Source organism: Tursiops truncatus, chromosome 1 (genome assembly GCF_011762595.2).
Source record: "Tursiops truncatus isolate mTurTru1 chromosome 1, mTurTru1.mat.Y, whole genome shotgun sequence".
In the NCBI taxonomy this organism is placed as follows: Eukaryota; Metazoa; Chordata; class Mammalia; order Artiodactyla; family Delphinidae; genus Tursiops; species Tursiops truncatus.
The window spans coordinates 158,440,428-158,562,786 of NC_047034.1; the positions used below are offsets into that span (position 1 = coordinate 158,440,428).

The following is a 122,359-nucleotide window of genomic DNA, read 5'->3' on the forward strand; positions in this document are numbered from 1 at the left end:
CCAGAGTGACCCTGCGGTGGGTCAAACCTCCCAAGCTGCCCTGGACAGGCAGGCACGTGGGCGGGACCTCGGACCGGTCTCCCGGCCTGAGGGGGCACAAAACCCAGCTGGGGCCCTGCGACTTCCATGACCATATTCTCTGGAGCATAATAACTCTGGACCAGCCGGCTGACGAGTCTGGGCATGTGAGCCCTTCGAAGAGTTCTAGGGGGAGACTGACAGGGGCTGCCAATGCGGGACCAAGGCGATGGGGGCCACTCCAGGAGCTGGGGCGTCCACCTGAGAGGTGGGCGGTGAGAGGAAGGGACGACTGCTCTGTCCTCTTTCCTCTAGGAGCCCCCCTCCACCCAGCTCGCCTCTGGGCTCGCCTCTGGGCTCGCCTCAGGCACCCGCCTCTCCCCTTCCCACCCTGGACCCCACCTGCCCCCGGTAGCCGTGCGGGTTGGGGAGACCAGACCGCCAGCGTCGCCCACCGCTCAAGTGGGGCCCGCGACTTGAGCCCGCCTCCGCCCCTCGATTGGGCGCTCATTTAAATGTCCGGCCCCGCCCCGAGCTCCGGGCGCATATATATAGGCGGCTCGGCGGGCGGCGGGCGGCATTCTGGCGCGGAGCGGAGCGGCGGCGGGTGTTGCTAGCGGGTCCGGCACGGAGCGGGGGTGCAGCTAGGTTTCCCCCCGACACCCCTCCCCCTCAGGCGCGAGCCCCACCCCTCCGCCGGCCAGGCCCACCCGACCGAACTATCCCCTGCGGCGCGAGCCCGGGGCGGCTCCGGGCGCCCCCCAGCAGAACCCCCACCATGGGCAGCCAGAGCTCCAAGGCTCCCCGGGGCGACGTGACCGCCGAGGAGGCAGCAGGCGCTTCCCCCGCTAAGGTCAACGGACAGGTGGGTGCGCTCGGCACGGCCCGACTCGTCCCCCTCCTCTCGTACCTCGCCCCCTGTAGGGCCTCGGGCCGGGGCCGCGCGCTTTGTCCGGCCCGGGACACGCGGCGCCCCCTCCCCCGCCCGGTCCCTTTGTTCTCGGCGCCGCAGCCCCCGCGGGCGAAGCAAGGGGAGGGGCGGGGAGGGGGCGCCGGCCGGGCCCCGCCGCCTTCTTTGTTCGCGGCCTCGGCCCCCGGCGCTGCCCCCTGGCCGCCCGGAGTGCCGCGCGGGGAACAAAGGCGCTGCTGGGCCGCGCCAAGGGGGCGCCCGGGGGCCGCGGGGCGGGGGCCGGAGGGGAGGGCACTCCCCCCGCAGACTCGACCTCGATAGCCCACGGCTTTTTTTAGGGAGGAGCCGCGAGGTGGGGAGAGCCTGAGGTGGGTGGGGGCCGTTTACACAAAGCAGGAGGCTGGGAAAATAGGCCGTCCAGGTGTGGGGAACAGCGCCCCGGGGCGGCTTCCCGCCCAATATCGGCTGCACGGCTCGCCCGCCAGCCCGGGATCCGCGGCCGCGGGCGGCCCTGCGCGGAATAGAGAGCGCGCCCCGGGGGAGGTGGGTGGGGGCCCCGGGACCCCAGCGCCTCCTGTCGGCCGCGGCCCCTGCGCGCCTGTGCGGGGCAGGAGGGAGAGGTTTGACGGGATGCCGGCTGTGGGGTGAGGTTACAACCAGGCTCTGGGGGTGCGGCGGAACGAGTCGGGACCCCGTTGCGTGGAAGAGGTCAGAGGCGGGCTGGGGGAGGGGAGTAAGAGCCCCGGCCCTCATTGCTGTCTCCTCTGCCCTGCAGGAGAACGGCCACGTGAAAAGCAATGGAGACTTATCCCCCAAAGGTGAAGGGGAGTCGACCCCCGTGAACGGAACAGAGGAGGCAGCCGGGGCCACTGGTGATGCCATCGAGCCGGCACCCCCTAGCCAGGGCGCTGAGGCCAAGGGGGAGGTCCCCCCCAAGGAGACCCCCAAGAAGAAGAAGAAATTCTCTTTCAAGAAGCCTTTCAAATTGAGTGGCCTGTCCTTCAAGAGAAATCGGAAGGAGGGAGGGGGTGATTCGTCTGCCTCCTCACCCACAGAGGAAGAGCAGGAGCAGGGGGAGATCGGTGCCTGCAGCGAGGAAGGCACTGCCCTGGAAGGGAAGGATGCTGCCACCCCTGAGAGCCAGGAGCCCCAGGCCAAAGGGGCAGAGGCTAGCGCTGCCTCCAAGGGAGGAGACACAGAAGAGGCAGGGCCCCAGGCCGCAGAGCCATCCACTCCCTCGGGGCCGGAGAGTGGCCCTACACCAGCGAGTGAGCAGAATGAGTAGCTGGGTGGGGGCAGGTGGGTGATCTCTAAGCTGCAAAAACTGTGCTGTCCTTGTGAGGTCACTGCCTGGACCTGGTGACCTGGCTGCCTTCCTGTGCCCAGAAAGGAAGGGGCTGTTGCCCCCTAGCCACGTTCCCTCTCCTCCTCTCCCTCCTGTGGATTCTCCCATCATCCATCTGGTCTTCCTCTTAAGGCCAGTCGAAGATGGTCCCTTGCAGTTTCCCAAGTTAGGTTAGTGATGTGAAATGCTCCTGCCCCTGTCCCTGCCTCCTTCCCTGTCCCCACCTGTGCAGAAGGCAGTTGCTGGTTTTCTTCCCCAGTTCTTTTCCAAGTAGGCTTTGTTTACTCCCCAAATCCCTGAGCCAGAGGTGGGGGTGCCTACTCCCACGCCCTGAGTGTCCACCTTCCCCTGTTGTTTGTAGTCTCCTGTGCTGGGCCTAGTGGCCCCTGGGCTGGGGAGGACACTGCCCCTGTCTAGGTTTTTCTAAATGTCTTACTCAAGTTCGAACCTCCAGCTTGTGAATCAACTGTGTCTCTTTTTTGACTTGGTAAGCAAGTATTAAGCTTTGGGGTGGGGGGGAGGTATGTAATGTGAAACAACTTCTTGTTGTCTTTTTTTTTTTTTTTCCCTCCCATTGTTGTAAATAACTTTTAATGGCCAAACCCCAGATTTGTAATTTTTTTTTTTCTAACTGCTAAAACCATTCTCTTCCACCTGGTTTTACTGTAACATTTGGAAAAGGAATAAATGTCGTCCCTTTAGTGGTGCTTTTTAATGAGTGGTCTTCTGGGGTAGGGTGAGAAGACTGGTCTACCTCAAACCTTGAGGGGGGACTGAGACAGGTAAGTTTGTGGGGTTCTTTTGTTTTTGAGGGGTTGCCCAGATCCTCATGGACACCAGAAGGGCAGGGAAGTGGAGTCGAAATGAACCCAGGGATACTACTAGGAGACAAGCTCAGGAGGGTGTAGAAATGTACCATTTTATTACAAAGATTCTCACAAAAATGAAAATAGTATCTCAAAAAGGAAACTAGACTACCAATCTTCATCTGCAGAATTGGGGGGAGGACAGAGAGGGCAGGCAGTGTGAGTTTCTTGGCTCACTGGGGGCCAGTGGGAAGGTATGAGAACAGAATCAATCTAAGAATGGCTGATGACAAGAGCCTGAGAACAACAGGGAGTCCCTGAAGACCCAGCCACCCCTTCTAAAATGCTCAATAAGGGCACCTTTTCAAAGCAGGCACTTCAAGATTTTGTCCTATGGCTGCTTTAAGTGTATCCCTTCCACCCAGACCTGGCATCCGTTATGGTTCAAAATTAAAGAGTTCGGGAGGGATGGGTGGCAAGGCAGCTACTAGAAAAGCTCACCTAACACGTGTGCCCTGAGCTCAGGGCCCTGGTTCCTGTCTAGTCCCTGGGGATATTTATATTTAATATATTTTTATATAAATACACAGAGAAATAGAAAATATAAAATCTGAGGGGTTGTGGGATAAAGGTGGGGAACTTGGCAAGAAGCCAGAACTGGAGAGGTCTGTTCAGGCCAACTTGACCTCCTCCTTGACCCTGTGGAGAGAGCAGAGATTGGCATGAGATAACCCACCCTAGAGGCTTTAAGGCAAAAGTGTGGGTACAATGACTTCCACAGGACCCCGGCTGCCCAGGTGACTGCTAAAGGCTGGGGCTTCCTAGCTCTGCCTAGAACTGCAGAGACAGACAGACTGGTCCCTGAAAGAGGCCTTTGTAAGCTGGACCAGCTGTCCCTGCGCCTTCCCTCTCAGCGTGGTGGGACAAAGGGGCTGGTGCTCCAATGCCAGGGAGATGATAGACAGCTCCTTCCTCACCCTTTGGCTTCTTGCTTCTCCTCCTTGGTTTTCTCCTCTTCTGTGACTTCTAGAACATAAGAGTGCAGGGATGGCCAAGGGCAGCCCCTCTGGAAAGACCCATGGGATCTCCACTTTGAAACCCCTTCCCCAACACTACAGCTCACTGGACATACAAAAGAGAGAAAAGCCCATCCCAGGCCCTCCCAGCGAGCCCTGCAGAGGACAAACAGGTTGGACCGGTTTCCCAGCCTGCTACAGCCTGAACCCGGTGGGTGGAGGCAGCCCCCTGGGAAACTGGGGTGAAGCACTGAGAAAAGGTCTTGGGTGGTATGTGAGAGCCATGCTCCCGACCACGGGGAGCCCAGGCATGTCCCTGGCTCTGGAGCCTGGCAGGGCTCAATCAGCCAGTGAAGATGACGAATTGAGTTTCATTCTTTTGTGGGCCCTGCCACTTCTGGGAACCAGTGAAAGGCCCAAGTAGCTAAAGAAGAGCCCTAAGGAGCTGGCAGGGCCTGAGTCAGCTCCCTCCTCCCAGTGCCCTACATAAATTCCTCCTCCAGGGCCTGGGGCTCAAGATCCAAGTCCTGGCCCAACCCAAACCCACCTTTCTTCTCTTCTGGGTCTTTCTCTTTCTCATCTTCTGTTTTGACTCTCTTGGCTTTTTTGAAGTTGGAAGAGTTCTTGCGACCGCCTTCTCCCTCCTCGTCAGAGTCGGAGAACTCTTCCTCACAGGCAATTCGTTTGTCCGAGGAACAGACTGGGAAGTAATGGAAAATATGGGTGGGAGAGCAGATTCTTTATCTCAGGGTCTGCCCAGCGCTTTCTTGCATGTTCCCCCAAAAGACACCAAGGGAAGGGGACCTGGACCCTCTAAATTATCCCTACAGGCACAGGTACTTGGGTTTCTCAACAGGTGGGCAGCTTGGGGAGAATGTGGAGCCAGGAACAGTGGAGGGAAGTCAAAACTGCCTGCGGAGTAGGAAGGTGGAGGCCCCTGGGTCTCGGTCTTACTTGAAATGCGCTTGTCAGGGTCTTCTTCATCCTCATCGCCACTCTCCTCTGGAATGGCATCCTCAGGAATGGCCTGCATTTGGACCCCAGGCGCGTGGGGCAGCATTCTCAGGTTCTCAAACAGTCGCTGTCTATGGCCAATGGTAGAGAGGTGGCTGGGCTCTGGTCAAGGACCAACCAGAGCCTGGAATGTTGTTAGGGGTGTGGGGGAGGATATACTCACTTGATCTTTTCCAGGTACTCATTAGTGTTCTGGTTAGTCATATTGGAAGGACTGATGTGAAGTTTGAAATCTGGTCCAAAGTATTCGAAGTAGTCGTTGTATGGAAGCTCTAATTGGGGCAGAGGGTGAGAGAGTTAAGAGACTGGCCACCATGGGACCCTGAGAAAAGCATCTGTAGGTTTATCTGGACCTGTGAGCCCAACTATCAAACAGAGAAGCATGCCTCCAAGATAGGGTGAGGCTTGGGTACCTATAGGATTTCAATTTTTTTTAAAGCCATTCTCCAGTGTCCACACCAGTGGTGTGTTTGTGTGCATACGTGCACGTGTGTGTGTATGAAGCAGGCTGAAGCCCCTGGTTTAGAAAAATTTAGGCAATATTCATTGCGAGCACTCCCTCAGTCACTACCCCAGTTACCCTACAGAGTATGAATTCCAAAGCTATAGATAAGCACTGATAATTTTGTCCAGACCAGCAGCTGAGGGACAGGGGACAGGGTCAACTAAAGGACTCAGAAAAAAACTGACAGCTACGGTCTGAAAACCACAAGAGGATAGCAGGAGAATCAGACTCTGAAGAGGAGAGGTTGTAGAGCCAATGGGAAAGGGGCACGTGAGCTCCTGCGCTGCCCAGCCCAATCTGGCCCTGCAGCTATTACCATTAGGGATCTCTGTGTCCAGGGCCACAGCTGTTTCGTATGTCCAGCACCGGGCGACATTACGAATGGTGTAGCCACCTCCTCCCAGCATCAGCATAGGCAGGTTGAAGCTCTTCACAAATTCCACACACTTGGCGTGCCCTTTGGTGGGAGAAGGTGTGCCAAGTTGCAGGAGCACCCAGCAGGACCCTGCCCTCCCGTCTCTGTGCTACCTGGCCTCACCTTTGATGGTCAAATTGAAGCAACCTAACCGATCACCAGACAAGGAGTCAGAGCCACACTGTAAGACGACTGCACTGGGCTGGAACATCTCCATTACTTTGGACATGACCTGAAAGGACACAACCTGGTCACTACCAGCCTCAAGAAAAGCTATTTGAGGTTCAGGCTGAAAAGTGTGGGTGCAGCACTTTCTTCGGCTCCTTATCACTCACTCCTACCTTTCCACTCTCCCTCAGAGAAAAGGGAGTACAAGCCTGGGCTTCTCATTTCCCCAATTTGTTCAGTTTTCCAATTTGAGAGGATCTCCAAGAGCCTTCTAGCTCTAATAAGGAGCCTAAGACAACCTCCTTGTCAATTCCCTAGATCTCGCCCTCCTTTCGTTGCTCCAAGAAGCCCCTCTGAGGCAGCCCTTAGCTGCGTCTGCTCTATGCATTTGGCCCTGCAGACTTGGAGCCTTACGCTGTGAGGAGGCGCTTCACTTTTGTTTATCTCATTCTCACTAGATTCTAATGTAACTGAGGACAGAGACCATAACTTAGGCTTTTCTGTTGCCCTTACTACAAGGTACACAGTAGGCACCTGGTGTTTGCTAAACGACTACCTAACCTAACCTAACTAGGTTACTACTCTAGTAATGGTTCCTTATTGCTTACAGGTGAAGATTTAACTCCTCAGCATGGCATTCAAGGCTACCTTTGAAATACTGACCCCGACAAACATTTCCCGCCACATCCTTCAACACTCCTCCCTCACATCATACTGGCCTACATACCACGTATTGGCACCTCTATGCTTCTGCTGGTGCTGTTCCCTCTGCTGAATGCCACCCCTCCCCTCCAGCCCCCGCCTCCTTCACATGGGTAACTCCTCATTTCTCAAAGTCCAGCTCAAATGTCACTACCTCTGTGAAATCATCTTGACTACGCTTTCCCCAGCCCATGTTCATCCCTCAAAAACAGCACTGACCACATGCTGTCAGGGATGTGCTTGCCTCCCACACCACAGACTGTGAGGTCTTCAAGGGCATGGATCATGTCTTAGCTATTCTTATATCCAGCAGAGGGCCTGACCCACAGAAGGCATCAGTAAATATCTGGATGAATTTTGTTCCCCTAACTGGCCACACAGCATGCAATCCAGGGTTCAAACACATCTCATTTCCAGCCAGCCTCTCAGTGGGGAGAGATCCCGAAGTACACTGGAGGTGTTTTGCTACCCCTCCCTTAGATCAATCCTGTTTATAGCCCAGTGGTGGATAAGCCTAAGCCACTTACCGGCTTGAAAATGGCCTCATAGGACTCGTCATCAATCCCATCTCGGAGCGGGTAGTTAACAGCGTAATACTTGCCTTTGCCAGCCCCAATATCCTAATCAAGAAGCACATTAAAGTAAAACTGAAAGATGATGAAGCTAGGAGGAAGTTCAAGGATGAGGGCTGGAAGGCTAAGGAAAGAAGCAGTGGTTCTAAGAGAGATAAGCTGGGCCCATGAGGTGGGCCAGGGACAGAGCAGGTTAGCACCATTCCCCTCACTGGTGGAACAAGTCTAGCTCACGTCTCTGGACACACCACTGAGTCTGCACCCAGGCTGAGAATCATTTATGGAACCAGAGACTGAATATCCTACCACACAGCATGAGACCTCTCCCCCTGGACTGGGTTAAAGGTGGCTGGGGGCTGGACCATAGAAATAACACCCACCCCACGACAACCCTTTCCTTTCCAGAGCGCTTTACTGCTCACTCCTCTACCCACCACTCTCCTCTCTAGGGAGGTGTGGAAGGAAAGCAGAAACGGAAGAAGAATTCTTCAAAATTGGAAAGGCTCAGTTATTATGATGCTTGCCACAGCAAACAACTGAATTAGTGCCACTTTTTCACCCAAGGGCCACTGGCATGGCAAAATGGCTGGTTTCATTGTATTCATGCTCTCACAAAGCAGAATAGTTTAATGAATCAGTTTCCAGGGATTCTTATCCTGAGGTCCATGGATGGGCTTCAGTAGGAGAAGGCATCTATTAACTATTTGATAACAAATGTAAAATTTCATGTACTTATGGGGAGAGAGTACATAGCTTTCAGTCAGATGGTCAAAGGGGAGGGTAACCTAAAAACATTAAGAACCCTTGAGATGGTCCATAAAGGTCCCAATTCCTAGCCCGTGGGAGAGAACCTGATGTTTCTAGCCTAAAATTCAAGCTGTCTGGGACATGTGAATAGTATAATGCAACTCAGCTGTGGCCAGGAGGGAAGTGCAATAGTCAGGAGACCCCCATCCCTTCCAACCCTTTATGTACCATCATTCCCTTCCTCCAGAATAAGAGAGGGAAAGAGACCATGGCAGGTGTCCCAGGCTGGGGTGTGGTATTCTGAATGGCAGAAGACGCAGGAAGTGGTTTTTGGTGACATGAGATAGGAGAGTTAAGAGCTGGCAGCTGAGGGTGAGCTGGTTGGCCCCTGAAGGGAGTTCTCACCCGTAGGTCCCCAGTTCCTGGGAAGTACTCTCCATATTTATGAAAGGACACAGTCATGACTCGGTCTGTGGTATAGAAGGCCTCTTCCACGCCATCGCCGTGGTGAATATCAATGTCAATATACAGCACCCTCTGGTGATACCTAGGATCAGAAGGGGGTCAGGGGGTTCTGGGGGCTCTTTGGGAGTGGGACGCGCCAAGGGCGCCAGGTCCCAGCTTACCGGGCTGGCTGCCTCCCTCAGGTATCTCTAAGCACCAGAGACGCGGAAACTGGCTGAAGGAAGGTGGAAGAGCGGCAGGGTGTCTCCAGAGGCCTGACCAAGCCGATCAAGTCCGATCTTCCTACTCTACAGCCAGGGTCAACTCCAGCCACACAGGGACACTCTGGAGGCAGGATCTGAGCAGCGCCTGCCCCTGATCTTGCCGTGGGCTCAGATCAAATCAAGACCCCGTCAAGGAGAGGATGGCCAGAGACACTCACCGAACACATCCTAGCCAGCACACTGCTAGGAAAAGCAAACTAGGGAGGCAAGCCCGGGGGAGGGGGAAATGGGAACCTGGCCTAAGGTGCTCCTCCAAGAGACAAGGCCAGGAAGGCATACTTTAGCAGTTCCAGGATGGCCAAGACGATATCATTGACGTAACAGAAGCCAGATGCCTCGGACTTCTTTGCATGGTGTAGGCCCCCAGCCCAATTCACAGCGATGTCCGTCTGCTGCTTATTAAGTTTCACGGCACTTGCTGGACGTGGGAAGAAAGAACACAAGCCTGTTATCAAGCCACTCTCTCCCTTTCCTCCAAGAAGCCAAGGGAACCCAGTGAGAGGTAGGACCTGCCTATTCAACAGCTGTATTGTACAATTCACAAGCCAGTCCTCTCCCCCTACCCTATTCCAATAGGAATAAACATGATATTGGCTACTCTAAAAAAACTGTTTTCCAAACTGAAGGTGGTAACTCACTAGTAGGCCTTAAAACTGGTTTAATGGGTTATGATTAGTATATATATTTTTAAATGAGACAGACTAGAATAAAAATATCAGAATAATAGTAAAGGTAACCACTGTTTTGTGAAACTGGCTTCAGAGTGAGAGAGGGTGTTGTGCACATGCATGCATAACCTGGATTGCAAGTGTAAATACTTCTAAATGTGGTGCATGGTCAAAACGTTTTGAAGAGGGGCTTCCCTGGTGGCGCAGTGGTTAAGAGTCCGCCTGCCGATGCAGGAGACACAGGTTCGTGCCCCGGTCCGGGAAGATCCCACATGCCACGAAGCGGCTGGGCCCGTGAGCCATGGCCGCTGAGCCTGCGTGTCCGGAGCCTGTGCTCCACAACGGGAGAGGCCACAGCAGTGAGAGGCCCGTGTACCCCAAAAAAACAAACAAACAAAAAAAAACATAGAGGGAATTCCCTGGCGGTCCAGTGGTTAGGACTCCACGCTTCCACTGCTGGGGACCGGGGTTCAAGCCCTGGTCAGGGAACTAAGATCCCCCAAGCCACATGGAGTGGCCAAAAATAAATAAATTAAAAAATTAAATAAATAAAATGATTTACTGAGTAAAAAATGTAGGCACAAAACTGTACATATATATGACACATTTTTTGTAAAATACAGATGTATATATGTTATGTCCAGATATATGCACACAGAAAACAGCATGGATGTACAAACACCAAAATGGTAATGATGGTTATCTGTGGACAGTGTGATTGTAGTCAGTTTTTTTCCCTGTGCACTTCTTTGTTTTCTGAGATTACATTAGGAGGTGGTAGCGAGGGGGGAGGAGAAAAAACAATGATCATAGAAAAATAAACATTTGTTAAAAAAGGGTAGAGTGGGACTTCCCTGGTGGTCCAGTGGGTAAGACTCCACGCTCCCAATGCAGGGGGCCCAGGTTCGATCCCCTGTTGGGGAACTAGATCTCGCATGCATGCCGTAACTAAAGATCCCGCACGCTGCAACTAAGACCCAGTGCAGCCAAAATTAATTAATTAAAAAAAAAAAAAAAACTTCCTAAATTTTAAAAGAAAAAAAAAAGAAAGCGTAGAGTGATCCTGGAGGTAATCTAGACATTACAAATGGAAGTGGGAGATGCGTGGGGAGTATTTCTGACCTCCAAAGGTAATTACCATACTCTTTTGTAAGACAGATGATGACACTTCCCATTTTTATAGCACTGTGCAGTTCACAAGTTACTTTTATGTACAGCATCTCAACAAGCCCATGAGGTCTGCAGAGAGTTCCTGTATATAGGATGTCTTGGTAGGAGAGGACAGCCAAGGACACCTGTCTGTACCATGTCAGATTGAACCTGGGCTGGGACTAAACCAGGACATTTTCAAGACCTCAGGTAAAAACTCACAGGACCATTTTACATGGTCACAGGTCAGCCTCACTGGGATAGTGGCCTAAAAGACAGACCTCACTAGTACAACCCAGCACAGCCTTTAAGGAGGGATGTATATTCCTTACCCACAGAGCCACCAGTAGATAGCTGACAGAACTCAAAGAGGCCATCAAATACCGGACAGTCCTCACCAACGTTAACTTGAAAAAACATAGGAAAAGGTTAGTTTCCACAATTTCCTTTAGTTTTTGTTTACATATTTATGAGCTGATGGAAAAAATGCAGAATTTGGATTCAGAAGGCTTGGGTTCTTGTCCAGGTTCTACTACTTACTGGCTGTGTGACTGGGTCCAGTCACTTAACTTTGTTGAGCTTTCGTTCATTATCTATAACTAGCAATAATGACATCCACCTTACCCAATTGTTGAGAAGATTGATAGAAATCTTATATGGGGAAGCATTTAGCAAGTAAATACTTGGAAAATGTTGGTTCATTCCTGAGGGAGAAAAATACAGCCTCTTATTCCAGCCTGGGTTTGTTCCTGGACCTCACTCCAGCTGGCCAACAAGGAAGTGAAGAACAGAGACCTATACTGTCATCCACTGGATGCTTAACAACGTGCCGGACACTATTCTCAGTGCTTTAAGTACCTGGTGTCGTTTATCCTCACACACCTGAGGTAGGGTTTGGTCCTATTTTATAAATGGAAAAACAGGCTCAAAGAGGTGAACTGTCAGTAAATGGCAGAGGCGGTATTCAAGGATTGGTCTGCCTGTCCTAAAAGCCTACGAAAATATACTCTGGCCTCTTCCCCAGTAATTTCACATACACAGTCTCATTTGATCCTAACAAGCCCATAAAAGCTGGACGAGACAAATATCAACCCCACTGTGCAGAGGAACAAACAGATGTGGAGAAGCTAAGTGACTCGCCCAGGGTTATATAACCAGGCAGTGGTAGAACCAGAGTCCAGGTGTCCTGACTCCCACAGTCCAGTGCTCTTCTACTATACCAAGTGACAACTGGAGGAAAGTTATTTCAGGCCTAAGGGGTAAAAGTACAAACTAACACATAATGTGGAACCACATGCAAACAATAATGCAAATAAAATGAAAAAGACAGGAAGGGAAGCACACCTGAAGGCTGCAGACTCAGAGCTACAGAGGAACCTTATGGCTCCAAGTCTGCTCTCACAGAAAAGGAAACTGCTGAGATGTCAATGACATACAGAAGTTAGAGGCAGGGGTGGGGCTAAATTCTCGTTCTCTTGTCCCAGTCTTCCCATTGCATGCATTATTATCAACAGGGGTTCCCAAAGTAGAGCAAGGAGGAGGAGCCCTAGGATGAGGAGGGTAGGAGAGCCCAGCTTAGACTGTGGTGACCTCTTGAGACACAGCTGAAGCTCAAGGTTTGCAATAACCACAAGAGTTACCACCTCTGGCACTGCCCTAAACTTGGGAGGGTGCTCTGATCTGGTGCCCTGCCAGGCACAGTGCTCCGAGGAAAGGTGGCGTGTGTATGGGGGTAAGCAGTAGGTGGCTCTCTCCCCCACTTCCCAGGTAAACACTGGGAGGCTGTGTCAATAAGAACTTTGGTCCCTGAGGCCAGGCTATTTATTTATCCATCGGCAATTGATTTCCCTCTCTGGCTGCTTCCTCCTTCAGTGGGCTTGGTCTGTCTGGGTTCCCAAACCTTTGCTTATACTCCTGTTTGAGATGTGGAGCTCCCATGACAAGAAATTGGTATTTTAGAAACGAGAAAAAATATATTCCTTCAGGCCCCAAACCAACATGTGGCTCAGATGGCCAGTCCATTATTCCCAGCTCAAGGGAGCTGTGTGATTACAGATGGAAAAGGGGTAAAATGGGAGAGCAGACCCTCACTTGGGACTAATCTGTGAGACTAGGGAGGACTTTTCTATGGGTTTTCCCTCTTCCCACTATAAAACTTCTCTCATTCTTAGGCTGGCTTTAGACTGATGGGGAGCAATACTGGGTGAGAGATGGGGGAGCAGACGTAGGTCAAGAAGGCACTAAAAAGCATATACTGCAGCAAGAGACACATGGGATTAAACACTGACTTCAGGATAGTGCTTACACCTTGGTGGTGGTGGGAATGGGGTGGAGAGGGGAGTAGAAGAGGAAGGGCATGTGATCAAAGAGAGGTGCCCAGGAGGGCTTCAACTGTACTGGCAATGTTTTCTTTCTTAGGCTGGTTGTAGGGACATGTTTGATCATTGTATAATTTTTTATAGTTTTGTGTGTGTGTCTGAAATATTTTATGTGCAACATATTTTAAAATAGTCCAGAATCAGGAAACCAGAGTTCCATTCTCCATTCTACCACTATCTTGCTGTGTGACCCTGGGACAGTCATCTCACCTCCCTGGGTTTCAGTTTATACATCTACAAAATGGACAAGAATGCCTCCAAATTTTACCAGCACAAGTCCCTTTTATCACGTTTCTACCATAAGCCTCATGTTTTGATAGACTATCTGCCAAAAATAAAAATCGCATTTATTTATGTTCCCATTTTTAATTATTAAAAATTATGTCAGAACTTCTGCTTAAGATTCTCAAATTCTCAAAGTGACAATAAAGCATTTAAATTACATCCTAGCAAGAGCAAGGAAACCAGACTTATTTGGTCTTATTACATGTATTAACTTCCTAGGTTAGGTGTTGGTAAATACTGAAAAAAACTCAGCTCTTCATCCCTGTTATTGTCCCTGTAGACACCCCTGGTTATAAAGCACTGCACTAGTGACATCTCTCTGAATCAAGTCAGTAAGGTGCCTTGAAGTACTTAGAGAACCTCATCCTTTTTTTAAAAAAATTTTTTAATTTAATTTTATTTTTTTATACAGCAGGTTCTTATCAGTTATCTATATTATACATATTAGCATATATATGTCAATCCCAATCTCCCAATTCGTCCCACCACCACCACTCCCCCGTGCCACTTTCCCCCCTTGGTGTCCATACATTTGTTCTCTACATCTGTGTCTCTATTTCTGCCCTACAAACCAGTTCATCTGTACCATTTTTCTAGGTTCCACATATATGCATTAATATACGATATTTGTTTTTCTTTCTGACTTACTTCACTCTGTATGACAGTCTCTAGATCCATCCACGTCTCTACAAATGACCCAATTTCATTCCTTTTTATGGCTGAGTAATATTCCATTGTATATATGTACCACATCTTCTTTATCCATTCGTCTGTCGATGGGCATTTAGGTTGCTTCCATGACCTGGCTATTGCAAATAGTTCTGCAATGAACATTGGGGTGCATGTGTTTTATTGAATTATGGTTTTCTCTGGGTATATGCCCAGTAATGGGATCGCTGGGCCATCTGGTAATTCTGGTAATTCTAGAATTCTAGAAATCTGGTATTTCTATTTTTAGTTTTTTAAGGAACCTCCATACTGTCCTCCATAGTGGCTGTATCAATTTACATTCCCACCGACAGTGCAAGAGGGTTCCCTTTTCTCCACACCCTCTCCAGCATTTGTTGTTTGTAGATTTTCTGATGATGCCCATTCTAACCGGTGTGAGGTGATACCTCATTGTAGTTTTTATTTGCATTTCTCTAATAATTAGTGATGTTGAGCAGCTTTTCATGTGCTTCTTCTCTCTTCTTTGGGGAAGTGTCTATTTAGGACTTCTGCCCATTTTTGGATTGAGTTGTTTGTTTTTTTAATATTGAGCTGCATAAGTTGTTTATATATTTTGGAGATTAATCCTTTGTCCTTTGATTTGTTTACGTATGGTGTTAGGGAATGTTCCAGTTTCATTCTTTTACATGTAGCTGTCCAGTTTTCCCAGCACCACTTATTGAAGAGACTCTCTTTTCTCCATTGTATGTTCTTGCCTCCTTTGCTATAGATCAGTTGACCACAGGTGCATGGGTTTATCTCTGGGCTTTCTATCCTGTTCCATTAATCTATATTTCTGTTCTTGTGCCAGTACCATATTGTCTTGATTACTGTAGCTTTGAGGTACAGTCTGAAGTCAGGGAGTCTGATTCCTCCAGCTCCGTTTTTTTCCCTCAAGACTGCTTTGGCTATTCAGGGTCTTTTGTGGCTCCATACACATTTTAAGATTTTATGTTCTAGTTCTGTAAAAAAATGCCACTGGTAATTTGATAGGGATTGCATTGAATCTGCAGGTTGCTTTGGGTAGTATGGTCATCTTCATAATATTGATTCTTCCAATCCAAGAACATGGTATATCTCTCCATCTGTTTGTGTCATCTTTGATTTCTTTCATCAGTATCTTACAGTTTTCTGCGTACAGGTCTTTTGTCTCCTTAGGTAGGTTTATTCCTAGGTATTTTATTCTTTTTGTTGCAGTGGTAAATGGGAGTGGTTCCTTAATTTCTCTTTCAGATTTTTCATCATTAGTGTATAGGAATGCAAGAGATTTCTGTGCATTAATTTTGTATCCTGCAGCTTTGCCAAATTCATTGATCAGCTCTAGTAGTTTTCTGGTGGCATGTTTAGGATTCTCTATGTATAGTATCACGTCATCTGCAAACAGTGGCAGTTTTACTTCTTCTTTTCCAATTTGTATTCCTTTTATTTCTATTTCTTCTCTGATTGCCGTGGCTAGGACTTCCAAAACTATGTTAAATAATAGTGGCGAGAGTGGACATCCTTGTCCTTTTCCTGATCTTAGAGGAAATGCTTTCAGTTTTTCACGATTGAGAATGATGTTTGCTGTGGGTTTGTCGTATATAGCCTTTATTTTTTATTTTTTCGGTACGCGGGCCTCCCACTGCCGTGGCCCCTCCCGTCGCGGAGCACAGGCTCTGGACGCGCAGGCCCAGCGGCCACGGCCCACGGGCCCAGCCGCTCTGCGGCATGCAGGGCCCTCCCAGACCGGGGCACGAACCCGCGTCCCCCGCATCGGCAGGCGGACTCTCAACCACTGCGCCACCAGGGAAGCCCCGTATATGGCCTTTATTATGTTGACGTAGGTTCCCTCTATGCCCACTTTCTGGAGAGTTATCATACATGGGTGTTGAATTTTGTCAAAAGCTTTTTCTGCATCTTGAGATGATCATATGGTGTTTTCTTCTTCAGTTTGTTAATATGGTATATCACATTAATTGATTTGCGTATATTGAAGAATCCTTGCATCCCTGGGATAAATCCCACTTGATCGTGATGTATGATTCTTTTCATGTGCTGTTGGATTCTGTTTGCTAGCATTTTGTTGAGGATTTTGCTCTATATTCATCAGTGATATTGGCCTGTAGTTTTCTTTTTTTGTGACATCTTTATCTGGTTTTGTTATCAGGGTGATAGTGGCTTCACAGAATGAGTTTGAGAGTGCTCCTTTCTCTGCAGTTTTTTGGAAGAGTTTGAGAAGGATGGGTGTTAGCTCTTCTCTAAATGTTTGACAGAATTCACCTGTGAAGCCATCTGGTCGTGGACTTTTGTTTGTTGGAATATACATATATTTTTTAATATGTGATTCTTTTGTGGGTTTTTTTCTCATTTATTTTTGGCTGCGTTGGGTCTTCGTTGCTGCATGCAGGCTTTCTCTAGTTGCGGCGAGCAGGGGCTGTTCTTTGTTATGGTGCGCAGGCTTCTCATTGCAGTGGCTTCTCTTGTTGAGGAGCATGGGCTCTAGGCATGTGGGCTTCAGCAGGTGTGGTGCACGGGCTTCATTGCTCCGCGCCATGTGAGATCTTCCCAGACCAGGGCTCGAACCTGTGTCCCCTGCATTGGCAGGCAGATTCTTAACCACTGTGCCACCAGTGAAGCTCCTGTTGGAAGATTTTAAATCACAGTTTCAATTTTATTACTTGTGATTGGTCTGTTCATATTTTCTATTTTTTCCTGGTGCAGTTTTGGAAGGTTATACCTTTCTAAGAATTTGTCCATTTCTTCCAGGTTGTCCATTTTATTGGCACAGAGCTGCTTGTAGTAGTCTCTTACGATGCTTTGTATTTCTGTGGTGTCTGCTGTAACTTCTCCTTTTTCATTTCTAATTTTATTGATTTGAGTCCTTTCCCTCTTTTTCTTGATGTGTCTGGCTAAAGGTTTATCAAGAGAGCCTCATCTTTTCTTTTTTTTAACATCTTTACAGGAGTGTACTTGCTTTACAATGTTGTGTTAGTTTCTGCTTTATAGCAAAGTGAATGAGCTATACACATACATGTATCCCCATATCTCCTCCCTCTTGCGTCTCCCTCCCATCCTCCGTATCCCACCCCTCTAGGTGGTCACAAAGCACCGAGCTCATCTCCCTGTGCTATGCAGCTGCTTCACACTAGCTATCTATTTTACATTTGGTAGTGTATATATGTCAATGCCACTCTCCCACTTCATCCCAGCTTACCCTTCCCCCTCCCCACGTCCTCAAGTCCATTCTCTATGTCTGCTTCTTTATTCCTGTCCTGCCCCTAGATTCTTCAGAACCATTTTTTTTTTTTAGATTCCATATATATGTGTTAGCATACGGTATTTGTTTTTCTCTTTCTAACTTACTTCACTCTGTATGACAGACTCTAGGTCCACCCACCACACTACAAATAACTCAGTTTCGTTTCTTTTTATGGCTGAGTAATATTCCATTGTTTATATGTGCCACATCTTCTTTGTCGATGGACACTTAGGTTGCTTCCATGTCCTGGCTATTGTAAAAAGAGCTGCAGTGAACTTTGTGGTACATGACTCTTTTTGAATTATGGTTTTCTCAGGGTATATGCCCAGTAGTGGGATTGCTGGGTTGTATGGTAGTTCTATTTTTAGTTTTTGAAGGAACCTCTATACCGTTCTCCACAGTGGTTGTATCAATTTACATTCCCACCAACAGTGCAAGAGGGTTCCCTTTTCTCCACACCCTCTCCAGCATTTATTGTTTGTAGATTTTTTGATGGTGGCCATTCTGACTGGTGTGAGGTGATACCTCATTGTAGTTCTGATTTGCATTTCTCTAATGATTAGTGATGTTGAGCATCCTTTCATGTGTTTGTTGGCAATCTGTATATCTTCTTTGGAGAAATGTCTATTTAGGTCTTCTGCCCATTTTTGGATTGGGTTGTTTGTTTTTTTGATATTGAGCTGCTTGTAAATTTTAGAGATTAATCCTTTGTCAGTTGCTTCATTTGTAAGTATTTTCTCCCATTCTGAGGGTTGTCTTCTCGTCTTGTTTATAGTTTCCTTTGCTGTGCAAAAGCTTTTAAGTTTCATTAGGTCCCATTTGTTTATTTTTGTTTTTACTTCCATTTCTCTAGGAGGTGGGTCAAAAAGGATCTTGCTGTGATTTATGTCATAGAGTGTTCTGCCTATGTTTTCTTCTAAGAGTTTTATAGTGTCTGGCCTTACATTTAGGTCTTTAATCCATTTTGAATTTATTTTTGTGTATGGTTCTAATTTCATTCTTTTACATGTAGCTGTCCAGTTTTCCCAGCACCACTTAATGAAGAGGCTGTCTTTTCTCCATTGTATATTCTTGCCTCCTTTATAAAAAAATAAGGTGACCGGGCTTCCCTGGTGGCGCAGTGGTTGAGAGTCTGCCTGTCGATTCAGGGGACGCAGGTTCGTGCCCCAGTCCGGGAATATCCCACATGCCACGGAGCAGCTTGGCCCATGAGCCATAGCCGCTGAACCTGCGTGTCCGGAGCCTGTGCTCCGCAACAGGAGAGGCCGCAACAGTGAGAGGCCCGTGTACCGCCAAAAAAAAAAAAAAAGGTGACCATATGTGTGTAGGTTTATCTCTGGGCTTTCTATCCTGTTCCATTCATCTATATTTCTGTCTTTGTGCCAGTACCATACTGTCTTGATTACTGTAGCTTTGTAGTATAGTCTGAAGTCCAGGAGCCTGATTCCTCCAGCTCCGTTTTTCTTTCTCAAAATTGCTTTGGCTATTCAGGGTCTTTTGTGTTTCCATACAAAGTGTGCAATTTTTTGTTCTAGTTCTGTGAAAAATGCCATTGGTAGTTTGATAGGGATTGCATTGAATGTGTAGAGAGCCTCATCCTTTTTACCCCCACCTTCAATGACAAAAAAATCTCAGACCTCATTTTTCAATGCACAACTTTAGAATGCTGGTTTCAGGAAAACTGGAGCAAACTGGGAGCCAGAACCAAACCTGCGCACTCCTGAGGGCCTAATATGTCGTCTGTCTTGATAGATTTGAAAATAAAAGCAATAAGTTATAACAGCAAAAGCTACTATTCACTGCTTTAAATACATTATCTTGGGCTTCCCTGGTGGCGCAGTGGTTAAGAATCCACCTGCCAATGCACAGGACACAGGTTCGAGCCCTGGTCCAGGAAGATCCCACATGCCGTGGAGCAACTAAGCCCATGCACCACAACTACTGAGCCTGCGAGCGTGCGCTCTAGAGCCCGCGAGCCACAACTACTAAGCCCGCATGCCACAACTACTGAAGCCCACACTACTAGAGCCTGTGCTCGGCCATAAGAGAAGCCACCACCACAAGAAGCCTGTAAACCACAACGAAGAGTAGCCCCCGCTCACCACAACTAGAGAAAGCCCTCATGCAGCAACGAAGACCAAACACAGCCAAAAATAAATAAATAAATATTTTTAAAATAAATAAATAAATACAGTATCTTACTCATCCCCCCAAACTCCATTATGAAACAGGCACTACTGTCTTCCTTTTAAAGAAGGTAAAACAAGGCTCAGAAAGGCTAGGGGACATACTCAAGAACACAGAGCTAAGTGGCAGAGCTATGGGATTCAAACCAAGACATCAAAGCTCATTCTCTTGCTTTAATACCAAGCTGCTTCTCTAATGAGAGCCCTCTCTACTGAGAGTAGAGCCTTATCGCTAGAATAAATAAGTTATGGAACGGCCCTAAAGCCATCTAAAGCAAAGGAATGAATCTGTCTCACCTGAGAAGGAAATAAGACCCTGTCAATTCAGACAGTAAGTACCTCACTTAGATGGGGCAGCAGCTCCTGGAGTTGTGCGTGGCAAAGAAGCTTAATGCTTCATAAAAGGTCTCTGTGGTTCTCTAATCATTACCAGTGCACAATTATTGTAACAAATAAATTTCTGCCTTGGGAATCAGACTACCTTGTGGCCAGTAGCAACAAAAAAGTGCCATAGATTTCCTGGTATTTCAAAATAAGCTGTCATAAACTATTCAAAACTTCTTCTAGACAATACTGTTACATTGTTTTATTATGAGATCTTAGGTGCTAAGGGATAATTTCTAAAATAACACAAGTGAGAAATCAGGGATGATAGTTTCTTCCCAAATTTGAACATAATTTTTCCACACAGCTACAACAATCCCCATAATTCCTATAAGCTGAGTGTGGCTTCTGAGATGTGACCTGTTCTGAGTTTCAAGTCCCAAGGGGCAGGGGCAGAATCACCTTAACTCAAAGATTACATCACCTAGAGTCTAAATGGCTGCTAAGTTCTTAACTAATACTCACATAGTGAGAGCAGTTACAGTTGCATGGGATGACATCCAGTCCATTTTACAAAAGAAAAATCTGAGGGGAAGTGACTTGCCCCAGTCAGTTAAGAGTCAGTGCCGGGACCTATATCACCTGTCTCCCCAACCCAGGTCAGTGCTTTTTCCATTACAACAATTACAGTTTGGTGGGGCGGGGATAATGTTGTGAACCTAACTGGACAAAGTTCAATCTATTTCTTACAATCAGGAAACAAAGAAAACCAGTCTTGAGACAAAAGAAACACTTTGGTACCCTCAGGAAGCAGGGAAAATCAGGTGTCAGCTGAATGGGGGATACAAGGGAAGGTAGGGTGAGTCTCTCCAACTTGAAGGGAGATCCAACTGGGGGCTTGACAGTAGGGAGGGAACAGAATGGACTTACATCTCTGCATCTGCTTGCTGTACTCAGACATGTTATCTGGGCGGATGGAGCGCAAGAATTTAATGTAGTCATCACTGTGGTACTTGGTCATCTCCTCAGCATTGGCTTTGTGAGGGCGCTAGAGGGCAGAGGGGAGAAAAGAGCATGTTATTCTTGACTACTGCCAGTCTTCACTCAGCACTGAGCTAGGTGCTGTACAGAATAAAAAGAAATGACTGATTAGATTCAGTCCTCAAGAAACTCACAATCTAGTTAAGCAAATAAGATTATCAAAAGAGATTCCGTATCTCAAGACCTAGATGGCATCTCAAGCTCTATTGCCTAGGCAAGTCTATATTTTTTTTTCTTTTTTTCCATTTTTTAATTTAAAAAATTGTTTTAAGTATTTAATTATGGTGGCAAGTCTATCTCTTGAGCCTCAATTTCCTCATTTACCAAATAGGGATAACAACATGTACTTCACAGGGAAGTGGTGAGAATTGGATGAGACTGTTAAATCTCTTTGTAAATTGTTTTACAAATCACTTTCTTTTTAATATTCAATATAACAATATATAATTATGGGCCAAATGGCTCTAAGAGTTCAAGAAGAAGGGGTGACTAGCAACAACTGAAATAGATGGGAAATCCTTTATGAATCATCATCACACCAACAATTCTGATCACATTCTCCCCATAATAACTTCCTTGACATAGTAATTTCCAGGTTATCCCAACATTCTGATTCAGCCTGTCCTCTTTTTAAAAATTCTCTTCCTCTCCTGCCTTAAAGGTGGGTCTCCTTCAAAGACAACCCTCTTCTTTTCTAATAACCAATACTTTTATAGTTTATAAAGCATTTTCAATACAGCTAACATTAATTATTTACTCTGTGCCAGTCACTGTTTTAGGCACAACCTTTTAAAGTCCATACTATTATTACCTTCACTTTGCAGTACGGAAACTACAGCAGAGAGGGGTTAAACATAATTTGCCCAAGGTTACATGGCTAGTAAGCCGGAATAAGAAAGGTCTGGCTCCAGGGACTATTTGACTCTCATTTAATCCTCACTTAATATAACGAGAAATACTGAAATTGAAAGACTGATACTGTTTTATTAAAAAACACCCATAGAGGGCTTCCCTGGTGGTGCAGTGGTTAAGAATCCGTCTGCCAATGCTGGGGACACGGGTTTGAGCCCTGGTCCGGGAGGATCCTACGTGCTGCAGAGCAACTAAGCCCGTGCACCACTACTGAGCCTGCGCTTAGAGCCCATGAGCCACAGCTGCTGAGCCCACGTGCCACAACCACTGAAGCCTGTGAGCCTGGAGCCTGTGCTCTGTAACAAGAGAAGCACCGCAATGAGAAGCCTGGGCACCAAAACGAAGGGTGGCCCCCGCTCGCCACTAGAGAAAGCCCATGTGCAGCAATGAATACCCAACACAACCAAAAATAAATAAATTAAAATGCATAAATAATAATAAAAAAAGACAGCTGGAGGAGCAATACTCATATCAGATAAAATAGACTTTAAAATAAAGAATGTTACAAGAGACAAGGAAGGACACTACATAATGATCAAGGGATCAATCCAAGAAGATATAACAATTATAAATATATATGCACCCAACATAGGAGCACCTCAATACAAAAGGCAACTGCTAACAGCTATAAAAGGAAATCGACAATAACACAATAATAGTGGGGGACTTTAACACCTCACTTACACCAATGGACAGATCATCCAAACAGAAAATTAATAAGGAAACAAGAGCTTTAAATGACACAATAGACCAGATAGATTTAATTGATATTTATAGGATACTGCATCCAAAAACAGCAGATTACACTTTCTTCTCAAGTGCACACGGAACATTCTCCAGGATTGATCACATCTTGGGTCACAAATCGAGTCTCAGTAAATGTAAGAAAACTGAGATCATATCAAGCATCTTTTCTGACCACAACGCTATGAGATTAGAAATCAATTAAGGGAAAAAAAACATAAAAAACAAAAACAGACGGAGGCTAAACAATACATTACTAAATACCAAGAGATCACTGAAGAAATCAAAGAGGAAATCAAAAAATACCTAGAAACAAATGACAATGAAAATACAATGATCCAAAACCTATGGGATGCAGCAAAAGCAGTTCTAAGAGGGAAGTTTATAGCAATACAATCCTACCTCAAGAGATAGCAAACATCTCAAATAAAAAATCTAACCTTACACCTAAAAGGACTAGAGAAAGAAGAACAAACAAAACCCAGTTAGCAGAAGGAAAGAAATCATAAAGATCAGAGTAGAAATAAATGAAATAGAAACAAAGAAAACAATAGCAAAGATCAATAAAACTAAAAGCTGGTTATTTCAGAAGATAAGCAAAATTGATAGACCATTAGCCAGACTCATCAAGAAAAAGAGGGAGAGGACTCATATCAATAAAATTAGAAATAAAAAAGGAAAAGTTACAACAGACACTGCAGAAATACAAAGCAACCTAAGACAGTACTACAAGCAACTCTATGACAATAAAATGGACAACTTGGAAGAAACAGACAAATTCTTAGAAAGGTATAACCTTCCAAGACTGAACCAGGAAGAAACAGAAAATATGAACAGACCAATCACAAGTAATGAAATTGAAACTCTGATTAAAAGTCTTCCAACAAACAAAAGTCCAGGACCAGATGGCTTCACAGGTGAATTCTGTCAAACATTTAGAGAAGAGCTAACACCCATCCTTCTCAAACTCTTCCAAAAAATTGCAGAGGAAGGAACACTCCCAAACTCATTCTATGAGGCCACCATTACCCTGATACCAAAACCAGACAAAGATAGTACAAAAAAAGAAAATTACAGACCAATATCACTGTTGAAAATAGATGCAAAAATCCTAAACACAATACTAGCAAACAGAATCCAACAACAGATTAAAAGGATCATACACCATGATCAAGTGGGATTTATCCCAGGGATGCAAGGATTCTTCAATGTATGCCAATTAACCAATGTGATGCACCACATTAACAAACTGAAGAAGAAAAACCATATTATCACCTCAATAGATGCAGAAAAAGCTTCTGACAAATTTCAACACCCATTTATGATAAAAACTCTCCAGAAAGTGGGCATAGAGGGAACCTACCTCAGCATAAAAAAGGCCATATACGACAAACCCACGGTAAACATCATTCTCAATTGTGAAAAACTGAAAGCATTTCCTCTAAGATCAGGAAAAGGACAAGGATGTCCACTCTCGCCACTATTATTCAACATAGTTTCGGAAGTCCTAGCCACGGCAATCAGAGAAGAAATAGAAATAAAAGGAATACAAATTGGAAAAGAAGAAGTAAAACTGCCACTGTTTGCAGATGACGTGATACTATACATAGAGAATCCTAAACATGCCACCAGAAAACTACTAGAGCTGATCAATGAATTTGGCAAAGCTGCAGGATACAAAATTAATGCACAGAAATCTCTTGCATTCTTATGCACTAATGATGAAAAATCTGAAAGAGAAATTAAGGAACCACTCCCATTTACCACTGCAAAAAAAAGAATAAAATACCTAGGAATAAACCTACCTAGGGAGATAAAAGACCTGTACGCAGAAAACTGTTAAGACACTGATGAAAGAAATCAAAGATGACAAAAACAGGTGGAGAGATATACCATGTTCTTGGATTGGAAGAATCAATATTGTGAAGATGACTATACTACCCAAAGCAACCTGCAGATTCAATGCAATCCCTATCAAATTACCAGTGGCATTTTTTACAGAACTAGAACATAAAATCTTAAAATTTGTATGGAGCCACAAAAGACCCCGAATAGCCAAAGCAGTCTTGAGGGAAAAAAACGGAGCTGGAGGAATCAGACTCCCTGACTTTAGACTATACTGCAAAGCTACAGTAATCGGGGCTTCCCTGGTGGCGCAGTGGTTAAGAAAACACCTGCCAATGCAGGAGACACGGGTTCAAGCCCTGGTCTGGGAAGATTCCACATGCCGCGGAGCAACTAAGCCCGTGTGCCCCAACTACTGAGCTTGCGCTCTACAGCCCATGAGCCACAACTACTGAGCCCACGTGCCTGGAGCCTGTGTTCCGCAACAAGAGAAGCCACTGCAATGAGAAGCCTGCGCGCTGAAACGAAGAATAGCCCCCGCTCGCCACAACTAGAGAAAGCCCACGCACAGCAATGAAGACCCAACGCAGCCAAAAATAAATAAATTTTTAAAAAAGCTACAGTAATCAAGACAATATGGTACTGGCACAAGAACAGAAATATAGATTAATGGAACAGGATAGAAAGCCCAGAGATAAACCCACACACCTATGGTCAACTAATGTATAACAAAGGAGGCAAGGATATACAATGGAGAAAAGAGAGTCTCTTCAATAAGTGGTGCTGGGAAAACTGGACAGCTACATGTAAAAGAATGAAACTAGAACACTCCCTAACACCATACGCAAAAATAAACTCAAAATGGATTAGAGACCTAAATGTAAGACTGGACACTATAAAACTCTTAGAGGAAAACATAGGAAGAACACTCTTTGACATAAATCATGGTGAGATCTTTTTTGACCCACCTCCTAGAGAAATGGAAATAAAAATCAAAAATAAACAAATGGGACCTAATGAAATTTAAAAGCTTTTGCACAGCAAAGGAAACTATAAACAAGACGAAAAGACAACCCTCAGGGGGCTTCCCTGGTGGCACAGAGGTTGAGAGTCCGCCTGCCGATGCAGGGGACATGGGTTCATGCCCCGGTCCGGGAAGATCCCACATGCTGTGGAGCGGCTAAGCCTGTGAGCCATGGCCACTGAGCCTGCGCGTCCGGAGCCTGTGCTCCACAACGCAAGAGGCCACAACAGTGAGAGGCCCGCCTACGGCAAAAAAACAAAAAAAAAACAAAAAAACGACAACCCTCAGACTGGGATAAAATATTTGCAAACAAATCAAAGGACAAAGGATTAATCTCCAAAATATATAAACAGTTCATGCAGCTCAATATTAAAAAAACAAACAACTCAATCCAAAAATGGGCAGAAGACCTAAATAGACACTTCCCCAAAGAAGAGAGAAGAAGCACATGAAAAGCTGCTCAACATCACTAATTATTAGAGAAACGCAAATAAAAACTACAATGAGGTATCACCTTGCACCGGTTAGAATGGGCATCATCAGAAAATCTACAAACAACAAATGCTGGAGAGGGTGTGGAGAAAAGGGAACCCTCTTGCACTGTCGGTGGGAATGTAAATTGATACAGCCACTATGGAGGACAGTATGGAGGTTCTTTAAAAAACTAAAAATAGAATTACCAGATTTCTAGAATTCTAGATTTCTAGAATTACCAGAATTACCAGATGGCCCAGCAATCCCATTACTGGGCATATACCCAGAGAAAACCATAATTCAAAAAAACACATGCACCCCAATGTTCATTGCAGAACTATTTGCAATAGCCAGGTCATGGAAGCAACCTAAATGCCCATCGACAGACGAATGGATAAAGAAGATGTGGTACATATATACAACGGAGTATTACTCAGCCATAAAAAGGAATGAAATTGGGTCATTTGTAGAGACGGGGCTGGATCCAGAGACTGTCATACAGAGTGAAATAAGTCAGAAAGAAAAACAAGTATCGTATATTGACGCATATATGTGGAACCTAGAAAAATGGTACAGATGAACTGGTTTGCAGGGCAGAAATAGAGACACAGATGTAGAGAACAAATGTATGGACACCAAGTGGGGAAAGTGGCATGGGGGAATGGTGGTGGTGGGATGAATTGGGAGATTGGGATTGACATATATACGCTAATATGTATAATGTGAATAACTAATAAGAACCTGCTGTATAAAGAAATAAAATTAAATTAAAAAATACTTTATGGGTTAAACAAAAATGTTTGAGGGGTTGAATTTATCTCATGAATTAATTGTACCAATCTACTGAGCACAATTTTACTAGCAATTCTCTAAGGGAATCCTCTCCCATCTTTAGGCCTTTGCATATACTACGGCCTAGAATACAGTTCTCTTCACACCCTCTATTCAATCTTTAAGTTGCAACTGAAAAGTTAATTTCCCCAGAAAGCTGTCCTTGACCCCCAGAGTCTCAGTTAAGTAACTCTCTGAAGTGCTCCCCTGAGAACCCTGTACTTCTCTTGTCATTCAAACTGCAAAGAAATTGTGCTTGCTTGCTCTACTCCGGGAGGCCAGGAGCAGGTCTATCTTTATTCTAAGAAAATAGCACAGGGGAGTTCACAGGTGGCTTAGTGGTTAGGATTCTGGGTTTTTACTGCCATGGCCCAGGTTCAATCCCTGGATGGGGAACTGAGATCCCACGCGGCTTGTGCACAGATGCCCAGCACTTAGGAAGTACTCAATAAAAATCTGTTGTCATAATAAATTAACTCTCATTTGGATTATTTGTTGGTTACCTAATTGGTTCCATTTATATCCAGCCTTACCCTGTTCCAATCCATCTTCCATAACGGTGTCACAGAAATCTTTGAAAAAGTCAATGCCCTCCTCTAGAACATTCAGGACAAAAGAAAAGATTCTAAAGACTAACATAGTAATCAAGGAACTTTGCAAGGTTCCTTTTCCAATCTAATTCTCCCCCTACCCTCTTTCATAATATTATACTCCAGACAAACAACTCTTCTGCAACAAGACCTACAGAGCTTCCCACCACAGTGACTGTAATCAAGCCTTCCTACTATTTGAAATTCATCCGTATCCTAAATCTCTGAAGGACAAAGCCCACCTCAAAAGCTGCCTCTTTTACAAAGTAAACGCAAATCTCACCCTAAGAACCCATCTTTATCCCAGGCCACAAAGTTCCAAGAAATATGACCTCACAATCAAAAATCACAAAACACACAAGGAAACAAAGCACCAGAGGTAAGAGCCCATAGAAACAACTAATAGCAGAATCAGATCCTCAGGGACCTTGGAAATAAGTTTAAATAAAAAAGAACAGCACTGAATTTCTATACACCAGTAAGCAATTAAAAAATAAAAAATTCAGAAGATACAATTTATGATAGCATTAAAGAAATGAAGTACTTGGAAAAAATCTAATAAAAGATGTACATCAGCTTTATAGAGAAAATTACAAAACTTTGTATCGATAGCCAAAATCTCAACTGCCCATCAACAGTGGAATGGATAAATATAGTATATTCTACAATTAAATAGTACACAGCAATTAATATGAATCAGCTACACACAAAAATGTATATTGTATAATTCCATTTATATCAAGTTCAGCAAAATTAAACTATATTATTTAGGGATGGGTAATTAGGTAATTAAATTATGATGAAGAGCAAGGAAGGATTAACAGAAAAGTCAGGATTCTAGTTACCTCTGGGGGAAGAGAAGAGGCTGTGATCAGGAAGGGACATATGTAGGTTTCTGAGGTACTGGCAATGTTCTATTTCTTGAACTAGTTTGTGTTTACATGTATGTTTACTTTATATCAATTTGTTAAACCGCATATTTGTTTTATGCACTTTTCTGTGCATGTGTTATATTTCATAATAAAGAAGCTAAAGGAAATCTTTATGTGAGACATTTAAAAAGAACTAAATAGGGACTTCCCTCGTGACACAGTGGATAAGGCTCCGCGCTCCCAGTGCAGGGGGCCTGGGTTCGATCCCTGGTCGGGGAACTAGATCCCACATGCATGCCACAACTGAGAGTTCACATGCCACAACTAAGGAGGCCACGTGCTCCAACTAAGACCCGGTGCAAATCAATTAATTAAAGACCTAAATAAATGGTGATATACCATGTTCATGGATTCAAAGACTTAATATTCTCAAGATATCAATTTTCCCATTTTCCCTAAGCTGAGGCACAGAGTCATTGAAATTTCAACAAAAATCCTAGTAGATTTATTTGTAGCACTTGATGAGTTAATTCTAAAATTTATACAAAAGTACAAAGCGCAAGGAACAAGTCACTTTTTTTTCTTTTAAAGAACAACAAAGTGGGAGGACTTAATACTAGATACCAAGACTTCATAAAAAGCTATTATAATTAAGCCACTGTGGCAATGGCATATAGGGCAATAAACAGACCAAGTCAAGAGAACAGAGAGCCCAGAAACAGACTCAAACATAGTACCTGGCACTAAGTAGGTGCTTAATAAGTATTTGTGGAATAAATGAATAAATACGGACATTTCAGACACAAAAGTGGTGGCACTTAGCGGGGAGAAAACAGACTTTTCAACCAATCAGCTGGGACAATATGGGGGAAAAAGTTTCAGTGGATTCCCTACTTCAAATCATTTTAGGGAACTCCCTGGCAGTCCAGTAGTTAGGACTCCACGCTTTCACTGCAGGTGGCACTCCTGGTCGAGGAACTAAGATCCCGCATGCTGTGCAGTGCAGCCAAAAAAAAAGAGATACATAACAAACCATATTACAAAATCAATTCCAAATACAGTACATATCTATATGTGAAAGGGAAACCTATAAAGATTTTAAAAGATTAATATAGGATCATACTTTAAGGGTTGGGAAGGATTTATTAAGACATAAAAAGCACTTATAAAAGAAACAACAAATATGACTATGTTAAAATTAAGAATCTCGGGACTTCCCTGATGGCGCAGTGATTAAGAATCTGCCTGCCAATGCAGGGGACACAGGTTCGAGCCCTGCTCCGGGAAGATCCCACATGCCGCAGAGCAACTAGGCCTGTGCACCACAACTACTAAGCCCGCACTCTAGAGCCCGTGAGCCACAACTACTGAGCCCACGTGCCACAACCACTGAAGCCCACGGGCCTAGAGCCCGAGCTCTGCAACAAGAGTAGCAACCTCAATGAGAAGCTTGCACACCATAACGAAGGGTAACCCCCTCTCCACAACCAGAGAAAGCCCGCGCAGCAACGAAGACCCAACACAGCCAAAAATAAATAAACGAATAAATTTTTTTAAAAAATTAACAATCTCTGTTCACTAAAGATACATTAGATTGAAAAAACAAAACCAAAGTAGAAAATACTTACAGCAATATACTGACGATGAACTATATATACCAGAATATATAAAGAACTACTACAGGGCTTCCCTGGTGGCGCAGTGGTTGAGAGTCCGCCTGCCGACGCAGGGGACACGAGTTCGTGCCCCGGTCCGGGAAGATCCCACATGCCGCGGAGCGGCTGGCCCCGTGAGCCATGGCCGCTGAGCCTGTGCTCCGCAACGGGAGAAGCCACAACGGTGAGAGGCCCGCGTACCGCAAAAAAAAAAAAAAAAAAAGAACTACTACAAATTGTTAAGAAAAAGAAAGTCAAACAACCCAAGAGGAAAATGGGCAAAAGACATGAAAATACATTTCACAGCAGAGGACATACAAATGGCTAATAAACATATAAACAGATGCTCAGTTTCACTGGTCACTAGCAAAATGCAAATCGACACCATAATTACATATTGTTTTTTTTACACCCATTTGATTAGTAAAATTTAAAGTCTGATTCTAAGTGTAGGAGAGGATGTGAATCACGGTATCTCTTATATATTGCCAGTTCATTCAACCACACTGAAAACCAACTTGGCATTTAATATGCACATATTCTACAGTCCAGCAATTCCACTCCCAGAGAAAGAGCCATAAGAAAATTTTGCCTATATGCACTAACAGACATGTACAAGAATATTCATAGTAATACTGGTCCTAACATTGAAAACCTAGATACAAATTAAGACCACAGGAGAATGGATAAATTGCAGTATACTGACATCATGAAATATTATTCAGCAGAGAAAAATTAAAGAATTATAGCTACATGCAACAAGGTGGATGGATTTTAGTAGTTATAATATTGTGAGAGATAAGCAAGTCCCCAAAGACTACATGTAGCATGATACCTTTTTTAAAGAATTCAAACACAAGTAAATAATTACTATAACTTGTTTAGGCACGTACATACATGATAAACATAAAAATATGATAAGCAAGAGAATGATAAACACGAAATTTAGAAGAGTGATTGGGTTGTAGGAATATGGAAGTTCACAGCATTATTAAAATATTTAAGTAAAATGAATGAATAAACAATAAAATAACATTTTTAAAAAGAAGACCAAGCATGAACCTTCTTTAGATGCTTATAAGCCAAGGATAATGATTAACCCAATTCTGTGTATCCAAGGTCCAATTAAAAGAGAAACAAAACAATAATCATACAATCAAAAAGAAAAATGGGCAGAAGGCTTGAATAGGAACTTCAATAGGGAAACCTGTAAAAAGATCCTCAACCTCACCAGTAACAAGCGAAACATAAACTGGCAAAAAAATTTAAATATAACAAAATCAAGTGTTGGCAAGGACTTGGAGCAACTGTAATTCGTCTACACTGGTGGCAACTGGAAACCATTTTGGCATTATTTAATAAGGGTGACTGTGTACCAATGTCCTGACCCAGCAATTTTACTCCTAGTACATCCCCTTCTGAAACTGTAGCATATATGCATCCAAGAAACATGCTCAAGAATGTTCACAGCAGCAGTGTTTGTAGCAGCTCAAAACTAGAAACAAACCAAATGCCCACCAATAATAATAAATAGACAACTTGTAGTATACTCTTTCAATGAAATACAGTGAAAATAAATACAGCTACATGTATCAACATGAATGACTTTTAGGAACATGTTGAGCAAAAAAGGCAAGTCATATAATACTGTATGGCTCCACTTATGTAACATTCAAACATGTAAAACATGTACTATTTAAGAATACATACGGGTAGGGACTTCCCTGGTGGTCCAGCAGTTAGGACCCCACACTTCCAATGCAGGGGGCCCAGGTTTGATCCCTGGTCAGGGAACTAGATCCCGTATTACCAAATCCCACATGCCGCAACTAAAGACCCTGAGTAACGCAACTAAGACGCAGCACAGCCAAATAAGATAAATAAATAAATATTTTAAAAAGAAAAAAGACTACATAATGGTAAATTTATAAAGACAAGCGAGCAAATAATAAATCCCAAGTTCACGGCAGAGGTTAACTCTGGGAAGAAGACAGGATCAGGGAAGGGCATACAGGAGCTTTAGCAGTCATGGAAATACTCCTTTTCTTAAACTAGGTGGTATTAATAATAATGTGGGGCTTCCCTGGTGGCACAGTGGTTGGGAGTCCGCCTGCCAATGCAGGGGACGCGGGTTCGAGCCCTGGTCCGGGAAGATCCCACATGCCGCGGAGTAGCTAGGCCCATGCGCCACAACTACTGAAGCCCGCGTGCCACAACTGCTGAAGCCCGTGCGCCTGGATCCCGTGCTCCGCAACGGGAGAGGCCGCTGCAGTGAGAGGCCCGTGTACCGCAATGAAGAGTGGCCCCCGCTTGTCGCAACTAGAGAGGGCCTGCGTGCAGCAGCAAAGACCCAATGCAGCCAAAAATAAATAAATAAAATAAATAAATTTATTTAAAAATAATAATAATAATAATGTGATTCTTTATACCCTACATATATTTTATAAAAATTCTTTCATATCTATTCAATATTTTATAAAAACATTAAAAAAAGAACAGAAGGCAATGAATAAGAAGACTGGGACTATACAAAATTAGCATCCAAGGCAAGGAAGAGAGCAGGATTTTTATTATGTAAATAGGAAGATGCCTGGATGAAAAGTGAAGATTTAGATTCTGGGACAGATTAATTAGACGTGTAGAGACAGAATTGGAGAAGGAACCAAAGAGGGTGAAATTGTGTGAAAAAAACTTCAACGTGTCTCCTTCAGGTACAGAAACTTCTATGAGCAGTCTAGGGAACTTCTTTCAAGACTGACTCTCAAAAGCCATTAATTGGGCTTCCCTGGTGGCGCAGTGGTTGAGAGTCCGCCTGCTGATGCAGGGGACATGGGTTCGTGCCCCGGTCCAGGAAGATCCCACATGCCGCGGAGCGGCTGGGCCCGTGAGCCATGGCCGCTGAGCCTGCGCGTCCGGAGCCTGTGCTCCGCAACGGGAGAGGCCACAACAGTGAGAGGCCCATGTACCGAAAAAAAAAAAAAAAAAAAAAAAAAGCCATTAATTTCAGGACAGACACTAAAATAAATGGCTCTCTTTGTGCTTTGGGAAAGGGATGCTAGAATCATAGCCCAGAGAAAGGAGAAGAAAGAAGGGATGAATGCAAAGAAATACTGCTGAGGGGAAGAGGACTAACGATTCATATTCAATAAAGACAGCCAGAGAAGGAAAAAGATCACATGAAAGAGAAGGAGGTCTAGAGATTTCAGAAAGAGATTATACTAGGGTTTTGCTTTAGAAGTTTACAATAAGCATACCACACAGATGAAGTAATCTCCAATCATCTCTATTATCTCCTATGATAGCTGTTGGTTGCTTCCCAAAGAGCCATTCTTTCCCTTCTTTCTTGTTAAGAGATCTCAATTTGGTTGCGTGTACCCAGCCCCAAGAATCAAATTGCTGGTGAATGGTCTAAGGACAGCAAATGACCCAAGGAGATTTAAGGGGAAATCTGTTAGAAAGCTTCTAGGACGAGTTTTCCTCTTTAATAAAAAATAGAGTGTGGGGTGAGGACAATGGAGAGTGATCCAAATTAGGGTTGCTGTAAACATTAAGGAAATAACAAGTAGCTCTGGCTTGGTACCTAGCAATCACCAATAAATGTTAGTTAATTTTTCTTCTCACTTAAAGATAGGATCAATTTTTTTTTTTTTTAATATTTTCTTGGGGGACTTCCCTAGTGGTGCAGTGGTTAAGAACCTGCCTGCCAATGCAGGGGACATGGGCTCAAGCCCTGGTCCAGGAAGATACCACATGCCGTGGAGCAACTAAGCCCATGGGCCAAAACTACTGAGTCTGCACTCTAGAGCCTCTGAGCCACAACTACTGAGCCCGTGCACCACAACTACTGAGGGCCACATACCCTAGAGCCCACGCGCCACAACTACTGAAGCCCGCATGCCCTAGGGCCTGCATGCTGCAACTACTGAAGCCCGCGTGCCTAGAGCCCGTGCTCCACAATAAGAGAAGCCACTGCAATGAGAAGCCCGCACACCACAACAAAGAGTTGCCCCCGCTCGCCGCAACTAGAGAAAGCTCATGCACAGTAACGAAGACCCAACACAGCCATAAATAAATTTCAAAAATATATATAAATATATATATATATTTTTTTTTTTTTTTCCTTGGCCGTGCCGTGTGACACGTGGGATCTTAGTTCCCCGACCAGGGATAGAACCCTTGCCTCTTGCATTGGAAGCCTGGAGTCTTAACCAGTGGACCGCCAGAGGCGTCCCAGGATCCATTTCTTTTTTTTTTTCTTAATTTATTAATTTATTATTTATTTTTGGCTGCCTTTGGTCTTTGTTTCTTCGCCCCTTGGAGGGAGGGGGGGCTGGGGAGGCTACTTTACATTGCGGTTGCGTGGGCTTCTCATTGCAGTGGCTTCTCTTGTTGTGGAGCACAGGCTCTAGGCACATGAGCTTCAGTAGTTGTGGCTTGTGGGCTCTAGAGCGCAGGCTCAGTAGTTGTGGCATATGGGATCTTCCCAGACCAGGGCTTGAACCCGTGTCCCCTGCACTAGCAGGCGGATTCTTAACCACTGCGCCACCAGGGAAGCCCAGGATCCATTTCTTAATACCTCAATATCATTCATGGAGGTTGATATAGTCCCTGGGGTATGACAAGTACTCAACAAAAATCTGTTAAATGAAAAAGAGAGTGCTTAAGGTAACACTTGAAAATGAGTAAGATATAACTGGACAGAGTAAATAATCCTCCCAATCAGGATGGGGTGGAAAAAGGCAGAATCTGATCTGGCTGACTTGGAGAGGTTCTGAGGAGGGGAGTGGCAGGAAAGGAGGCAAGCTGAGGCCAGGTCAGCATGGTGTAGGTGTGCAACAGGAAGCGCCATAAGGCCTTGATGCTTACTATTCCACATTCAGGTAATGTCTCTTTATCTAAATGCTAGTCTGCTCCCTAGAGTTCCTGGAAACCTCTGCTACCTTTTATGTTTTTCATTCCCAGATGCCCTTCACACCTGAAAATGCTCTCTAGTTCCAAGATCCGTCTGCTCCTCTATCTACCTTCCTTCCTTGCTTCCCCAGCTGCCTCCTCCAGTGGTTCTAGAGACATGACACAGCCATCTGGGACAGAGACTTATCTCCTTTCAGTCTCTGGAATGGTGAGGAAGGATACTGCTGTTGCTAGGTTACTTAAGCTGTCAGCACAGACTTTTAACAAGACTCTTATGCTCTAACTGTAAGACAACATAGGGGGCTTCCCTGGTGGCGCAGTAGTTAAGAATCCGCCTGCCAATGCAGGGGACACGGGTTCGAGCCCTGGTCCGGGAAGATCCCACATGCTGCAGAGCAATGCCCGTGCGCCACAACTACTGAAGCCCACGTGCCACAACTACTGAAGCCCACGTGCCTAGAGCCTGTGCTCTGCAACAACAGAAGCCACTGCAACAAGATGCCCACGCACTGCAACGAAGAGTAGCCCCTGCTCACTGCAACTAGAGAAAGCCCTCGCGCAGCAATGAAGACCCAATGCAGCCAAAAATAAATAAATTAATTAAAAAAAAAAAAAAGACAACATAGGCCTCCAGCCCCTCTTTATTTTCTCATTTGGACCCTTGTGACAGCCTCCTAACTGGCCTCCCTGCTTCTAAAATGCATGCCTGTTCCTATCTCTCATTTAAAATACTTCACTTGTGGAACCTCCTTGGTGGTGCAGTGGTTAAGAATCCACCTGCCAATGCAGGAGACACGAGTTCAAGCCCTGGTCCGGGAAGGTCCCACATGCCGCAGAGCAACTAAGCTCGTGCACCACAACTACTGAGCCTGCACTCTGGAGTCCGCGAGCCACAACTACTGAGCCCGTGTGCCACAACTACTGAAGCCTGCGCGCCTAGAGCCTGTGCTCCCCAACAACAGAAGCCACTGCAATGAGAAGCCTGCGCCCCACGACGAAGAGTAGCCCCCGCTCACCGCAACTAGAGAAAGCCCGTGCGCAGCAACGACGACCCAACACAGCCAAAAATAAATAAATTAAATAAATAATAATAAATAACTAAAATACTTCACCTGCTCTTCACAGCTTCCAGAAGAGGTTCAGATTGGGAACCTCTGGACCAAATTTGGTCCACAGATATGCTCATGTGCTTTTGTTTGCACACATTTAAAACAAACAAACTTGGGCCAATATTTTAAACCTGGGAGATTTTACATAATAATCTAGAGTTCTGGCTTCTCTTTAAAAACTGATAGATGGGGCAAAAGTCATCAGATGGAGCTGAGTCAAGATGTTAGACAGTCCATACTCTCTAGTAACTAGAGACTTGGCATCTAGTTCAACACAGTTCCAATCACTCTTTTTTTTTTTTTCTTCTCCAGCCATTGGATTTTTTGACCCTGGTGCCACAGAGTTGCTTAGTACATCCAATCCTTGCTGACCTCTCCAGCTCTAGCTCCCCTCTCTCACACCTGTGAACTTTATACTACAATACCTGCACACTGAACTACTTATATTTTCCCCAAACACACCATATTGTTCTTACCTCTCTGCCTTTTTGTGTATGTTCTTTCCTCAGCCTAGAATGCCAGTCCCCTCCTGAACTCCAGGCTAAATTCTATTCAACCTTTAAAACACTGCTCAGATATCACCTCTAGAGAACATTCCAAGGCTCCCTTCCACCTTCACACCTTATTATCTCTGCATCTTATACATTGTTTCATTGTTGCACTTACACACTGTACAATTTATTTGTGTACATGTTAGTCACCAGCACTAGAGTGAGCTCCTTAAAAACAGAGAATCTCTATCATTTACAGTGTCTGCCATGTAACAGTCACTCAACACATTTGATAAATGAGTAGTTGAAAAAATGAGATAATGAGTGACATATGGGGAACCAGAGCTGACGAGGTTAGGGAGGGGTGACGCTCCCAGTAACTCACATAGATTTCCATCTTTCGGTAAAGACCATAGTTAAGGAGCAAATTGTGAGTCATGCGGATTCGGTGAGGCTTCATTGGGTGGCCTTGTCCATAATAGTAATTTCCAACATCCCCTGAAGAAGAAAGAGTGACAGTTTCAGTGACACAGTTAGACATACACTTCCAGGAGAACCCATGAATATTTACAACAAATTTCTAGGCAAACTCTCTTTCTGGTTCATCCTAGACTCCAAGATTCTCTCCCACCTCAAGGAAGGGTAACTCCAAAAGAAAAAACAAACAAAAAGCAGGGGACCTTGGTGAGATGAGCATTTAAGGATGTCTGTCTAGCTCAGTTTTTTCCCCTGGAACCTACAGGCACTAGGATAGTGTGAGGAGGTCATTCCAAATCTACTGGGGAACAGTAGCGAGTGAGGTGACTCACCTCACTGTATCTCCAAGGAATTCATTCCCACAACAGAAAAATAACCATCACTACTTAGAATTACTGTAAGTCACAGTTCACCTCTTGCACATCATGACACTTTATGGTGTCAACGTACATTCGCATTCATTTTCCTACTGGATTCTCACAAAAACCCTGTAAAATAGTTAGGATAGGGAGTATTATTCCCAGTTTATCTATAAGAAGACTAAACTCACCATCTCTTGATTCATCTATAGCAATAACCTTCTAATTGGTCCCTCTGCCTTCAATTCAAACTATCTGCCACACTGTTACCAGTTATTTTCCTAATATACAGCTTTGATAACATCACTCGCCTACTCAAAAATCCTTAAGGGTTCCCCATCCCCTACAGGATAAAGAATAAAGAACAAATTCAGTAGCCTGGCATTAAAGGAGTTTCTTAATCTACTTTTCCAACTTCCTACCACCACCACCTTGCCCCAGCACGCGCGTGTGCGTGCACACGCACGCGCGCACACACACACACACACACACACACTCTCTCTCTCTCTCCCTCCCTCCCTCCCTCCCTCCCTCCCCCCCCTCTTTTTTTTTTGCGGTATGCAGGTCTCTCACTGCTGTGGCCTCTCCCCTTGCGACTCCCCTACGCGCAGGCTCAGCGGCCATGGCTCACAGGCCCGGACCGGGGTACGAACCCGTGTCCCCTGCATCGGCAGGGGGACTCTCAACCGCTGCGCCACCAGGGAAGCCCTAGCTGCCTGTTTTTTGTAAATAAGATGTTATGGCACACAACGATGCCCATTAGTTTATATATTATCTATGACTACTTTCACATTATAATGGCAGAGTTGAGTAGTTAAATAGTTACTACAGAGACCCACCCATATGGTACACAAAGCCTAAAATATTTACTATCTGGCTCTTTACAGAAAGTTTGCCAATCTCTGCTATAAATGCACTAGATTATTACCAGCTTCCTGAACATGGCATTCATCTTCACACCAAAGTATCCTTTGTTCAGACTGTCCCTCTGACCTGGAATGTCATTCCTTCTCTGATGATCCTCATACTACAAAGCCCAGCTCAAGCTCCAACCATAGTCTTGATCAGAATAAATGGTCTTTTCCTCTGCATGCAATTTATATATGGCATGTAATTTTGTTTTGTATCTAAATTATTTACATATCTATTTTATGTCTACAAGACTAGCTCCTTGAAGGCAAGGACAAATATGCCCTGTACATCATAGAGGCTCAATAAAGATTCAAGGAACTGAGGTGAGACTCAGAGAAGTTATGTGCCTGCTCAAGATCACACAGCTAATGAATGATCTGGGAGTCAACCCTGCTAACTCCGAATCCGGAATGCTAAAAACTACATTGGGTTTCCCAGGTACCTGCTTCAGTTCGCACTTAATCTAAAGGGCTCTGTGAGTCTACTTGGTAGAAAGTTCCTGGAACAATATTTCAAAATCACGTGAATTGCACACCCAAAGTTCTCTCCTTGGAAGTCCATCAGGATGAGGCAGATCTTTCAGCACCAGTGAAAAAAAGGCCCCAACCTCTTAATCATTGATTTGGTAGTGCCAGAAACAGGCTTCATTCCAGGGAACAATGCACTGTGGGGAATGCCACCAACAGCATCCAAGCCACTCCAATTCTCTTTGGCACAGACAGGGCCTGGGATAATGGGAAGCTTCTAAACAGTTGGATATTTAGGATCTCATCCTCTTCTCTCTCTTTTTAAATAAACTTTATTTTTTAGAACAATTTTAGATTTACAGAAAAATTGCAAAGAAGTACAGAATTCTTAGATACTACACTACTATTTCCCCACTAACATTTTACATTAGTAAAATAAAAAGTATTTGTTACAATTAATGAAGCAATATTGATACATTATCATTAACTAAAAGTCCATACTTTATTTAGATTCCCTTAGTTTTCACCTAATGTCCTTCCATCCTCTTCTCTTAATCTTAGTGAGGCCTGTGCTCTCAACCAGAGCCACAAGCCAGAGCACAGCATGTAGTGGCATTCAAGAGGGACCATTGTCCCATACAGACACAGACTTTGAGACGCAGTAGCAGGGAAGGCAGGCAGAAGAGTTTGTTCCCAGGGCTCCTCAGACAACCTTATCAGCCATGGGGGGTGGTGGGGGGGGGGGGTAGAACAGGTTCTCAAGGCATTGGCAGAGACATCCAGATGCAGACCCAATTTGTGGGCAGTCAGGAGTCGCAAGGTCATTACTATGTGATATAACTGGCTTCCTGCTTACCCATATCTCTGGCTCCAGCCAAAGTTTAGACCTGGGGAACTAAGATAACTTATGTAGAAAGCTAAGGGAGTACCTGAGGGTGGGGTCCAAAGATACCATTTTCCTTAACAGTTTTTAATCAGGTTGCTGAGAGACTTTAAAAAGAAATAATGCTTTTTGGGCTTCGCTGGTGGCACAGTGGTTAAGAGTCCGTCTGCAAATGCAGCGTACATGGGTTCCTGCCCCCGTCCGGGAAGATCCCACATGCCATGGAGCGGCTAGGCCCATGAGCCATGGCCGCTGAGCCTGTGCGTCCGGAGCCTGTGCTCCGCAACAGGAGAGGCCACAACAGTGAGAGGCCCACTTACCGCAAAAAAAAAAAAAAAAAAGAAAGAAAGAATGCTTTTTATATAGAATTGGCCATCCCCATCCACTAACCCTGGCTAAGGAAGGCCTACTATACTATGCAATTTTATGTAAGGAATTTGAGCATCCTTTTGATATTTGCACTGGGGTCGTGGAACCAATCCAGCTTTTTTAAACTTTTTAAAACTTTTTTAAAAAGAGCTTTTTGCACTGTTCTTATAGTTTCTCAGCTTTATAGGGGAGTGACCTGAGGCCCGGTAAGGTAAAATGACTTGCCCAATACTTCAAAGCTTCTGAGTGGTAGAGACAAATCTGAGCCCCAAACTAGTGACCTCACTGCAAAACTCACAAGTAGTTTCTCAAAAAGTAAGAAATCTCCCTTCTCTAAAGACTGATGTCTTTCCACTTTTTCTCTTTTTAAACTGAGAGTGTAGAGATCACAAAACTGTGCAAACTGATAAGGCTACAGAGTCAGACGCCAGCCTCAAATGGGCCCTCACCACTGTCCAGCAATCCTTCCAATTTTTTTCCTGGCTCCCTCTTTCATAACAGCTATCTCTCTTCAAGATTCCTACTCTACCAACTGCCCTCCCCCACTCTCAGGAAAAGGAATATTCTCTTACCTCATCTTGAAAACTCCCTCCACTTTCTCCCCATCATTTCCCCTTCAAACTTACCTATCTCTGAACTTTTCCTTGCCACTTAACCTCTCTGTCCCGGAGGAACTTCCCCTTGCAAGACTAGTGTCCCTACCTGTGCTCTGGTTTCCATCTCACCTGGTCTCTTCTCAGGGATCTCCATCATTACTAGCCCCTCTCTCCAATATCTGGCTATTTTCCTTAAGAATTTGCATATACTCAACTCTCAGCCACTACATCTCCCCTTTATCAACAACCCTCTCTCTCTGTCCCAACAAGCTTCCTTTAAAAGATCAGCCTAGGGACTTCTCTGGCAGTCCAATGGTTAGGACTCTGTGCTTCCACTGCAGGGGGCACGGGTTCGATCCCTGGTCAGGGAACTAAGATCCCGCATGCTGCGCAGCACTGCCAAAAATAATATATAAAAATAAAAAAAGTTCAACCTAATGTCTCCTCTTAACCCATCCATTCATTCTTCAATCTACTGCAATTCAGCTTCAGTTCCAAACCCTGCACAGGAAACAGCTGTTGCCAACACTTGGCCACTCCCTCCCTCTTTTGGCTACTGTAACCCAACACTTTTTGGTTCACTTACATCTCTGGTCGTTCCCTTTGTATCTTTATTCATTTAATCAACAAGTATTTCTTGAGAAAATATGTGCCTACTATGAGCTAGGCACTGTTTTGGGGACTGAGCATACAAAGGTAGACAAAACATGATCCCTTTCCCTAAGGACCTTACTGTCTTTAAGAAGTATGAACAAGTAAATGGGCAATTCCAATACACAGTGACAAATGCTATGGCAAGAGAGTGCAGAGCATGAAGAACACTAGACTTTTTCTCAGTCCACTTCCTTAGAATTCCGCCCTGGACCCTCTTCTCTTTTCACCCTATACAACTTCTTACATGGGATGCGAGGGTGACTGCATCCTCTCCTATAAATAAAATTATCACCTGTATGTATGTATTCTGACAATCACCAAAAATCTCTATCTTCTTGTTTGTCTTCTAAACTGCAGACCTGAATGGCCAACTGCCTACTGGACACCTCTACTTGGATATCCCCCAGACATCTCAACAAATATTTCTTCAAAAAACAAAACCCGGGGCTTCTCTGGTGGCGCAGTGGTTGGGAGTCCGCGTGCCGATGCAGGGGACACGGGTTCCTGCCCCGGTCCGGGAAGATCCCACACGCCGCGGAGCGGCTGGGCCCGTGAGCCATGGCCGCTGAGCCTGTGCGTCCGGAGCCTGTGCTCCGCAACGGGAGAGGCCACAACAGTGAGAGGCCCGCGTACCGGAAAAAAACAAAAAAAACCGGAACTTCCCTGGTGGCGCAGCGGTTAAGAATCCGCCTACCAATGCAGAGGACAAAGGCTCGAGCCCTGGTCCGGAAAGATCCCACATGCAGCGGAGCAACCAAGCCCCCGAGCCACAACTCCTGAGCCTGCGCTCTAGAGCCCGCGAGCCACAACTACTGAGCCCGCGCCCAGAGCCCGAGCCCCGCAGCAGGAGAAGCCACCGCAGTGAGAAGCCCGTGCACCGAACGAAGAGTAGCCCCCGCTCACCGCAACTCAAGAAAGCTGGCACACAGCAACGAAGACCCAAAGCAGCCAAATAAGTAAATAAATAAATAAAACAAAACCCAAAGTTATTAACTGACCCTGCCTTCTACAAACACTCAGCATCAAACTGCCCAAACCAGAAACTTGGAATCCTTGTCTTCTTCCTTACTTCTCCATTCATGCGTTTAATTTCTGTCCCAGAGTGACAGTTCCAAGGTATAAATCTGATGATGTCACTAACCTGCATACAACTTCAATGATTCACAAGTGCCCTCAGAATAAAGTCCAACTTCCTTAGGGTGGTATGCCCAGCCCTTCATGACCTGGTCCCCATTTACTTCTCCAGCCTCATCACTTGCAACCTTTCTCTCACCCCTGCTCTCTACCTTCTAACACTGTGCCCTCAAATCTATGCCTCCACCGTTCTGCACATAGACCTGCCGTTTTTCAAACGTGCTGTCCTTTCTCTTACCTCTCAACTTGCTGTTATCTTTGCCCTGCCTGGGCCTGGCTAATAACTCCTGTTCTTCAGGTCCTAACTGAGACGGCACCTCCTTGCCTGACTCCTCAGGCTGGGCGGGTGCTTCTTCTCTGTGCTCCCAGAACACTCTGAGCTGTCCTTCCTCCCAGCCTGATAGTGGAGAGCAATTCTTTGTCATTGTCTACCTGCTCCTCCGGACTGAGAGGAAGGTGGCAAGTGCTTTGATCTTCCCATGGCCCCAGCCCCTAAATGCTACCTAGAACAGAGGAAGCTGCTGCTCCACAGATCTCTGTTCAACGAAAAAGTTTGTTCTAACAAGTTGCATCCTTCTCCTTCCAACCTCAGGGGTTCCATTTCCCAGCAGCAACTGCAGGGCCCGCTGGGAGATGGGGAGGGATGCTGGTGACCTCTAGGTGGTGAGCTCTGATGGCCTCTCACCAGAAGAGATGAGGAAGGAAAGGGGCAGTGAGAGACCTTCGGATTCTCAGCAGTAACATGTAACCCTGCAACCTTCTCCACCAGATACTGCCTCCCCCCTCGAACTCTGCCTCCCCTCTAGGAGGCCGCCGCAAACTCCACATCAGACTTCAGAAGTCCCCTCCAAAGTGACCTCAGGCTTCCCCAGGCGACCCTCTCAGCCTCGGACTCCTCCCTCAGCATCCCCTCTCAGCCTCGACCTCCTTCCCCTTAGCCTCCTCCCTCAGGCTCCACCTCCTTTCCTCTTAGCCTCCTCCCTCAGCCCCGACCACCTTTTTTCAAACTCCGCCCTCAGCCTCGACCTCCTTCTCTCAGCCTCCTTCTCTCAGCCTCCTCCCTCAGTCTTTCCCCAATGCCTCAGCCTTCCCCCTCAGATCTCCTCGGCTCCCTCTCCCAGATGCCGCCTAGCCCGGCCCCGCCCCCTACCCCGGCGCGAGGACTGTGCTCACCGTCGTAGTAGTAACAGACTTTCCTCCTGGTGCCCTGAGTCTGCGCCATCTTGCTCGCCTCCCGTCCCTCCCGTCAGTCTGTCCGTCCACCCTCCCGCCCGCCGGCAGCTCCGCTCAGCGTCAGACCCAGCAAAGAGGGGGCGGGCCTCCAGCGCGTTCCGCCCGTCCCCGCCCGGGCTCACCTATAGCCGCGCAGCCCGGGCACCGCTCCAGCCAATCAGAGGCGCCGGGACGCCCGGAACTCGGCGGGGGGCAAGGGCAGCCAGGCGAGGCCTCGGAGGGCCCCCTGGGCCTGTACCAAGGTCCGCGACAGGGGGTGGGGCTGCCCCAGGACCGTACCATTCGTCCCGGGGGAAGAAAGCCGGACTGCAAACTTCGCTGTCCCATTCGGCTTTGGGAGAGTGCTTGGAGATCAGAGACCAACTTTGTCATTTGACAGAGGCCTACGGTGGAAAGTGACTTGCGCAAGGTCACTTCAGCTGAGTTTGGAGCAGGAGAAATAAATTGACAAAGGACAGGAAACTGCTGTAGGCCAAACACTGTGCAATAGCTTTACCGACATTATCTCAGTCATCTCCATTATTCTTCACGACGGCTCTGGAGGGGGCCTTTTTATCACCATTTAACAGACAAAGATAACGAAGTTCGAAGTTCGGAACTTTGTGGCTTCCTCAGAGTCACACAGTAATTACGTTCAATTTTCAATCGTAATTTTTTGAATGCCTACTATGCATCAGAGGCACATTAAAAATGTGTCAGAACCCAGCCTTTCTTACTCCAAAGGCTACGTCCCTGATGCAGTCACCTAGGAGAACTGAGTGCATTTAGATGGGAGGAAACTGATTGTCCCCTTATACTGGGAGCAGAGTTTCTCAGGATACTGAAGCTACTGATATTTTGGATAATTCTTTGTTGTAGGGGACCGTCCTGTGCACTGTAGGATTTTTAACAGCATCCTTGGCCTCTCCTTATTAGATGCCAGTAGTACCCTGACCCACCCCCAGCTGTGACAACAGAAATTGTCCTGGCAAAATGTCTCCAGGGCAAGGGGGAGGGGATTGGAGGGAGTGTAAAAGTGCCCCCCACCCTACCCTTGAGAACCACTGCACTAGATCAGTCATCAACTAATCATTATTGAAAGCTACAGACTGAAAAGCACTGTGATGCGCTATTAAAATAGCAACACAGGGCTTCCTTGGTGGCACAGTGGTTGAGAGTCGGCCTGCCGATGCAGGGGACGCGGGTTCGTGTCCCGGTAAGGGAAGATCCCACATGCCGCGGAGCGGCTGGGCCCATGAGCCATGGCTGCTGAGCCTGCGCGTCCTGAGCCTGTGCTCTACAACAGGAGAGGCCACAACAGTGAGAGGCCGGCGTACTGCAAAAAAAAAAATAAATAAAATAACAACACAGGGCTTCCCTGGTGGCACAGTGGTTGAGAGTCCCCCTGCCGATGCAGGGGACACGGGTTCGTGCCCCGGTCCAGGAAGATCCCACGTGCTGCGGAGCGCCTGGGCCCGTGAGCCATGGCCGCTGAGCCTGTGCGTCCAGAGCCTGTGCTCCGCAACAGGAGAGGCCACAACAGTGAGAGGCCCCGCGTACCAAAAAAAAAAAAAAACTACAACAATATTAATATTTAGTGAGTGCTTACTATGTGTGAAGTAAGTTACTCGTAAGCCTATAGATCTATAGGATCTATAGATATATGTTTTATGCCTCTTTACAGCTTAAAGACTGCTTGGTCACTTGTGTTCCTCACCTGGGAACTGCATTTGGGCCACTAATTACAAACGTAACAGATCTAAGACTGGGCACTTCTATTATAGAAGCAGCAAAAGACCGTGGAATAAACCCTATTCTCAGTTCTGTGTTGCTGCTTCCTAGCCAGGAACCTTTCTGGGCCCCCATTTCCCTCTTAGTAAAATGGAGAGTGTAAGAAAACAAAGTTCACCAGCTCTGTGTCTGCAGCAGTGTCCAAAGGAGGAGGAGGGTGGGGATCAGATGAGGTCATGGGTGTGGCAGCATTTTATAAAATGCAGAAAAGGAATCACAAATTCAGACGCTTGCACAGGTCACGCAGGTGATGTAAATGAGTGGATTTATATTTATATTGGTTTGATTCAGATACTTTGCTTGTTTTTAATATTGGATTCTTTTTCACTTTCTAAAGAAATATGTCCTTCTCCCCATCTTTCTTCAAACACACTGCCATCTTCAGGGATCTTTAACTTTCCCACTTTTTAATGGAAATATGGTGCAAAAAATTTTTCATTTTCCTCTTTTTATAAAAACAACAGCACGAACATGATGATATATAACCACTAACACTCAGGTTCATTGGGAGCAATAGGGTGTGAAGGGGACTCTGGCAATGGGAGAGCTCATACCCCACCTGAAGGCATTAGCCACTTATTCAGCTCCATAAGGACAGGTAAGCCCAAAAGAGCCAAATCTTCCTATTTTTTTCAAGAGGAGGCAGAAATCTGGAGTTTTATGCAAAACTACCTCAGTTTTATAAACTGACTGCTAACTCAGTCTACTTTCAAGACAGCAGTAAGAGCCATCCTTTTAAAATGTAAGTCAGCTCAAGTCATGGCTCTGCACCCTGCAAAGGCTCCTCAAAATGGCTCCTGCAAAGGCCACGAGGCCCCAGGCCCCATAGGATCTATCCCCCTCCCTCAGGCTACCTTTACCTCTGAGATCTTGCCAGGCAAGCTTCTGCCTCAGGCTGTACCCTCTGCCTGACTGCTCATCCTGCATACCACGTGGCTCACTCCCTGACCTTCAAATCTTTGCTCAAAATTCACCTTCTCGGGCTTCCCTGGTGGCGCAGTGGTTGAGAGTCTGCCTGTCAGTACAGGGGACGCGGGTTCGTGCCCCGGTCCGGGAAGATCCCACATGCCGCACAGCGGCTGGGCCCGTGAGCCATGGCCGCTGAGCCTGAGTGTCTGGAGCCTGTGCTCCGCAACGGGAGAGGCCACAACAGTGAGAGGCCCACGTACCCGCAAAAAAAAAAAAAAATTCACCTTCTCAATAAGACCTTCCCAGACCACCCTCTTTAAAACTACAAACCTCCCTCAAACATGACATTCCTAATTCCCCTTACCTTGTTTTTCTCCCCTTAGCACTATCACCTTGTAGCATACCATACCATTTACTTCTTTGTGATGCTTATTGTCTATCTTCCTTTACAGAGTATAAGCTCCAGAGATTTTATCTACTGCATATCCTATGAACCCAGAATCATGGCTAGCACACAGTAGATGTTCAATAAATATTTGTTAGGTGAGTGAATAAACTCAATGTTTAAAAACACCTTGAAGGTGAATCAGAACATATCTAAGGTCAAATATAGTCCTTGAATCAGTAGCTCTCAAAAATGCTGTTGCATTTATATAACGGGAGGGGGGAGTGTCTTGGGACACAGCTACTCTCTAGGAGGTTCTGGGTAGGGGTTGCCCATAATCCTTTGGGGTGGGGGTTTGAAGGGGTTCAAAGAACCCATACAGCAAAGTATAGGGACCTCCTCTTGGCCCCCAACATCAGCAGGGCTGGAAAAAGTTCAGACATCCCTTCACCCCATCTTTCACCCCAATTCAGGGTGCCCCAGTTTCCATCTTCTGAACGCTCACTCCCCACTCCCAAGGAAAAGGAGATTGGAGTGGGGAGCAGAAAGATGTGTAGTCTTCACCGAGAGACATTTATTGAGCTCCTTATGGGTGCCAGGCACCAAAGAGGAGCGCACAGAGGTATTAGATAAGGTCCCGGCCCTCAAGGAGCTTCTTGATGACCAGGGGAAAAGAAAAGGGGGTGGGGAGAAGCTGGTGTCAATCACAGGCCTCTCTCCTTTCTTTGGTGGTCTCAGAAGTGGCCGGGCCCAGAAAGGGACAACTTGGATGAGTGTCCAAGACATATATGCACAAGCCACACATGTACAAGACACATGTGCAGAGCCCACCCAACTACAGAACCCGGGTACAGGACACGAGAAGTGTATGTGTCGCATGTGGGCGGGATTCACATGCAGAGTCCATATGTGCATAGGCCACATGGGTGTAACACAGGAACTGCATCTCCCCAAGCCGGGTTGGCTAGGTAGGGGGAGGGCTCCAAGCCCCAGCCAGCTAGGCTCCTCAGGGCTGCGGCTGGTACTGGCCCTCTGTGGCTGTGAAGAAGTCCTCCAGCACGCTGCGCAGGTAGTCAAAGGTGGGCCGGTCCTCCGGGAGCTCCTTCCAGCACAGCATCATCAGTTGGTACAACTCATCTGGACAGTTGTCAGGTCGTACCATGCGGTAGCCTTGCTCCAGGTTCTGAATCACCTCAGGATTGGTCATCCCTAGAGGTTGATGGGAGAACTGACATCAAGTCTCCAGGCTTTGGAAGCCCACAGGCAGGGGTGATGGTCAAGATATTTGACAACTTGTATAGTGTGAACACCAATCCAAAGGGATCTTGGTCTTCATCAATGGTAAAGCTATACTTGCGGTAATTGCTAAATGTCAGTCGTGCCACTTGTAGTGTCTGCTATGGCTTAAACACTCAATAATGCACACATGTGGCTGTGAGACTTTGGGTGAGCCACGGCACCTCTCTAAGCCTCAGTTTCCTCATCTGGAAAATGGGATAACAGTAGCTCCTACCTCATAGAGGTGTTATCAGGATTGAAAGAGAAAGTGTATATATAGCATTGAGAATGCTGCCTGGAAGAGGAGATGCAGCATAAAGAGTACCTGTAATGATGATTATTTGGTAGGGAAGGATGGAGTGGTCAGGGCCCAGGGCAGGATGGGGGCCCACAGCCAGGACAATGGGGGGGCTTCTCCAGCTTTTAGAACAGGCACATGAGATGCTGCATCAGGAATCCAGATGGACCCTGGACCCCAGCAAGGCAGACCCTGCATGGGGCAGAGAAGATTCACTAGGCCCCTCCATGATCCAGATGAAATCATCTTTGGGCCACTTCCTTCCCTTGGTGCTGATCCTGGCCCCCAGAGTAGGCTCTTTGCATGTAGACCCCCAAGAGGAGCTGCTCTGGAGAACTGCATGGTCACAGCAGAAATATAGCTCCCTGTTTCTAAATTACCTGTATGGCCTCTGGTTTCTCCTTCATTCTCTGAGAAGAGACTGTGACAGGCAGTCCCCAGAGCCTAACCCCTAGAGGGTCCTAGCAAAACAGAAGTTTTACTCCTACAAAGCTTCAGACTGGACCCTAGTCAATAGAGACCTCTCTTCCCCAGGCCTTTCCCCTGGGGGGCCTCTAGCTATGTGTCACTCAGATTTCAAAATCAGGACACTGAAGGACATAGGCCAGGGAACAAGGGTACAAACCTATTGGCTACACCCAGCCTAAATACAGCCCACAGCCCTACTTTGGCTTGGCCCCTTATAGTGTTTTTTTTTGTTTTGTTATTGTGTGTGTGTGTATATATATATATTTTTTCTTTTTTTGACATGTGGGATCTTAGTTCCCCAACCAGGGATCGAACCCGTGCCCCCTGCATTGGGAGCATGGAATCTTAACTGCTGGACCACCGGGGATGTCTCCCCTTTTGGCATTTTTAAACAATGTGAATCATCACCAATATTTGGAAATGGGAAAATTTTCCTAAAACTCCAAGTTTTGGCTTCTCTTGAAAAAACAAAGATCTGTTTTTTGGGCCCCCATGTCTTAATAGGAGCCATCTGCTAGAGCAGATGTAAGTTCACCCAGGTCCCCATTACTCCCCATAGTTTCCCTGACCCTAAAGCCACGTGTCAGTTGCCATTTATCATCATGCTTTCACTGCCTTTATTCTTCTAATAGAAAAATTCTCTAAGGGAGCACTGTGAACTCTTGGCAGGACAACGAGTGTGTTTCTAGCCCTGGCGCTGCCGCTGGACTCTGTGATGGGGCAAGTCCAGGGCAGGAGAGGCCTGCATACCCTCACCTGATTCTAAGGTGTCTTTACCTTCCCAGGAGCAAAGTACTGTGCACACTGATGGGGATGTAGGAAGCTTCTGCAAGTCTGGCCACTGTGCTCCATGACCTCCTTACCCTGTCTTTGTATCCTATTTCCTTTCCCCAGAGTTTCCTAGCAAGTTCCTTCCAAAAAAAAATTTCATTCCTGTCTTGGCTGAATTCAGGGGTAAAGGACTGTCCAGGAGATGGAGGGAGGAATGGGAGAGGGTGGGAGTTAGCTGTTTACACGTCTCTCTCACTCTACATGGAAGGCTTCAGAGGGACGGGAAGTCAGTGTTTAGTGAACACCTACTATGAGTCAAGCTCTTTCACAAATAATCTTGTTTCTCATATCATGAAACTGAGGCTCAGAGAGGTAAAGTCACCTGCCCAAGTCACTTGCCCATAGTGATTAATAATAAAGCCTAACACTCCTGAGTGCTTCGTATGGGTCAGGTACTGTTCTAACCTCACGTTTTACAACTGGAGAAAAAAGGAATGATCTGATCAAAGCCAAACAGAAAGCATCAGTGGCAGACCTGGTAATAAGAAGCAGGCCTCTTACCTCGCAGGCCAGATCCTCTTCTACATATTAGGCTGCCAGTGTTAGAACTAAAGAAAAGAGCTGGGATTGTTGAGGGAAGAGACATCCAGAGACAGAGATGGAAGCCAGGCCTGGGAGATGTGCACCTAATTGGGGATGTAGGAGTGCCACCCCTGAGACAATGGAGGAGAAGCAGCTAGAGAGTTTCAGATTCTTAGCCTGGGAAGAAGTAAGTGGAAAGACATGACTTTGCTGCCCTTCCCCATCACCCTTTCAGCTCCTGCCCTTGACCCTGACCTGGGTAAGGGATGCGGCCATGAGTGACAATCTCCGTCAGCAGGATCCCGAAAGACCACACGTCCGACTTGATGGTGAATGTCCCATAGTTAATGGCTTCTGGTGCTGTCCACTTAATGGGAAACTTGGCCCCTGGAGGGAGGAAGTGCGGTCACCTGGGTCTGCTTGGCCAGACCCTGCAGGCCACAGACTTCCCTCATGTCCCGTACCTACCCTCCCTGGCTGTGTACTCATTGTCCTCGATGAGGCGTGCTAGGCCAAAGTCTGCGATCTTGCAGCTCAGCGTATCAGACACCAGGATGTTGGCGGCCCTCAAGTCACGGTGGATATAATTCCGCTCTTCAATGAATGCCATGCCCTCTGCAATCTGCAGGCCAGGTACAGGTCAGCGGTCCTGGGCCCGACATCCTTCTCCCACTGCCCTGTGCCCATGCCCATCCCCTCCCCAGTCTCCTTACTTGCGCCGCCATGTCCAAGAGTTTGTTAATGGTCAGCTTGATGCCTGTGGAGGTCTTGAGAAAATCCACCAGGCTCCCTGTGGGCAGAAGCAAGAGCTGCTGACCCAAGTTGCCCCAGGGGAAAGCCCTCAGACCCTTCTCCCCTAACTGGGAGTCTAGAAGCAGTGTCTGATGTGTGGAAAGGAAGAGTAAAAGCTGAAAAAGGAGGAGTGTGTGTTCAGAGTGAGGATGCCCGGGATGTGTGATGCCCTTTTCCCGGGGACTAGGGGGCTACTTGGAGGGGTCTGCAAGCTCTTGTCACCAATGGGATGGAGCCCAAACTCTTCAGCGAGTCATCCAAAGCCCTGCATGGTCCACATCTGTAGTTTCTTCTCTTCCTTCCACTCCTGCCTCTTTTACTCCACCCACCCTAGACAATTGTGTGATTTTCCACATAGACCCCTGGGTTCTCACCCCAAAGTCTCTTTGTCCCATGTCTCATGCTAAAAATTCTTTTTATTCATGGCCCAGCTAGACTATTCCTCTAGAAAGCCTCTCTAGATCTACCAAGTATAATAAATTACATCATCATCTTCCTTCTCCATGGTATACTGGAACTTTCCTATGGCACAAACTCTGGTTTTCCTAGTGTGCATAACTGATAGCAGCAATCAATCAATGTTCCCAGCCCACAGTAAGCAGCAATAAATGTATGCTGAATGTAGTAAATGGAATCTGGAAAGAGGTGTCCTGGAGGACTGAGAGACCTCAGAGGGTAGCAGAGGGTAACTAGGAGAAGACCAGGGATGGGAGTGGCTGGAACAGAGCTAGTGACCGCTGGCCCTTCTCAAGAGACTAAAACCCTATGTGAAGATGACAACAACTTGAGTGTCTCCACTATGAGTGCTGAATTAGTCACTGAAGGCAAAGACCTCACCCAGAGGCAGCAAATATGTGGACATAAACTGCCATTCCTTCATTGTATCCATGGCAGATGTTGCTAACCAATCCCGGTACTCACTTCCAATGAACCTCAGAATCCTTCTCAACACAGAACTCCAAGCAACTACCAATTGAAGGTCGTCTGCTATTTGCCATTTCCAGAATCCATTAGCCAATTAACAGCTTTTTTCCCTTCCTGAAAGAGGGACAGATCTTATACTCCCAAAGAATCAGAGCCAGATAACAACAAACTTACTAAGCTGTTACTATATGGTAGGCCCTGTTCTAACTGCTCTATATGCATTAACTTTCATCCTCACAAAAACCCTATAAGGGGACTTCCCTGTGGTTAAGAATCCGCCTGCCAATGCAGGGGACACGGATTCGAGCCCTGGTCTGGGAAGATCCCACATGCCACGAAGCAGCTAAGCCCGTGTGCCACAGCTACTGAAGCCCGCGTGCCTAGAGCCCGTGCTCCGCAACAAGAGAAGCCCCTGCAATGAGAAGCCCACGCGCCACAATGAAGAGTAGCCCCCGCTCGCCTCAACTAGCGAAAGCCTGCGAGCAGCAACAACGACCCAACACAGCCAAAAATAAATTAAAAAAAAAAAAGACCCTGTAAGAAAGTTGCTATTGCATTATTATCACCATTTTACAGATGAGGAAACCATGGCAGAGGGAAGTGAAGTGACCAAGCCCAAGGCCACACAGTCCTGAAGCCAGGATTCTAACCCAGGCAGTCAGACTCTAGAGCCCTTAATGACTACACTTATTTCTGGATAAGCCTGTTTAGATTTCTGCTGTTATTCTTGGGGGAACTGAGCATCAGAGGTGGCACAGGGACTTGGTCCAAAGCTGGGCCTAGAAATTCCTATTTACCTTCCTGGGGCTCTCAATCTGTCCGACAGTGGACTGAGGGAGGGGGAGGGGCTCACCCAGAACTGAAAAAGAGGGCTTTGGAGCACTCGCAAGGCTCAGGGGCAGAAGGGAGAGAGGTGGGGCTAGGGACCTACTCATCTCCTGAGATCAAGCATCCTTAGATCAAGGTGGGGTTTGAAGAAGGCAAACAGGACTGACTGCAGGTCAGAGAAGAAGGGGGGCGTGGGGGGGGTGAATGCTCTTTCAGAGCCTGCCACCTCAAGCTGGGCTCCCAGATGGGGCTCGAACAACACATCCTCTTCTCCACACGCCCTATAGTCGCTCCTGGAAGTGAGTCTTTGGGGGCTCAGGAAAATTCCTCTAAAACACCTCAGCGCTGAGCCAGGCCTATCTCCTCCGCCCTCCAGCAGGGGCAGAGGAGACGGCAGTGCCCCCCAGCGGCCGCGCACGGAGGCGGCGCTCACCATTCTCCATGTATTCCGTGATGATATAGATGGGCTCCTGGGTGACCACCGCGTAGAGCCTGACCAGCCGCTGGTGTTGCAGCTGCTTCATGAGGTTGGCCTCGGCCAGGAAGGCATCGGGGGACATGCTGCCCTGCTTCAGGCTCTTCACTGCCACCTTCGTGTGCCCGTTGTAGTACCCTGGGGCAGGGAGGGGTTGGGGGAATCACTCGGAGCCCATGCCCCCAGAGCCAGGCAGCTGCCCCGAAACAGGGCACTGTCGTGGGACTCTCACGACCTTAGATGCCTCCCCTTCTCGCAGTCCTGGAGGGCCTCACTCACCCATCCACACCTCTCCGAACTGGCCAGCCCCCAGCCGCTCCACCAGCTTCAGCGTCTCCCTGGGAACCTCCCACTCATCCTCCCACCAGGGCTTCTGGGGCTTCTGGGTCTGGCAGGGGCGGCTCAACCTCGTGCACAGCCCGTCCGAAGAATCTGTGAGGATAAGGGAGGAGGGTAAGGCTGTGAATAAGGCGGGACTGGGGGTTGGGGCCCACCCAGTCCCCACCTGGGGAAATGGACTGGCAGGGGAGGTGTGTGGAGCTGTCACCTGATCTCTGGGGCTCCAAGGTACCGCACCTCACCCACTGAGGGGGGAATGAAGGAGCATACTGAGAGATGGATGGAGGGTACCCCGAGAGGCCCTGGGGGAGGCAGGCTGACAGGGCACAGGTGCTAACCCTAACCCTGCCGTGCTCACTCATGTAATGGCGGACCAGCTCATGCAAGCCAGGAAAAGTGATGCGGGGGGAGATGTAGAAGCCGCCTTTGTCCAGGTTACGGATCTTGTAATGTTTCACCACTTCTCCCTGGGTCTGGTCGAAGTCCCGGACGGACAGTGAAAACGATCCTGAAAAAAAGAAAGAATGTAGGAGCGCAAAAGAGGGGGGCGGTGGCCTCCAGCGAATCGCACCTCCGCCGACGCGCCACACACACACACCCATCCCACACCAACCCCGCGGGCTCCTCGCGCCAGGACCTCCGCTCGCTGCCCCAGCCCGCGGCCCCGCCCCCCGCCCCCCGGCCAGCCCAGCCGCTCACCCGTGGTGCTTTCACTCTCTCGGATCAGGAAGGAGCCGTGCGTGTTCCCGGGCGCCAGGAGCTGCCTCTCCGCGTCCTTGCGGGTCAGGGTCTTGAAGAACCAGCTGAGCAAGGCAGAAGCGAGGGCTTCTTTCGTCTGTTGGTCCGTTCTTCCTCCATCACCCTCCAGCATTCACACCACCCCAAGCATCTCTCCTTTGCTCCGAGGTCCCTGGATCTACACCCAGCCATCCCGCACGACGAGTCCCCACTCACGGTTCGGGCTCCAGGCTGTTCGCTCTGGCCACAAAGTTGAAGGGGATGTAACCTTCCTGGCCCGTGGTCACGGACTGCGCCTTCCACCACTCGCCGTTCCTGAGCGACAGCAGCGGTTAGCACGGTCTGCTCAGCCTTGCACTTGGCTGGAACCCCCCCTCGGAGCCCCCAGTTAGGCCATGCCACCCCACCCTTCAGCTCAACACTCCGAAGCCTCCCATTTTGTCTTAAGGGCACCCACTGCAAGCCAGATCAGGGGCCGCAGGGGAGCTGCAGTACCGGAGGTCCCCACTCCCTCACACTCTACCGCAGGGCAAGGATGGATGGCGTGAAGGGGACACTCACTGCTCCAGGATACGTAGCTGTTCACCCTTCTCGAAGCCCAGATCTCCATCGTGGGAAGGCTCATAGCTGTGCAGGGCGATAACCAGGTTGTCTGTAAAGACAGGGGGAGTCAGGGAGAACCTGTCTGGAATAGGCTGGGAGAGCGACTTCAGGAGTTACATGGTAGCTGACAAGACAGAGAGGGGAGGAGGAAGGACAGGGGGTGAGTAGGTGAGGAGATGGAGGCTGACAGCCAAGGATCCACAGGACTTCTCTTCCAGGCCCTGCTGGTTGAAGTCACCTTGCAGTGGAGAAGCTGGGGGGTTGGAGCCCTCGTAGGTGACCAGTGGATCCCGCACTTCAGAGCCATTCCAGATGGACAGCTGTGGGGTGGGGTATAAGTGGAGTCAGAAAGCTGGGGCTGGGTCAGACCCTGGCTTGCCTCCCCACTGCCCTGCTCTCCTTCACTTCAGCTTGGCTGGGTCTTATCACTGAATTTGCCGACCACTTGCTGCATGACCTTATGAGAATGCCCTTTCCCTCTCCGGGGTTCTTTTCCTTTCTGTTGCAGGGGAGAGGGCGCGCTGTTATCTCAAGGACCTATAGTGGTGGTCCGTTTCTCTCCTCCGGGTCGTACACCCACCCGACTCCCACACCAAGCCCCCTGTCTTGCCTCTTACCATGGCCTTGCCCTCCAGTGGAACTATGGGGTAATGGCAGTTCTCACACACATCGATGTTTTCCATCCAGTCATCTTCAGGGTTTGAGCTGCAGCTACAGCCCATGGTCCCTGGGGGAATGGAGAGGGCGCTGAAAGGGCTCCCCCAAGATCTACCCCTGCAACATCCGACATGCTAAGACCTAGCCCTGGGAACTTCCAGAAGGACCCGAGATCGGCAGCTCCCCAGCCCCCATTCATAAGCCACAGAAAAGCTGAAATGGGGTCCTAGCTCCCACCTGGGCTGGGCAAACCGCCATAGGCACCTTTGTTAGTCTAGTTGCCCACTTCCTGCCTCTCCCCACTCCCGCTCTCTCTGCCCATCCCCCAAGTTGGGGGACTTCCTACTAGAGATCACATACACTTCCCCAAGCCCTAGGGAAGACCTAAGTTTTGATCCTCCCCTACCAGAGGGGTGTGTGCACCCCGCCTCCTAATTACAATTCCCCTTTCCAGACGAGGAAGCTGAATATGAGACCCTTTCTCCCGAATGTCAGCCATCAGGCTTCTGCTCCCCCAAACGCCCCCGCACACGAAGTCTCCTTCAGAGGCTTCTTTCTGCTTCTCCCCAGCAGAAAACACTCCAGTGACCCTCTTGGCCATACCTTTTACTCGTTTGCTTGCTTTAGCAGTGGAAACTTTTTGTCAGATGAAATCAAGCCGAACCTCACAGATCAAGCAGGTCAAAGTGGAGCTGTTCTGCCTGAAGCAGAATGTGGCGGGACCTCACTCTGAAGCTCCTGGAAATCCCTGCAGCACCTCCTCCCCCAGGGCTGCTCCTCAGGACTGCTTGGAAACAGCAGTCCTCAGGTAAAGTTTAATTGAATTTACTGTGCATTCAAGAACCTTTAATATCAGAATCAAATCCACCTCCTCAGTCTATTCTGCTACACACACACACACACACACACACACACACACACACACAGATTCACACAGCCTGTGCTCTGAGCTAATCTTCCCCAAAACTTCTCGCTCTTTTCTTACAACGTGTCTTTGTTTATGTGGTTCGCCTGCCTTGGAATGCTTTTGCCCATCTGTTGAACTCTAACTCAACCTTCAAGCCTCAACTCAGATATCACCTTCTCTGTGAAGCCTTCCCAATGCCCAAAGCTCTTTGCTCCTACAGCATTCCACTTAGACCACAATCATCAACTTAGGCACTGAGTGCCATGATTACGCTAATTTGTGTGTCAGTCCCCCTGCCTCTCCTACCCCCTTGATGAGATGGGGGGGTTTATCAAGAACAGAAGCTGTGTTTTATTTGCCTGAATGTCCCAGCACCCGGAACTATTCTTGTTAATAAATGTTGACTGGTATGTGGAGGGTTGATGCACAGATTCTCCCATCTACAGAGGCCTTAGAAACCACCAGGTCTAACCTCTGATTTTAGATGAGCAAACAGAGGACCAGACAGGCCTGCTTCAACTCACACAACTGTTTGGGGCAGAGTAAAGCTAGAGTTGCTAATACATGCTGGGACCAAGTAGAAGTGAGGACCAGTGGTGGTTTTTTTGGTTAGCAAGACTTAAGATCCGGGGTTTCCCTGGTTGCTCAGTGGTTAAGAATCCACCTGCCAATGCAGGGGACAAGAGTTTGAGCCCTGGTCCGTGAAGATCCCACATGCCGTGGAGCAACTAAGCCCCGTGTGCCACAACTACTGAGCCTGTGCTTTAGAGCCCGTGAGCCACAACTACTGAAGCCCGCGTGCCTAGAGCCTGTGCTCCGCAACAAGAGAAGCCACCGCCATGAGAAGCCTGCGCACCACAACGAAGAGTAGCCCCTGCTCGCCACAACTGAAGAAAGCCCGCACGCAGCAATGAGGACCCAACGCAGCCAAAAATAAATAAATTAATTAAAAAAAAAAGACTTAAGGACCTATGTCAATTATATCTTAATTAAAGAAAGAAAAAAAAGATTCAAGGATAGGCCCTGGAGTTATGTTCAAATTCTGGTTCTGATAACTTACTGTGTCTCTTTGCTGAAATCATTCTTCCCCAGCCTCACTTTGCCTTTTCTGTCAACTGGGGATCGTCATCCCTTTCTCATAAGCTTAGATGAATGTTGGCTTGATTTAGAGCTGAGAAAGACTTATACCAGTGCCCATTCTGCCCTACCAACCCCTGCTTTGGAGGGTGGGAGAATGGGACTGGTAAATAATCCTCTTGGCTTTAAGCTCATGTTTCTTTTTTTTTTTTTTTTTTTTGCGGTACATGGGCCTCTCACTGTTGTGGCCTCTCCCGTTGTGGAGCACAGGCTCCAGACGCACAGGCTCAGCGGCCATGGCTCACGGGCCCAGCCGCTCCGCTGCATGTGGGATCTTCCCAGACCGGGGCACGAACCTGTGTCCCCTGCATCGGCAGGTGGACTCTCAACCACTGTGCCACCAGGGAAGCCCTCTTTTTTTTTTTAATTTAATTTTTATTTTATATTGGAGTATAGTTGATAAGCTTATGTTTTTTAAACTGAGATACTTATAACCTTTCATGGGTACCGGAAGTCACGGGTGTGTACCTCCCAAAGCATGAGTGTCAAACACATAGTTAAACCTTGTTCACGTAGTTAAACAGACATAGATCTATTACAAATAGAGGAAAATACAAAATGTACATGGAATTTTAAGCCAAATCAAGAGACTTTCAAGGAAAGGTGTACACGCATATACTCTTTCCGCTACTGTAGGAGTCCTGGGGAGACATTTGAGAAATCTTGCTCGGCTCTGTGGCTGCAAATGGCTTTTTAATTTTTTTGATTGCTAATTTTATTATGGCTAAGAACTGATCAGCAGCAAAAGCCTCCAGAAAAGTACTGGTAACAACCTGGAACCAGCCTAAGATGAGCCGAGCTGTCTAGTAAGGTCCTGAGCAGCACATTGTTTGTGATATTCAAATAGGCCTTGGAAAACCACAGGTTGGTTATATTACACAGAGAACACCAACATCAGATGAGGTGTCAACTTAGATCAGTAAGGTCCCTTCCAGGCTTGACATTCTCAGAGGCTTTGAAAAAGGGTAAGAGAAAGATGAGAAAAGTTTGGGGTTGAGAAAATGTGATGAACTGGGGTGCAGCAGTGACGGAAGGCTGGTAGACGGGGCAGAAGGAACTTTCTGAAGACTGAAGCTCGTAGGGCTGGAAACTGTACCTGTCCAGGCTGGGGTCACGTGGGGAGGGAAAAGGAGCCACAAGGCCTTGGGTCAGGGTCCAGGAGAGCATGCAGGCAGGACCTATATCCTGGGTAAATCTCGGCCTGCCATAAAGGACTGGGGACAGATATAAAAGAATGAAATATTGCCATTTGCAGCAACATAGATGGACCTAAGATTATCATACTGAGTGAAGTAAGCCAGACACAGAAGGACAAATATTATATGATATCACTTATATGTGGAATCTAAGAAATAATACAAATGAACTTATTTACAAAACAGAAACAGACTCACAGACATAGAAAACAAACTTATGGCTACCCAAGGGGAAGGGGGTGGGGGAAAAATTAAGAGTATGGGATTAACAGATACACACCACTATATATAAAATAGATAAACAATAAGAATTTACTGTATAGCACAGGGAACTATGTTCAGTATCTTATAATAACCTATAATGGAAAAGAATCAGAAAAAAAATGTATATATGCATAACTGAGTCACTTTGCTATACACCTGAAACTAACAAAATATTGTAAATCAACTCTACGCCAAATAAATAAATAAATAAATGAAAGGACTGAGGCCAGGAGCGAGAAAAAGTTAAGCTGTGTTAAATTAAGCCAAAAGGTACTCAGTAACTCTGCTGGGTATCTGACCCCTAGTGTTGCCTCTGTGGCTTATTCAGTGCACCTGGAGCCCTCCAGCTGCAGGTAGCAGGCCCTGCCGTATACAAAAGTGTGAATTTTGGAGTATAGGGCCTGGCAGCAATCAGAAGACCCCAAGACCTGGCAATGCCAGAGGTTACTTTGGTGAGTGGCTCTCAGCCACTGGGAGCTACATGCTCCTGTGAAGCCCAAGGATAATGTTGAAGGTTATTTCAATATTTCAAAAATCTGAAAGGAAATGGTACTATGATTTGTTTCTCAATATGACAAATTGCATTATCGTTTCTTCAATGCATACTTAAGTCTCTGATGAAAATTTGAACTAGAAAACAAGAAAATTAGTACCTAAATGAGGTCATTCAGTCAGCAAAACCCTCAAAATCATGAGATCCATGGGGGAAGAGGGGAAAAGTACAACAGGGGAAGGGCAAAGGAGTCCTTGGAGGGAAGAGTTGAGAAGTACTCATGTAAGTCACCAGCCTCATTTTAAAGATGGAGAAGGTGGCGGATCAGAGAAGGTAAGTGGTTTTCCCAATAGCACGTGAGGGCTCTTGGCAGAGGCGGGACTCCAATCAGGCCCCACCTCCTTTTTCAAGGTACTCTGCTCTATTCTTCCCTCCCTGGAGACTAAAGCGGGCAGGGAATCCTGAGAGGTCATGCAGACAATGGAGAAGGGAGGGAGGTCTGACAGAGTGGGGTCCACTCTCCATCAAGATGTGATCATTGTGCTGTTAACAAAGGCCTTTCTCTCTAAGGCAATTCTCCCTCTATTTGGAATGCATGTTTCTGAGTGTACATGTACCTGCTTGGTGAATACAAGTCAGCACATATTGAGGCATGTGAATCATTGAGCATCATGCTTATGTGTACATACCCGTGGGTATGTAGGAGCCCCTGTGTGCAGATGGATGTGCAACAAAATGGGGGCATGTATAGTTTGTGCGTGTCCCTATGTAATTGTGAGGTCATATATGCATGTATTTATTTGTACAAAATGTGGGTCCCATCCTAGTCTGATTCAACCAGGTTAATAAAGGAGGTCGGCAAAAAGAAAATCAAAATTAAAGCTTATGGGCTTCCCTAGTGGTCCAGTGGTAAAGAATCCGCCTTCCAATGCAGGGGATGCGGGTTGCATCCCTGGTCTGGGAACTAAGATCCCACATTCCGCAGGGCAACTAAGCCTGTGGGCGCAACTACTATGTTCGTGCACCTCAACTAGAGAGCCCGCGTGCTGCAAACTACAGAACCCACGCGCCCTGGAGCCTGCGTGCCACAACTGGAGAGAGAAAACCCGCACACCACAACTAGAGAGAAGCTCACGCACCACAACTGGAGAAGCCCGCGTGCCGCAACAAAAGATCCCACATGCTGCAACTAAGACCCGATGCAGCCAAAAAGATAAAGAAAATAAATAAATTAAAAAAAATTAAAGCTTAATATAAATTTCTCATAGAAAGAACGGAAGGAAGGAAGGAAGGAAGGAAGGAAGGAAGGAAGGAAGGAAGGAAGAAAGAAAGAAAGAAAGAAAGAAAGAAAGAAAGAAAGAAAGAAAGAAAGAAAGAAAGAAAGAAAGAAAGAAAGAAAGAAAGAAAGAAAGAGAGAGAGAAAGAGAAAGGTGGGAGGGAAGGAAGGAAGGAAGAAAGAAAAAGGAAACAGATCCAGAGAATCCCCAGGACTCTCAGAACCAGTAACAAAGGCAGATTCTGTGGTGAATGAAACAGGACATTCTCTTCCCCCAACTCAGGAATTCAAGGTCAATAGGAGGAATTTTGTAGATTCTAGACCTCGTCTGACTAGCGTCTGAAATGTTCTCAGTCAAACTCAAGATCTGTCCATGGTTCACAGAGCACCTTGTGCCAGTGATAAAGGGCCCCCCCTCCCTGGGGTTTCAAACTTGGAGAGTGGAGTGAGGGCTAGATTTCAGGTACCATCCCTCTTGTCTCTTTGCACAGAGCCCAACACACAGAGTGGCCCTTCTTACTCTGTGTAGAATTGATCAAAAATCCCAGGCTGTGTGAAGCTCCTGGACTAGAGTTTCTGATCCCAGGGTTGTTTAGGAATCATATCACAATGAGCTCTGATTCTTGCCAACGTGTTCACTTTTATCAACTCCATAGACATTGTCTCGCCTGTTCACTTTTATCAACTCCATAGACATTGTCTCGCCTCATAGAATGTGTTTTGTCCCCTTAAAAAAAAATGTAACACTTTTCCTCCCCTAAACTGTAAACCGATTCATTTATTGAACATTCTGTCCAAAATGTGTGCCAGCTTCTTGCCTGGGTTTCTTGGGCTAACGCTTTATGTCAAGGGCAGGCAGGCTCTTCAACTGCAGACCACTGTTGCGCTCTGGGCCACCCTGTGGCAAAATCTGTCAGGAATAATTTAAAACATTTTCTTGGCCTTTTTCTTTGGCCAAGATTTGGTTACTGGCAAAGTTGCATGTGTTCAACGAATAGCCTTAGCTGTGGATGCCTGCACAGAACCCTCACCATGGTACTCGAGAATCAGGGTTGACAGCCATGGTAAATAATTTCTAGTGGGTTAAACAAGGATGTCTCCTGAATTCCCTCCTTTTTTGTGTGTTCCTCTTTGATACAATACCACTTTGGAATAAACTCTGTGAAGTCACAGAGTTCACAAAAAAGAGAACAAAAAGATAAGCCTTCTCTTATGCAAACAAGATGGATTTATTCTCATAAACTGGGAGTGGTTTAAACATAGAACTGATTCTGCTGGTTAGTTATTGCCATAAACAAGGGCTATAGAGCAATTATTCTAAAGCTGGTATTTTTGGTAGAGGCCCTCCAACTAGTAACTTATATGTACCTAGTAATTTCTTTTATTGAGCCCCCTTCCTCATGTACCTCTGTCTGTATTTTGCATCCTGGGGGTTTTATCAGGACGAAGCCTTACTTACAGTTTGGCGATCCACACCACTTTATTAAAGTTTCTGGAATTCTGCAGGTCAGGGAGGCTCAGCTCATCATATCCATATCATAGTGAACCAAGTTCATTCCCAAGGCCTCCCAGTCACTCACTGACAGAGGGCCTTTGGGCAGGTTACTACACCTCTCCGAACCTCCCTCAGTTCCTTTATCTTCAAAATGGGAATAAAAAAGGGACCTGCGTCTAGGGCTGTTGTGAACGTAATATGCGATATGTAGATGATCTCATATAATAAAGTACTTAACATGGTGCTTGGTACATAGTAAGGATTAAGTAAATGAAAATAGTTATTTGAGGCCTGCGTGGGTATTTCATTACCCCAGCCTTAAATACATTCATTTTCCTTTCTGATTTTTGGCACTTCCACGAACCACTTTTTTACCTTTAATATATTTACCTCAAATGGAAACTTCACTACCATAAATGGAAAACCAGAACATAACATTGTAAATCAACTATACTTCAATTAAAAAAAAAACAATGGAAAACCAGTATCACCAGCCATAAATAGAAATCTGTATATATTAAAATAAACACATACTTTAATACCTAAATTCACATTTGTAAATATTCATTCCTTACCCCCCTAAAGTCACTCACCTGCATCAATGATGCACAGGCCATATCTGGGGAAATGCCACACTGTGAGACAGAACTCTGGACTTAGGCCTCTGTTGGTAAGTTAGAGGAGACATAACTTTCTTCCTACTTGGCCAGCCTATCGACAAAAATTTAATGGGTATGTCTTATGTGCCAGGCTCTGATCTAGAGCTGGGGACACAGAGGTGAGCAGTCAGAGAGGCTCCCATCCACTTGGCCCTGCCTGCTGTGTTAGAGGTGGGTGCCCCTCTGGCGGGTCACTCCATTTTCACAGGAGGCAGTAAGGCCTGTCTTCAGCTCACTGATCGGTAACGTCTGTGACCCTGACAAACTGACAACAAAAAACAGCAGTATTTGCCAGGAAGTAGCATCTCAAAATCACCACCATTACCCATTAACCAAGTTAACGACATTTAGTTAAAACCGCTGAAAAGATGAGGTAGATCTCCATGTGTTGACATGGAAAGACGTCCCAAATACAACACGGCAAGCAAGTTACAGAACAGAATGTAGAGTTTAAGTCTGTTTGCATTTAAATATGGAGATATAGGGGATTCTTTTAAGCCAGGCTCTGTGCTAAGCCTTCATTTGCATGACTTCATGTAATTCTCATAATAATCCTATGAAGTAAGTGCTATTATTACCCCCATTTTACAGATGCAAAAATTGAGGCCCAAATGGGGTAAAGGTATTTGTCTGAGGCCTCATAACAAATAAGTGGTAGAGACGCGAGCTGAACCTCGGTCTACCTGTGCCTCCAGAGATTAGGCTCTTAACCAGTATGCTTTCCAACGGCCACACATAGGAAAATCTGGAAGGACGTGCACCAAATTGCCCACAGTGAGCATAGCCCAGGAGTGAGATTGGAGGGAGCTGTATTTCTTATATGTCTTTGTATGTCTCTGTACTGTTTAAATTTTTTAAAACTGCCATGTGCTAATTTTGTAGTTGAAAAACAAAAAAACAACAAAGCCCCCACGAACACAAAAACTCTGCTAAGAGACACAAGCATTTGAGGAGAATCAACTGTACACTTGCCCTTCCACTCCTCTCCTTGTCTCAAGAGGTATAGGCATGGAATAGGGGATACAGGAAAAAAGGTTCTGCGACCACAGATGTCTGAAAAACACTGGGTTAGACAAAATCGAACAGCCACCTTCTCTGGGGAGACTTTCAGAGCTTCAACAAGCTAATGCTGATGGTGAAGTTAATGTGGGACATTTTGTAGCTTAGACCATGTTGATTTGGCCCCAGACCGTTTTCTTTCCAGGTGGCTCATGGGACTAGCGTTCTTTAGAACAAGCATTGGAAATGCAGCTCCAGGTGCTTTCAAACCAACACCTGGATGGTATCTTTGTCCCACCTGCCCCCATTCCACCCACATACTCAGCTCCCCTCAGCATCGCTTTCACTACGTTGAGCTTGGCCTTGAAGCCATCAGCTTGTGGGTGTGTGGATGGATTTGTAAGATCCAGTGTATGATGTATCTGCGGTCCCTGCCTCTGCCTCTGAACACACGTGCACACATACATTTTCCAATGATGATATGAATGGTGTTTTGGCTAGGGAGGGAGGGTTCATGTGTGTGTCTGTGTGAAGCTGTGTGTGGGACCCTCCTCTAAAACAGACCCTGTGGCCCAATCTAGAGTTCTCACACCCACTAGTACACACAGGAAACAAGCTCATTTGCAAAGCCACACCACAAGTGTGAGGGAATGGGTGGCTCACTGGCCTGCCCAAGGTGCTGAGTAGGAGTAATTCTGGTGCAGACATCCCCCCCACCCTTTGGTGCACAATTTGCAGGAGAAGGGGGTGCCTAACCTCTGTTAAGCACCTACTGCATGCCAGGAACCACCCAGGGCACATCACAGCCATTATTTTCTCTTTGATTCCCCACAGGCACTCTGTAAGGAGGGATTTATTATTGCCTCTTTACCAATAAGTAAACTGGAGTTCGGAGAAATGAAGCCATTTGTTCCAGGAAATGGCAGAACTGGAACTGTACCTGGGTCCACCTGGCTCTGAAATGCGTGTCCCTCACGCTACACCAAACCCGCTGGCTCTCTTGTGTTTGGTCTTGCCCTGAGGCCTCTGCCCTCCTGGGACCCAAGAAACAACCCAGGGACAGTGACCTTGGCTTCATGTCCTAGGTACTCTGCAGAATGGGCCTTTATCCTTCTCAGAACTGCCTTGACTCTTCCAGGAAGCCTCCCGGATCACCTAAGGGAAGACTTCTCCCGTCCTCTGAACCCTCCGCCTATTCTCTTGCTCCATCACTTGACCTTTTTTCCCTTAGAGAAGAATCTCTGTCCCTGAGCCCCGAGGGTGAGGGACCCTGAGTCATCTATCAGCACAGGCTGAGTGGGAGAGGGGACGGCTTATGCCGGTCCAGAGTCTGGATGAGGGCAGGGAGACCCAGCATGTTTTTCAGGCCCCACAAGAGGCTGCAGGCCTTGGAGCTGGGGACAAAAGAAAGGCTGGGACATGCTGACTCAGTGGAAACTGTGTTTCAAGAAAAACTCCAAAGGCGGAGAGGGAGGCAGGGGAAACCTGCAAAGTGTGGCTCAGGTGGGGATTTGCCCCATAAACAGCAGGCTGAGAGCTAGAAAGTGAGGGGGTGGGCAGGGAGCTGACTCTGCTTCCCTGGGCTGCCACCACCTTCCTGGGGTTTGAAGCAGGAATCAGCAGGACCCACTGGCCCTACACAGACAGCAGCAGTGGGAGGGGGGCTAGAGCAGGAGGGAGCAAAGGGAAGAGGGGAGGACTTCCTGCGGACACAATGGCAACTTTCCAGATGGAAGTCCACGCGGTCCTTGCCCGGGGCCAACTGCACCCCTGTCCGGGATAAAAATAGCCCTTTCTCTTCCCATCTCCCATCATTCTCTTACCCCCCAACTTCCCAGAGTCCGGTCAGATACTTCCACCCGGGAGGCCCCATGCCAGATGATAAGTATCCCTTCTCATGCCCATCCGTTCCCAAAGGAAGACTCCTCCTTCTCTCACAAACTGTTGGTCACTGAGGTTGAAATCACTTCTCACGTGTCCATCTGGATGCTCTGGGTGACTCCTCTCTCTCTCTCTCAGGAGAGTCTTGTCATTGGGGTCAGCCCCAGCAACCGGAAGTGTTCTTGGGACCCCTGACTCAAGCCTGCCCATCACCTTGCTCCATAGGGGTGTGTGTCACACCCTAGGCCATCACCCTCTCTCAGGGCCGTCACCCTCTCTGCCTCTGCCTTGCTGACGGACGGCAGGGAAGGAGTGCGTTGCCCCAGTCTGGGCCTCAGGAGGCTCGTCCATCATGGGACGAGGGACTGGATTTAGGGATTTCTGAAGGCCTTTGTAGCACCTGACGGTCTATGTGCCACATCCCCAAGGAAAACGCTCCCAGTGAGGTGGGGCCTGATGGCCGGCAGTGTGACAGAGGCGGGAGGTAACAGCTACGCAGGAAAGAGGTCATCCGGCTGTTCTGCCTGTCTTCCACCTGACCTCCAGCCAGGTTTTTCTGTCCCCCAGCCTGAGGGCTGCTGCATACCTGGGGAGCCTGGCCCCAGGCCCAGCTGCAGCCCTCTGCTCTCAGGCCCCCCGCCGCAGCCCCTAGACCCCTGTTCCCAGTACTCCTTACCTGCCCAGCCCAGGAGCCCTCTGGCCCCATTCACATGGCCTTCCTGGCCTAGCCTGGCTGCCCAGACACAGCTTCAGCTCCCCTCTCCGTCGTAGCCACTGCGTGTCTCCCCGCGCCCACGTCCCACCCTGACTTCCTGCCACCTCCTGAGGGCCCCAGCAGCCCAACCACAGGCCTCCAGCACCCCAAGCTTCCTGCTGCCATAGCCCCCCGCCTCTCAGCCCTCAGGGGTCCTATACGTCTCCAGTCCAGGCCCTACTCACCCTGAGGGTGGCACTTGGAGGTGAGGGAGGATATTTGATAGAACTTCCCCCTGCCCTCCCAGGGTGCACCTGGACAAGAGATTCAAGGGGAGCCTTGAAACCCCACTGAGCGGGAGGCAAACAGACACCCACTCAGCTTGCAGTGAAGGGCCAGTAGCACTGCTGTCACAGTCTGAGAACTGGGTGACCCTTTCATTACAGTCGGAGGGCAAAACTAACATCACTTCAGAGTCAGAGGAGAGGACAGCATCCCTGTAACATCACTGGAGAGCAGACACCCGTGCTCCAGTCAGATAGATACCAGGCTCACACAGCTGCTAGACACAGCCATGCCGTCTCAGGGCACAGGACAATAGTTTATTATATGCAGAGGGTAGGCTAACACCCCTCTTACGGACAGAACACTGGACAACAGGCTGTTTAAGAAAGTGGGCAGAACAACCTCGTCTTTAAAGGGGGCAGAGAAACAGCCTCTGTCGTGGGCAGAGGGCAGGACAACCCCCCCTAATTATAGTTGGAGAGTAGGGCAACCCTTCTAACCAGGTAGAGGCGAGACCACAGCTCCTGTCAGAGGCACAGGGCCTGACACCACCTCCTGCAACAGGTGGGAGACAGAACAGACACTCCTGCCCAGGCACCCAGGTGCAGGCAGCAGACTGGCCGCGCCTTCTGTTATAGGCAGGAGGCGGGGACCTTGTCACAGCAGCAAACAGGTCAACAATCTCCCTTTCTTCAGGGGCCAGGCTGAGGGTGACACCCGTCAGAGGCTGAGGGCCAGGTCACCAGCGTTATGAGGAACTCTAGGTGGCCTCTCTCAGGCCCAAGAGCTGGGCCTTGATCCCACCCGGCGGAAAGCATAAATATGTTGCCACCGCCTAAGCCTGCCCTGGGGGAGCGGGCTGGGGGAGGGGAGCCCACAGAGCATTGTTGGGGTTTGCAAGGCTGTGTGCACCTCAGCTGCGGAGGGAAGGGGGAGACAGGAAATGGGTGGGGGGAAGAGGAAGCCTGAGCTGGAAAGTCAGACAAAGAGGGTAACACAGAAACAAAAGCCGAGAAATACAAAAAACAAAAAACAAAAAACCTACCGAATGACACAGAGCCCAGAGTCCCAGCTGCGGGGCCCAGCTCCCCTTGCTGTGAACCTGAGCACTTCACAGTCCATCTCTGGGCCTCAGCGCAACAGCAAGAACACCACTGGGGCTAGTAATAATACATAATAATGCACATTTATTGAGGGCTTACAGTGCATTCTCTCACTTCAGGTGTATCCAACCACTTGTGGAGTGAGAATTAGCATTTCCATTTTAAAGACAAAGAAACAGATGCAGGGGTTAAGGGACCTCCTCAGAGTCTCACATCAATAGAAATCAGCGGTGGAGCTGCCACGGAACCCAGGTCTACCAGATCCTGCGTGCTTCAGCTGCCCATTTACCTAAGTCACCTTCCATGGGGGTGATTTAGAATTTTAAGTTCTTTTCCAGTTCTGATCTTGATAAGATAGAGCAACAGAAGTGGAGCTGTGGGGAAGATGGGGATCCATCTGTCCATCTCCACCCCCAAGGTCAGCCTTCTCTCTGGCAGTAGAATCCCTGGTCCCAGCAACAAGTGACATACAGCCACCTTGGGCCTAAATAAATGACTGCAGAGACCTTGATGGGAAGCAGAGGTTTATTGAGAAGCCTGGGAGTCTGTGAACTCCTCCCCTTCCTCCGCACCGTCCCCCCTCCCCCATCTGGGGCAGCAGGGGCAACAGGGTGCAGGGGCTTTAAGCTCCCAGAGCTCTGAGCATCTCCCGGACTCTCCCCCCACCGGTCTCCAGGTGCTGGCTCCTCTGGGGCACCCCTCCTTTCCTTCTTCCCAGGTGGGCTGGGGAATGGGTAGCGGGTGGCGAGGCAGGCACGCGGGTGCCCCTCAGCAGAGGGTGAAGCGCCGGGCGCTGATGTTCATGCGCGTGAGGCCCAGGTGCCGCAGTGGCGGGGCCAGGGCCAGGCCGGCTCCCGGCTCCAGCTCCAGCTCCATCTCGGCCTCGTTCAGCAGCTCTTGGTGCAGGTGACAGACTTGGTCCACCTTCAGTCGGTGCAGCTGGGCCCGCAGCCGAAGCAGCTGCCCTGCCAGCTGCCGGTCCTGTGCCTGCATCTCCCGCTGCGGCCGAGAGGGGGCGTGAGCCTGCTGAACCTCCCATTTTTCCCTCCTGGTCAACACCCTGGGTCTCTGCACTGGCTATGTCCTCCCCACACCCTCACACCCCAGCTCTATCCATCCCATCTCATAGATCTTGCTCTAAAACCAAGCTAAACAAATACAGGTACCTGGGGCCCAATCCTAGATCAACTAAATGGAATCTCCAATTTGGAGGCTGGACATTTTTGTATTTGCACATATTGGATTGAACCACCTATTCAACACTGGCCTCTTGTACAGCGTGGTCAGTACCTCCTTTGTATCTTTGGGGTATAGCAATTCCCAGAGTATGGGAGGCCATGCCTTCCCCAGCTATAACTGGTTGCCCCACAAGGGCAGACTCTGTCCCCTGAGCCACAGGACCACAAGGTCAGTAGATTGGATGGACTCCTTCTTCAGCAAGGCTCCCTGAATAAAACACTGGACAAGTCCATGCCTGGCTCCTCAGCCCTGGGACAAAGCCACAGGAGTGGGCATTTGCTAGAGGCAGGGTCATTCTCATCCCCTCCCCATACCCAGTGTCTTGTGCCCTAAGGACTGCCCTCAAGGCCCTCTGCAAGGCTGCCCTCCCCACCAGACTCACCAGCTCCCGTCGGAGCCACTCAAGGGCAGAGTCCATTGAGTCGAAGCCGCAAATGGTCCCAGGTCCCCCGGGCTCGGGTCTGGCTTGGGCCCTGCGCCAGGCCTGGCTCTGGACCTGGGCCGTCCACTCCAGATATGAGGGCCGCCGTGTCTGCAGCTGCAGCTTGGCCGTCAGCGCCTTTACAGAGTCCAGGCTCTCTTCTTCTTCATCCTCCTCATCTTCTTCACCCACTGCCTGGAATTTCAGTGGCTCCATGGACATGGTTGGGGATGAGGGACAGGGCAAGTCTGAAGCTCTGGGATTAAGGAAAGGCTGGCAATATTACCCAGGAAGAGATGGCAGAAGCTGAGGGTGAAAGAAATGTGCAGGGAGTGTGCGCTGGTGAATGTTCAAGGTGGGTCAGGGAGGCTTGAGTGTGTCGGGGTGGGTAGGTAGATGGGTGTGGGAGGCTGAGTGTGCAAGGGCTGGGATTTTCCTACACTGCTAACCCGGGAGCCACGTGATGCCTATCCGGGTGGGGGCAGGAGAAGCCCTGCTCCTCTGGCCCCTTGGATAAAATTTATTGTCTTTGCCCAGAAGGAGACACCCAGTTCCCAGAAAGGAAGTTGCTCCAGGATAAGAAAAGCATCATCCACGCCAGAGTCTTGGCCCTCTTCCCAAGACCCAAGTTAAGGGATTGGGGAGGGGATAGGAGTCTGACAAGCTGCCCCCTGTCCTCACTTATGACACTGGCCCTTCAGCAAAGGAATAGTGTCCAGATCCCTGGCTCAGGAGTCAGGAGAACTGGGTTCTGGTGCTAGATCTGTGGGACCTTGGACAAGTCACTGACTCTCTGTTGGGACAGATCAATGATTTCAAGCTATATTCTAAGGAACTTTTGGTTCCCTTGGAAATCCCTCAAGGACTGTTTGCAGGGTAAGGGCACAGCTGTGGATGACCTCCTAGACCTTCCTCTCCCTGCCCCTCCCAGGGCTTCAACCAGAACGGTTCCCTTTTTAAAACTTTGTATTGAAATATAGCACACACAGAAAAATTTACATGTCATAAATACATGGCTTGCTGAATTCTCCCAAACTGAACACACTTATGTAAGTGGTACCTAGATCAAGCAAAGGAGTATTACTATCATCCAGGAAGCCTCTTTTGTGCTCCTGGCCTATCACAACTCTCCTAAGGGTAATGTAACCAAGCATAGGGCTTGCTCATATGCCTGCAGCGCAAAAAGCCAAGCTCTGACAGGGTGTTTGCAGCAAAGTAAGGGTTTATTGCAGGGAGCCAAGCAGGGGAATAAAAGCCAAGCCTCAGCTCCACTCCAACTTGGTCTTTGAATGTTGGGGTTTTTTTAAAAAAGGGGAAGAAAAACAATTTTTTAATAAATAAAAAATAAAGTAAAAAAATAAAAAAGGGGAAGAACCAGACTTCCCTGGTTGTCCAGTGGTTAAGACTCCACGCTTCCACGGCAGCAGGCACAGGTTCAATCTCTGGTGGGGGAAGTTCTGCATGCCGCGTGGTGTGACCAAAAAAAACCCCCAAAATAACAAAAAAAAAAACAGGGGAAGAACAAAGAGGCTGAGATTAGCCATCATGTTGTGACGTTTCTGTGACATTTCGTAATCGTTTCTGTGACATTTCTTTTTTCTCTTTTTCTTTTTTTTTTTTTTTTTTTTTGTGGTACGCGGGCCTCTCACTGTTGTGGCCTCTCCCGTTGCAGAGCACAGGCTCCGGACACGCAGGCCCAGCGGCCATGGCTCACGGGCCCAGCCGCTCTGCGGCACGTGGGATCCTCCCGGACCGGGGCGCGAACCCGTGTCCCCTGCATCGGCAGGCGGACTCTCAACCACTGCGCCACCAGGGAAGCCCCTGTGACATTTCTTAATCGTTGTTTCAGGAGTCAGAATGTCTCTGGTTTATGATTATCTGGCCAGGGGTCCACAGCTAGGGGCTGATGAGCTGTTACCTCATCTTGTCTTAGAGAAACAACTTGAATTTGTATGTTAATGATGATATCTAGAATAGCAGTTTCAGTACATTAATGATGTTATTGACAGCAGCAATTTTAGACTTCTGACTCTGTGTTTGTTTGTTTTTGTTTTTTTGGCCATGCCACAAGGCACGTGGGATTTTAGTTCCCTACCAGTGATGGAACCTGTGCTTCCTACAGTGGAAGTGTGGAGTCTTTTTTTTTTATTCTATTTATTTTATTTTTGGCTGTGTTGGGTCTTCATTGCTGCGGGCATGGGATTTCTCTAGTTGTTGTGGTGTGCAGGCTTCTCATTGCAGTGGCTTCTCTTTGTTGTGGAGCACGGGCACTGGGCACGCGGGCTTCAGTAGTTGTGGTACGTGGGCTCTAGAGTGCAGGCTCAGCAGTTGTGGTGCACAGGCTTAGTTGCTCTGCAGCATGTGGGATATTCCCAGACCAGGGCTCGAACCTGTGTCCCCTGAATTGGCGGGCAGATTCTTAACCACTGCGCCACCAGGGAAGCCTGGAAGCACAGAGTCTTAACCACTGGACCACCAGGGAAGTCCCTGACTCTGGTTGATTAGTGTTCATTTAGCACAGGATTGAAGTCAGAGAGGACATAAAAGAGAGTAAAGTTTTAGATAGAGAGATTAATCATAAACTCAGTAAGGAATCTTGGTTTTAGGGGGACTTGGTTTCAGTAATACTACCCTAATTTGACAGCATAGATTAGTTTTGCCTTTTTGTATACTTTCTAGTGGTTCTCAATCTTTTTTTTTTTTTTTAATTTATTTTTGGCTGCGTTGGGTCTTTGTTGCTGCACGCGGGCTTTCTCTAGTGCGGTGAGCCAGGGCTACTCTTCGTTGCGGTGCGCAGGCTTCCCATTGCGGTGGCTTCTCTGTTACGGAGCATGGGCTCTAGGCGCATGGGCTTCAGTAGTTGTGGCACATGGGCTCAGTAGGTGTGGTTTGAGGGCCCTAGAGCGCAGGCTCAGTAGTTGTGGTGCATGGGCTTAGTTGCTCCACGGCATGTGGGATCTTCCCGGACCAGGGCTCGAACCCGTGTCCCCTGTGTTGTCAGGCAGATTCTTAACCACTGCTCCACCAGGGAAGTCCCGGTTCTCAATCTTTAGCATGGATCAGAATCATCTGGAAAACTTGTTAAAATAGATCGCCCCATTCCCAAAGCTTCAGATTCAGTGTGTTTGGGGTAGGGCCCAATAATTTGCATTTCTAACGAATTTCCATCCCAGCTGATGCTGCTGGACTGGAATTTTATAATTTATACTCTTTTATGTCTGGTTCCTTTCATAGAGCAGTTCCAACTTTATGTTATATTATGGGGGGGCACCTATGATTCCATTATTTGATGGAAGGCTTTTGCACACACACAGAAGCCTGGAACCTAGTAGACCAGAAGGCTCTTTAAAGGCAGGAGTACATCTTATTTTTCTTAGTAATCAGCACTTAACACAGTATAGTCATCAGTGTTTAAGAAATAAAAGAATACTTGGATGGATGGGTCCTCCAGCAAATAGACTTAAACTCTAGTAATTTACCAGCTTAAGTGTGTCTCTTGCCAGACTGAAAATCCTATGAACAGAACTTTCCTCAGCCATTCTTGGGTCCCAACACCCAGTGTAGGGCCCAGCTCAGTGTACAGGCAATTCATGTTTGGGCAAAGGATGGAGTGATGAGGGATGGAGCTCCTCAGGGCAGAACTATACCAAAAGTGGCCCCCATAGAGGGCGCCCTCAGGCAGGGACTTCCAGCTGTGGTGGGGGAGGGGTGCCTGCTACACAGCTGCTTGCATTTAAGGTGGACCAAGGGATTTCCCCCACCCAGCCTCCGATGTAGGGGGGATGCAGACAGTTCCCAGTTTCACATCCACCCTTTCCACCTCTTCCACCAGGGTACAGGAGAAGAGACGGTATTTTTCTTTATTTTTTTTTAATCGGTGAGAGTGCCAGCACCCCACAGTTAAAAAAACCAAAAATGTGAGTGCCTCCTGCGACCCAGGCAGGAGGTAAATGGCTTTAACAAGAATATTCTCCCCATTTCACAGATGGTGAAATTGAGGTTTCCTTAACAGGTTCTAACCCCGGGGTCTTCACTAAGAAGTGCTGGAAACAGGAGGGGGAAATTCCTGTGAAACTGTGCGATCCCTTCCTCCAAGGGGCCTCCTTAACAGCTGTCCTGCCGGCGTCGCCAGCTGCCCAGCCAGTTCCTGTCCCTTTCGGAGCCCGCGCTCACCCCGCCTGACGCTCCTAGAGTCTGTCCTTCTGCCGGGTGCCAGGCCCACCGCTGGAGGAATGGAGTTCTCGGAGCTGATCCGTACGGGCCAGGCCCAAGCCGAGCTCCTGCGGGGCCCGGAGATGCCCCCGCTGCGCGGCACGCTTTGCGTCACTGGCCACCACCTGCTGCTGTCGCCAGGACCCCAGGCGACTCCAGACCTGTGGCTGCTGCTGTTGCGTAGTGTCGACTCCATCGAGAAGCGGTGAGACGTGGCGGGGACATCCCCGTAGTCTGGGAACGCATGGCTCCGCAGGGAGAGGGGGAAGGGCAAGCGCAGTTGGAGCTGGTGCCCCCCCTGCATAACGTACAATCCTAAGAAACTCCTTTCTCCTCCCCTCTGGTAGAGGTCAGGGGACATTAAGCCTAAGTTTATCCATCCCCAGGGTCGCGGGTGACGCCGGCACCATCACGCTGCGCTGTAAGGACCTGCGAGTGCTGCAGCTGGACATAGAGGGCGTGGAAGCGACGCTGGACATCGCCCGCTCCATTGAGGTACGCCAGGGTTGCACCAGGGGCACTTAAGCTACCCTATCCCGTAACAAGGGGACTCAGCATCCAGCGTTATCGCGGATGCAGGGTGTTCTGGAGTGCGTGGAGAGGCGGGAGCTGCGGAGCGGAGGGCTGGATTCCGACCTTTCCCAGATCCCTTGCCTTCGTTCCCCAGGCGCTGTCCTCCCTGGAATCGGTCATCACCTCCTTTCCGTTCTTCTACCGTCCCAAGGGCTTGAGATTGGGCGAAGCCTGGCACTTCCACCCACCAGAACGCTACTACAAGCGAATAGCTCGCGAGGTCGGCGCAGTCGTGGGGGCCTGGGGATGTGGGAGAGCCGGGTCTGGAAGGGGAGCGGGGACAGGGCACTCACTGTGTGCCCTAGACCTGGTCTTCGCCCCTCCCTGTGCCGCAGACCAGAGCGTGGCGGCTGAGCGAGGCGAACGAGGACTTCAGCTTGTGCCCCAGTTACCCCCGCGCGGTAATCGTGCCTCGCGCCGTGGACGACGATGCCCTGGCGCGTAGCGCCCGCTTCCGCCAGGGAGGCCGCTTCCCTGTGCTCAGCTACTACCACGCTCCCCGCGGAACCGTGAGCCCCACCCCTCCCCAGAGCCCGCCGCTAGGACCCTCTGCGTCCCTCTTGGCTCTTCTCTACACTGGCCGGCCTGTTGGTTGCCCGGCTTCGGCCCGGGCTCCGGCCCTATTCTGGCCCCGCCCACTCAGCTCAACCCTGCCTTCATTGATCCTGACCCCGCCCCTCTCCCTGGTTTCCGAGTCTCGCCAATCTCTGGCCCCACCTCCGGCTGGTCTGGGCCCACTGAAGCCTTGTCCCTCTTTTGTCAACCCATGACCCGCCCACGTTCTACCCAGCGGGTCCCTCCCCCCTCTGGCCACAACCCACCCAGACCCGGTCCGACGCTCCCAGGGCTCCTGGGCTACCCCCCCAACCCACGCCCCATACAGCTCTAGACCCGCTCCAGTGTGTAAACCCGGCCTAGGGATCCCCTGAGCGAAGTCCCTGAACCGGGGCCTGGTGGGTACAGTTTCCGAGCTGAGTCCCTGTCCGCAGGTGCTCCTACGTTCCAGCCAGCCCCTGACCGGGCGCCAGAAGCTGCGTTGCGCTGAGGACGAGGAGCTGCTGCGAGCTGTGCTGGCGGAGGCTCGCCCGGGGGCCCGGGGCTTCATCGTGGACACGCGCTCGGCCCAGGCCGCCAAACAGGCCCGCATGACTGGCGGCGGCACCGAGGCCAAGGCCGCCTACCCGGGCTGGAAACGGCTGCACCGGCCCCTGGAGAGGTAAGGGGTCTTCCCATCCTCTCCTAGGTTCTTTCGTGCAGGACTCTTCACGGATGGGGGCAGGGGGAGGGCGGTCTTGTAGGAACTTCCAGGACTGTTAGGTCTTTCCTGGTAGCCATCCTGCCAGGTAGAGCTCATTCCTCTCTAGGCACCCCAACTCTGCCTGGGTAGAAAAAGCACTTCTTTACATTGAACTGAAATTTCTCTTCCAGGAACAACCTCACCCCACACACACACACACACACACACACACACACACACACACACACACTCTCTCTCTCTCTCTCTCTCTCTCTCCCTCTCTCTCTCTCTCTCTCTCTCTCCCCCCCCTCTCTCTCTCTCCCCCCCCCACTGGTCCCAGCCCTGCCCTTGAGGGCTGTACCCGCACAGTTGTTATCTGCTCCCTCTGTCTCCAGGTGCTGGTAGAACCAAGAGAAGGTCCTGAGGGACTTTTGTGCTTTGAGATTGGACTGCTCCCCTATCCAGAATATAAAACTCTGTTTATTCATTGATCCGGCCAACATTGACCCAGCACAGAGGCTGAGATGGTGGCCAGCCCAGACATGGTTGGAAGATCAGCAGTAAACGGGCAATTAGAATTCAGTGTGATAAGTAGCAGCACAGAAGAGGCGCCCCTCTGTTAGAATAGGTCATCCTAAGAAAGCTTCCCTGAGAACAGGTGAAGGCACTGCAGGTGTGCAGGAGCAGGGAGCCTAGTCATTTGTTCTGTTTTGGAACTGCAAGCACTTCGGTGAGGTGGGAGTGAGGAGTGTGATGTGGAGGCAGGGAAAGAGAGATGGAGGTAGAGAGGCTAAAGGGGTGACAGGGGCCAGAGCAAAGGTCTTGAATGCCATGATTATGAGCTCAGAGCTTATCCTAAAGGCAGTGGGGAGCCACTGAAAGCTTTTAAACAAGCCTGAAAAAGTCTCAATTAGATTTTCTGGCAGGAGGTTACTGGTGATCTAGAGCAGAACAGTTCCTGGGAAGTAGGAGCAGATACCAGAATCTCAGGAGTATTGTGTTTCTCTTGTCAGACTGGTTCTCCCCAGGGGGTACTGTGTTGCTCCCATCAGACTAGGGTACATCAAGGGTACTGTGACACCTTCATCAAATTGGGGTTTCCCAGGGCATTCTGTTTCTCCAGGGGGCTATGTGACCCCTCCCCAGGCATTGCTATGCTTCCCCAACAGACTAGGTCTCCCCAAAGGGTCTTGGGTCTCAAGTTTGGGGAAACACTTCCATCAGATTAGGTGGGCTCCTCTGAGGGCTCTATGTCTCCCTCACTGGTCTGGAGCATTTGTTCCTAGGCTATGCTCACCAGAGCTTGGGCTGGAGAAGGGATGACCAGACTCCCACTTGTGCAGGGGGCGGCCCTTACAGGAGAGCTTCGTGCGCCTGATGGAAGCCTGTGGGGACCCGGAGCAGAGCATGGACCGCTGGCTTAGTCGACTAGATGGCTGCCGCTGGCTGTCACATGTGAAGGAGGCACTAAGCACAGCCTGCCTAGCAGCCCAGGGCATGGAGTGGTAAGGGCCCCCCCTCGCCGCCCTACAAGAAAGAGAAGAGGGCAGGGTGGGCAGGGCTCTCAATGTCTGGGCACAAAACCACATCTCAGTAAGCAAATACAGGTTTCAAATGGGCCCTTTCTATTCCTGGCCTGGCTACCCCAGGCAGGGAAGGACAGGCCACTGCTGATAAGCCCTGGGCCCACAGGGAAGGGGCCTGCATCCTGGTGCATGGGGCCGAAGGCACGGACAGCACCCTGCTAGTGACTTCACTGGCCCAACTCATCCTAGACCCCTTGAGCCGAACCATGGCTGGATTCCAGGAACTGATAGAGCGAGAGTGGATCCAGGTAAGTGGCCGCCCAGCCCAGCCCTAGCCCGCCATCCAGAATCTCCACTTCCTTGTGCCCATCGCTCTGCCCCCTCCCCAGGCCGGCCACCCCTTCCAGCTGCGCTGTGCTCACTCGGCCTTCTCCCACACCCGCCCCAAGCACGAGGCACCCATCTTTCTCCTCTTCCTGGATTGCGTGTGGCAGCTGGGCCGCCAGTTCCCGCTGTCGCTGGAGTTTGGGGAGGGGATGCTGTTGGCGCTGTTTGATCACTCCTATGCCTCCCCTTTCGGCACCTTCCTCTGCAACAGTGAAAAGGAGAGGTGAGCTAAGGGGGTGTCAAGGTGGGTCAGAGGGCAGGCACAGGACAGGGGTGGGTACCTGCTGCATTGGCAGCCTACTTTCTTAGAAGACATCTTCGGGAATTTGCTGGTGGACCATGGTTAGGACTTGGCGCTTTCACTGCTGGGGCCCGGTTCGATCCCTGGTTGGGGAACTAAGATCCCGCAAGCTGCAAGGCGCAGCCAAAAAAAAAGACATCTTTCCCTTTCAAACGAGTTTCTCTCTTAGAAAAACTCGGAGTGTCCTCTCCTATCCTACCTCCAGAGCTCACACTTCCCCCTAACTTATGCAAAGCCCGAAATAAATGGGTCTATGGCCAATCCTTCAGACCTACCCCCCAATCTGTCCATAGCCAAGAACAAGTGCACTCCTAGCTTAAAAACAAAGACTGAAGGGGAAAGTTGCTGCCAAAGTCATTTCTGGGGCTCTCTACCACTTTGCAGGGTTGATTCTAGTGAAGCAATAGAGTAGAGGTTGAATGCTGAGTCAAATTGTTTGGGCTCAAATTCTGGCTTCACCACTCACCTGCTGGGCGATCAAAAGCAACCCTGAATCTGTTTCATCAGTAGCAAGCAAAGAATCGTAATAGTCACAATAGCCTAGAGGTGGGGTGGGGGCATGTGTGAGGATTAGCTGAGTTAAAATATGGAAAGTGCTTAGCACAGTGCCTGGCACACAGTGGGCACACGAGTGGTAGTCATTTTTATTATTTGGTTGGCTTGTTGCATATGCCACCAATGAGCTCCCATTAGCCATCTTTCTCTCATCAGACTGAGATGAGGGGAGGGAAGGTTCACTGCTAAGAAGGTAGAGCTCATATTTAGTTATCTTTTGTTGCCCAGTGGCCTCCTCTCCACCATGTTGTTTTTACTAACTCTGCTTATCATTCAGGTTAGAAACTTATTTTTACCTCCCTCTCCCCCATCCTTCATATTTAGCTTTTCTTCTAAGAATTTATTTTTTTAAAATATTTATTTGGTTGCGCCAGGTCTTAGTTGCGGCTCGCCGGCTCTAGTTGTGGCATGTGAACTCTTAGTTGTGGCATGTATGTGGGATCTAGTTCCCTGACCAGGGATCGAACCTGGGCCCCTTGCATTGAGAGCACGGAGTCCTAACCATTGCGCCACCAGGGAAGTCCCTCTACTAAGAATTTCTTAGCTTAGTCCTTTCCTGTCCAAGGCCCCTCCTACTACCCTAATCCAGACTTTCCTTTCCATGTGGACCACTGGAACAGCTTCCTCACTGCTCTTATTATCTCCACTTTCATCCTTTTTTTTTAACCCATCAGTCTAGACCTATCAATATTCACCTTGGGCCCTTTCCCACTTTCTTGCTTTTGCTCCTGCAGTTCCCCCTAAGTATTTCCATGTTTTTGCACACCTGGTGAACTGTTGCTGCTAGACCCAGCTCAAATGGCACACTCTTAATTAGCCTTCCCTGATCCTTTCAAAGCAAAGCTAAGCAGAACTCCTTAAGAACTAGGACTTTGTCTTGTTCCTGCTTTATTGTAGTGCCCAGTTCAGGATCTGACTGGCTACTGTCATCTGCGGGAGAGGGTATCACTGCCCTGGGGGAGCTGTCACCCTACTAACCAGCGCCCTCACCTGGAGTCCCAGAGGGCATAGCTGAGTCTGGAAGCTCACTCTCTCACCCCCTCCAGATGCCTGTGTGAAGTGAGAACTCGAACACACTCCTTGTGGTCTGGGCTCAATCAGCCAAAAGAGCAACGAAAACTCCGGAACCCGCTCTACGTCCCCAATCCCTTGGCCATCTGGCCCTCTGTGGAGCCCCAGAGCCTGCGACTGTGGCAAGGTGACCCCCTCTCCCTCCTCCTCCCTGGGGGAGTTCTCCCCTCTGCTCAGCTTCCTTACCTGTCCTCCTCCTCTTCCTCAGGCCTGTTTCTGCGCTGGACCCATCCACCTGAGCCTTCAGAGGTAGCATGGGAGAAGGTGTGGCAAATAGCAACAGATCAGAAGACAGAAGGCTCTCAGCCAACAGATTCAGCCTCTGAGCCCCAACCCTAAGTACTGGTCCTTGGATGGTGGTTGAGATGTTCCTGAAACTTCTCCAGGCCCCTCAGCGCCTTTGGACCTTGAATGACGGTGCCTGCAACCCAGCCTAGCCCACAATACTGAAGTTCCAGGTTTGAAGTGTCCAAAGTGTAGGGAGAAGGTCCAAATAATAAAGGTATCCATGATTGGTATGAGCTTGCTGGGGCATCACTGAGAAGGGAAAGTGTTGAAACTGACGAAATTTCTGACCAGAAACCATTTATTTCCAAACTAATTTATTTCTCAGAGTCCAAAGCCTTCTGTGAACCTGGCCCATATGGAGATCCGGCGTGTGTGTGTGTGTGTGTGTGTGTGTGTGTGTGTGTGTGTGTGTGTGTTGGTGTGTTGGTGTGCTGTGCTGTGCTGTGCTGTGGTGTGCTGTGGTGTGTGTGTGCAGTGGAAGCTCGGAGTCCTAATCACTGGATGGCCAGGGAATTCCCAGAGATCCGGCTTCTTAAGCCTCAAACTCAAATTCAAAGTACTGTGGGTCGAAGTAGTGGATGCGGACATAACCATCTTCTCCACCGCTGCTGTAGCTGGAAAGAGACAGGCAGGGCCCGGTCAGAGGCCTGCCCTGGGGGAGGCAGGCCTAGCGGGCAGGGCATGGGAAAGGGGCAGAGGCAGGCAGACCAGGGCTGAGCTCAGCTCCCTTCACTGGACCCTACCTCTTGCCATCAGGATGGAAGGCAACACTGTTGATAGGTCCAAAGTGACCCTTGATTCTTCCAAACTCTTCTTCAAAGGCCAAGTGGAAGAACCTGGAGGAGACAGCGGGGTGGGAAGTGACAGTTCATTCATTTTCCATCTCCTTCCAAAACATGTCGAGAGGTACCACTCCCCAAACACAAACTGTAAAGTGGGGAAACTGGGAAAAGGGGAAATGAATGTGAACAGAACAAGACAAAGTTGGGGGAAGATTGGACCCAAACGTCTTCCTTACTATGTGCTGGGCAGTGCTCTAAGAGCTTAACAACTATTAAGTCATTTATTTTATTTTATTTTATTTTTTTTGCAGTACGCGGGCCTCTCACTGTCGTTGGCCTCTCCCGCTGCGGAGCACAGGCTCCGGATGCGCAGTCTCAGCAGCGCTCCGCGCGGCATGTAGAATCTTCCCGGACCGGGGCACGAACCCGTGTCCCCTGCATCGGCAGGCGGACTCTCAACCACTGCGCCACCAGGGAAGCCCAAGTCATTTATTTAATCTGCACAGTTTTATGAGGTAAGTATATTATCATTGTCTTCATTATACAGTCAAGGGTAATTGGGCACAGAGAACTACAGTGATGTGTAGAGCTTCAGAGCGAGCCCAAGAGTTCATGCTCTTAACTGCTATATTATACACTTGTCACAGAAGGGCCACAAATCTGGCTGCACTTCCTAGCAGCCAATGAATTAAGGAAAGTCTCTTTAGTTTTATGATTTGTGTCCATCATGAAAGACATTTCATGAAGTTTCAGTTTGGAAGAGCTCCTTCCCCCTTTACCTGGCCTCGAACTTGCCAATCCGGGTGGAAGTGGTGGTTACATCCATTGCTTCCTGACCACCGCCCAGCACCACCTGAAGGGAAGAAGAAACTCTAGACAGGCCCAAAGGGCAGGCAAATCCATTTTCTGTTTTTTTCCCCCCACCCCATAAGCCTTTAATTATCTCCCACATCAGATTAGGAATATATTAAGGGTAAGGAACAAACATCCTTCAGCCACCTCCTACCCTGTTCCCTGGGGCTTCCCAATCATTCAGCCTTGTTGCTGCTCTGAGAATCTCCTCTCTGCCTGACACCATTTTCCCCCAGAGATCTTTTCTTAATTGCTAGACAAACAACTAGATCCTGGAAACATTCTGAGGCTTTAGCAAGAAGCTTGGGTGGGGTCCCTTACATGGTCATAGTTGGGAGAGAGGGCAGCTGAGTTGACGGGACGTTCTGTCCGGAAAGTCTTCTGGTGTTCAAGGGTTGTGGAGTCAAAGAGCTAGAGAAAGCAGGGGAGAAATCTGTAAAAGGAGCCTTCTTGGGGGGAAGTCGAGAGCCAGGCTGGAGGGTGGGATCAGCCCCACCAGACCCCTTGCCCGGGCTCACCTTGGCTGTGTTGTCCTTGGATGCAGTGACAAACATGGTCATGTCCCTGGATAACTGGATGTCATTGATCTGCCGGGAGTGCTCCTTAATAGTCACCAATACCTCCCCAGACTGCAAAAGAAAGAAGAGTGAGGCTCTGACCAACCTGATCCTCACTACCCCACTGCTCAGCCAGGGTTCTGGACTGTTTCTTGTTCCATGAAGGGGAGGGGTCTGGGTTGGGGCTGCCTCAGTGTCCCCTGAATCAACATTTACTCCCACTCCCAAGCCCAACCTGGCCCAAGTGTGCAGGTTTTGTAAATACTGCTAGTTTACCTAGGAAAACACACACTTATGGTGACAAATCTACAGACCTATTAATTAATCATCATGTAACAGTAGAGAAGTTTCCGTTTAATCCTTCCAACAAATATTTATTGAATGGCTACTATTTGCCAAGCATTGTGCTAAGCACTGAGCAACACCTATTTCCTTTAATCCTCACAACAATCCTATGAAGTATTTTAACAGAAAATTTAAAAGGAATAAACTAAGGTTCAGAGAGGTGATGTGACTGGAGATCCTAAAACCAGTCAGAGGCAGAATCCACTCGCATCTCCTTCCCTCGTAGGGTCTTGGTCACAGTTCACGAGGACCACTGCTCGTCCATCCTTTTCTTAGGTCTTTTCAAAAGGCCGTCTCATCTCCTGATTTCCCTTCCCACTAAAAGAACCTGCTAGACTATGTAGTACAGAGTTTTAGAGTCTGCCCTTAAAAGTACTTCTCTGGGCTTCCCTGGTGGTGCAGTGGTTGAGAGTCCGCCTGCCGATGCAGGGGACACGGATTCGTGCCCCAGTCTGGGAAGATCCCACATGCCGCGGAGCGGCTGGGCCTGTGAGCCATGGCCGCTGAGCCTGCGCATCCGGAGCCTGTGCTCCGCAACAGGAGAGGCCACAACAGTGAGAGGCCCGCATACCGCAAAAAAAAAAAAAAAAAAAAGAAAAGAAAAAGTACTTCTCTGTAGGAGTTCCCTGGCAGTCCAGTGGTTAGGATTCTGCACTTTCACTGCCAAGGGCCCGGGTTCAATCCCTGGGCAGGGAACTAAGATCCTGCAAGCCAAGCAGCGTGGCCAAAAACAAACAAATGAAACTTCTCTGTGCCTCAATTTCTCTATCTAGAAAACAAGATTATTAAAAGCCCTGAGGGCAGACTTCCCTGGTGGCCCAGTGGTTAAGAAACTGCCTGCCAATGCAGGGGACACGGTTCACGCCCTAGTCCAGGAAGATCCCACATGCCTTGGAGCAACGAAGCTTGTGCGCCACAACTACTGAGCCTGCGCTCTAGAGCCCGCGAGCCACAACTAATGAGCCCATGTGCCACAACTACTGAAGCCCAAGCGCCTAGAGCCCATGCTCCACAACAAAGAGGAGCCACCGCAATGAGAAGCCCGCGCACCACAACAAAGAGTAGCCCCCGCTCTCCACAGGTAGAGAAAGCCCATGCGCAGCAACGAAGACCCGACGCAGCCAAAAATAAATAAATAAAATTAATTAATTAAAAAAAAAAAGCCCCCAGGGGTAATTCCCTGGCGGTCCAGTGGTTAGGACTCGGCCTCTCACTGGCATTGTCACTGCCGATCCCTGGTCCGGGAACTAACATCCCACAAGCTGCATGGCGTGGCCAAAAAAAAAAAAAAAAGCCCTCCGGGTCAAGGGCCACTGTAAGGATACTGGCACTGGGTCTTAACTGACTTTGAATGACAGGCACCTGGCCTGTGCTCTGTAAACATCTGTTACATGATTAAAAGGCCTCAAGCATTAGGCCTCAAACAGAGACCCTCAGAAGACTGTCATTTCCTTTCCTGAGTTACTTTCACCTATTCTGAGGGAAGAATGTATTTCTGTCTCCTCCATTAATTTGGACACATGGTAGGGACGTATCTGGCTCTTTCATTTCAGGGAACAAGTACCAGCTTTGCAGTCAGGCCTATCTGGGGGCACAGATCAGCTCACTGTTTGCTATCATCAAGCGTTATTTATGTCTTTGCCCTTGGTTCCCATTCCCTTCCTGCAGGTAGGCCTGGTACTTTAGTGGGCCACAGTCAGTGCTTGTTGAGTGACTGACTAACCTTTATGGTATTATAGTCCAGTATTCTTCAGAAACCCAGGCACCCACAACTGAAATCTGAGACAGCCTGGACTTTACCCTTTGCTCTTGTGGGTCCATCTCATCAGTCACCTCTGAACGTCTCCTGACTGTCAGGTAGTGCACATCCCCATGACTACTGCCTAGAGTTTATGTCCATTCTCCAAACTAGCCTGCGAGAGTTTTCTAAAGAGAAAACCTGATCATCCATAACCATTTGAAGATTACCTCCTGCCTAAGGGAAAATTACAACTCCTTTGTCTCCTGACCCGCAAACTATCTAGTCCTGGTTCCTCTCTTCCGGCTTGAAGCTCCATTTATTCTTCACAGATTAATGTACATGCCACCTCCTCTGTGATAGAGGGCACTTTCTGTACTTGGCTGAGACCTCTGTGGTGGCAAAACTCACAATCTGACCCACGTGCTAGCTGTTTGCCAGTCTGTCTCCCCCGGGGCAGGGCCCATGTCTGATTCACTTCTTTGTCCTCAGAGGCTAGCATGGGGCCTGGCACTCAGTAGTGGCAGGAGAATGCTTAACTGTGATCATTAGTAACATATCCTGAGTACTCTTATGACAAGTTTTTCAAACACCTGATGTCATCTGATCCTTGAAACATCTTACAGATAAATAGGCTCCGTGAAGTTATGTAATACGCCCAAGATCACATAATGAGAAGCGGGTGAAATCTGTATGTGAATCCAGCCCTCTTAACCACTGGGCTTATCCTGCCTCTCATAGAGAATCATTCTGATGGGCTTAGGCCTCACGCACCCCCTTACCTTGGCACTATACTGGTTGAGCTCTCCGCCCTCATGGCCTGCAATGATGCACTCGCCAAGGGGTCCCCAAACAGCACTGGTGATCTTGGAGTCGTTGCACGGGATCTTCATGTAGGGCTCGTTGTTGTCTGTGTGGGGCAGCAGATGTCAGGCCCTGGGCTCTGGAGTCGAGCCCTTCACCTCAACTCTAGTCCTGAACCCCAGCACCGGCTCACCAATCTGGCTCGGATCCCGCAGGTCGAAGAAGCTCACGAAGCACTGGTAGCCCATCTGCTTGTCCGTGGAGAACATGATGATGTTGCCCCCGAAGTCAAAGCCACAGGTCCGGACTGCTGAATTGGTCTTGACTAGGGCCAGCTGCTTCCCTGGAGACAGGCAGAGTGTGGGCTAGCCCTTGCCCACTGCAGGGAGGACTCTCTCTACACTTGCCTATTGGGATTTCCCTCGTGGCACAGTGGATAAGACTCCGCACTCCCAATGCAGGGAGCCAGGGTTCTATCCCTGGTCAGGGAACTAGATCCCACATGCATGCTGCAACTAAGAGTTCGTATGCCACAACTAAGGAGCCCACGTCCTGCAACTAAGGAGCTGGTGCAACCAAATAAATAAATATTTTTTAAAAGCAAAACAAACAAAAAAATACACTTGCCTATCGTCACGTTGCACTGTTTCTCCTGCACTACTGACTCTAGTGCCCTCCCCCACTTTTCTCCTCACTGCTGTGCTTTGGCTCAAGTCTTTTAACTTCTCCCCACAGTCCCTCCTCAGACACCTGCCACTGTGGCACTCACAGTGGACTGCATTCTATCTGTCTCTGCCTCAGAATGCACTCTTCCACAGCAAAGTCCTGCTCTAATTTCTCTGTGTGTCCCCAGTGCCCAGCAAAGACCTGGGAGATCTGGATTACCAGTAAACATTTACTAATTACCAGTAAACATTTACTAAACATTACCAGCAGCTTAATAGGCTCCCCTGTCTTCTGTCTGTTCCTCCAATGCTCCCCACTGCTATCTGGGCTTGCTAAAGCTAAACATGCTCTTCCCTGCTCAGGGACCTCCATGGCATGCCAAATCCTACAGAACAAAGCCACGCTCCTGAGTTTGCATTCAAGGCCTGTTCTGGCCCTAGCCTGCCTCAGCTTCCCCACTGCTGTCTATTTCATTCCCCAAGAAGCAGGAACTCCCGCCAGATCAGACGGCTTGGATATGATACTTGCCCTGCTTTCATTCCTGCATGTTCCAGAGCGATGACCTCTTTCTCATCCTTCAAGCCCCAGCTCATATGATATTTACTTTGGGAAACCTTCCCAGGCTGTTCCCACCCCCATTCCAGGCATTCAGTTGCCCACCTCCGGCCTTCCACAGTGCTCTTTGCTTCCTCTAACATGGCTTATATCTCACTGTATGCCTCTTTTCTCCTCTGTCTTCTTTATTTTCTTGTCTGTCTCTTTTTCCCTAGACTAAGAACCATCTCTGGATTTATCTCTATTTACCCAGAACCTGTAGGTCCTCACTGTTTTCTGTAAAAGTGAAGGATTCAGGCTTACCTGTTTCACAGTCCCAGAGACGACAGCTGTTGTCAGCTGAGCCGGTGAGGACATGCTTGGTGTCCCCTGAAGAGGGTGTTAAGAAGCATGACAGAGTTCACCTGAGCCCTTGTCCTCCTGGAAGGCCAACTGAATCACCTCCCTGTTCAGCACCAGAGAGCCTTCCTTCTTCTCTCATCCTAACCTCCTCATCCAGAACTGGAACTTGTCCTAAATGCTCCCCCAACCAATGAACAGACCAAGGAGGCAGGTAGCATCATTCTCTAGACCCACAAGAGCAACCCAAACTCCCAACTCCAAGTCAGCAGCCTCTCCATTGCTGGCAGACCCTGGGAGCACAGACTCAGAGCAAAGACAAGGATACAGTCAGCGTCCACACACCACACAGCTCCGGTATGGCCCATATAGGTGCCCAGCCTCTCACCATTCACAGAGTACCATACATTGACAATCTGGAGGTGTCAATGACAATATGACAGGGTGATAGGCATCTCAGGCAGAGCAACGGCCTCCTATTTTGCCCCAGGAGCCCCCAGCAGCCTCTACCTAGGCCAGATTCTGCCCTCTCCTGCTCATCTCTTGGGAAACAGCAGGTTGCTGGTAAAAAGACCAACTCCTGGATTCTCCTCCTTCCCACAGGTAAGCAGCAAGGGAGTCAGGAGGCTTGCAAAAAGTCTCCATTTGCCACTATACCGGCCCTTTCCCAGACTCCTAAACCCTCAGAAAAATAAAAGGTCAAGTCAGGTGCGAGCCTAGCAAAACAGTAGCTTTGGTGTTCTGTCCAAATGGGAGCAGTTGATAGTAGGGAAGCTTGGGTTCCCATCCCTGCTCTGCTACTATCTCACTGTATTATCTCAAAATTAGTGCTTCTCCCCTCTGAACTTCAGTTTTCCCATCTGTAAAATGGTCAGGACAGTAACGCCTTCTTCAAAGGGTAGCTCCAATAAAATACTGTCTAAGGAATTTAAAATATAGATGACTAACATTAATTAGGCATTCACACACACTAAGCTCCTTACTTGAATAATCTCATTAATCTTAAAGACAATCCCAGAAAGAAGCACTATTACTACCCATATTTTGTAAGAAGGGACACTTTTAAGTTTATAAAGGTTAAACGACATGCTCAAAGTCACACTGCTAGTGAACGCAGCACTCAGGATTCAAATCAGGTCTGTTTGGTTTCAGAGCCCTCACTTTTAGGCACTCGAGTTAACTTCCTCCATATGGAGGTGCCTCAAAAGGCAGTACTGTGAGGGGCTGTCTGCAGTCAGTGAGCGGCAGGAAAGGGCTGACTGAAATGATACCAGGGACATCTTCATTAAGGTCTCTGTGTCCCTCGCCACCCAAGGATCAACTTTCCCTTTCTTCAGGTGGTCTGTTCTCCTATCCTTGTAGAATAGTTTTGTTCTTCCCCAGAATGGTCTCCTCTCCGCTCCCTGAGCAAGCTGACCCTCGTCCCCCTTCCCCTTCCACAAGGTCCCTTGCTTTTCTTCTCCCCGGCTAGTCCTTCCTTCTACCAACAACTGAGTCCTTTCCCACCTCTCCAGGTTTAATGTTCTCGCCCTCCTAATCCCGGGATAGTCTCTTGCTACTTCTCAAAATGGGGCGCTCTTTGGGTTCTCTCTCGCGGCAAAACTGGCCTGTCCACCCTTCGCCCCGGCAGAATGAACTCGCCCCCTCCCGGGCCCCCTCCGCACTGTCCCGGCGGCTCGCCCTCCGGCCGACGCTCACCGGGTCCTTGGCCACCGTGAAGAGGAGGTCTCCCTCGCGGTTGTACTTAATCTGCGTAATGGACCGCTCATGGCCCTGCAGCAGGATCGGCTTCTGTGGGGACAGGACGGGAGTGTCAGCGCCCAGAATCGGCCCCGGCCCGGACCCCCAGGGCAACAACTCTAATTCACGGGAACTCACCATGCCGGCGGCGACGCGAGAAAAAACGCAACCCGAGCAGAACCGGAAGAGGCTTTGGCACCACTTCCGGATTACGGGTCTCCGCCCCTTCGTTCCCGGAAGTGGAGAGGAGCGGCGTTGCCATGGCGGCGACCCTGGGTAGGCGGGCCCCGCCCCTCGCCAGGCTTCCAGACTCCCACCCGGAATTCATTTCTACTCCACCTCCGTCACCTAACCCCGACCACTGCTGCAATCCCGAACCTGGGCTCCTGGATCCACCTCCCCGGCCTCCCGGGGTCTGTCCTACCCGCCAATCACACCCGGGGCGTTGGAGAGCAAAGAAGGGCTGTAGGGGCGGCGGGCTGGGGATGGGAGGCCGGAGGAGGGCTGGGGCCGTGCGGTGGGGCGGTGCGGCGGGGGAGGGAGTGTCACTCGCATCTCCATCCAGGGCAGGTGCTGGCTCTGGTGCTGGTGGCCGCTCTGTGGGGTGGCACACAGCCGCTGCTGAAGCGGGCCTCCTCGCACCTGCAGCAGGTTCATGAGCGGACGTGGGCCCGGCAGTTGCTGCAGGAGACGAAGACCCTCTTCTTGAATACTGAGGTGCGTCGGTGAATGACCCCTTTCTCGGGCATAGCCGCTAAGAATTTCGTCTCTGGAGTCAAACAGGTCAGGGTCAGAATCTGCATTCCACCACTTACTCGCTAGAAGCTCTTGGATGAATTCCTTGTCTGCCTTGAGCCTCAGTTTCCTCATCTGTAAAATGGGAATAATGTAACCATCTCATGGGGCAGTTGTGAGTATTAAGTGAGGTGAGGCACATAAAGCACTTAGCATTGGGCCTAGTACATAATTAGGGCCCAAATCTATGATGTTTTGAGCTGCTATTATTAATATTTTATTATGGTGATCCCTCCAACAGACCTTTCTAGAGGGAGGGCTTAGGGCTCAAATTGGCCCTGGGGAGGCAGGATATGGAGAACTACCTCTGACCCCAACGCTGCCCGTCTAGGCTAGTGGGAAAGACAAGACATAGACACAACCGTCTCTTAGGGCTAAGAGCTTTGAGAGAGGTACAGATAAGTGCTGCGTGAGTTCACAGGAGGGAGGCTGGAGCTAGGGGACCAGGGGAGGGCTTCTTGGAGAGAGTAACACTGGCATTCAGAGACTTGCAGAATGGGGAGGATAGGAACCAGCAGGGCTGAGGGGGAGGGCATTCAGGGCAAAGGCATGGAATTCACTCAGTGACATTCCCTCTGCCCTGGAAGGGTTCTTTTCAGAGGGCTTAGGCCCTAGGCCCTTATAGCTACCCCTCCCTCCGAGGAAAGGCATATCTCAAAGCTCAAAGAAGGCAGCACTGCTCAGTTAAGCAATCACACTGACTGCAGTTTTCTTCTGTTTCCAGTACCTGCTGCCCTTTTCCCTCAACCAGTGTGGCTCCCTTCTCTACTACCTCACCTTGGCATCAACAGGTAGGTCTCTGGGTTAGAACTACTATGCTTAGTGGTGGAGGCCACCCGGAGAGTCACTGTGGGGAGGGTGTCTAAAACACCTTGTTGCCATGAGTGAGGGAGAGCCCCCTGTCTCTGGTTCCCGAGCTGCACCCTCTTCTCTGGGCAGTAGGGCACGGTGGGCTGGTTATGAGTATGCTGCCAGGCACGAGAGTTGGTTTGAAGCCTGGCAGTCTCATGCAGTGGCAGAGGAAGAAAGAAGGTTCATTTTGCTGTGCCAAGGGCTGGCTTTGACACTCTTGCTTCCACTGCTTGCTACCTGCCTAACCTTGAGCAAGTCCCTTATTTGAACCTTGATTTTTTACAACTGGCTTCATAACACTGAGAGCATTAAATTCAGTGTATGAAAAGCATTTGGCAGAGTACCTGGTGCGCACTGTACCAGGAGGAGCTCAATAAACATAAATTGCCTTTCCCCCACTGTTGTTGACTGCCCTCTACTGCGTCAGATACTGTTCTAGTTTTCACATTTTAAAAAATTCTCATCTCAACCCTATGAAGTAGGCATGATTGTCTCCACCTAGGAGATGAAGTTACAGAACTTTGGGCAACTTATTGCATCTCTCTTTAAGTCCCACTGCATGTCCGTGCAGAAGGACTTGAAGCCACATATTACTAAAGTTTATGCTCTTGAACTTTGCTATGAGAATTTCACCTCTCCTGGAGTCTCACCTAGGCCCCCCAGAGACTTGACAGAAATTTGGGTCCCAGGTAGCCCTGGGAAACCCCTCAGAGGCCATAGGAGGGTGAGCGGATAGGCCGACCTCCAGACCTGCCATATCAGCTTCAACTAGAGTCACTCCGCTTTCATCTGTCTTATATTTTGGGCTTCTCATAAGACTTCATTTAAAGGAAAGTTTGAAAGCCTCTGGCACTCCCTGCTGCCCAGAATGCTAAGCCCTCTGGTCAGCTGACTGCAGTTAGCCATTTACCAAGTTTTGAGCAAACTGGAATTTTAGGATCCTATTATCTCGCCACCTACTCTGTATCCTTTAACGCCCACCCATTCTAATAATCAGAACAGTGGTCTCTGTTTATTAAGGATACGTTCAGCCAAGGATATACACATGTTATCATATTTCATCTTACAACCCTGTTGTAAGGTGATGTTGTTATCCTGCTATCACTGTTTGTCATGTAGGGCACAGGCTCAGAGTGTTTGAATGACCTAACCAAGGTGACATAGGGAAACCTGGGTCAGCCTCACTCCAGTGCCCTTGCTCTTCCCTTGTACCGTGCTGCTTCCCTCCCCAATCTCCTGTTGCAAACCAGACTTCAGCAGCCACTGCACTCGATGTAAAGTGTGAAAGCTTAAGGAAGGAGCTCTGAGTAGGTAGCTGTTGTGTCAGTTTCTTGGATGGCTAATGCCAGCCTCGGTGGGGCCTCGCAGGGGCTGAGGAGCTGCACGGTTCTCTCCTCCGCTACCTGAAGCAGGTGAGGCCCGGGAGGGCTGGGAAAGAGTGTGCTGAGAAGCCAACATGCACAGTCTGCCTGGCAGTTATGAGTCTTGTAAACTAGTAACTCAGCTTCTGATTTCGTTTTGTTTTTTTGTATGTGTTTAAGAGCACTTAACGTAAAATCTATCTTCTTAAAAAGCTTTAGGTGTACAAAATTTAAGTGTAATAAATTTTCAGTTAACAGTGTTCTTAACTCCATTAGTCTTTTTGAAGTTTGTTTCTTGCAAGTCAGTCCCTCGGGGCTTCAAAACTAAGGAACAGACCCTGGACTGCGGTGACCTCTACTTAAGGCCCAGCCTTGTGGGGCCTGTCCTGTACCTGGCTTCCTACCGCTGACTTTTTTTCTCTTCTGTAATTCCGTAAGGCCCAAGTCTGAGCTGAAACAGAAACAAAATGTGCTTCACCTGCAGTTTTGGTTTGTCCTTATCCATCTAAATAGATTCAATAAGGGCACAGGCTTTGGAGTCAGGCAGACCTTGGTTTAAATCCTCAATTTGCCTCAATTTATGTGATGTCTTTGAGCCTTTGGTTCTTTTATCTATGCAGAATGATGCTAATGCTCTTCCTGCAGTGTTTTTGTGAAGATTAATGAGATGTGTGCACAAAGCACCCGGCACATAATGTATACTTGATAAACGTGTTTGGTGTTAATAGCTACTGCATCCTATGGGTTTTGGGTACTTGTCTGTCCAGATGTCCTTGAGATCTCAGAAGTTCTCTTTGAGTGCAAAGATCTCATCCTTACCAGCAAACCAAGGTGGTCCCAGACCTTATAGTTCAGGTCTTCATGCTGGAATCCTGAGGGAGCACTGAATTTAGAGTCAGGAGACCTGAGTTTGAATCCTGAGCTTTGCTGTGACTTCATCTGGAAAATGGGGTTATGAGATACCCTTTTTAAAAGACTGTCTTGATGATGTAATGAAAGTGTTTTGTGCCTAGAAAGACTTTTTTTTTTTTGCATCTCAGAGATTCTTTTCATTCTGATCACTCAGATCTGACCCTAGCTGTGCCCATCAGTAACTCTCTGGCCATCATCTTTACACTGATTGTTGGGAAGGTCCTTGGAGAAGATATCGGTGGAAAACGTAAGTCTGGCCACTGCAAGTTTGGGGAGCCACTACTTGGGCTTTGACACCCCTGGGTTAGTTTTTTCCAGAGCCATCTCCCTTGGCCCGGTGAGGAGAGGATCTTCCCCGATCCTGCCCCTTTCTTCTGCAGCTCCACTGCTTCCTTGTGGCCATCAGAGTTTCCTTCCCCTGGGTAGTCTGGGGACAGACCCTGTCTGAGCCCTTCCCTCAGCCCTGCACCAGCTCCTACTGACATGGCTGGTCTCAGAGCCTCTCAATTTCTCCCCATGATCCCAGGAGCATTCGCAGGCATGGTGCTCACCGTGGCAGGAATTACACTCTGCATCACAAGCTCAGTGACCAAGACCCAGGGGCAACCATCTACGCCTTGAGTGGACCAAGGCCACCCTCCGGCTCTGCTGTCTCCAGGAAGCCCCTGGGCCATGAGGTAGAGGCAGTGAGCATGCGGACTTAGCCCTCCCACCCCCTTCCACTCCCCAGCCTCAGCTTCCTCATCTCTTGGGATAATAGCTACCTCATGGATCATGATAAGAGAACAAAAGTGAAAGCGTTTTGTAACTTCCACGTGCTGTTCACCTGCTGCTCGGATTTAGCACAAGAGACTTCACACGCACCCTCACCCTCAGCAACCTTTCTGTCCCAGCAGCACACTTTCTGCTGCCATGTCAGGCCCCAGGCCCCAGGCCTGCCACTGTTCCTGTGCCTGACCCAGACTATCCCAGCAGCTGGTTGGTGGACCGCAGAACTCCAGCCGCAAGAAGAGAGCCAGCTACAGTCTTTGAGCCAGAAATGCAAACAGGAGGGCTCCAGGGCTCAGCCTTGGCTGGCTGAGGAGGGAACTGAGGGGAAGGTGCATAAGAACAGCAGACGTTGGGGAGAGGAGTTTGCTGTTAGCCCTGCCTGTCCCTCCTGTGAGGTGGGTGCCGGCCCCTCTCAAACCGATCGACATCTATGGGCCCCCGCACTGCCAGACCCCAACGTTTGGAGCAATGCCAGGTGAGCGGAAGTCTGTAATAAACGTGTAGTAGACAGATGGAGGTTGGTAAGTATTCTTTTATTGGGACGACCCGCTCCCCAGTTTGTGTTCTTTCCCTGAAGCTCCGTTGGCTACTCATCTCTCTGGCCAGAGAACCTCATAAGGAAGTGGCCTCTGTGGCTGGGCTGGGCTGCTCTGCTCGGAGCGGAAAGGAGGCTGGGCTGTGGGTTTAGGGGCAGAAGAGGGGCTGCAGCGCACCCTGTGAGCCTAGGGGAGGCCCTGCTTCCTTGAGAACCGGCCGCTGGAGGCTGAGGATAAATGGTGGCCGCAGAGTGGCGGTCCCCAGTTCCTGGCTGCAGCTGCTGGCCCTCAAGATGGCAGAGCAGGGGCCAAGGCCGAGAGAGCTGCCCCAGCTCTGGCCGGCTTTCCAGGATCAGGGCCTCTTCCACTACCTGTGCTGCCCTCTGGAGGAGGCAGAAGGCCACACAGAACGGAGCCATTAGCACCCCACATCCAGCCTCCAGTCCTCAGCCTAGGGTTTGCCCACCCCAAGAAAGGAAGAGACCAGAAATTAGCATCTGCCCTCTCATTCAACAAGGTAGGAAGTCGGGCTCTGAGAGGTTAGGAGATTTGCTCACAATCACAAGGGAGAAGAATCGTTTCCGGGACCTAGAGCTGCCTGTTTCCAGCTCAGAACTCCTGTCCCAACATACGGCTTCCGGCCCTGGCCCCAGCCCACCTGATCCAGGGGTGCCTCTGTCCAGGTGGCTTCATCATGTGCTACTCCCTGGGCCCGTGCTGTCTCCATCCTTGCATGGGGAGCCCCATACACTCCCTTGACTTCTGATGTGGGAAGTTACAGGCCGATGCCTAGGCTGAGGAGCCCTCACATTCTTTCCCTTGACCCTCTCTACCAGCCCCTCCCCTCCCCTCCCCTCCCCCTCGCCCAGGACCTCAGAGGATGGCAGGTTAGCTCAGAGGCAGGCCTTTGGCCCTACCCCCACCCCTTCCAAATCCCACCCCCGAAATGTCATGGCTTTGAGTTTCCATGTGCTTCTTTTCATAAACCAGGTCCCTGTGAAGAGGCAAGGGACTGGCCGTGCACACAGGGGAGTAGGAGACAGTCGTCGTGAAGTCCGGACCAGCTCTGAACCTGGGCATTCTGCCCCCATGGAACTCCCTCAGCATAGCAGGGACAATCCTACGTCACTGTTAGAGGCTGGCAGAGAAGGCCTTGGATTCTTGGGTCCCCTCAAGAGAGTGGAGAGCATGCTGAAAAGCTTGCTGGGGGCTGGCATAAAAAGCAGATGGCTCAATTTGCCTGGCTTCCTTTGGAGAGGACTGGGTTGCCTGTGCTCTGTGGCCATCGGCCTGCGGAGGGAACACTGGGCTTGAGCCGTGGGTGCAGGCTGGCCTTACCTTCTCCACTCCCAGTCAAGGTTTGAATGCTCCTGGTGGGAGCTTGGAAGAGGAGATGCCATCCATCTTCATAGCCTGCCTCCTCCCTCCCTGCTCCCTCTTCCATCAGGCTGCCTTATCCAGGGACACGGCAGATGGTGCCTGGTATTCTAGATGCCCAGTGAAACCAGGCTGCATCCCCCTACCCCCCACTCAATGCTCACTGGCTCATCTCTTGGGAGGGCTCAGGCTTGGGATAAGATGGGGAGTTGATAAGCATCTTTGGACCCTGTTGTGCCAGATATGCTGATTCCGTCTCCAAGCATCCAACCTGGCATTAGGTCCAGCAACTCAGAGTCCTGAAGGTCTTCACAGAGCCCAGATAAGCTGGCTTCAGACCAGTTTCTGGTCTGGCCCCTGTCAATAACTGTGTTAACCTGAACGAATCACTTCACTCCTCTGAACTTCAGCTTCTCCTCTGGAAAACGGGAATAATAATCTCTGTTTCACAAGATTATTGAGAGGATGCAGTGAGATAAGGTCGGAGGCTGAGCTGGAAGAGGATTCGGCTAGTCACTCCTTTTCCTTCCCACCCCCCATGACCCCCTGCCTCACCTACCCCCTGCTGTGGAGCCTGGACTTTGGGTCTGGGGGTTGCCTGCAGTGAAAAAAGAGAAGGCTTGTAGGAGGCAGAGCAGGACATGGAGTCAGGGTGGCTTCCTCTGCTCTAACCTGCTACCCTTCCACCTCACACATACATACCAGCAGCCCCTGGGCAGTGAGGGACGAGGCACCAGATAGGGGAGGGCCTTGAACTATCCTCTCCGACAGCCACATAGTAATGGCCACTCACCAGAGCCTCCCTTGCTGACAGTGGGAGCCCATCCAGGGTGCAGAGTCTGGGAGAGAGAGGTGAGTACATAAGGGCCGGTGAACAAGATGTATCTTCATATGCAGCAGACTACAAGGGGGTGGGTACAGCTATTTCAAGGTGCCCTTTGGCTGCTGGCCCTCTGGGCACCAGGGCCAGTCACCCAGGCTCTGCCCTGGCTCCGAGGGCTGGGCTGGAGGGGCCTCTCCCTGAGGCACAGAAAGAAGTCTCATTTGGGGAAACATGCTTTCCTTTCGCCTTTTCATCCTCAAGGGCAGCGAAAAGCAGTAGGGAGGCTCCCTTTGGGGACATTCAGGTCTCCACAGTCCCCAAACTCACTTGCGCACAGCCCCACTCTGTAATTTCACCTTCTCAGTCAGGAGTTTCAACACTGCTTCCCAGTCCGTGCTGGCAGCCTGGGACAGCTTCAGGCTAAATGGGGGGCTTAACAGGTCCCCATTCCTGAACACACTGGGACAAAGAGCAGCCTGGTAAGGGGAAGGGTCCCCAGAACTACCTACGTGCGAGAGGAGGAAGGATGGCACAGCGGCTAGAAGATGGTCCAAGAACCAGTGCATTGTTTTTCACCCATTAAGCATGTTGGACTTTTTATATCCCAGTCGCCAGGGGCTCCTGGAACAAATCCACCCACTTTCCCTTGGTCTCCCTGAAACAAAAATCTCTGCCCCTGTTCCCCAACACGAGCACTCACTGGATACAGCAGGGGGAACCTGCAGGTAGCCGCTGTCCAAGGGCCCCATCACATGGCTGCTGAATCACAGGAGGGCCCTGAAACCCGTCAGGCCCCCAGATCAGGAGCGAGTTGAGGCCTTTTGTCAGGGATAGGTCAGTCCAAGGTGGGTAGGGTGAGGGAAAGAAACCAGACTGGGGCAGAAGAGGGGGCAAGGAGGGATGGGACTGGTCACGCCTTTCACCAAAGGGTACTTCTACCTCCCCTAGGTCACATTCTTAACCCCCTCCCATCCCTCTGTTTTATGGCTTCCTCTTTCCTCTGAGGACCATAGCCTGGAGCTAAAGTAAAGTAAAAGTTTGGGAATGGCACAAGGAACAGTGTCTTGAAATCCTGCACCCGAGAGGGCTCCAGAGCTCCAGGGCTCCTGACTTCCCAGACCAAAGTGGGGGCAGCCCCCAGGGGGATGGGAGAACAGAGGGCTGGGGGCTGGTCGGCCCCAGGACTTACAGGTAGTCTGCTGCTCTTCCCACCTGGATCCTCCCCTCTAGGGTGTAAAGAGCTGAAAGGACAGATAGGTCACTGGTCATCTTGGGGAGCCTGGGTCCTCAACAGCCCGGCAGCTGCCAGAGCGTCGGGCTGGGGCCCAGTTCACCAAGTCTTCCTTCCCACTGGAATAGTCTCAGTTATCTCGGTCTGGAAACGGATGCTGATACTTGAACCTGCCTCAGGTTATGTATCAGGCTGGACATCCAGTCTGGGGTCTCAGACCCAAACCACAAGATTAAAGGTCGACATCCTCCTGTATCTCAGAAATTTTCTCATTCATGATGTGTGCGGTTTCATCTCATTTTGTATGAGAACGAGGGCAAGTTAAGTGACTCACCTAAGCAACATGGAAGTGACAGAGCCCAGACTCTAAGTCTGTCTGGCTCCCAACTCCTGGCTCCTTAACTCTCAGCAACCTCAGCTGAGAGCAGAGGAGGACCTGGAAGCCAGATCTGAGCTGGAAGCTCAGACACTCAAATTATTTATTCTCCCATCTTGGAAAGCATAGCCCCACCCTGTAAAGGACAATCCCAGCCTAATGGAGAGCACAGGATGCCTAAGCACAGCAGGGAGGAAGTGATGGATGGACTTAGAGTATTTAGTGGTGGTGGTGATGGGCATGGTGGTGGTAAGGACCCAATCAGGAACAGCCTTTGGAAAAAGGGGCTCAACCAGCAGAATGTTCTTCTTCCCACTGGTTGGTCCTGGCTGGATGGGCATGAACATCAGTGTAAGACTTTGACTGGAACTGTGGCTCCACGTGTTATTTATGTACTCTTAGGTAGGTTATTTCACTATCTTGATTTCCCCTTCCAAAGAATGGGGATAAGACCACCCCCTTCATAGGATTGCTGTATTCCGTGAGATACACAGGAAGTACTGAACACATGCTGTTGCTATCGCTATTACCTCTCTCCCCAGGCTCTTTGACCAGCCCCAGCCCACTCACGGGAACTTGCGGAATCGTTCAAAGCCAGCAGCCACATACTGCCCTCTGTTCTGCACGTCTGCCAGGTCAGTGACAGGGTGGCCATGACAAGGCGTGTAGAGAGCACGCACGGCCAGTGGGGCCTGCACAGCCGATGTCACATCACAGAGGAAGGTCTCCAGGGTGGGGAAGCAGTGTTGAGTCACCACCAGCTGGTGGCCTGGGGAGAAGGGGTCCCCATTCCGGGACACCACTACCCTCTTGGCTGCTGGACTGCCACCTGCCATAGCGTATCCCCGGCTAGAGACGCAGAGCTGTTGCCAGGCAACTAAGGCAGGGCTGGGAGCAGTGCCAATCAGAGGTGGAGTCTTGCCCTCTCACCCAGAAAGGCAGGGAGAGCCTCCATAGGAGCATCTGTCTGCATTCAAGGTCTCATCCAACCTGCTCTTGGTGGGGCCTCACAAGAGTACGGTGGGTCTGATCACTACATATGAAGAAAGAGCCTGGGACTCAGTGAGAGAGGCAGTGGCAGAGATGACACTGAAGCACAGATGTTCCAGTACTGGGTGGAGCGAGGGACTCTCAGCCTCCCTGCCACTCTGCAGCCCAAGGGCTGAGCTTAAAGGAAGATCAGCTTTGGGGGCTGTTCCCCAAGGATGGCTAGTCTGCTCCTGGGCTGTGGCTCCCAGCCAGCTCTGGGGAAGATGCCCCATGTCAGCAGGAAGTGAACAGGAGGGCCCAGAGTCTGTCCTGACCAGAGGCAGAAGATAAATACAACCAGGCTCAGAATCTAAAGAACACCTTTATTCTCCATCAGCCCCCAACTTTGCTCACCCCAGGTGGCTCCCTATCCCAAAATTTGGGTTGAGCCACAGGCAGAGGATGAACGTATCCTCCTATCTCTACTGATGCCAGCTCTGTGCTCCAGCTTCTCTTGGCCTCATTCGCCACTAGTACCCACGGGCAGGGGCAGGAGGTAGAGCTGGTACCAGGGAGCTACAATGAGGTCTTGTCTCCCTCATTGCCCTTTCATAGAATCCCCCTTTGGAACCTGGTCTTCCCTGGTTCCCCAGGGTCTAGCCTGGTGGTCCTGTTTTCCACAGTCGCCCCCTCCAGTGATCCTCTCCTGTGTGGTCTGACCCTGTGGAAGACAGTTTCTCAGGTGGCCTTGATCCTCTGGTTTTTCCATCCTTCATGGCTAGATTCATTGGAGGTTCTATCTGTGGAGCTTTTATCACTAGGAGTCCGGCCCTCGGGGTGGTTTAGCCTTCCAGAGATGCAGGCCACCATGCTCTGCCAAAGTCCCATCACAGATGACACGGTCCTCTGAGAGGCCCAACTCTCGTGGCCCAGCTCTTTGGCAATCACGCTCTTTTTGGCCTGGCCCTCTGGGAGAGTTGTCTTCAACGTCTGGGTCCTCACAGAGTGTGGGCAGCTGTGTCCTGGCCTTTCCAGAACAGCAGCCCCTAGATTTGAGGCCTTTGTGGGTCTCATCCTCTAGAAGTTTTGTCAGCTGCAGGCAGGTCCCTCCATAGGTCTGTTCTCCACACTGTGGCTCTTTGGTGAGCCTTTTCCCTATGGCCTGATTATCCCATGGTGTGGGCAGCTGTGGTCCTGTCTGTCTGTAGCATAGGTCCCTGTACTTAGCCCCAGCAGTGGTTTTGTCTGTAGTGGCCAGTATTTCTGGGGTTTTATGGGGTTGTGATCTGAGTCTCCAGCAGGAGTCATCCATGTGGTCTGGCTCTCTAGTAGTTCTGTAGGACTGGTCTTCCAGTGGTGGGCCTGGTCGTGACCCAGCTTTCTCACAGCCCTGTCCCCCATGGTCTGCGCACAAGCTGGGCTCGTCTCTTGCCTGGTTCGCCTCTGGGGATCTCAGTGTTTGTTTGAGAATTAGGTACTGTTGGAGAAGAGAACACTGTACCAGGCAGGCCTGCTTGGGCATGGCAGGAGGCTTTTCCCTAACCCCCACCCTTGGCCCTAAATGTGCAGAGAGGGCTCCAAATTAGTGCCTACCTCCTTACGGCTATTGATGGCCTGTTGCAGCCACAGCAGCTCCATAGCCAAGTGGCTGCGGTGGTACTGGAGCTCCTGGAGCTCAGTCTGGCTGTGGGGCAGTCCTGGACCTGCAGCTTCTGTGAAGGAGGGAAGAATGAAGGGAGAAAGCCTTGAGGGGGCAGACAGTGGGCACTGGCCTAGCATTAGACCCTGGCACCCTCCCCCTGCCCACCCATGAGTTGCCCCCAACCAAGAAGAGGGAAGAAGGAAAGGGATGCAGCTTATCTAGCACAAGCCTTTCACTTTTCAGATGGGAAAGCTGACGCCCAGAGAGGGTCAGGGGCTTGCCCTGATCTAAGCAGAGAGGTACCTGGGTTCTCCATCTTTGACATGTCTCTGGTCTCCTCTTGGCTCGGTTTCCTGGTCCTCCTGCTCTGCTCATCCTGAAGCCATGGGCTATCATCTCTGCAGGGAAGACTGCCTGAGTTTGCTGCGCTCTCTCCTGACTTCTTCAGTATCATCTCCTCCCAGATGGCCTCTTTCTCAGGCTCTTTACATGGGAAGCAGCTCCACAGTTCCTGCTCTGGATTTGGTACCCTCTCTCCAGCTTTCCAGGTCTGATGGGATTTTGCCTTCTGAGAAATCAGTCAGAAAGGTATGAGAGCCCCAAGGCTAAACCCTCCAAGTGTCTGGGTGCCATGATTTAGCATACAAGTTGATGAGGATTAAGGACTGGGGTGTGAGGAGGTTGAGTCTGCTGCCTTTTCCAATGAGAATAGCTTGTCAGCATGAAGGGTGGAATCCCCTGCCCAGGTCCTTCTTCCCCATCTCTTCTACCTCTAGGGTGTGTAGTACCTTTGGGAGAAATCGGGGCCTGGGAATCCAGCCCTCAGTCCACTGAAGCGTGCCCAGATCACCCTCGATCTCTCGTACAATAGCCTCATATTCAGCTCGAAGACTCTGGAACTGGCGTCGGACCAAGAAGCCCCGGACGCAGGCCTGGTGTGGAGAACGAGGGGAAAGAAAACCCTTATCACTGCAAAATGGGGGCATCTTGGGGGATTCTCCTGGAGAGGTCCGCAAGAGAGGACCCGGCCCCCGGGAGAGGACAGGTGACGCTGTGTGTTGGCGCTCTGGGGGTTCGAGGGAGCGTGCTGGGCTGGATCCACCTCGTCGATTAAAGGCCCTTCCCTTCATTTCCCTGATCCCGTAGGAGTGTGTAATGGGAGTGGGGGGCGCGTGAGGGTCCGTGGGGTCCCCGCATTCTTCAGGCCGGTGGGGCTGGGTCGGTAGGTTCAGAGGTGGGCACGCGGGCAGGTTACTAGACGTGACAGCCTCATCTTGTCCAAAGGTCCCAGTCCGAGATCCCGTGCGGGGGAGGAATCATGCGCACCCCAGCCTGCCCCGCACCTGCAGCGCGGTCACCTTCCGATCCAACCGTTCCCGCTCCATCCGGGCGCAAACTGACCCGCCCGGCGCCTGCGCAGTGCGTCACCAGTCTGCGCCGCGCTGGCCTGCTCAGGCCCCGCCCCACCGTCTCCATGGCAACCTTTTTGGCTCCTGCCCTGGGGCTGGACGCCAACTGGCACCTGTCCCCAACTCCCACTCCCAGAGCAGCACAGGGGAGTCCAGCCCCGCGAGCGGGACCTCCCAAACCAGAAGTTTGTTGCAAAGGGGCGTTCCCGCGAGAGCTGGGGCCCGGGCGCCCCTGCCGAGTAAAGGCGCGAGGAGGGGAGGGAGGACACAGAGCCGCTTTCTTTCTTTATGGTTTAATTCCATCCAATGCCCCCCTCCCCCATAGCACCTGGGGGGGCCGCGGAACACCCAATCGAGTCCGTAAAAAGTCACAGTTTGAAGGGAATGAGAAGGGGCGGTCTGAGCCTGGGTCCGACACCTACACAGCTGACGGCTCCTCAGGCTCGGCGTTCTCAGCCAGGTGCAGCTTCTGTCTGTGCCTGTCAAGGATTGTGATGCTCTGGACCCGGGTCCTTGCAGCCCTATTTTCCCAACCTGCACAGGCTCAGTTTCCCCGACTGCGCAAAAGGGCGGGGGCCAGGGACTCTGGGGTGCTCCGTGGTCTGGGGTTGCAGTCCTCACCTGTCCTTCTTGCTAGGTGCCTTACCCCCTTCGCTTTTGCTTTAGATCATGCAGGAGCGTGCACCCGCACTACTTCTGATAGAACTAGATGCGGAGATAATTTAAGTCAGTAAAAAGAATTGTTCAGTGCTGAAAGAATAGGAAGACATCAGACAAGCTTTGCCATGGATTGGTGTCGGCTAAAGTACTTGCTAAGATTTTTTTTTTTTTTTTTTTTTTGTGGCCTCTCCCGTGGCGGAGCACAGGCTCCGGACGCGCAGGCTCAGCAGCCATGGCTCACGGGCCCAGCCGCTCCGCGGCATGTGGGATCTTCCCGAACCAGGGCACGAACCCGTGTCCCCTGCATCGGCAGGCGGACTCTCAACCACTGCGCCACCAGGGAAGCCCCTTGCAAAGATTTTGATAAGCAAGTAAAACATATTCCCTGCAACCACCTTTCTTTCTCCTAATATTTGGGGAATTCTTTCTGCACCCTCTACCTGGGTAGGGGGAATTTGTGGCTAATTCTGTAGGACTGAAAGGGGTGAGGATGTTGGTTATCTGTAAAGATTCCTGCAGGGTGGTGGGGAGGCCGAAGCTGATTTTATCTCTGGGAGGCGTGCACACACTTACACACTGTCAAGTCCCCTTGAAAGGATACATAGAATTACTGAGATCTTCCAGCTGTCAACAGAGAGAGAAAGGGAAGTTTTTGTAAGGAGGGGCACCTGGTCAAACTCCAGATGCTCTGGGGTTCATCTTCTGGTGGGGGGTTGAGAGGCCCAGAGCTTTGGGCTCCATGCACCCCCAGCTTCTCACCCAGGGGCCAGGAATGGTCTTAGAAGCATGTACCCCTCCACACACCCTCTGGTGCCCCCAGGAACTGAAGCACCCAGCCCTGACCCACATTGCTAAGCAGCTGGTCCAGGTTGCGGTCAGCCATCGTCTTCTTCTGCTCCTCAGGTAGCCCCTCAGTGACCCCGTCCTCCTCCTCCTCCTCCTCCTCCTCCTCCTCTCCACACACGTCCAGGCTGAAGTGCAGCCGGGCCAGCTTCTCCTGCATCTCCCGCACGTGTTCCAACTGCTCAAAGGAGCATTCCTTTCCTGGACAACACCTGTCAGCTCTGGGAGCAAGCTTGGGACCCTGGTCCCAGCCACGCCCCAGATACCCAGTCCTCCAGCCCCACCTACATGCCCTCTAAGCCCCGCCCCCAGGACTCACCGAAGGCCTGCAGCCGGCCTGAGTGGAAATCATTGAGCAGGTTCAGCAGCCCACCTTCCATCTCATAGACATCGGTCACCTCGGTCAGGAACGAGTGCTGCAGGGGGGTGCCTGCAGAGCCACCCCCACCTCCTGCCAGCACTGGGCGGCATTTCTCCTTGCTGACCCTGGGTGGGTGGGCATGGCCATGGTCACAGGGTGAGTGGCAGCCAGGTAACCCCAGGTCTTCTGTGCCATCTGTCTATGCACTAATTCACCCTTCTATCCACCCACCAATGTAAATGGATGTTTCGCCCGGTTCTGGGCACCGGGATGGGTAAAGGGAAGGGAGTGGGTGAAGAAGGGTGAGGGTGAGAAGTCAAAAGAAGTCTTTTTCTGCCAGTGATACATCCAGAACCATGCCTGGAATGGGGCTCCTGGGTTCCAGTCTGAGCACCTCACTCATTCTTCCTGTGACCCTGGGTGAATCACTTGTCCTCACCGGTCCTCAGTGAACTTGGGGATAGTTACTCCCTTATTACCATGAAAGCCATCTTACCTCTTCCAAAAATATCTTTCTGCCCCTCTTGTTTGTAAAAACCTTTTCTTTGAATTTTCCATTGCCCTCGGGATAACACTGAATGATCTTTCCAGCTTGGCCCCACTGCCTCTCCAGTTGTGTCTCCTATTATCCCTGCCCCAGCCCTGAGCTTCAGCTACCCCGACTTGGCCATCTCCCAACATGCCTCTCAGGCAGGTGGTGCCAAAGGCACAGGGAAACACAGTAATCAGAGAAAGAACGCATGGGTAGTGGAAACAAACACAGACACTATAGGGTAGGAGGCAAATTTTCAATCATTAAAAAAATTAAGCGGAGAATTCAAATTGTTTACCCAAGTATCCCCTCACCATTTCCTACCCCATGACAATCCAGGACCACCAAATCACCTGTGGTTCCTGGAACCTTCCAGGCAATATTTTCCTACCATACTTCTGCCAGGCAAGCCCCTCAGCTTAGAACATTGTCCCTCTCCAGTGTGCCCAACAGCCTTCTCTGACTCACTTCCTGGAAGTTTGCTCACTCCCTGCGCTGAGGTGCATCATCATACTGTGTGATCCCCGTGACCCACCTGGCCTTTTCCCAACACACTTGAGAGTAGGAACTGGGTCTGAGTTCTCAGGGGCCGGTGGGGGGTGGGAGGAGCCCCAGGGAAGGCATGGATTACTGCTTAGTAACGGTAGGCTAAGGCCCCCTTTACCTTCCTGCCCACAGGGCTCAGCCCAGAGTTAGGGTCCCTCCCTCCTTGCCCTCTTCCCTTCTGTACCCACCTCTTGAACTTGGCCCGCTGCTTGGGGGATGGCAGATGAGGGAGTCCCAGGGCCAAGGAGCCGCTGTGGCTGGTGGGCACTGGGACCCTGCGTAGTGTGCCTGGGGGCTGGGCTGGCTGGGTCAGGCAGGGCTTGGGACTCCTTTTCTTCTTCTTGTCCTCCATTGGATGCTGGCTAGGCCTCAGGCCCTGGGAGGGAGGCAGTCCCACTGAGATAGTGAGGGGCAAAGCCATCCCTCCACCTAGCAATCCCTGAGAGCTGCAAAGGATGGCCCCCAGACCTTCCTAACTCTCCCCTCAGCTGCCCAGTATGGGCAAGGCCAGGTGCCAGCACCTACTGCTGGGGTCACAGATGTGTATTTGAAGGAACTTCTGTGGCCCACCCCAGGTCCTCCTTGCCTTCCAGTTTTAGCCTGAAAACCTAGGCCCTGCCTCAAAGGGCTGGACCAGACACTATTTTCCTGCTGCTGCTGCTCCTGGGGTTTCCTGTCCCTGTAGCTGCGGGGGCGGAGCTGGCAGAGGAAATGGAGGGGGAGACAGGGTGGATGTGAGCTGGCAGGAGCCCGGCTGAGGATTACGAGTGTCTTAACTCGGCTCCGTTCTATTTATCAACTGCCTGGACAGACGCTGACAAACCTCAGCATGGAAGGTGACAGAGATGTGGATGGGATCACCTGGGAAGACCCCGGTGTGAGGCAGTAACCCACTGAGGATGGGCAGCAATGGCAGAAGCCGTGGCACGCTGGCAGGGCTCAGTGTGGTTTCCCCGCACTGGCATCCCTCCTCTTCCACCCCGCCCCCAATGGCAAACACCAGGAGACTCCCAGAAGTTCCCTGGGACAGACTTCCAGCCGCTTCACCCTCCCCAGTCAGGAAGTCCCCGCTTGGCTTCAGCTGCAGCCAGAGAGGGCCGCGTGGTCGGGCACGTAGCAGGCAGCCTGGGCCTCCAACAAAGGCTGCGCCCGAGGCTGGCACCGCTGGATCTCCCGCCCGGCCCCGCCCCTTCAGCCCCGGGTCCGCGGAGGCCGCCCCCCAGATGGAGGTCTGAAGACCCTTTACGGGGTTTCCTCAAGCTGCTTACTCCCAGTTTCCACCACCAAGCCCGACTCCGCACTCTGGGATGGCGGTGGCGCTGGGGGCATAAGCATTTAAATTGTACGAGGCTGGCTGGCACTGGTGTGGGACAGCGGTGGTGGAGGGGAGGCAGAAGCGCGTCAAATACCTGGCTCAGCAGCAGCTTGGTTCAATTAAGGACTCGATAGAGAAACTGCAGCGGGAGCCTCGGCTCCCCAGGAATGGCTGGGGGCGACCTGGGATCTATTTCCCACAATCTCCAAAGCCGTGTGCCAAATGGATCGCTCATCTCGGGAGCCAGGATCCGAAATGGAGCATCAGACCCGCGTCATTGAGCCTCTGCACCCACTCCCGAAGTGGGTAACTGACCTGGAGGTTTGGGGTCTGGAGTGATGCTTCCGTGGGGGTTCCCTCCGCCCTCCGCAGCACTCTCCAACTCGGGAACGGAAAGGGTGGAAGCTGAGCTCGCAAGAGGCAATTTGCATTTAAAGAGAAAGTGACCTTTTTTAGAGTGGGATGGAGTAAGATGGGAGGAACATCCCCACATTTATTAAGCTGTCCCTTTCACTCGACTTTACCTCTCCAGCTGAGCTAAGGTGATGACATTGGTTGTGTGATGGCAATCTAAAAAAAAAAACGCTTTCACTTTCCTATCAGTTTTGGAGAGAAGTTACAGTCCCTTACCAAATGGTGGCAGCTTTGTCAGAAATGGAGGGGAGGAGGAGGTGGGGGGTAGAGAATGAATGAATATATATATATATATATATATCATATAAGAAGCACAAGAAGCAGCAGCAGCAGCAGGAAAAAACTGCAAGAGACGACAACCATCTTTCAAATGAGTCCCGGTCCCCTATTAAGCATTTTACGTGCATTTAATCCTCATAACAACCCTGAAGGAAGGTAGTCATTTTACTGAAAATCAACAATAGTCTTTTTTTAAAAATATATTTATTTATTTGGCTGCACCCGGTCTTCATTGCGACATGCGGGATTTTCAGTTGCGGTATGCAAACTCTAGTTGTGTCACACGGGATCTAGTTCCCTGATTACAGACCAAACCCGGGCCCCCCACGCTGGGAGCCGCTGAACCACCATGTAAGTCCCAACAGTAGTCTTCTGAGGTAACACCATTCCCCCACAGCACCCAGACACTCTTTGCTGGTAGGTGGTGAGGGCTGTATTCAGTCACTCATGAAATGACAAGACCAAGCCGACCCTCTCCCCACACCCAGGCCTAGGGGCCACGTGTGGGGAGCATCAGGTTAGAGCAAAACCAGTGTGATTACCCAGCGCTTGACACCAGCCCCCAGGCGGGAAACTTATGTGCCTGATGGGAGGCTGACCCAGCGCTGCTGGTGCCACCCCAGGAGGCCAGACCAATGGGGCAGCTAACAAAAGACCTGGCAGAGGCTCCCAGCTCAGGTCCCCAGAGAAGCATCTGATGCAACAGGAGGCTGCCCTGTAGTCTCAGATAACTGCCCGGGGCCAGCGCACAGTGACCCTACCTACCTTCCCCTCCCACTGGCCAGGAGCAGAGCCTCCCTGGGCCCAGGCCTCCCCGAGTTCCAGAGGGCTGGGCACTCTTTCCAAAGGCACCTGAACAGGGCTCTTTCCCAGATGCTTCCAACACCTAGACTGCTCCAGAAGGGGAGACATTACTTTGGGACTTCCACAACCAGGGGTCTGAGGGAGGGGTCTGTGTAGGTAGGCAGAGGGGACAGCTGGAAGTCCCTCTCCTCCCCTACCAGGGCTGCTAGAGAGTGGCACAAAGGCTCCTCCAGGAAAGTGGCAGAGAGTCCAGGAGCACCTCTAGGGTGAAGTTATTCTCAGAGCTGCTTTAATCTGGAGCTCCAAGAATTGTGGCAGTCTCCCTGGACCCCCTCCAAAGGATATTTAACTGGAACCAACCCATGTGGCTGGCACAGAAACGTATCAACCCATCAGGATCCTGGCCTGAAGGGGCAGAGGTTTTGTGGGGGTTGTCACAGCCAGCGTGGAAATGTCTGCCTGTGGAGGCCTGGAGGGAAATGCAGTTTGCCTCTGCCATTTGGGGGGCATTCATATATAATCCTTTGAGCCAGATCAGCCAAGGGAGGGCAGAGAACAGGGTGCTGGGTGAGGCCACCAGTAGGATGTCTCCCTTATAGGAGTCTCAACTTTTACACCTAGCCTTGGGGTGGGTGAACAGGAGTTAGAAACAGCCCATTCTTAAGGACTACGTGCAGTTTGGGTCTTGTCATGGAATGACAAGGAAAGGAATCAAAGGGACCTGGAGGTTCCTGTGTATTCCCTTGGGTGGGCCAGTGCCAAAAGGATGCTATGCATGGCAGACAGCCCCCAGTGGCAGTGATGACAGTGTCCCCTCATCTTAATTTGGGCCCCCATTGGCCTATGCCCAACTCTCTGGTCTCCTTGCTTTTTGTCTTCCTCATGGACTCGACCGATTTCCTATCTAAACAACTTAGGCGGTTGCCCGTGTCTCCTGGATCTAGCACGAATTCCTTAACCTGGCACACAGGCTCGTGATTTGGCCCCTGCCTCATCTCCCACCAACCTCCTGTGCACCTGCATTGTCAACCACTTCCTCACTAAATGTCAAACTTCCACTTGCCCTTTGGGTCCTAAGGACCTTCCAGGATCCAGTTCTATCCCCTTGCTGAAGGGAACAGGACCTCTCCCATGCTCCCATATCACAACCAACCTTTCTGTATCTAAAACCACCTTTCCCCGTCACTAGCCTGTAAACCCTCAGGGAACAAGGACAATTCTTTTTTTGACAGGGACAACTTTTGATTGAGAAAAATCATATATATATGATGAGCATCACACCAACTTTGCCAAGGGCTCCACTCAGGCAGCTGAAGTGTATTTGCTAGTGTCCTGAGCCTGCGGTGACTGTTGGAAGGCAGAGCCAGAGACTTCGTAGCAGATGTGGACACATCAGTGTGGCTGGATGGACCCAAAAGCAGCAAATGACCACGAAGGTCAGGAGAGAAAAAAGTTAAGGCAACAGACTCTTTATTTAATGTGGTTTTAAAATACATCAAAATCAAGTCCCTGGCTGTTGTGAATACCAAACAGAGACAAAAAAAGGCCGTCAGCACAGCTTCAAACAAATCTGGACAGCCAGGTTGGGCCATAAGGGAAGCAGTTACAGGGACAGAAGGCAGCACCCTTCCCCCAGGCGGGTGCCTGGATGTCCCTAGGATGACCTCCTCTGTGCTGTGCAAGGTGGGAGGGCTGGAGCAGCAGCTGGAGAACCAACTCAGCAGGCCTCGGCCCTCCCCCATAGACACCAGGGCAGCTCCACTGGCCTTTTGGTCAGCCCTCCGAAGGGCCACCAGGGTGGGGGTGGAGGAGGGGAAATAACCATTTTTACAGACATAACATTCTCTTATAGAAAGTGCCTGAGCGCAGCCCATGGTCCAAAAACCTCACGGAAAACAAAATTTTTTAAAAGTGCTGCTGACACCTCTCAGAATCTGGTGTACATGAAGCTCTCAGCTGGACAAGACCCTGAGCACAAATTACTGTCAGCAGAGCCTCACCTGCTGTGGTCCCCTGGAGGAAAAACTAGCAATCTAAGAAACCAACACAGCTCTTGGTCCTAAAACTGAGGTCATGGGCATGAGACCTGCCCCAGGGAGGAAGGAACTGGTCTTCACTCATGGATAGGTCACCTCTTCATCTGGCCCAGGACCCTGGCCGGTATGGGCAGCACCCAGAAACCTGGGCTGACTTTGGGAAGCAGAGCAAGCAGAGCAGCTGTAGTGATCGGTTAAGATTTGGTCAACGAACAGGAAGAAGAATGGGGTCCCCAATTATAGCCTAGCCTGGATGCCTAGAGACAGGCGGCTGGAGGTGAGAGCAGAGGTTCTACCCTGCACAGCTGGGGCCACCTTGCTCACTGTAGATCCTCAGCAGCTAGACTTGGTTTCCGAGGGCTATAATTCCCCACACCACACTGGGCTCCAACAGTCCCCTCCCCACCAACACTATGGGCTTTAAGAGGTAGCTGAAGTGGGGCAGGCAATCATGTGGGTCACTGCAGGCCTTCCTGCTTGTTTTGAAGGGGGCAGGCAGAAACTTCTGTCTCTTCTCTGTACTTTCTTAGCTCAGCAAACCCCGTATGGGGTTGGCAGCTCTTATGTTCCTCAGCAGAGCAGTATCTCAGCCAGGGAAGGCAAATAGGTCTCAACACTCATACTGGTTGCTGGGGGAATCTTGAGAAATGATATACCAGGGATTTAGCAGGGAATACTCCGAAGCAGATTAGTGGTACCTACCATGGGGGGAAGAGGGGAAATGCTGTGCCATTCATTTGCCATCTCTGGTCTAAGTCCTAACATAATTCAGGAGTACTTAGCACTCTTCATGAACCTAATTATCTGAGGGATTTAAGTTAAGGGCTGAAAAGAGCGGGCTATTTGTGGAAGATGAAGGGACTTATAAGATAATGAATTAACTTCAAGGAAATACAGCAAGAAGCAAAAACTCAACCCTCCGATCCATCTTGGTCTGTGGCTCCCTCAGCTATACTGAAGCTGAGGCCCAGCTGGAGATGGGGTTATAGGACCCCAAACGCAGCGTAGCCCTGCTTCCTGACCCAAGACTCATTCTGCTGTTCCAGAACATTGTTCTGTACAAAGATTGACTAATACACTGGCAAGTTTGCCACCAGCAGGACTTTCAGAGTATAGAGTAGCATGTATGAGGGGTGGGAGTGGTGGAGCTAGAGAGGAAAACACACACAACTATCTGCAGCCATTCTGTGGACTTCTGGGGCTCAGTCAATGGCTGAGTCGCATTCTTACCCATTAGCTGTCAGATAAGAGCTGGGGGCTCCCACACAGGAAGAAATGGGATGTCAAGGGGGACATATCACAGCTCTTACTACTTGGGCAACAAAATCACGGCAAACCTCAAAAGAATGCACATTGGTGGTGTGGGTGCAGGAAGCAGAAACAGACTCATGAGGCCAAAGGGACAGCTGGACCCGGGGCCCGGCAACTGCTGCATGGAGACAGTGGTGGTGGCATCAGCAGTGGCCTCCCGGGATTGTAAGCTTGTGACAAAGCCATCAGAAGCCCTTTCCTTTCTCTCACTATAAACAAACAATCTGACTTCATCAAGCAGGAATCCTGAGCACCAACATGGCAAAGGTGCCAGGTGTGGTGGTGAGGGGGTGGGGCACTGGAGGCCAGGAACCCAGGCACCACCACCATAGCACCCCTTCTTCCTCAGAAGATCCTCAAAACAAACACTGTCATGTGCAAAACCGAAACAAAACCAAGGCAAACAGAACAAAACCCAAAAACCTTCAGAAAGAATCCTTTTGGTGATCTCGTCAATCATTTGTGCAGGCTACAGAGGCACCTGTGAATGATAAGGCTACTGCGAAGCATCATTGGCCTGGTCCTGGCACTACCGGAGCGCAGGGGAAGCTGAGGGGCTCCCTACCAGCACATCATCCCGCACAGAACATGCTCCAGGTCCCTTGTCCTAGGTAGGGAAGCAGTCTAATCACTGGCTCTGAGTGCCTTGTCAATGCTCTGCCTGGCGACCCCTTTTCCAGATTAAGAGAAGCAAAGGAGCTTCCAGGAGAGCTAGGAGAGCCAGAGCTGCCCAAGTCCCACTAACAGGAGAACACAGTCATGGCCTGGGTGTGTCACCTGTCATGAGCCCTGAAGGTAGCAGGGAGGGAGGGGCTGAGCCTCAAATTGGGCAGGGAAACGCTCAAATCACTTCTCCTGCCAACTTACTGTGACGGCAGCCACAGACGACAACTCCGCTTTAAGACTCTTCAGCTCACAGAAGAGCCACTGACTTCATCTGTACACACCCCCACCTCTGATGCAAGCCCGTTTTACACTTACAGATATAAATGTATGAGGCCTTGCACATATGCCATATGTACGTAAAACTGACCCACAAAATCCAAAACTGCAAAGAGTCAGATGGCAGCCAGGTCACAGCACCCTGGGCCTCAGCGGCGGGAGCCTCACATGGGCCAGGCCTGGCTGGGCTGCTCGCTCCCTTCCCAGCTCCCTAGGCAGTGATGGAGGCGGGTTCCTGGGGCCCAGTTTGGCCTGATGCTTCCATGCTCGGTGCTCCGGGGCAGCAAGGAGCTTCTGTGACCCTTGGGGAGCTAGGTGCTTGGACCCTGGGCCCCTCGCCACCCTGTTCCTTGGAGGTATTGGCAGCCTCTGGCCTTCGCTCAGGGCCGCTGTCAGTGAGGGGAGCCTGGCCCCCAGCACTTAGGTCCTGCACCCTCTTGTTCAGGTCATTGCGCTCTGACTGCAGTGCCCGACACAGCTTCTCCAGCCGCTGTATTTTGACCTGCAGGCCCTCCAGCTCTTTGTCCCGGAGTGTTTTCTAGGGAGAGACATAGGGCCTTCAGTTCCATGTCATCAACGCCCCACCCAACACTGCCACTTGGTAGAAAACATTCACACTTTAACAACGCTGGGCACCGATCAGAGTAAAAAAGCTGGCCGCTTTCAAGTAAAACAGCATAAAACAGCCCTGGTTTATGCTGAGACTTGGCTGTCGGTTGGGGGCAGTGTGGTGTAGAGAAGGGGCATGGCTTGGAGACAATGGATTCCTCTGTTTATCCACCAGATGGCCTTAGCAAAGTACTTGGCTTTTGAGCCTACTGCCTTATCTGTTATACTGGACTACTAATGTCACCCTCACAGATCTCAAGAGAGCTCAATGAACCGGCACATCTAAACACTCAGCAGGGTCTGGCACACAGCAGCCTCTCCGTCAATTAGTTATTTTCTCCTCCTACATCTCAAGCCACAAAATCAAATTATCTGGGCAGTTCTGCAGCTGCATGCAAGCTATGCGCATCACTGGCACCCCTTGTTTTTTCTGCTCCTTTCCTCCTTTCTTCCATCTGCTCTCTTTGCTTCCCCTACAGACCTATCACTAAGCTCACCACCTCCCTCGGGGAGACAGCCGACAGTGCCTCTGGACTTGGATGGACATGTATGTGAATCCCAGCTCCACCTCATGGCAGCTGCATCACTTCTCGGTACAATGTACAGGAAAGGGCCCAGTACTCAAGAGCCGCACACCCCCAGCCCAGATGCAGGTCACACTCAGCCCACCTCCTCGGCCATCTCAAGCAAGGCCTTGTTGCTGCTCTCCCACCGGGACCGGTACATGGTGGTTTCTTTTTCCAGCTTCTTGATCTTCTTAGTCATCTGGGTTATGTGACACATAAAAGGAAATGGTCAGGGGTCCAGGCTGTCTGTGCATCTGTGTCTCCAAAGTGGGGAACGATCCCAAGGGGGCAAGGTATTACTGGGCGCAGTCAGTGCCCTCTGTGCCACCCCAGGGTGTCTCCAGTTAAATACAGCCCACCCAGACCCTACTTATGGTCTCAATCACACTATTACTGTAAACAGCTCCCCGTGAAGCACTCCAGGGAGGGGGCTTCCTGAAGGCAGGCCCAGTGTTCAACTCTGAATGAAGCTGCTTATGCCCCTGCAGCCACACCCAGTCTGGACCACTGTTACCTTTTCCATCTCTTGTTTGAACGTGGTGAACACCTCACTGCTTTTGGAAAGAGTGTTCTGGAACTCTTCAAACTTCTCCGTGTATAGGGCAAGCTGGGTGAGAAAGAAGCCCACAGGTAAGACTGGGTTTCTCTGGAGGGCACTTCTGGTCAACACACTCAGACTCACCCTTGGCCCTCTGACCCAACAACTCTCTTGAGATACCAGTTTTCTTTAAAACAAAACAAAAACCATATATTTGGAAGGATATAATCTAAAATGTTAAGCCTAAAAAGTAGGATTTGGGGGTGACTTGTATTTTCTTTTATGTTTGTTTTCAAACTTTTCTTCCAGAATGAAGTCTAACTAATGTAACTGAAATCACCCATTCCGTCCCCACCTCCTCAACAGCAGCACAACAATTCTGACTAGGAGCCGAGTACTTCGAGCTCACCTAGCCACCTGGTCACCACCACACAGGTGCTGGGAGGGTCCGGGGAGAACAAAGTCTTAGGAAGGTCACACGGGAGTCAAGGTGGTCCTAGAATGAGGGTTCCATTTCCCTCCCCACAGGATGGGGCTCAGCGTGGGGACCACGAAGGCACAGGGGGAGGCTATACAGTCTCACCTGCTGTTTCAGGTGGGTCTCCTGCTGCTTCATCAGCTCGCACATCCTCTGCGACTCCACAGCCTCTTTGAGGAGCTATTTCCGAGACAGGACCCCAGATCCCATCAGAAGCCCCCAGAGGCTACGTCTGGATTTTCTTCGCCACACGCACCATAACCCATCAAGGCTTCCTGCTCTCAGACTGGTGTCTGAGGAAGCAGTGCCCTGGTCTGACCAGACAGCAACCTCTCCCGTACAAACTTGACTATAAGCTGAGCCAGAACCCAACCTGCCTCCTCCCAGACCCCCACCCCTGGGGCCTGAGCCTCACAAAATCCTTCTCCCGCTGGTGCCTCTCCTCTGCCTCCTTCAGCATCTCCTGGGCCTGCTGGAGCTTGGCGTCCACCAGCTGCTGCTGTAGGTCCTTGTGTTTGAAGACTTTGTCAATGTGCTGCAGGAAAGCATCATGAGAGGGGTCCATCTGTCAGGAGCTCCCTTTCTCAGGGAGACCCAGGGGCTGCAGGGATGCCCCATGTGCAGAGACCAGGGCACTGCCAGCCTACCACCTCAGTCTGACATGTTGGACTCCCACGTGTCCCATAGGATGTGGGACCCAAGTCCCTGGAAGGTCTACTGCCCAACCTCACCTTGTGTCTTTCCCACTGAGTCACTCTAGAGTGAGCACAGGGGTTTAAGGATGAGATCAGCTCCCAGGAAGCCAAGTAATAAAAATACTCCAATCTCTAGCCTTAAGAAAGATTACGTACTCCATTGGACTGAGAACCCTTACTTCTGGAGCCCAACTCCCTTGTAAATGAGAAGAAAGGGCAAACACGACTTCTCTACCAACATAACAGCTTAGCTCAGTTGGCAGAGATCTGCTGTATCTGTAGGTGAAGATCAGATGTGTGGATCCCAAGGAATGGCTGTCCTGACTGCTGGAGGAGCCCCGGGAACTGGGACCAGGTGAGAAAACAGTGATGGAGAGGTGGTGATGAACGTGAGTGCTACTTCAAAGGTCAAAGCAACTGAAAACAGGGAGGTGGAGAATGCGATATATTTTTTGGATGGGGGAAGAAAACGTGGCTTCGAGACACGTCTAGTTTGAGACATGATGAATTTCAGTCACCTGTGATCTACGGTTGGGAGGCTTGTGGGGCAGGATGGGAGTGCCTGAATCTGACTGGGGATGGGGTGCACCTCCACTCCCACAGGGAGAACCAGGGGGAAAGGAGAGGGAAGACGAAGAGGGGCCTCAGCTGCTTGAAGTAGGTGCCTCACTCTGGTGGCTCAGGAAGCCTCCATGTCTCTCAGTGCTGAGGGACAAGAACCAAACCAACTCCTCTCAAACCAGCCTTCATCCCAGAGGATGAAGCACAGGAAAAGAGGTGGGTCAGGGAAGGCCCCTCCAGGCCCTGCACACGTGATCACTACACTGGACTGTGAGCCCAAGAGGGCAGGGTCTTGCCCATCCCACCCACCACCACACCCACCACCACACCCCACGGTCTAGGAAGGGGCCTGGTCCAGCCCTGTAAGGTAGCTGCCAATCTCCCTGTTCACAACATTTAAGAAACAGAAGCCCAGAACGCCAAGTGACTGGCGTGTGGGGACCCAAAGAGAGGGATCTGAGCGCCTGGGGCAGCAACCAACACCAGCCAAGGGAGTGATATCCTGCCCTTTCAAGTGGCAGGGGCAGCAGAGCAGCAAGTAATCAGAGGACACAGCCCCTAGAGTCGATCACTGAACACAGTTCCAGCTCCTCAAATTCTAAAATACTCTGAAAACTGAAATTGCCCTAACCAAGCAGATAAACTTGTAAGGCTAATAAGCATTGTAAGGTTAATTATAAACCTAGGCGAGAATACTCAGAAGTTTTATTGCATAAGCATTAACATGTCTGATTTGGGGGTGCTGCCACACGGCCCTGCTGGGGGTGCTACGTAATACCCAGTCCATGAACATAACTCTAGTCTAAAATGTGGACAGTTCTAATTCCAAAAGACACCTGGCCCTACTGTTTAGGACGAGGTGCTGTGGACCCGCGATTGTGTGGCCACAGGCGAGTCTCTTCTCAACACCTCAGCTCTCATCTACATGAGGATGTACAACATCACTCCCCTCCCGAGGAAAGGAGGGAGAATGGGGGAAGGGATGAAGCCTAGAAAGCGCTGCCTGGCACCGGCATCCACCCAGAACCCACAGTCCCCTGGCGACCCCTCACCTCCTCCCGTAGCTCGTACTGCTCAATCAGCTTCTTGAGCCTCTCAGCCAGCTCCACGTTCTCCTGGCGCAGCTTGGAATTGCGCTCATTGTGCTGTTCCATCTGCAGCTGGATGTCATTCAGTGTCACCTGGAAGTGCGAGGTCACCTCCTTGCGTTTCTCCTCCTCCTCCCGGGCCCGCTGCACGCCTTCTTCCTGGGCAGAGAAGTCAGCCCCAGCTCCATCATCCACTGTCCCCTGGCCAGACTCACAGGGCTCCCCCACCAGTTCAGGTATGTTCTCTCCCAGTAGCCCTCCCTGCTTTCCAAGTGAGGAGTAGCCAGGATCCAAGAGGTCATGCAATGGGGGCTCCTAATGGACCCCTCTGTATATCGGGTGACATCGAGCCAGAGACTCCCTAGAAAAATGCAGGCATACACGTAAGTGCCTTTCTAAAGAAATCTGGATTTCCTGAGGCCTACTCTTCCAGGCCTCAGAACAGGATTTGGAAGACCTATTTGTCTCAGTTTAATGTGCTTCTATCTCTGACCCACCCCCTCTCCCCTGACCAAGTAGTTAAAATTCAGTAATTCCCAGGGTTGGCAGGGCTGTGCAGAATTAGGCACTCAGACACTGTTGGTGGGAAGGCGATCTGGCAAAATCTATTAAAATTTGCATATTCTTCGACCCAGACATTCCACTTCTGAGATTTATCCTATGGATAAATTCCATGTAATTAGCCAGGGATATATATAACAAGAATTTTCACTGTAGCTCTATACATGAAACAGTGAAAAATTGGAAACGACACAAAACACATTAACTAGGGTACTGATCAGATGCAGCATATCCATACAATGATGCTGTTAAAAAGAATGAGAGAGGCTTATAAAACTGCTAGGGAAAGATAAGGCATTGTGTAAAGTGAGAAAATGGAATAGGCTATGAAACAATACATGTATAATAATTTCATTAAAAATACTTTACGTAAGCTTTTATATGTAGACAGGAAAGTCAGAAGGCTGCACTTAGACTTACATATAAGTAGGTTTACTTCCCATTAGTTTCTGCTGGGACCGGGACCAGGGTCAAGGAGGGTGGGCAACAATTACCTTTGATTTGTTAGACTTTTGTCACCTTTGTATCTTTTACATCACATTTATATTAAATTTGTAATGTTTTAAAATAAAATACAATTGAGAAAAACAAGTTGCAAAATATATTTACTGATGCAAATTTTTAAAGAAATATAAAGGATATATATACAAGAGCTATCTGGAGATCACAGTAATGACCAGGCCTTAACCAGACTGACCCCACCCTAGGAGAAGCAGAGGTTGGAGAAAGGCCCCAGCACTCCAGACTGATGACCCTCTCCACCCTCCAGCTGCTCACCTGGGACTGCTATGGGATGGAGAAACCTAAAGCCCTGCATCCAGGTTCCTTCAACACCTTAGCCTTTATCTCATCTAATACAAGTGCATGTCAAGTGGTTACAAGTAGCTCTCTAAAGTACGGCATCATTGGGGAAATCTCTTTCTATGCCGAAAGCCTGTGCTGCTTTTAGGGGGAAAGCCACCAAAGACAAGTGAGGTCAGGGAAAGCGGCTGGCCCACCTTGAGGGAACGGTTGTGGCGCTGCAGCTCTCGGCACAGGCTCTCGAGCTTGCTGCGGGCCAGGACAGCCTTGCTGTGCTCGCCACGCAGGTGGTCCTTCTCCTGTACCAGCTGGCTCTGCTTCTTCTGCAGGAGCTTCATCTGCTTCTGGGAGTTCCGGTGCTCCTCCAGCTGGGAATGGGGATGGGGACGGCAGGTAAGAGCCCCGTGGGGACCCAGGGTCTCCTGAGCTGACCCGACTCCAGCCACCACAGCTCAGGCCGGACACTATGAGGGTGCTTCACACACTGCCCCCAATAACCCCAAGGGCCCCAGCTCAAGGATACAGAAATGGACGCTAAGGACAAGCAGAGGGGCACAGCCAGCAGATGCCAGTTTCTCTCTGAGCTTTGACTGCAGATTCAAAGCTCGCAAGACTCTCAGACCATGACATTCCCCCAACTCTCGGGACACCCATGCCCTCAGATGAGCCCACCTGCTACCCACCTCCTTATACTCAGCAACAGACCCTGGTTCACCATTTCTCTCCTCAACATGATTCCTAGAGTCAAGGTGGCCTTTTCATTATCGACAGATAATCCTTCTGGCTCCCTGGCTTCACAGACCCTCACCTCTTCCTCCGACCCTGTCCTTTCTCAGTTCAGGTCCCCTCCCATGAGCCTATTCGGCACTGTACAGGAGAAATACAATGCGACTCAGAGTAATTAAAAATGTGCTGACCTCCCAGGGCAGGGAGGGTACGAGGAGAATGGGGAGAACTGACCAGCTCAGCATACTTCTTGCACAGAGCCGCGAGCTTCTCCTCTGGGGTACTCAGCGTGTTCAACGTCTGCATCAGTAACGTGATCTCCTTTCCTGCAAAGCACAGGGAGCAAAGGCATGTACCCCCTTCTCTGGGGGCCCCCCCTTCAGGTCTGGGCCCACTCTTCTGCCTTAAGGTAGCCCTCCCCTATTCTCCAGCACCCATCACAGACGACATGCTCAATAAATACTAATTAAATGAATGACTGAGTCTCTGTCAAATCCCCGTGGTGAGCACCACGAATGGGAGAAAGAAAACTGCCTACTCTACCTACAGGTGAAAGAAAGGTGTCCCACCTGCGAAGTCAGTGCTGTTTCAATGCAAGGAAGGCCCTTCTGAAAGAGGAAGGATGCAAAAGGAACAGGTCTCCTTAAGAACACTGCACTCCAGTCAACAGAGGCAGACAAGAGTGCACTTTAAAATGACTATCCTCCCCAATTAATAAATATAGCTTTCAATATTTGATCCTAAGATTAAAATAACTAAAAAAAAAAACCCTTTAAATTAGGGCAACAGGTAGGGGGGTGGGGGAGTAGCGACTAAGACATGGGTGTAATACCACCTTTGATTCTCTGACACACACTAACCCTCCATCCCCACCCAAGTGACTCCCCCATGCCTGTGACTGAGTCAAAGAGAGGGCCACCGTACATAGCACTGTGCCAGGCTCCTGAAGTGTCAACCCCGGGAGGCTCTGAGAGATCAATGCAGAGAATGCAAATCATGGGCACACAGGCGAAAACAAATCCAACCCACAGATGGGTTCTGTTTGGCTCCTATCGTATTAGTTGCCAACTATTAAAATCTAGAGATTTCACATAGTAACTCTAGATTTCTGGCTTAAAAAAAAAAAAAAAAGCCAGCTACAATTTTTACATGCTATCAACTCACTGGGACCAGGTGGCAGTCAAGCTTTGGATAAAGGGGGCATTCTCTTGGTCTCATGGGGCCCTCTGGCTAGCTTGGTTTATTTGAATTTTCAACCCTGGTCTAGTCTAATTCTCTTATTGTGCAGAGGAGTGAAAACTAAGGACCAGAGAGGAGAAACGTCTTGCCCAAGGTCACACAGCAAATTAGAAATGGTGCTGGCGGGCACAGACTGTCGACTCAGGACTCCTGCTTTCCATCTCTCAAAGAGAGCAGGCTGGACTTCGGTTCCTGCTTGCTCCCAAGGCCAGAAGCCCTTGTGCAGTGAACAACCTGTACACCTCTATCTATGGCACCACTGTCCCGGCTTTGATTAAACGACGTAGTTTGACAGTTCTGGAAGTAGGGTTTCCTCTGAATCCTGGCAGAGCAGGCTAGCCCAGGATGTCAGGTCCAAACTCCCTCCCCTCACCAGCCTCACAAGCAGCTGCCCTCTGCTCACCCAGACCCTTGGCTTTCTTCTTCTCCTGTGGCCTTCGGTGGTCTCGGTCTACGACCTCGTCACTTGCCCGGCTCTCGTCTGTGCCCGGCTCCCCCTTGGAAGTCTCTTTCTCACCATTGACTACTGGGGTCTCTGGCTCGGGCTCCCCATTCCTCGAGGCATAGGTCCTGGACTTCTCTGCATCTTCGGGTTCAGCTGGCTCACCCTGTGCCCCATCCTCGCCTGGGCCCCCCTGACTGTTGTCAACACAGTATGTACTGAGGATGTCTTCCAGCTGGCGGCTCAGCTCCTCAGAGACATCCTGGAGGGCCCCAGACTGAGCAGTTTTGGCTTGTGCTCCTTCAGCAGGAGAGGATGAGGGGCAGAGAGAGAAATAAGATGGTTATGCCACTGGTTGGGAGTTTTCAGGCCCAAACGTACTGGTTTGGGTTGCCTAACTTCTCTAAGGCTCAGTTTATTTCCCTGTAAAACGATGTAACTATTTCTCACTACTGCCCAACCACGCTTGTTGTGGGTATAAAAGAAATCAAGTAAGTAGACCATCCAACACACAGGGGTGGCATCATGTAGCAGGAACTCTACGTCCAGTCCATCCCCTTCTCCTCCCCGCCAATGTCACCTCTTGCCATTAAAAAAGTTTCAGGGGGCTTCCTTGGTGGTGCAGTGGTTGAGAGTCTGCCTGCCGATGCAGGGGACAAGTGTTCGTGCCCCGGTCTGGGAAGATCCCACATGCCGCAGAGCGGCTGGGCCCGTGAGCCATGGCCGCTGAGCCTGCGCGTCCGGAGCCTGTGCTCCGCAACGGGAGAGGCCACAACAGTGAGAGGTCCGCGTACCGCAAAAAAAAAAAAGTTTCAGGGAATTCCCTGGCGGTCCAGTGGTTAGGACTCCATGCTTCCACTGCAGGAGGCATGAGTTCCTGGTTGGGGAACTAGGATACTGCAAGCCGCTGGCGCCGACAAAAAAAAAAAAAAAAGTTCCAGAGGAAACACTGCTTTGGGAAAGCAAGTGTTCTCCTTACTTGCTGCAAGTAATAAATCCTTCCTTCTCTGGTGGGGAAAAAAAAGTCCCAGAAATGCCTCAAATATAAACAGCAGTTACCCACTGGTGAACGACGTGTTTGTAACCTGGATTTGCTGGTTGGGTGTCTCATTTGACTGCCAACCTGACTTGATCCTGTCAGAGCCTTCTCTCAAGAGAGTTCTGTCCCTGTGCTTAGAGTGGGAGCCTCTATCAACTCCCCAGCAGCCAGTGGGGACTGCACAGACTCAGCGCTGTCCTCCTCTCATTCTACATTTCCTCCTTGCTGGGTAAACAGTGGCCTTGGCCTCTAACTCCAGAAGCTGGACCGGCGCACCACAAACTCCTCCCCCTGCCCGCTGGAAAAGCAGAGCTGGCACACACCCTCAGCCTTCCCTGGAGCCTGGATGGTGGAACCTTCAGCTTCTGTCGCAGGAGCCGACTGGCTGGGCCGCCCCTGGGCTCCCTCGGGTCCAGCTTCCGGTTGCCCCGGGGTGTTTTTTGGGTTGGAAGTGTTGCCTGATTGCTTGGCAGCCCCATTCTTTTTGTCTTGGTTCTTCATTGTGGTTTGCAATGTTAGGTTAGGAGCAGATCCTATAGAAACAAACACACTTGCTATTTTCCAGACTTCAAAATTCTTCGCAGCCTGGATCAGAAATCCCAACACCGGGCGCGCAAAGCTTCTTGAAACAAACCGGCAGGCCTTCCCTGGAGGGAGCCAGCGGTTCTCCGTTTCCGGTCCGTCACCGGCGCCTGGTGTGCCCAGGAGCGAGGGAAGAGCGGCCTCCTTTTTCCTGAAGCCACTTCCCGGCACAACACGGTCCCCTCACCACAGGCCGCGCGCGGGATACGTTCAGGGCCCGGGACTGACGTGGCGGGACGCTGGATTCCCGGTCCTTCCCCGCCCCCCACGCCCCACGTGCCGCTCCCCCCTCAAACCCGCGCGCAGCCACCCACGCCTCGCGCGCCCTCCAGCCGCGCGCGCCGGGCGCGCGCATGCGCACAGGCCTCAGCCCTGCCCCCCGGCCCGAGCCCTAGCACGGAATCCACGCGATTCCTCGCACCGGCCAGAAGCGTCTGGGACCAGACCCTCTGGCTCGCTTCGTACCCCTAGCCGACGCTGTACGCACCTCACCGCCGACGCCCTGACGGCTTCGCCCGCTCTGCCCTCGTACCGGAAACCCTGGATAACTGCTGCCGGCAGAGCCTCCTGCTAGCGCCGCAGCCAATCAATAGCCGGCGCTCGCGCGAGGCTTGCTGGGAAAGATGAAGCGAAGGCGGCCTCCGAGGCGGGTGAGTTGGGAAGGGAGGGGAGGGAAAGGACTACGCTTCCCTCCATGCACCGGGGCTGACCCCCACTCCCAAGATGCAATAGGGTTTTAGTCCTCGGAGCCGCAGACCCAGGAGGTCCGAAAGGAGGCAGTCATTCTGCACAAATACTCACGTCAGCCTCGTTTCTGTCTCGAAGGAGCTATGATTCAGCTCCCAGAGCCTTGCGCCTGGCTGCTTTTTCCGGTACGCCTCCACCACCCCGTCCCTCCTGCTGTGAACATCTACGACTATCTAGGAACCCTGAGGACGAGGGAGAGAATACACTGGGCTGGGCATCAGCCCTGTATTCCAGTCCCAACTTCACTAATTTGCTATGTGACGGTATTCTTTTCCCTCCCAGGGCTTCAATTTCCGTATGCAAATAGAAGGTTTTAATAGTTTTTTGAACAATAGCTTTCCCCGTTCCTCGTAAATACTGTACTGTTTGTTATTGCCAATTTACAGCTGTGGACTGTAAGACAAAGGTTAGGTAACTTGTCCAAGGTCACATCGCTATTGAATGATTAGAGCAGATTCAAAGCTAGGAAGTCTGGCATCCATCTTTACTGGACTACCCTGTCTCTTACTCAGAAGAAACAACCACCACCGTAGGCTTTCCTTGAGGATGAATCAAAATAACTTGGGAAAGTAATTTATTTTTCCATCTTCATTACCAGCTTGAGCCCCTCTCTGAAAGGTGCTGAGGGGGCCCTGCAAGGGGGACTTTGGCCTCAGCAGATTCCTGAGGCTTTTCTGACTGGCCCACCCTCTACAAAGTCCCAATTGCACTGGAGCTAAAAGGGAAAAAAA

General features: G+C 49.8%; 10 protein-coding genes across 33 annotated transcripts; 3 read left to right on the top strand and 7 right to left on the bottom strand.

Moving 5' to 3' along the window:
• The first annotated feature begins 603 nt into the window (after positions 1 to 603).
• Positions 604 to 2,974, top strand: MARCKSL1 (MARCKS like 1). The gene is made up of 2 exons (XM_033838763.2): positions 604 to 883; positions 1,704 to 2,974. The coding sequence occupies exons 1-2, from the start codon at positions 797 to 799 to the stop codon at positions 2,211 to 2,213; spliced, it is 597 nt and encodes a 198-aa protein (XP_033694654.1). The 5' UTR covers positions 604 to 796; the 3' UTR covers positions 2,214 to 2,974.
• Positions 2,975 to 3,167: 193 nt separating this feature from the next.
• Positions 3,168 to 43,550, bottom strand: HDAC1 (histone deacetylase 1). 4 transcript variants are annotated; one of them, XM_019938215.3, is made up of 14 exons: positions 43,406 to 43,550; positions 36,767 to 36,879; positions 20,813 to 20,930; positions 11,096 to 11,170; positions 9,226 to 9,364; positions 8,624 to 8,765; positions 7,427 to 7,519; positions 6,153 to 6,261; positions 5,931 to 6,071; positions 5,273 to 5,381; positions 5,050 to 5,180; positions 4,643 to 4,795; positions 4,057 to 4,105; positions 3,168 to 3,778 (listed from the first exon to the last, which is right to left on the bottom strand). In XM_019938215.3, exons 1-14 carry the CDS (start codon positions 43,452 to 43,454, stop codon positions 3,751 to 3,753), a joined length of 1,449 nt encoding a protein of 482 aa, XP_019793774.1. In that variant the 5' UTR covers positions 43,455 to 43,550; the 3' UTR covers positions 3,168 to 3,750. The 4 variants fall into 4 exon arrangements, with proteins under 4 accessions (XP_019793774.1, XP_073648886.1, XP_073648889.1 ...); XM_073792785.1 differs by lacking the exon at positions 4,057 to 4,105; XM_073792788.1 differs by lacking the exons at positions 4,057 to 4,105; positions 11,096 to 11,170.
• A 3,538-nt stretch (positions 43,551 to 47,088) lies between these two features.
• On the bottom strand, positions 47,089 to 56,019 carry LCK (LCK proto-oncogene, Src family tyrosine kinase). The gene is made up of 13 exons (XM_033838787.2): positions 55,886 to 56,019; positions 55,243 to 55,352; positions 54,864 to 54,945; positions 54,584 to 54,674; positions 54,239 to 54,337; positions 53,984 to 54,087; positions 53,643 to 53,792; positions 53,225 to 53,377; positions 52,904 to 53,083; positions 50,640 to 50,716; positions 50,395 to 50,548; positions 50,182 to 50,313; positions 47,089 to 47,738 (listed from the first exon to the last, which is right to left on the bottom strand). The coding sequence occupies exons 2-13, from the start codon at positions 55,345 to 55,347 to the stop codon at positions 47,536 to 47,538; spliced, it is 1,530 nt and encodes a 509-aa protein (XP_033694678.1). The 5' UTR covers positions 55,348 to 55,352; positions 55,886 to 56,019; the 3' UTR covers positions 47,089 to 47,535.
• Positions 56,020 to 67,755: 11,736 nt separating this feature from the next.
• Positions 67,756 to 69,763, bottom strand: FAM167B (family with sequence similarity 167 member B). The gene is made up of 2 exons (XM_004318212.3): positions 69,293 to 69,763; positions 67,756 to 68,670 (listed from the first exon to the last, which is right to left on the bottom strand). The coding sequence occupies exons 1-2, from the start codon at positions 69,551 to 69,553 to the stop codon at positions 68,440 to 68,442; spliced, it is 492 nt and encodes a 163-aa protein (XP_004318260.1). The 5' UTR covers positions 69,554 to 69,763; the 3' UTR covers positions 67,756 to 68,439.
• Positions 69,764 to 73,322: 3,559 nt separating this feature from the next.
• Positions 73,323 to 83,444, top strand: LOC101333765 (myotubularin-related protein 9-like). Of its 10 annotated transcripts, none has more exons than XM_073792832.1 (12): positions 73,331 to 73,748; positions 73,930 to 74,038; positions 74,211 to 74,336; positions 74,422 to 74,625; positions 75,106 to 75,332; positions 76,697 to 76,858; positions 77,046 to 77,187; positions 77,269 to 77,489; positions 79,169 to 79,320; positions 79,402 to 80,387; positions 80,575 to 80,778; positions 82,791 to 83,444. In XM_073792832.1, the coding sequence occupies exons 1-10, from the start codon at positions 73,564 to 73,566 to the stop codon at positions 79,530 to 79,532; spliced, it is 1,659 nt and encodes a 552-aa protein (XP_073648933.1). In that variant the 5' UTR covers positions 73,331 to 73,563; the 3' UTR covers positions 79,533 to 80,387; positions 80,575 to 80,778; positions 82,791 to 83,444. The 10 variants fall into 10 exon arrangements, with proteins under 10 accessions (XP_073648948.1, XP_073648957.1, XP_073648946.1 ...); XM_073792836.1 differs by having other exon boundaries at positions 79,402 to 79,695; XM_073792839.1 differs by having other exon boundaries at positions 79,402 to 79,651.
• EIF3I (eukaryotic translation initiation factor 3 subunit I) lies at positions 79,779 to 88,059 on the bottom strand. Its single transcript, XM_019938218.3, has 11 exons — positions 87,998 to 88,059; positions 87,818 to 87,910; positions 86,448 to 86,535; positions 86,084 to 86,149; positions 84,753 to 84,902; positions 84,538 to 84,665; positions 81,634 to 81,744; positions 81,437 to 81,526; positions 81,043 to 81,116; positions 80,225 to 80,317; positions 79,779 to 80,095 (listed from the first exon to the last, which is right to left on the bottom strand). The coding sequence occupies exons 1-11, from the start codon at positions 87,998 to 88,000 to the stop codon at positions 80,014 to 80,016; spliced, it is 978 nt and encodes a 325-aa protein (XP_019793777.1). The 5' UTR covers positions 88,001 to 88,059; the 3' UTR covers positions 79,779 to 80,013.
• On the top strand, positions 87,996 to 99,877 carry TMEM234 (transmembrane protein 234). 3 transcript variants are annotated; one of them, XM_033838941.2, is made up of 8 exons: positions 87,996 to 88,135; positions 88,425 to 88,576; positions 89,379 to 89,445; positions 91,934 to 92,026; positions 92,306 to 92,364; positions 92,742 to 93,025; positions 97,436 to 97,528; positions 99,748 to 99,877. In XM_033838941.2, the coding sequence occupies exons 1-8, from the start codon at positions 88,120 to 88,122 to the stop codon at positions 99,758 to 99,760; spliced, it is 777 nt and encodes a 258-aa protein (XP_033694832.1). In that variant the 5' UTR covers positions 87,996 to 88,119; the 3' UTR covers positions 99,761 to 99,877. The 3 variants fall into 3 exon arrangements, 1 of the variants encoding a protein (XP_033694832.1); XR_002176941.3 differs by lacking the exons at positions 97,436 to 97,528; positions 99,748 to 99,877 and having other exon boundaries at positions 88,001 to 88,135; positions 92,306 to 92,456; positions 92,676 to 92,812; XR_012326274.1 differs by lacking the exons at positions 97,436 to 97,528; positions 99,748 to 99,877 and having other exon boundaries at positions 88,001 to 88,135; positions 92,306 to 92,456; positions 92,673 to 92,810.
• On the bottom strand, positions 98,226 to 100,904 carry IQCC (IQ motif containing C). Its single transcript, XM_033838903.2, is given in 7 exon segments — positions 98,226 to 98,615; positions 98,617 to 98,693; positions 98,695 to 99,339; positions 99,456 to 99,574; positions 99,808 to 100,072; positions 100,293 to 100,436; positions 100,848 to 100,904. Coding segments are annotated over 7 exon segments (1,389 nt in total). The 5' UTR covers positions 100,890 to 100,904; the 3' UTR covers positions 98,226 to 98,518.
• A 51-nt stretch (positions 100,905 to 100,955) lies between these two features.
• On the bottom strand, positions 100,956 to 107,983 carry CCDC28B (coiled-coil domain containing 28B). Of its 9 annotated transcripts, none has more exons than XM_073792896.1 (6): positions 105,486 to 105,766; positions 104,044 to 104,231; positions 102,736 to 102,902; positions 102,421 to 102,637; positions 102,175 to 102,197; positions 100,956 to 101,386 (listed from the first exon to the last, which is right to left on the bottom strand). In XM_073792896.1, the coding sequence occupies exons 2-6, from the start codon at positions 104,205 to 104,207 to the stop codon at positions 100,956 to 100,958; spliced, it is 1,002 nt and encodes a 333-aa protein (XP_073648997.1). In that variant the 5' UTR covers positions 104,208 to 104,231; positions 105,486 to 105,766. The 9 variants fall into 9 exon arrangements, with proteins under 9 accessions (XP_073648997.1, XP_073648996.1, XP_073648999.1 ...); XM_073792895.1 differs by lacking the exon at positions 105,486 to 105,766 and adding an exon at positions 105,265 to 105,479; XM_073792898.1 differs by lacking the exon at positions 104,044 to 104,231 and having other exon boundaries at positions 105,486 to 107,983.
• Positions 107,984 to 108,120: 137 nt separating this feature from the next.
• TXLNA (taxilin alpha) lies at positions 108,121 to 121,810 on the bottom strand. 2 transcript variants are annotated; one of them, XM_019938233.3, is made up of 11 exons: positions 121,369 to 121,810; positions 120,623 to 120,832; positions 119,222 to 119,560; positions 117,814 to 117,905; positions 117,051 to 117,221; positions 115,456 to 115,650; positions 113,563 to 113,682; positions 113,253 to 113,327; positions 112,646 to 112,738; positions 112,235 to 112,330; positions 108,121 to 111,494 (listed from the first exon to the last, which is right to left on the bottom strand). In XM_019938233.3, the coding sequence occupies exons 2-11, from the start codon at positions 120,798 to 120,800 to the stop codon at positions 111,168 to 111,170; spliced, it is 1,686 nt and encodes a 561-aa protein (XP_019793792.1). In that variant the 5' UTR covers positions 120,801 to 120,832; positions 121,369 to 121,810; the 3' UTR covers positions 108,121 to 111,167. The 2 variants fall into 2 exon arrangements, with proteins under 2 accessions (XP_019793792.1, XP_073648905.1); XM_073792804.1 differs by lacking the exon at positions 121,369 to 121,810 and having other exon boundaries at positions 120,623 to 121,104.
• Between the last annotated feature and the right edge of the window lie 549 nt (positions 121,811 to 122,359).

Bases quoted from the DNA above. Each gene is read 5' to 3' on its own strand.
- TXLNA (XM_019938233.3), bottom strand. From the start codon at position 120,800: ATGAAGAACCAAGACAAAAAGAATGGGGCTGCCAAGCAATCAGGCAAC. The intron at 119,561-120,622 runs GTGTGTGCCAGC...CTCCTGCTGAAG, and splicing joins GGCTCCAGGGAAGGCTGAGG to GAGCACAAGCCAAAACTGCT. The intron at 112,331-112,645 runs GTAACAGTGGTC...CACATAACCCAG, and splicing joins TCAAACAAGAGATGGAAAAG to ATGACTAAGAAGATCAAGAA.
- HDAC1 (XM_073792785.1), bottom strand. From the start codon at position 43,454: ATGGCGCAGACTCAGGGCACCAGGAGGAAAGTCTGTTACTACTACGAC. The intron at 36,880-43,405 runs GTGAGCACAGTC...TTTCTTCTTCAG, and splicing joins AGTCTGTTACTACTACGACG to GGGATGTTGGAAATTACTAT. The intron at 20,931-36,766 runs GTGAGTTACTGG...TCTGCCCTCTAG, and splicing joins ACCGAAAGATGGAAATCTAT to CGCCCTCACAAAGCCAATGC.
- LOC101333765 (XM_073792829.1), top strand. From the start codon at position 73,564: ATGGAGTTCTCGGAGCTGATCCGTACGGGCCAGGCCCAAGCCGAGCTC. The intron at 74,039-74,210 runs GTACGCCAGGGT...TTCGTTCCCCAG, and splicing joins ACATCGCCCGCTCCATTGAG to GCGCTGTCCTCCCTGGAATC. The intron at 74,337-74,421 runs GTCGGCGCAGTC...TGTGTGCCCTAG, and splicing joins ACAAGCGAATAGCTCGCGAG to ACCTGGTCTTCGCCCCTCCC.
- EIF3I (XM_019938218.3), bottom strand. The intron at 84,903-86,083 runs GTAAGCCTGAAT...GCCTGTCTCCAG, and splicing joins TCTCTGGGACTGTGAAACAG to GGAAGCAGCTGGCCCTAGTC. The intron at 80,096-80,224 runs GTAGGGTCCAGT...GTCTCTTTCCAG, and splicing joins TTCCATCCTGATGGCAAGAG to CTACAGCAGCGGTGGAGAAG.
- CCDC28B (XM_073792893.1), bottom strand. From the start codon at position 104,276: ATGGCTTTGCCCCTCACTATCTCAGTGGGACTGCCTCCCTCCCAGGGC. The intron at 102,903-104,043 runs GTGGGTACAGAA...CCACCCACCCAG, and splicing joins CAGCGGGCCAAGTTCAAGAG to GGTCAGCAAGGAGAAATGCC. The intron at 102,638-102,735 runs GTGAGTCCTGGG...GCTTGCTCCCAG, and splicing joins AGGCCGGCTGCAGGCCTTCG to AGCTGACAGGTGTTGTCCAG.
- TMEM234 (XM_033838941.2), top strand. The intron at 88,577-89,378 runs GTGCGTCGGTGA...TTCTGTTTCCAG, and splicing joins CCCTCTTCTTGAATACTGAG to TACCTGCTGCCCTTTTCCCT. The intron at 93,026-97,435 runs GTGAGCGGAAGT...CTCTCTCCCCAG, and splicing joins AACGTTTGGAGCAATGCCAG to GCTCTTTGACCAGCCCCAGC.
- MARCKSL1 (XM_033838763.2), top strand. From the start codon at position 797: ATGGGCAGCCAGAGCTCCAAGGCTCCCCGGGGCGACGTGACCGCCGAG. The intron at 884-1,703 runs GTGGGTGCGCTC...TCTGCCCTGCAG, and splicing joins CCGCTAAGGTCAACGGACAG to GAGAACGGCCACGTGAAAAG.
- LCK (XM_033838787.2), bottom strand. From the start codon at position 55,347: ATGGGCTGTAGCTGCAGCTCAAACCCTGAAGATGACTGGATGGAAAAC. The intron at 54,946-55,242 runs GTAAGAGGCAAG...CCCACCCCACAG, and splicing joins CACTGGAGGGCAAGGCCATG to CTGTCCATCTGGAATGGCTC. The intron at 53,084-53,224 runs GTGAGTGAGGCC...TCCCTGCCCCAG, and splicing joins GTTCGGAGAGGTGTGGATGG to GGTACTACAACGGGCACACG.
- FAM167B (XM_004318212.3), bottom strand. From the start codon at position 69,553: ATGTCCATGGAGCCACTGAAATTCCAGGCAGTGGGTGAAGAAGATGAG. The intron at 68,671-69,292 runs GTGAGTCTGGTG...TCTCGGCCGCAG, and splicing joins AGTGGCTCCGACGGGAGCTG to CGGGAGATGCAGGCACAGGA.